The sequence below is a fragment of the Ostrinia furnacalis genome, unplaced genomic scaffold (assembly GCF_004193835.3).
Source record: "Ostrinia furnacalis isolate ACB-3 unplaced genomic scaffold, ASM419383v2 OfSCF5501, whole genome shotgun sequence".
Classification (NCBI taxonomy): domain Eukaryota; kingdom Metazoa; phylum Arthropoda; class Insecta; order Lepidoptera; family Crambidae; genus Ostrinia; species Ostrinia furnacalis.
The window spans coordinates 1-144,179 of NW_021135740.1; the positions used below are offsets into that span (position 1 = coordinate 1).

The 144,179-nt window shown below is 39.8% G+C and overlaps 4 protein-coding genes across 4 annotated transcripts; 3 read left to right on the top strand and 1 right to left on the bottom strand.

Annotated features, from left to right (window-relative positions):
• Positions 1-1,285: 1,285 nt before the first annotated feature.
• LOC114361297 (uncharacterized) lies at positions 1,286-69,388 on the top strand (the record flags this gene model as incomplete). Its single annotated transcript, XM_028316291.1, has 47 exons — positions 1,286-1,533; positions 2,896-3,043; positions 3,623-3,802; positions 4,318-4,417; positions 4,775-4,923; positions 5,237-5,474; positions 7,430-7,576; positions 8,058-8,168; positions 8,463-8,686; positions 9,193-9,357; positions 12,587-12,748; positions 12,922-13,038; positions 13,928-14,018; positions 14,657-14,803; positions 15,258-15,368; positions 15,825-16,048; positions 17,091-17,255; positions 17,524-17,649; positions 17,868-18,013; positions 18,420-18,567; positions 18,960-19,139; positions 19,526-19,642; positions 20,016-20,256; positions 21,951-22,147; positions 22,659-22,819; positions 31,038-31,152; positions 31,272-31,373; positions 31,759-31,864; positions 32,950-33,141; positions 38,072-38,216; positions 38,602-38,750; positions 39,258-39,403; positions 42,668-42,842; positions 43,102-43,205; positions 46,018-46,192; positions 48,645-48,710; positions 50,269-50,402; positions 50,795-50,921; positions 51,654-52,091; positions 53,380-53,513; positions 53,870-53,996; positions 54,339-54,776; positions 55,200-55,345; positions 56,574-56,730; positions 57,354-57,518; positions 62,061-62,207; positions 65,941-69,388. Coding segments are annotated over 47 exons (7,614 nt in total), but the record flags the coding sequence as incomplete, so codon positions are not given.
• LOC114361296 (kinesin-like protein KIF13A) lies at positions 24,429-26,967 on the top strand. Its single transcript, XM_028316290.1, has 2 exons — positions 24,429-24,592; positions 26,725-26,967. The coding sequence occupies exons 1-2, from the start codon at positions 24,437-24,439 to the stop codon at positions 26,929-26,931; spliced, it is 363 nt and encodes a 120-aa protein (XP_028172091.1). The 5' UTR covers positions 24,429-24,436; the 3' UTR covers positions 26,932-26,967.
• A 1,896-nt stretch (positions 69,389-71,284) lies between the features above and the next one.
• On the top strand, positions 71,285-94,551 carry LOC114361294 (dynein beta chain, ciliary-like). Its single transcript, XM_028316288.1, is given in 65 exon segments — positions 71,285-71,591; positions 71,696-71,853; positions 72,050-72,272; positions 72,429-72,581; positions 72,747-72,958; positions 73,030-73,545; positions 73,617-73,727; positions 73,802-73,930; positions 74,527-74,788; positions 74,874-75,022; positions 75,102-75,313; positions 75,410-75,974; positions 76,060-76,195; positions 76,276-76,457; positions 76,596-76,754; positions 77,055-77,228; positions 77,305-77,450; positions 77,535-77,661; positions 77,741-77,770; positions 77,854-78,099; positions 78,183-78,407; positions 78,526-78,752; positions 79,446-79,587; positions 79,672-80,084; positions 80,666-80,801; positions 80,915-81,049; positions 81,128-81,258; positions 81,342-81,675; positions 81,754-82,466; positions 82,544-82,710; positions 82,713-82,844; positions 82,930-83,081; positions 83,161-83,297; positions 83,382-83,848; positions 83,926-84,041; positions 84,120-84,281; positions 84,365-84,564; positions 84,854-85,010; positions 85,120-85,308; positions 85,388-85,627; positions 85,754-85,944; positions 86,033-86,202; positions 86,364-86,626; positions 86,694-86,814; positions 86,930-87,105; positions 87,301-87,470; positions 88,169-88,304; positions 88,388-88,552; positions 88,636-88,829; positions 88,924-89,293; positions 89,366-89,506; positions 89,583-89,753; positions 89,892-90,128; positions 90,933-91,012; positions 91,086-91,362; positions 91,444-91,635; positions 91,772-91,943; positions 92,019-92,194; positions 92,288-92,530; positions 92,606-92,788; positions 92,914-92,973; positions 93,064-93,177; positions 93,254-93,402; positions 93,543-93,675; positions 93,973-94,551. Coding segments are annotated over 65 exon segments (13,218 nt in total). The 3' UTR covers positions 94,135-94,551.
• A 968-nt stretch (positions 94,552-95,519) lies between these two features.
• Positions 95,520-124,617, bottom strand: LOC114361295 (dynein beta chain, ciliary-like). Its single transcript, XM_028316289.1, has 66 exons — positions 124,305-124,617; positions 124,069-124,235; positions 123,696-123,918; positions 123,461-123,613; positions 122,929-123,140; positions 122,320-122,835; positions 122,123-122,233; positions 121,879-122,033; positions 121,455-121,644; positions 121,014-121,275; positions 120,781-120,929; positions 120,504-120,715; positions 120,138-120,423; positions 119,779-120,057; positions 119,467-119,602; positions 119,200-119,381; positions 118,960-119,118; positions 118,695-118,868; positions 118,462-118,607; positions 118,262-118,388; positions 117,934-117,963; positions 117,215-117,460; positions 116,817-117,041; positions 116,510-116,736; positions 116,274-116,415; positions 115,783-116,195; positions 115,428-115,563; positions 114,900-115,034; positions 114,681-114,811; positions 114,272-114,605; positions 113,226-113,938; positions 112,851-113,152; positions 112,620-112,774; positions 112,411-112,547; positions 111,865-112,331; positions 111,318-111,433; positions 111,076-111,237; positions 110,445-110,644; positions 109,919-110,075; positions 105,707-105,895; positions 105,209-105,448; positions 104,835-105,025; positions 104,591-104,760; positions 104,229-104,491; positions 104,012-104,132; positions 103,745-103,920; positions 103,483-103,652; positions 103,014-103,152; positions 102,686-102,850; positions 102,398-102,591; positions 101,954-102,323; positions 101,730-101,870; positions 101,475-101,645; positions 101,154-101,390; positions 101,003-101,082; positions 100,650-100,926; positions 100,383-100,574; positions 100,124-100,295; positions 99,864-100,039; positions 99,537-99,779; positions 99,066-99,248; positions 98,913-98,972; positions 98,732-98,845; positions 98,511-98,659; positions 97,405-97,537; positions 95,520-96,194 (listed from the first exon to the last, which is right to left on the bottom strand). Exons 1-66 carry the CDS (start codon positions 124,615-124,617, stop codon positions 96,033-96,035), a joined length of 13,458 nt encoding a protein of 4,485 aa, XP_028172090.1. The 3' UTR covers positions 95,520-96,032.
• Between the last annotated feature and the right edge of the window lie 19,562 nt (positions 124,618-144,179).

Consider the following 144,179-nt stretch of genomic DNA (forward strand, 5'->3'; position numbering starts at 1 on the left):
TAGTGTGAAGTGAGGTAATAGGGGGCTGTACTAAGTTAGACTAAGTCTATTTTCCTATTAATAATTACTTTAAGTGCATTAAAATCAATAATCCATAAATAAAAATATTTAAAATTTTGCATGTCCATTACTCGCTTCGCCGCGCGTGCCCGCATAAAATTTTTATGTAGTAATATTAGACACCATAGGTACTTACGACTACATAAGGTTTGACCGCTACAGTTTGCAACAGTGGCCAGAAAAAAAATAAAAACGATTTTTCTCCATACAAATTTTTTTGTCATATTTTTTTTAAGCATGAAAGGCTCGTTTTTACGAAAAATGCATAATAACAAATGTTGATCAGCATTCAAAATACTATCCAAAACAATTTTTGTTTCGATGAAATTATGACTTTCGATCCTATGTCCACCTATTTTTAAAATCAAACTACTGTGCGTCGTCACAATATTGGATGAAGTTCTAGGGGACTACTCTAAACACTGTGTTCTTTAGTTCGGATCTATGCGTCTCTTTCTGCCCTTCTTGAGCGAATGCGACAGGTTATGTCTACGTCCCGGAAGTATGCGGGAATCACGTTTCGTAGTAGATCCACTGTTTACTCTAAGTCTAAGCCCTTAAAATTAAGCTATCGTAATGTTGCTCTATGAAGTTTCTTGGTATTTATAATCCCTCACCTAAAGGTAGAGTTGCTGAAGTAGCGTTTCGAGGAAAATGTAAATATTAGTTCATTTTAGAAGTATGTCTAGGGAGGCTAGCGCTTTCTTGGATGTTTTGTACACAGCTGCAAACTCATTAACGTCCTTTGTGAAAGTTTGAGTTTGCCTTCTATCTGTCATTTAGATAACCTTTGATGTTTTTTACAATTTAATATAACTGTACTGGATTGGATTTTGTGTGGAGTGCAATAAAGTATCTATAATCTATTCATTCATTAATGGGGGTTGAATTAACATTCTTTCATATCTTACGAGCTTTCGCGTTCTTCTGATTAATTTCGTTGCGGGTCCAATGACAGTTTAACTTTCTCCCGGGACAAACTTGACCTTCACTGGTTGGGTTTTTAGAGGCGGTCAAGCTGTAGATCCTGGCTACACAGGAGATGCAGCGGTGGGAACGAGAGGTGGGAATAGTCACGAGCTTTCTTTTACGATTAAAATACAGACATTTTATTTCTATTCGCAACGTGTTCCTCTTGACATGATATGATGCCGCCCGACTCTTTTATGCAGTCTTATTATCCATAAAGTAACTTGTCTAAATTGTCTATTATTATTGTCAACAGGACATCGACAACCTAATGACTGAAGGCAACAAATCCCGGACAGTGGCTGCCACAAACATGAACAGCGAGTCATCCCGGTCACACGCGGTGTTCAGCGTGGTCCTTACGCAGACGCTGTGTGACGCTGCGACAGGTGTCACTGGCGAAAAAGTCGCCAGGCTGTCGCTGGTGGACTTAGCTGGCTCCGAGCGAGCCGTCAAGACTGGCGCAGTGGGTGACCGGCTGAAGGAAGGATCCAATATCAACAAGTAAGTTCTTACGCAGACGCTCGACCGAAATTCCTGGAGAGAAAGTAGCCAGGCTGTCGCTGGTTGACTTAGCTGGGTCCGAGCGAGCCGTCAAGACGGGCGTGGTGGGCGACCAGCTAAAGGAAGGCTCCAATATCAACAAGTAAGTGCTCACCCAGACGCTGTGAATGGTGTCACTGGCGAGAAAGTCGCCAGGCTGTCGCTGGTGGACTTAGCTGGATCAGAGTAAGCTGTCAAGACCGGCGCGGTGGGCGACCGGCTGAAGGAGGGTTCCAATATCAACAAGTAAGTCCTCACGCAGACGCTGTGAGCAGCGATAGTATGGCCAAGCTGGACCATGACTCAAAATAAGTGGCCTAGATAGGTGCTAGAAGAGTGACACTACCTTGATACTATGTACTATTATACAATGCCGTACTGTGTACTAAAATCAACCAGAAATGTACCAAGTACAGTAAGGTACAAAGAATTTAACCATTTCAGTTTAGTCCATTGTTGTATTCACACATTTTAACTAAAGTTACCAACCCGAATCCCAGTATACATTATAAATTAATTATACTAAGCCTCTACACATGCAAATTACAATACAACGGCTGCCTTTGTACAACGGAAATTAAAAAATCGACATTCTGTTTGCTTCTCCCTCCCGCTCGTATTCGAGCTCTGTTATTGATACTTATACCATTATTTAACCACATCGTAGGCGTGTGTGGAACAAGTAAATTCGAAAAATATTTCAGTCGACTTTTGCACCGCCTTGCGGCAAGCCGGTAGTCGGGCTGGCTCTACTAATTAGTTTCTAAACCATAGCGTGACTATTGCTGACAAATCACGACGCCAACTTAAACGGCAGCACGCTCTTGGCTTACTTCTGGTTCAAAATGTCACATAAATCCTTCATATAAGCTGTAAACTCGCTGTGTCCGTGCAATATTCATAAATAAGGTGTTCAAGCTAGAGTGCAGGTAAGTCTATGAGGGTAGGTAGGCACGCAAGCCATCGATTTTCTATACTATATTCTGTCGGTTTTCACACAAAGAAAGTCTTGTTTGTTTAATGAATAAGGTGGTGTGCTTGTGAAAGATTGGGTAAGTTTCAATTCTATTGAAAAGTAAGATACACTCAAACACCTTATTTACAATATCTCCGCGGGCTTATTACGAGACGCGCGGATAGCAGGCGCGGGCGATCCGCGTGACTCTGAAACCCTTACTGATTTATTATTATCTATTAGGTATAAAGTATTTGTCTATTTTGGTCCAATACAGGTTCTGCCCATTTTCTTGTTAGATAATTGCCTCCATTTTAACCGACTGTGCCAGAAGGAGGGTAGTTTTTTATAATAACTTTGTTCCCCAGGTCCCTCACGACCCTCGGCCTGGTAATCTCCAAGCTGGCGGACCAGTCGTCGGGCAAGCCCAACAAGGACAAGTTCGTGCCCTACAGAGACTCTGTGCTCACGTGGCTGCTTAAAGACAACCTTGGGGGGAACAGTAAGACTGTTATGGTACGTGATTATTGTACTGTTCTCTATAATGAAGTACTAACCTTTCTTACTTACGGTCAATAAAAAGAAACATAACTTAGGTTCCTGTACGCCAAGAAACGTCCACATACATTTGTTATCTAGACAAAGTCATATTGGTAGAAGATTATAAATGTATTTCTCGATCGCTTTACAAAATAAAAACAGTCTAAAGGCTGATTTTACCATCGTCGGATAACTTTTATCTGAAGAATAAGCTTGGCACATTGACAGTTTCAGTAGGTATGGGAAATATGTCAAAATGACAAGTTTATTCTTCAGATAAAAGTTATCCGACGATGGTCAAATCAGCCCTAAAAAGACTTAGCAATGTGATTACGGAATTTGATCAGTCACGAATATTACTTACAATAGTCTAGAAAGGCTGGAGCTACTGGATAATTGAACCTTTATTTTTCGAGGAGAAAAGTTGCTTGCTTATCTTTCGAATTACCAAGTTTACCATAGCACCTTTATGCTCCGGTTCTTGTTTACTTATGACTGATTACACTAGTTATGATACTACCAAGCTTATACCATTACCAATGCCCCCGTACCCAGGTGGCGACCATATCGCCAGCGGCGGACAACTACGAGGAGACGCTATCGACGCTTCGCTACGCTGACCGGGCGAAGCGAATCGTTAACCACGCTGTCGTCAACGAGGACCCCAACGCGAGGATCATCAGGGAGCTGCGGCAAGAAGTCGAAGCTCTGAAGGAGATGCTCAAGTATGCCACGGTATGTATAAAACAAGACTAAATTGCAGAGATACTGCTAAGCAGTTTGGCCATTTGTTTTTAAATATAATAATAATATTGTCATTCAACGCTGTTAAGCTTGGCTGAGGCCCGCATAACAGATGTAATAATAACCCATCCCAAAAAGGTGGAGAAAAAAAATAAAACAGTTGCCAATCAAGCTACTCGTACTGCAACAACTTTTGTGTTAGCAGTTAGCAGCATAGGTCGAACTCCTTGACCGCGTGACACTGGCCACCACGAAATTTCATTATTATTTTTCATCGACCAATTTCGTTCCTCTTTTGTTTTGTTTTTCCACTACTTGAATTAATTATTGTTATCAATTCAATTTGTAACATATTAACTATTTTTATCGCATTTCGATTAAATCTAACTACTGCAAAGCTGTTCACAAAACCAAATAACATTTTAAACGTTTTTGGACTCGTCGAGACGATACTTTTTGTATGATGGTTGCTGAAAGAATGAATATCAATATGTTTTTGGTTACAGGGTTCCCCCGTGGGTGAAGACGTCCACGAACAGTTGGCTCAAAGTGAACATCTGATGAAGGAGATGTCCAGGACCTGGGAAGAGAAACTCGTTGAAACTGGTACGGAACTTTCCCATACATTACTACTTTTTACTGAAATTATTCGCTCTTATGGCAGGCAACGTGCACTAATAATTTTGCCTGGATTTCTGTTACCTCTCTCTTCACCGTCATAATTATCATCAGGTTAATTACTCTTCACCGCAGGAGATCGACTGTCTTTAATTTATTTAAGATATATCTGTAAGACTTTTTGTAAAACCGTTTGTACAATTTTTTGTTGTCCCTAATAAAATAAAATAATTTACCAGAGGCAAATATAGAATTTGGCCTACACTACAATCCCGACGCTGGCCCGATAGCTTGGCGTTCTCTGTTCACTGAATAAAAAATAATTATATTGATATTTTTTTATAGGTCGGATACAAAGCGAAAGACAGCAAGCCCTAGAGAAGATGGGCATAAGCGTCCAAGCGAGCGGCATCAAAGTTGAGAAGAACAAATACTATCTCGTCAACCTCAACGCAGATCCATCGCTCAACGAACTACTCGTATACTATCTAAAGGTAAAGTTGTATGATGAATTCTCTTGTAGAACAACTTAATAAAACAACAGTATTTGTTACGTATTTTTTACTTAGTTACCTAAATAACAACATTTCTGGGCAAGTTCGCTCCATCAGCATCTTTGAGTGAGTTTGTAATCAAAAATGAACCCATTATAAATTAAAGAAAAGTATAGCAATATCTGGTAGAAGAATTCGAGCTTCATAGTATACCAGAGTATTTTCTAGTTCATATTATTCCTTAGAAATAAAGGCATTTATGTTTGAATTGTCCTTTATTATATCTTTTTTAAATCGTGGTCTTCCATTCCAGGATCGAACCCTAGTCGGCGCGGACAGTTCAGCCGACATCCAGCTATCAGGCTTAGGCATCCAGCCACAGCACTGCCAATTGGTGGTGGAGGGCGGCGCCCTACACATGGAGCCTCTGAATGGCGCGCGCTGTTTCGTCAACGGAGCGCCCGTGATCTCAAGAGTCCTGCTCGGCCACGCTGACAGGATTCTGTGGGGGAACCACCACTTCTTCCGCGTCAACTGCCCCAAGACTACCAGTAAGTTGAGTTACAATATAGCTGGTGGTAGAGGGCGGCGCCCTACACATGGAGCCACTCAATGACGCGCGTTGCTTCGTCAACGGAGCACCAGTGATATCAAGGGTTATTCTTGGCCACGCTGACAGGATCCTGTGGGGGAACCACCACTTCTTCCGCGTCAACTGCCCTAAGAACACTAGTAAGTTGAGTTATACTGTCAGCTGGTAGGTGAGGGCGGCGCCCTACACATGGAGCCGCTGAATGGCGCGCGCTGTTTCGTCAACGGAGCGCCCGTGATCTCACGAGTCCTACTCGGCCACGCTGACAGGATTCTGTGGGGGAACCACCACTTCTTCCGCGTCAACTGCCCCAAGACTACCAGTAAGTTGAGTTACAATATAGCTGGTGGTAGAGGGCGGCGCCCTACACATGGAGCCACTCAATGACGCGCGTTGCTTCGTCAACGGAGCACCAGTGATATCAAGGGTTATTCTTGGCCACGCTGACAGGATCCTGTGGGGGAACCACCACTTCTTCCGCGTCAACTGCCCTAAGACCACTAGTAAGTTGAGTTATACTGTCAGCTGGTAGGTGAGGGCGGCGCCCTACACATGCAGCCGCTGAATGGCGCGCGCTGTTTCGTCAACGGAGCGCCCGTGATCTCACGAGTCCTACTCGGCCACGCTGACAGGATTCTGTGGGGGAACCACCACTTCTTCCGCGTCAACTGCCCCAAGACTACCAGTAAGTTGGAATTATACGGTCGCTCGTGGTGGAGGGCGGCGCCCTACACATGGAGCCGCTGAATGGCGCGCGCTGCTTCGTCAACGGAGCACCAGTGATCTCACGAGTCCTGCTCGGCCACGCTGACAGGATCCTGTGGGGGAACCACCACTTCTTCCGTGTCAACTGCCCCAAGACTACCAGTAAGTTGAATTATACTGTCGCTGGTGGTGGAGGGCGTCGCCCTACACATGGAGCCGTTGAATGGCGCGCGCTGCTTCGTTAACTGCCCGTGATTTCAAGAGTCTTGCTCGGCCACGCTGATAGGATTTTGTGGGGGAACCACCATTTCTTCCGCGTCAACTACCCAAAGACTACCAGTAAGTTGAATTATACTGTCGCTGGTGGTGGAGGGCGGCGCCCTACACATGGAGCCGCTGAATGGCGCGCGCTGCTTCGTCAACGGAGCGCCCGTGATCTCAAGAGTCCTGCTCGGACACGCTGACAGGATTCTGTGGGGGAACCACCACTTCTTCCGTGTCAACTGCCCCAAGACCACCAGTAAGTTGAATTTTAAGGGTGCCTCGTGACTGGAGTATTCCAAAAAGACGTTTTAAAAGATCTTAAACTCTTACAGAGTAAATTAGGAGCTTAATCCACTGCCATCCTCCTAATTACCACGATGAAATCCATTGGCCAAAACTTTCTTCAATACAAAACTTATCTAATAGTGTTGATGTTCGGAGCCTCAATTGCATGTGAAGTCAGCTGATTACAATTTTAAAGGAATTTAAAAATGAGTTACTCTGTTCCTAATGCAAATATTAAAAAAAAAGAAAACAAGGTTAAGTTTAAAGTAGTAAGCTCTCAAGCTTAAGTATCCACTTAATCTTGTGAGTATTGAATAAACCACGGATACTCTCGGCGCACTTAAGGGACTCTTATCTAGGTATAAATAAGACGTCAATATGTAGGTGACAATTTATTGCTTGACACAGGTTGTCAATGGTTCACAATGTTGTCAAAGGTTCAGAGAAAGTAGAGACTTACCCAAACGTAGTTTTCTCCAGTTCTTGAGTCCTTTTGAAAAAATCTGGACACCGCGGTACAGCTTTTCGTCCCTCAAAATACAGTGACATCTATTAGCAACAAACATAAACAAGTTTCATGGAAGGTTTATACAAGTATACTTTACCTTATTTTATTTTAATAAGCAACATGATATCATAACCTCTATCTCTGTCCCCCAGCGACCGCAGCATCAGAGCCGCAGACTCCCGCGCAGCCGATCGACTATAACTTCGCGCGCGACGAGATCATGCTCAATGAGCTCAGCAACGACCCCATACAGACCGCCATCTCGCGGCTGGAGAAACAACACGAGGAGGACAAACAAGGTACGAACTAGATACAAAGATACCCTTTTAAGTGTCATTTAAAATAAATAAAAAAATAATGGCATAAAACCGAGACGCATCAAAAAAACTAGTGTAATTATTATTACTTGCGGGATTGCTACCATGTGCCTTAATTTTGAGTTTCCGATATTTCGACACTGTTGCAAGCGCCATGGTCATGGAGTAACTGAATTAAGGTACGTAGCAATCCCGTCAGTAATAATAATTATGTTAGTGACCATGAAAGTTTAAAACAAAAACTAGTGTGATGTGATTGCTACATTTTGTCACATAATAATTATGTAGAATTTAATTAGGGTAAAGAATCACTAGTGTACAAAATACAAAGATAGCGTAGACCAGCGTATTTTCGCTGATTAATTAGTTGGCTGTAAATTCGATAGATTATTGCCGGCCATATTTAAAAACTGAATCAATCGTGTATCGTAGCATTATTTAAAATATTTTTTCTCTTTTTCAGTTGCATTGGAGAAACAACGACAAGAATATGAAAGGCAGTTTCAGCAACTGAGAAACATTCTATCACCGTCAACACCATATCCACCGTACTCGTACGATCCATTGAAATTAGGTAAGTAATTTTACTAAATACCATTACCAAACTAATAGTAAGTACTACTTTAAAATTACTAGCTTTTCCTGCGGCATTGCTCTCGTGACTTTCACGTACCTATTTTGGACCCCCATTTAAATCCCTGAAGGGGTGCATTTTGGGAAATCCTTTCTTAGTCATATAACAATCTGCGTGTCTTTCAATGCAAACCGTTCAGGTTTGAGCTGTCTACTGATACATTATTCAGTCAGTAACGATTGTCTTTTATTGTACACAAATATTAAGACTAAAATTAATTGACTTGTCCTGTAGGTAAAATGACAGCCTGTACCCCCACAACCGCGGCTCGCGTGGAACGCTGGGCAGCGGAACGTGACGACACCTTCAAGCGATCGCTGGGCCGCCTCAAGGCAGACATATTGCGAGCCAACGCGCTTGTGCAAGAAGCCAACTTCTTGGCTGAAGAAATGCGAAGGAATACCAGGTTCAGCGTGACCCTGCAGATCCCGCCGCAGAATCTGAGCCCTAATAGGAAGGTTAGTGTGTTCTGTGTTTCGGTCATTTTTTCGCTAATGCACTACATACATTCATATATTAAAGCCACGTCCAATCCGAGGAGATAAGGAGGAATATCAGGCTCAGCGTCACTCCAGATCACGCCACAGAATCTAAGCCCAAATAGGAAGGTTAGTGTTTTAAAGCCGTCTTGTTCTCCTTAATATATACTCCCAAGCCGCTTTCGGCTACGGTAACTACGACCAAATTCCTTTAGTCCGCAATAAGAGGACTAAAAAAGTCTCGAATTGATAGTCTGCATGCTACGCCAACTAACAAAAGCTTCGAGATTTTATAGGTGGCGCTAGTTTTCATAAAATTTTCGCAGTCGCGTTGCAATTGTACATTCAGCAACTGGTTGTAAAGTTTCGTAATAACCCTGCCGATGTCAACTTTCCTTATTTTACCTCACAAAAAAATATAAAACACGTAAAATGCAAGTTAACTCACCTCACCTCACAAATAAAATACATTTCTTTTTTTACAGCGAGGTGCCTTCGTGTCAGAGCCAGCCATAATGGTCAAGCGGCCGGGGCGCGGCGGGCAGGTGTGGTCGATGGAGAAGCTGGACAACAAGCTGGTGGACATGCGCGACATGTACGACGACTGGCGCCGCCGCCAGCAGAGGGCGCCCGACGCAGAGGTCGAGGAGGTACGCTCATACATTTCCAGAGGGCGCTTGTGTCAGACCCAGCTAAAGCCCCGTCTGTGAGCACGTAGAATTTTGTCCAATGACCCCAAGCTACCCATCCTTATCTCTCGCGCGTAATTATATTGCTGTCGCGACTGAGCGACGGGCGTCCGCAGTGAGTGTGCGAGCGCGACGGCAACATAATTACGCGCGAGCGATAAGGATGGGTAGCTAGGGGTCATTGGACAAAATTCTACGTGCTCGCAGACCAGACTATGTAATGGTCAAGCGGCCAGGTCGAGGCGGGCAGGTGTGGTCGATGGAGAAGCTTGACAATAAACTAGTGCGCAAACAAACAACAAACATGCGCGACATGTACGACGACTGGCGCCGCCGCCAGCAGAGGGCGCCCGACGCTGAGGTCGAGGAGGTACGCTTTAACACTTCCAGAGGGCGCTTGTGTCAGACCCGGCTGTAATGGCAGACTAAATACAAATGAGTAGGTCATCTTCATAGAAACGCCCGAGTGCGGTTTGTATGTAAGCGCGCGCACGCACACACTGACAAAATTTAGCGTGGATTAGCGGTGAGGTGCGCTAATGAGGGCTATCGTTTTAGCGCTCACCAGTTTGCGCCACTGTAGAGTAAGGTCCTGTCACTTGCTAGTAGCGAAGACCGTGGCACCAACTGGTGAGCGCTAAAGTGGTAGGAGGACTATCGCATTTTCACTCATCAAGATGGCGCCACTGTAGAGTAAGGTCCTGTCAATCGCCAGGGGTGCCAACTGTTAAGTATAAAAACGATAGCCCTCATTGGCGCTGTATTGGCGCGCGCTCATATAGAAACCGCGCTCGGTGCGTTTCTATGAAGATAACCTACTCATTTGTATTTACTCTGGTAATGGTCAAGCGGCCGGGTCGAGGCGGGCAGGTGTGGTCGATGGAGAAGCTTGACAACAAACTGGTGGACATGCGCGACATGTACGACGACTGGCGCCGCCGCCAGCAGAGGGCGCCCGACGCAGAGGTCGAGGAGGTACGCTTTAACACTTCCAGAGGGCGCCTGTGTCAGATCCAGCTAAAGCCCGGTCTGTGAGCACGTAGAATTCAGTCCAATGACCCCAAGCTACCCATCCTTATCTCTCGCGCGTAATTATATTGCTGTCGCGACTGAGCGACGGGCGTCCTCAGTGAGTGTGCGAGCGCGACAGCAACATAATTATGCGCGAGCGATAAGGAAGTCATTGGACAAAATTCTACGTGCTCGCAGACCAGACTATATAATGGTCAAGCGGCCGGGGCGAGGCGGGCAGGTGTGGTCGATGGAGAAGCTGGACAACAAGCTGGTGGACATGCGCGACATGTACGACGACTGGCGCCGCCGCCAGCAGAGGGCGCCCGACGCTGAGGTCGAAGAGGTACGCTTTAACACTTCCAGAGGGCGCTTGTGTCAGATCCAGCTAAAGCCCGGTCTGTGAGCACGTAGAATTCTGTCCAATGACCCCAAGCTACCCATACTTATCTTTCGCGCGTAATTATATTGCTGTCGCGACTGAGCGACGGGCGTCCGCAGTGAGTGTGCGAGCGCGACAGCAACATAATTACGCGCGAGCGATAAGGATGGGTAGCTTGGGGTCATTGGACAAAATTCTACGTGCTCGCAGACCAGACTATACAGGGTGTTAGGTAAATGGGTATATGAGCCGACAGTAGCCCATGTTAACATGGGCATATAAATGGTATGGTGAAGTCAGAAAATAAATATCCTCATTTTAATTATTTTAATTTTAATACAAATCTGATTTTATAAAATTTATTTTGTATGAAAATTTAAAAAATAAAACGATGATATCAAATTTCTGACTTCACCATACCATTTATATGCCCATGTTAACATGGATTAGTGTCGGCTCATATACCCATTTACCTAACACCCTGTATAATGGTCAAGCGGCCGGGGCGCGGCGGGCAGGTGTGGTCGATGGAGAAGCTGGACAACAAGCTGGTGGACATGCGCGACATGTACGACGACTGGCGCCGCCGCCAGCAGAGGGCGCCCGACGCTGAGGTCGAAGAGGTACGCTTTAACACTTCCAGAGGGCGCTTGTGTCAGATCCAGCTAAAGCCCGGTCTGTGAGCACGTAGAATTCTGTCCAATGACCCCAAGCTACCCATACTTATCTTTCGCGCGTAATTATATTGCTGTCGCGACTGAGCGACGGGCGTCCGCAGTGAGTGTGCGAGCGCGACAGCAACATAATTACGCGCGAGCGATAAGGATGGGTAGCTTGGGGTCATTGGACAAAATTCTACGTGCTCGCAGACCAGACTATACAGGGTGTTAGGTAAATGGGTATATGAGCCGACAGTAGCCCATGTTAACATGGGCATATAAATGGTATGGTGAAGTCAGAAAATAAATATCCTCATTTTAATTATTTTAATTTTAATACAAATCTGATTTTATAAAATTTATTTTGTATGAAAATTTAAAAAATAAAACGATGATATCAAATTTCTGACTTCACCATACCATTTATATGCCCATGTTAACATGGATTAGTGTCGGCTCATATACCCATTTACCTAACACCCTGTATAATGGTCAAGCGGCCGGGGCGCGGCGGGCAGGTGTGGTCGATGGAGAAGCTGGACAACAAGCTGGTGGACATGCGCGACATGTACGACGACTGGCGCCGCCGCCAGCAGAGGGCGCCCGACGCAGAGGTCGAGGAGGTACTAAGCTCACTTCTTTGTCGCTACACTCTTGCCAGAGTGGTCGTGGTCATCACACCGTACTCACACCCGGTCCGGTGGCAAGCCTTACAATCCGTCGCTATTCCTCCCGCACTGCAGCCCTTGTGCACTCGTGGAGATACTCAGGCTCATACATTTCCTGTGTCGGAGTCGGCTGAAATGTGAAGCGGCCGGTGATCATAGTTCCTTTCAGCTAAATGACGTCCACTGCTGAACAAAGGCCTCCATCGAGGATTTCCACAACAACCGGTTGTGCAATGCCCGCGTCCAGGTTCTTCCCACGACTTTCACCAGATTGTTAGTCCTCCTGGTGGGAGTCTTTCAACACATGGTCGTCACTCGAAAACATTATAGGTTCTATTTTGCAACATAAATGTATAATTTACTATGATGATGAATTTGTATTCAGATCTTTTATTATAAACATTCTGTTTAAAATGACAAATAAAGTTCATAAGAAGACCATTATTTCACAGATCGACAATATTTCACAGGAACCAAACGAGAAAGCGATCGATCCGTTCTACGAGTCGCAGGAGAATCACAACCTCATCGGAGTCGCCAATGTGTTCCTTGAAGCACTGTTCCATGACGTGACACTGGATTACCACACGCCTATTATCAGCCAGCAGGGAGAGGTGGCCGGGAGACTACAGGTACACCCATAAATTACTAAGTAGAATACTACTACTAAACAAGTTGTCCATAACATGTGACTCACAAAGGTTGACTATCTAAGTCTCATTTTGTTGTTTATTTTTAAATTTGTAAAATCTTATCGCCGGTTTATCGTTTACACTATCATAACATATTGATTTTTTGCTGCCAGGTGGAATTGAGTCGAGTGTCTGGCCAGTTTCCTCAAGACAGAATTTGCGAGGCAGCATCAGACAGCTCTGGTGATATGAGAGATGATGACGACCCTGCTGATCCCGCCACACAACAAGTAAGTCACTTTCTGTTAAATGCTGACTTAAAATGAGCCAAGCCATATTTTATTACTACCGTGTTTAGTCATTATGGGGGTGATAGTCGTAAATAAAAATATCTCACCAAGAATTATCACTTCACGGGATTTATTGCAACAATATAAATATTATTTACCGTTAAAATAGATATTGTTGCAATAAATCCCGTGAAGTGATAATTTTATAGTAAAAAATGCAACATAATAGTTTAAAATATTATCTCACCAAGAAGTGTGGTTGCCAATACAAAAATAAATTAAATTGGAGTTGCCACAACAAAAAAATTAAAAATAGTTAATTTTTACCATTACAAATTCGAGGCTTTATTATCCAAATCAGCAATATGTTTAAGAGCGTTGTAGCAAAAAGTTGGCGTTCGAATTTTAGGTTTTTATTGCTTGACGTCGCGTAGTGAGTGCGCAAACTGCATTTATCTGTACAATTTCAACGCTGCGTCGACTAAACGATCTTAATCCGTAGTTGTATCGTACCTAAGACAGTACATCATACATAATATATCACCATAGGTTGTCTGGAAGAGATCGCTTCATAGCGATAAGACCGCCTAATTGTACCTTGTGTGTTCCTTTTCTTCTGTTATGTTATTTGTTTGGTGTGCAATAAAGTGTATTTATTATTATTATATGTAAATATATTTTATCTCAGCATTAATGCTGGTAAAAGTTAGACCAGATACGGGCCAAGCCAAGTATCTGATCCATAGATTATTATTATTATTATTATAATAATAAAGAAATAATGTATAATTTACCTATTTGATTTTTTCTCAGATCAGACTTTTAGCTATATCAAGTTACGTAATTAATGTATTTTTTACACAAGTAAATCCCGNAGTTACACTGTCAGTTGGTGGTCGAGGGTGGGGCCTTACACATGGAGCCGCTGAATGGCGCACGCTGCTTCGTCAACGGAGTGCGGATCTCAAGAGTCCTGCTAGGTCATGCTAACAGAATCCTGTGGGGGAACCACCACTTCTACGTTCCTTTACACCATCATTCCACAAAAGAGAAGTAGTTTACGCCAATCCAAATTCATTAAGTTTTTTCATTTAATAAACTTATCTACTAAATCTTACCAGCGTACGCCACGCACATTTGTACGCTACTTAATAGAATATAGAGAGCTTTTTGGCACATAAATAGAAAAAAATATATAACAAGCATTAATTTATACTGAGCCATTAAGGACCACCCTACACTTTATCTCACTTAACATCAAGATTGTGGTCAAATAACCTGCCTTTTCATGTGGGCCTCGATACAAAAAATACATGATTCGTGTGCCAAGTATCTTCTTACTTAAAAAAAAAAATAAAAATCTAAAATTAAAAATTAAAAATATTTATTCAGTTTAGACCACAAGTAAGAAAGAAAGAAAGAAAGAAAGAAAGAAAGATACATTTATTACAAGTGGCACTTATGAACGTCAAAATATAGTAAATAATAAAAATAGAAAAGGTAGCCCGTATGGGGCACTTTACATGTCTCCTTAACTTTTGTGCCCTACCATGACTATAAAGAAATGACTATAAAGAAATGACTATAAAGTATGATAACCTCAATCTCTTTAACACAGCGACCGCAGCATCAGAGCCGCAGACTCCCGCGCAGCCGATCGACTATAACTTCGCGCGCGACGAGATCATGCTCAATGAGCTCAGCAACGACCCCATACAGACCGCCATCTCGCGGCTGGAGAAGCAACACGAGGAGGACAAACAAGGTACGAACTAGATAGATACAAAGATACTCTTATATCTGTCATTAAAACAAGTTTTTTTTTTCAAAATTTTATTTTACCGTTTGGTCTGCGTGATTAATATACATACCTCCACAAAATTACAGCTCCCTAGTGCCAATAGTTTCCAAGCAAAACCTCGGACAGACAGACATATCAAAACTATAAGGGTTCCTTGTCAGGACTACGAAACCCTAAAAACTAGTGTGATGTGATTGCATCATTTGTCACATACTATGTAGAATTTAATTGGGTTATAGAATCACTCACAAAATACAAAGATCTCTTAATAGCTTGTAGATTTTGAAGGTGTAGCTCTGCCAGCGTATTTTCGCTGATTGATTAGTTGACTGTAAATTCGATAGAGTATTGCCGACCATGTTTTAGAAAAACTGAATCGTGTATCCTAGGATTAACTACATTGGTCTTTTTCTTTTAGTTGCTTTGGAGAAACAACGGCAAGAATATGAAAGACAGTTCCAGCAACTGAGAAATATTCTATCACCGTCAACACCATATCCACCGTACTCGTACGATCCATTGAAATTAGGTAAGTAACTAAACTATAATTTCAAATGACTTGGTAACTTTTTGGTTATAGTGCACAGAAAATGTTTGTCTTTTCATTGAATGACTTTAGTCCTGTAAATTGCGGCATTACCACATTGCCATAGTAGTCACGTATGACTCGATCGGACCTACTAACTTACTTCCAAAAGTGTACTAAAGGAGCACGACCAAGAAAATTGAGGATATGCCTTATCAAATAAGGCTGTATGTTTCTTTAATAAAGATAAATAAAATAAAATTAAAATACACTCCCCCCACTGATCACATGGGTCTTTGACTTCTGATCTTCGCATATTTGTCCCTTAGTCACCTTTTACGATATCCATTATTCCTACGTCTTATTCTACTCTGCTGGAATAATATGGTCAATTAAATAAAATTATGTGTAAAAAAGGCTATCGATATGGAATGACTAAAAAACTAACTTGTTCTGTAGGTAAAATGACAGCCTGTACCCCCACAACCGCGGCGCGCGTGGAACGCTGGGCGGCGGAGCGCGACGACACCTTCAAGCGATCGCTGGGCCGCCTCAAGGCAGACATATTGCGAGCCAACGCGCTCGTGCAAGAAGCCAACTTTCTAGCTGAAGAGATGCGGAGGAACACCAGGTTCAGCGTGACCCTGCAGATACCGCCGCAGAATCTGAGTCCGAATAGAAAGGTTAGTGTCGAATAGTCTAGTTTGTGTAGGACATATTCTTTGTCAAGGTGCTCGTGCAGGAGGCCAACTTCCTAGCTGAAGAGATGCGGAGGAACATCAGGTTCAGCGTCACACTGCAGATCCCGCCGCAGAATCTGAGTCCGAATAGGAAGGTTAGTGTCGAATAGTCCAGTTTGTGTAGGACATTCTTTGTCAAGGTGCTCGTGCAAGAGGCCAACTTCTTAGCTGAAGAGATGCGGAGGAACATCAGGTTCAGCGTCACGCTGCAGATCCCGCCGCAGAACCTGAGCCCGAATAGGAAGGTTAGTGTCGAATAGTCTAGTTTGTCTAGGACATATTCTTTGTCAAGGTGCTCGTGCAGGAGGCCAACTTCTTAGCTGAAGAGATGCGAAGGAACACCAGGTTCAGCGTCACACTGCAGATCCCGCCGCAGAATCTGAGTCCGAATAGGAAGGTTAGTGTGTTCTGTGTTACGGACATTTTTTCGCTAATGCACTACATACATTCATATATTAAAGCCACGTCCAATCCGAGGAGATAAGGAGGAATATCAGGCTCAGCGTCACTCCAGATCACGCCACAGAATCTAAGCCCAAATAGGAAGGTTAGTGTTTCAAGGCCGTCTTGTTCACCTTAATAGTCCAACAACTTACATGGAGCCAAAAAAATCTGCATGCTACGTTAACTAACGAAAGAGATTTTATAGGTGGCGCTAGTTTTCATGCATTTTTCGCAGTCGCGTTGCAATGAGGGTTTTCGTGAATGAAAGATCCGCTAGATGGCGGGACGTGGATGTGGGGTCTGACTGCTGCGTGATTGGTGGATTTTGACATATCTGTCAATTTCATGTCAAAAATAAGCCATCTGGCGGATTTTTCATTCGCGAAAACCCTCATTGTACAATCAGCAACTGGTTGTAAAGTTTCGTAATAACCCTGCCGATGTCAACTTTCCCTATTTTACCTCACAAAAAAATATATAACACGTAAAATGCAAGTTAACTCACCTCACCTCATAAATAAAATACATTTCTTTTTTACAGCGAGGTGCCTTCGTATCAGAGCCAGCTATAATGGTCAAGCGGCCGGGGCGCGGCGGGCAGGTGTGGTCGATGGAGAAGCTTGACAACAAACTAGTGGACATGCGCGACATGTACGACGACTGGCGCCGCCGCCAGCAGAGGGCGCCCGACGCAGAGGTCGAGGAGGTACGCTCATACACTTCCAGAGGGCGCTTGTGTCAGATCCAGCTAAGGCCCGGTCTGTGAGCACGTAGAATTTTGTCCAAAGACCCCAAGCTACCCATCCTTATCTCTCGCGCGTAATTATATTGCTGTCGCGACTGAGCGACGGGCGCCCGCAGTGAGTGTGCGAGCGCGACAGCAACATAATTACGCGCGAGCGATAAGGATGGGTAGCTAGGGGTCATTGGACAAAATTCTACGTGCTCGCAGACCAGACTATATAATGGTCAAGCGGCCAGGGCGCGGCGGGCAGGTGTGGTCGATGGAGAAGCTGGACAACAAGCTGGTGAACATGCGCGACATGTACGACGACTGGCGCCGCCGCCAGCAGAGGGCGCCCGACGCTGAGGTCGAGGAAGTACGCTCATACACTTTCAGAGGGCGCTTGTGTCAGATCCAGCTAAAGCCCGGTCTGTGAGCACGTAGAATTCTGTCCAATGACCCCAAGCTACCCATCCTTATCACTCGCGCGTAATTATGTTGCTGTCGCGCTCGCACACTCACTGCGGACGCCCGTCGCTCAGTCGCGTGAGCAAAATTCTACGTGCTCGCAGACCAAACTATATAATGGTCAAGCGGCCAGGGCGAGGCGGGCAGGTGTGGTCGATGGAGAAGCTGGACAACAAGCTGGTGGACATGCGCGACATGTACGACGACTGGCGCCGCCGCCAACAGAGGGCGCCCGACGCAGAGGTCGAGGAGGTACGCTCATACACTTCCAGGTGGCGCCTGTGTCAGATCCAGCTAAAGCCAGCCCCCCCCCCCCCCCCCCGATTACGATAACTTTTAACGTTTCCAATCCAGACGCGCTTCTGATTCTGCGATACGATTGGTCAAAACAGCTGACGTACGCTGTTGAACGACCAATCGTATCGCAGAATCGAGAAGCGTGTCGGGATTGGAGACGTTAAAAATTACCGTAATCGGGGCTCTGGTCTGTGAGCACGTAGAATTCTGTCCAATGACCCCAAGCTACCCATCCTTATCTCTCGCGGGTAACTATATTGCTGTCGCGACTGAGCGACGGGCGCCCGCAGTGAGTGTGCGAGCGCGACAGCAACATAATTACGCGCAAGTGATAAGGATGGGTAGCTTGGGGTCATTGGACAAAATTATACGTGCTCGCAGACCAGACTATATAATGGTCAAGCGGCCAGGGCGAGGCGGGCAGGTGTGGTCGATGGAGAAGCTTGACAACAAACTGGTGGACATGCGCGACATGTACGACGACTGGCGCCGCCGCCAGCAGAGGGCGCCCGACGCAGAGGTCGAGGAGGTACGCTCTAAAACTTCCAGAGGGCGCCTGTGTCAGAGCTGGTTATAATAGTAAAGCGGCTGAGGATTATAGTTTTTTTTCAGCCAAATGACGTTTACTGAAGGCATTCTTCAAGAATTTTCACAAAGACCGGTCCTGCACTGCCCGAATCCTTTCTAAAGGTTCTTCCCGCGACCTTTACCAGATTGTCAGTCCTCCTGGTGGGAGGCCTGTCCACATTACATCTTCTATAGTCGCCACTAGAGAGCATCATTCATATTTGTAATAGGTTCTATGTTTTTTGCAACAAAAATGTATAGTCTACTATTTTGACGAATGTATTCAGATCTTTTATTATAAGCATTCTGTTTAAAATGACAAATAAAGTTCATAAGAAGACCATTATTTCACAGATCGACAATATTTCACAGGAACCAAACGAGAAAGCGATCGATCCGTTCTACGAGTCGCAGGAGAATCACAACCTCATCGGAGTCGCCAATGTGTTCCTTGAAGCACTGTTTCATGACGTGACTCTGGACTACCACACGCCCATCATCAGCCAGCAAGGAGAGGTGGCCGGGAGACTACAGGTACAACAAGATTCTAATAAAATATAACAGCCAACTTAGGGCTGATTTTTCAATCGTCGGATAACTTTTAACTGAAGAATAAGTTTGACACATTGACAGTTTCATTATGGAAAATATGTCAAAATGACAAGTTTGTTCTTGAGTTAAAAGCCGACGATTGAAAAATCAACCCTAAATAGCCCGGTCAAACACTGCCTTCTCTCGGAATTGGCGACTGTCATTCATAATCAAAATTTCTGTTTATGCGGTTTCACGCGTCATTTTTCGCGCTACGAAACCGCAAGACTAATATTTTATATCCCACAATACCTACCTACTATATAAATATCAATGAATATGCATGCGAATGCGTTGTATTTACCTAATAATTTGTTTTTTCTTTCTAGGTGGAATTGAGTCGAGTGTCCGGCCAGTTTCCTCAAGACAGAATTTGTGAGGCAGCGTCAGATAGCTCCGGTGACATGCGAGACGACGATGACCCTGCTGATCCTGCCACTCAACAAGTAAGTCTATTATCTAAAATACAGATGCGATTAATTGATAGAAAAATCTCACCAGGAAATTGGGGTTGCAATGTCAAATAATTTAAAAAGAGTTGATTTTGGTTGCTATTAAAGAAAGGATTATCCAAAACAACAATAAAATTTAAAGTGTATGTGGGTGTGTGAAACGGAACGCAAGGTAGTGAGAAGGAATGAATGAGTGAATGAGTAAGAAAGAAACATATGATTTTGGGAGAAGACGATTGTATTACGATGGAGCGAGGACTTTCCTTTTCTTGTGGTTTATCCCGGAAAATACAAATAAAGCTGGAGATATACCTATTACCGCATTTCAATTCCTACATGTATAAAACTCTGTTTCTTGCCATATTAGGTCACAATCCGCGTGGTGATCAAGCAAGCGACCGGCTTGCCGCCGTCGCTCTCGCACTTCGTGTTCTGCCAGTACTCGCTATGCGGCGGCGAGCCGGTGGTAGTCCCGCCGCATGTCAGCGCTGATACGCCACCACCGCCGCCCGCCTCGCCGAGGCATCAACCACAAGCTACTTTCCGTTTCGACCACCGTCAGGATTTTACGCTGCCGCTCACTGAAGAATTCATTGAGCACTGCGCTGGTAAGTGGTTCTGTCTCACTCTGACAAATTGTTGCTGTCTCTTTCGGACAGCGTCGAAACGCCGCCACCGCCGCCTGCGTCACCGCGCCACCAACCACAAGCTACTTTCCGTTTCGACCACCGTCAGGATTTTACGCTGCCGCTCACTGAAGAATTCATCGAGCATTGTGCTGGTAAGTGCCTCTGTCTCTGTCTCGCTCTAACATACTGCTGCTATCTCCTTTGGACAGTGAAGCTGTCCGCGTCCCCTCGTCACCAGCCGCAAGCGACATACCGCTTCGACCACCGGCAAAACTTCACGCTGCCGCTTACTGAAGAGTTCATCGAGCGCTGCGCTGGTAAGTGGTTCTATCTCACTCTGACAAATTGTTGCTGTCTCTTTCGGACAGCGTCGATATGCCACCACCGCTGCCTGCGTCCCCACGGCATCAACCTCAGGCAACTTTCCGTTTCGACCATCGACAAGACTTCATGCTGCCGCTTACTGAGGAGTTCATTGAGCACTGCGCCGGTAAGTGCCTCTGTTATGTCTCTGTCTCGCTCTAACAGACTGCTGCTGTCTCCCTCGGACAGCGCTGATACGCCGCCACCGCCGCCCGCGTCACCGCGTCACCAACCACAAGCGACCTTCCGCTTCGACCACCGTCAGGACTTCACGCTGCCGCTTACTGAAGAGTTCATCGAGCACTGCGCCGGTAAGTACTTCTGTCTTACTCTAACAGACTACTGCTCTCTCCCTCGGACAGTGGTCCATCGCACGTGAGCGCTGATACGCCGCCACCGCCGCCCGCCTCGCCGAGGCATCAACTACAAGCTACTTTCCGCTTCGACCACCGGCAAGACTTTACATTGCCGTTGACTGAGGAGTTCATCGAGCATTGTGCTGGTAAGTGCCTGTCTCTGTCTCGCTCTAACATACTGCTGCTGTCTCCCTTGGACAGTGGTGCGCCCGCGTCACCGCGCCACCAACCACAAGCTACTTTTCGCCTCGACCACCGGCAAGACTTCACATTGCCGTTGACTGAGGAGTTCATCGAGCACTGTGCTGGTAGGTGCTGCTGTCTCACTCTAATAGACTACTGCTGCCTTCCTCGTACAGTGGTGCGCTGATACTCTGCCACTGCCGCCTGCGTCTCCTCGTTACCAGCCCCAAGCGACCTTCCGCTTTGACCACCGTCAGGATTTTACGCTGCCGCTCACTGAGTAGTTCATAGAGCACTGCGCTGGTAAGTGCCATTGTTATGTCTCTGTCTCGCTCTAACAGACTGCTGCTTCCTCCCTCGTTACCAGCCGCAGGTCACACCTTACGTTTCGAGCACCGTCATGACTTGACGCTGCCGCTCACTGAGGAGTTCATCGAGCAATGTGCTGGTAGGTTATGTTGTCTCATTCTAATAGACTGCTTCTGTTTCTCTCGAATTTCCCAAACCTATCTGATCGTTTGATTATTTGCAAGGACCAACTCAGTACTAAGTATGAGCTAATTTACGCGCCCACAAAATGATATCAGTTCGTGGTCAATATTTCCTGGCCTCACTGGTAGCTTTCAACCTATATTATGGAGACTTAATAAGCCACAGATCTAACTATTAATACCTTCAACTCTGCTGCTGACACAATCATCATAATACGCGCCACTTTCATAATTATTTATCGGCCTAATTGCATCTTTTTCATTTTTATTTTTTCCCCAGAGGGCGCCCTCTCCATCGAAGTGTGGGGTCACCGCTCGGCCGGCTTCAGCCGCGGGCGCGGCAACTGGGAGGTGGAACAACAGCAATTGGCCAAGGCGCGCTCGCTGGCCGACCGCTGGGCCGAGCTCACGCGCAAGATCGAGCTCTGGGTCGAGATCCACGAGCTCAATGACCAGGGCGAGTACGCGCCAGTAGAGGTTAGTGTTCTACCTTATGTCATGTACTAAAGAAATACTTACTTAATTATTGGTTTCTACGTATTTGTCGCACACAGTTTGTGTTTGTTGACATAGTCAACTTTTATCTCGTTTCGACGTTTCTGTATGAGTATTAGACCAATTTTCATGTCAGTTATTCGCCCACTAAATATTTACGTAATATTCAAAGTTTGCAAAGATGGCGTGACGTGAGGCAATTTTATAATATTACGGAGAGTCTCATTAATATACAGAACGAAAGAGAGAGGAAGAGTTCGAAGAACGTCAGCGCATGGTCTGAGTCATCATTGCTTTCACGAGCAATGTGTTCTGTTTTTGGGCATATTGCTGCGACACCGGCGCCGCCCCCTTGGGACATCTCCATTTAGTTTCTTTGATCTGTGGACAGAATCGTATATTCGCATGACCCAGGGCAGCGACATTCTATATCTGTTCAAACTTTAAAGAACTATACAAAAATGAACTCTAAATCCATCTCTTTAATGCACAGGTGAGCCAGCGCAGCGACATGCTGACGGGCGGCGTGTACCAACTACGGCAGGGGCAGCAGCGGCGCGTGGGCGTGCGCGTGCGGCCGGCGCACAACTCCGGCACGCTGCCCATCATCTGCCAGCACATCGTCAGCGTCGAGGTCGGCTCCGTGTCCGTCAGGTGCGTGACGTCAGAAGTAGATAGCCCGCTGGTGACGTCATGGGCACAGGAAGAGTTTATGAACTCCACCTGCCCCTTTCTTAGCCTGCGTTTCCATCAGAGATGTGTGTGGATGCGTAGCTGGGGATGTTTGTAAAAAACCAATAGAATCGCTTCATTTACCGAGGCGAGGTATATGAAACGATTCTATTGGTTCTTTACGCATCCTCGCNTATGGAGACTTAATAAGCCACAGATCTAACTATAATACCTTCAACTCTGCTGCTGATACAATCATTATAATACGCGCCACTTTCATAATTATTTATCGGCCTAATTGCATCTTTTTCATTTTTATTTTTTCCCCAGAGGGCGCCCTCTCCATCGAAGTGTGGGGTCACCGCTCGGCCGGCTTCAGCCGCGGGCGCGGCAACTGGGAGGTGGAACAACAGCAATTGGCCAAGGCGCGCTCGCTGGCCGACCGCTGGGCCGAGCTCACGCGCAAGATCGAGCTCTGGGTCGAGATCCACGAGCTCAATGACCAGGGCGAGTACGCTCCAGTAGAGGTTAGTGTTNTTAGTGTTTTACCTTATAACATGTACTAAAGAAACACAACTGAGAGGTGTAGCAGCAGCAGCTGGCCAAGGCGCGCTCGCTGGCCGACCGCTGGGCCGAGCTCACGCGCAAAATCGAGCTCTGGGTCGAGATCCACGAGCTCAATGACCAGGGCGAGTACGCGCCAGTAGAGGTTAGTGTTTTACCTTATGTCGTGTTCGTTCGTTCGTTCGTTCGTTTCAGCCAAAAGACGTCCACTGCTGGAAAAAGGCCTCTCCAAGGTTTTCCACAATTAACGGTCCTGCGCTGCCCGCATCCAGGCTCTTCCCGCGACCCTTACCAGATCGTCGGTCCACCTAGTAGGAGGCCTGCCCACGCCTTGATTTATGTCGTGTACTAAAGAAATACAACTGGGACCTCCCAGTGGAACAACAGCAATTGGCCAAGGCGCGCTCGCTGGCCGACCGCTGGGCCGAGCTCACGCGCAAGATCGAGCTCTGGGTCGAGATCCACGAGCTCAATGACCAGGGCAAGTACGCGCCAGTAGAGGTTAGTGTTCTACCTATGTCATGCACTAAAGAAATACAACTGGGAGGTGGAACAACAGCAATTGGCCAAGGCGCGCTCGCTGGCCGACCGCTGGGCCAAGCTCACGCGCAAGATCGAGCTCTGGGTCGAGATCCACGAGCTCAATGACCAGGGCGAGTACTCACCAGTAGAGGTTAGTGTTTGACCTTATGTTGTGTACCAAAGAAATACAACTGGGAGGTGGAACAACAGCAATTGGCCAAGGCGCGCTCGCTGGCCGACCGCTGGGCCGAGCTCACGCGCAAGATCGAGCTCTGGGTCGAGATCCACGAGCTCAATGACCAGGGCAAGTACGCGCCAGTTGAGGTTAGTGTTGTACCTTATGTCATGTACCAAAGAAATACAACTGGGAGGTGGAGCAGCAGCAATTGGCCAAGGCGCGCTCGCTGGCCGACCGCTGGGCCGAGCTCACGCGCAAGATCGAGCTCTGGGTCGAGATCCACGAGCTCAATGACCAGGGCGAGTACGCGCCAGTAGAGGTTAGTGTTTTACCTTATGTCACGTACTAAGGAATACAACTGGGAAGTGGAACAACAGCAATTGGCCAAGGCGCGCTCGCTGGCCGACCGCTGGGCCGAGCTCACGCGCAAGATCGAGCTCTGGGTCGAGATCCACGAGCTCAATGACCAGGGCGAGTACGCGCCTGTTGAGGTTCGTGTTTTACCTTAAGTATTAAAGAAATACATCGCTCCGCCGGGTTTAGCGGGCGCGGCAACTGGGAGGTGGAGCAGCAGCAGCTGGCCAAGGCGCGTTCGCTGTACTCGTCATGTACTAAAGAAATACTTACTTAGTTTCTATTTCTCACACGCATAGTCAACTTTTATCTCGTTTCGACGTTTTTGTATGGGTATTTGGTAAATTTTCATGTCAGTTATTCGCCTACTAAATATTTACATAATAATCAAAGTTCGCGTGACGTATTGTTCATGGAAACACTTGGTAAATTTCAAATTGCGTATATTGACACATTTGACACACGGTAAATAATTGTATAGCCTGACCAGGAACATAAAAACCCTCGCCATGTTGCGGAAAATTAATGGTACTAATTTCTTTTAATGGCAACAGTAACTGAAAACTTCATTGACATGTCACCTTGCATGTCAGTCTATTGCTGTCAAAGTGTAAACAAACTTTATTTTAAATGTGCGCAATTGATTTTGTGAATTAAATTGCTAAAATCTTTTTATAGTCGTGAAAGAAAAGTGGTTCACAATGTGTTAAAGTATTTGTCGAAGAGAAATACTATGGGTTCGGACAATATTTTCATTGAATAATGTTTCCGACAAAGGTTGTCAAATTGACTGACATGTTTATCGTATAGTACAGTCAACTATGAAAATTAGCTGTGGTTTGTTTCAACTACCTATTTTAAAGTTTTTTGTCACTTTGTAAGTATTGAATTTTATGGAATTGGGAAAGAAGTACCGAGTTTGAAGCGTTCATGAGCAGACATTGTAGTTGAATATTCAAGTTCAGAATTTGATTATTGATGAATAATAATAAAATCCTACTTGCTCGATTGATGGTTTCATTTAATTTATTTAAACCAGTTTACCTATAATATAATANTGAATCCTGATACATAAAGTTAGCCTATTAATTTAATACAGGTACGACTGTACCCAGTGTTGCACTATCAAATGCAATTGAAGCGCCTCTATGCCAGGGTTTTTATGTTCCTGGTCAGGCTATAAAACAATTTTGGGGTGGAGGTTATAGACTCCAACGTGCAATCCGTCCGATTCTCTCCAATAGAATGAATGTCAAAAAGGAACGAATGAATAAGTATGAATGAGTGACTGATGTTTGCATTGAACAACGTATGACATTTTTATAATATTACGGAGATTCTCGTTACAGAACGAAAGAGAGAGGAAGAGTTCGAAGAACGTCAGCGCATGGTCTGAGTCATCATTGCTTTCACGAGCAATGTGTTCTGTTTTTGGGCATATTGCTGCGACACCGGCGCCGCCCCCTTGGGACATCTCCATTTAGTTTCTGTGATCTGTGGACAGAATCGTATATTCGCATGACCCAGGGCAGCGACATTCTACAGGGTGGAAACGATAAGTGATCTCACTCGATTATTTCTAAACTACACGAGATATTGAAAAAATGGTTACTGATCCTAAAAGTGCTTCACGAGCTCGGTATTAGTAATAGGTTACAGAATTAACTGGATCTATCCGAAAATTCAATGTTTTCAGCCTCCATAATAAATGTACCTATGCCAGCCACACAATATTACCTAAGTGTTAATTTTTTATGAAATAATAATCACTTAAAATGAACTCGTAAATTGCATTCTTATTTTAAATTATTCATGGAAAACATGAGTACTAGGCTTTACTTGTTATAATATTATCAAGACATGAGTGCCATGACTGTGGCAGTACTAAATGTATGGAAGTTGGAAACATTGAATTTTCGGATAGATACAGTTTATTTTGTAACTTATTATTGGTACCCTTGGATAGAGCTCGTGAAGCACTTTCAGGATCATTAACCAGTTTTTGGATAGCTTGTATAGTTTTTAATATTCAGTGGTTTTACTAAATGTATGGAAGCTGGAAACATTGCATTTTCGGATAGATTCAGTTTATTTTGTAACCCATTATTGGTAGCGTTGGATAGAGCTCGTGAAGCACTTTCAGGATCAGTATCTTGTATAGTTTAGAAATAATCGAGTGAGATCACTTAACGTTTCCACCCTGTATATCTGTTCAAACTTTAAAGAACTATACAAAAATGAACTCTAAATCCATCTCTTTAATGCACAGGTGAGCCAGCGCAGCGACATGCTGACGGGCGGCGTGTACCAACTACGGCAGGGGCAGCAGCGGCGCGTGGGCGTGCGCGTGCGGCCGGCGCACAACTCCGGCACGCTGCCCATCATCTGCCAGCACATCGTCAGCGTCGAGGTCGGCTCCGTGTCCGTCAGGTGCGTGACGTCAGAAGTAGACAGCCCGCTGGTGACGTCATGCTGACAGGCGGCGTGTACCAACTACGGCAGGGGCAGCAGCGGCGCGCGGCCGGCGCACAACTCCGGCACGCTGCCCATCCTGCCAGCACATCGTCAGCGTCGAGGTCGGCTCCGTGTCCGTCAGGTGCGTGACGTCAGAAGTAGATAGCCCGCCGCCGGCGTCATGGGCACAGGAGGAGTTTATGAGTATGACTTCCAACTGTCCCTTTCTTAGCCTGCGATTCCACCAGAGATGTGCGAGGATGCGCTCTAGTGGAAACGCAACCTAATAGGCCTCGAACATCAGATACAGGGGGTGTGTGGTGGCGTCAAAAGAGGCCGCAACGGCGCAGCACGTGTCCTGCGTGCCTCTCGCTGGAGGCTGATGGTTGTTGGTTTGGGGTTGCGCATTAAGCGAGTCGAATAACGAGCAGGGAACAAAAAAAAGCACCACTTGATATGGGGGTGTTTGGTGGCCGTTAGAGAGGGACCCGTGCGCATGCATATGTTCACGCGCGCCGTTAGCGTAGGTACTAACTCGCATGAAGCCAGTCGCCGCTTGCTCTGACAGAGCGAGCCAGTCTGAGACGGAGCTACGAAAGAATTTCCTGGACAATAGCTCGCAGTTCCATCCCAAAGACTTTGAAGAACACCTTTAGGTTTTAGTGAGTAGACCCTGCAGCGACACGTAGACAGGCGGCGTGTACCAACTCCGGCACGCTGCCCATCATCTGCCAGCACATCGTCAGCGTCGAGGTCGGCTCCGTGTCCGTCAGGTGCGTGACGTCAGAAGTAGATAGCCCGCTGGTGACGTCATGCTTACAGGCGGCGTGTACCAACTACGGCAGGGGCAGCAGCGGCGCGTGGCCGGCGCACAACTCCGGCACGCTGCCCATCATCTGCCAGCACATCGTCAGCGGCGAGGTCGGCTCCGTGTCCGTCAGGTGCGTGACGTCAGCAGTAGATATCCCGCCGCTGACGTCATGGGCACAGGAGGAGTTTATGACTTCCAACTGTCCCTTTTTTAGCCTGCGTTTCCACCAGAGATGTGTGTGGATGCGTAGCTAGGGATGTTTGTAAAAAACCAATAGAATCGCTTCATTTACCGAGGCGAGGTATATGAAGCGATTCTATTGCTTCTTTACGCATCCTCGCACATCTCTGGTGGAAACGCAACCTAATAGGATAGGTCACGGCCATCAGATACAGGGGTGTCTGTGTGGCATCTAAAGAGGCCACGACAGCGCAGAACGTGTCTTGTGTGCCGCTCGCTGGAGGCTGAAGGTGTAACTACGCCTTCCTTGGTTTGAGACTGCGCATTAAGCGAGCTGAATGCCGAGCAGGGAACAAAAAAAGCACTTCTAGTTTGGTGGCCGTTAAGACGGACCCGTGGGCATGCCTGTGTTCACGCGCGCCGTTAGCGTAGGTACTAACTCGCCTGCAGCTAGTCGCCGCTTGCTCTGACAGAGAGAACCAGTCTGAGACGGAGCTACGAAAGAATGTCCTGGACAATAGCTCGCAGTTCCATCCCAAAGACTTTGAAGAACACCGTCAGGTTTTAGTGAGTAGACAGGCGGCGTGTACCAACTACGGCAGGGGCAGCAGCGGCGCGTGGGCGTGCGCGTGCGGCCGGCGCACAACTCCGGCACGCTGCCCATCATCTGCCAGCACATCGTCAGCGTCGAGGTCGGCTCCGTGTCCGTCAGGTGCGTGACGTCAGAAGTAGATAGCCCGCTGGTGACGTCATGGGCACAGGCTGCGTGTACCAACTACGGCAGGGGCAGCAGCGGCGCGTGCGGCCGGCGCACAACTCCGGCACGCTGCCCATCATCTGCCAGCACATCGTCAGCGTCGAGGTCGGCTCCGTGTCCGTCAGGTGCGTGACGTCAGCACTAGATATCCCGCCGCCGACGTCATGGGCAAAGGAAGAGTTTATGAACTCCACCTGCCCCTTTCTTAGCCTGCGTTTCCATCAGAGATGTGTGTGGATGCATAGCTGGGGATGTTTGTAAAAAACCAATAGAATCGCTTCATTTACCGAGGCGAGGTATATGAAACGATTCTATTGGTTCTTTACGCATCCTCGCACATCTCTGGTGGAAACGCAACCTAATAGGATAGGTCACGGCCATCAGATACAGGGGTGTCTGTGTGGCATCTAAAGAGGCCACGACGGCGCAGAACGTGTCTTGTGTGCCGCTCGCTGGAGGCTGAAGGTGTAACGACGCCTTCCTTGGTTTGAGACTGCGCATTAAGCGAGCTGAATGCCGAGCAGGGAACAAAAAAAGCACTTCTAGTTTGGTGGCCGTTAAGACGGACCCGTGGGCATGCCTGTGTTCACGCGCGCCGTTAGCGTAGGTACTAACTCGCCTGCAGCTAGTCGCCGCTTGCTCTGACAGAGAGAACCAGTCTGAGACGGAGCTACGAAAGAATGTCCTGGACAATAGCTCGCAGTTCCATCCCAAAGACTTTGAAGAACACCGTCAGGTTTTAGTGAGTAGACAGGCGGCGTGTACCAACTACGGCAGGGGCAGCAGCGGCGCGTGGGCGTGCGCGTGCGGCCGGCGCACAACTCCGGCACGCTGCCCATCATCTGCCAGCACATCGTCAGCGTCGAGGTCGGCTCCGTGTCCGTCAGGTGCGTGACGTCAGAAGTAGACAGCCCGCTGGTGACGTCATGCTGACAGGCGGCGTGTACCAACTACGGCAGGGGCAGCAGCGGCGCGCGGCCGGCGCACAACTCCGGCACGCTGCCCATCCTGCCAGCACATCGTCAGCGTCGAGGTCGGCTCCGTGTCCGTCAGGTGCGTGACGTCAGAAGTAGATAGCCCGCCGCCGGCGTCATGGGCACAGGAGGAGTTTATGAGTATGACTTCCAACTGTCCCTTTCTTAGCCTGCGATTCCACCAGAGATGTGCGAGGATGCGCTCTAGTGGAAACGCAACCTAATAGGCCTCGAACATCAGATACAGGGGGTGTGTGGTGGCGTCAAAAGAGGCCGCAACGGCGCAGCACGTGTCCTGCGTGCCTCTCGCTGGAGGCTGATGGTTGTTGGTTTGGGGTTGCGCATTAAGCGAGTCGAATAACGAGCAGGGAACAAAAAAAAGCACCACTTGATATGGGGGTGTTTGGTGGCCGTTAGAGAGGGACCCGTGCGCATGCATATGTTCACGCGCGCCGTTAGCGTAGGTACTAACTCGCATGAAGCCAGTCGCCGCTTGCTCTGACAGAGCGAGCCAGTCTGAGACGGAGCTACGAAAGAATGTCCTGGACAATAGCTCGCAGTTCCATCCCAAAGACTTTGAAGAACACCGTCGGGTTTTACTGAGTAGACCCTGCAGCGACACGTAGACAGGCGGCGTGTACCAACTACGGCAGGGGCAGCAGCGGCGCGCGGCCGGCGCACAACTCCGGCACGCTGCCCATCATCTGCCAGCACATCGTCAGCGTCGAGGTCGGCTCCGTGTCCGTCAGGTGCGTGACGTCAGCAGTAGATAGCCCGCCGCCGATGTCAAAGGCACAGGAGTACCTACACCGTTTTTTTATCAGGATAATGGCTATCCATAACTTGACCTTCATTGGTTGGGTTTTTGTGGCGGTCAAGCTGTAGATCATGACTACGCAGGAGTGATGGGAACGAGAGGTGGGAATAGTCCCGTATCCATACCATTATGTGGGGCTCGAACCCACTAAAAGCCTGGGGTGTTCCCTCTGCCGCATAGTGGTCGACGCCTTAGGTACTAGAAACGACCAAGGCGCCTTCCGCGGATGTCCCTAAAAGAACGAACTACAGTCTGAGACGCAGCTGCGAAAGAACGTCTCGGTTGTTTGGTCAGGACAATAACTCGCAGTGCCATCCCAAAGACTTTGAAGAACACCGTCAGATTTTAGTGAGTAAGCCCTGCACTGCAGTGACATGCTAACGAGTGGCGTATACTAGCTTCGACTGGGTCAGCAGTATCTAAAACAATTCCTTATGGCTAAGTTTGTCTTAGCTAGATTATAAGCAAGTCGCTCATTGAGGCCGTCATGCCGGCCGGCCATTGTAGTAATACAGCAAAGGTACTTGTGCTTAACCGAATATAGAAAATGATTGAAGAATTCAGTTTTAATTTGGAATTTGATCACCAGGTCGCGTCTGCAAAAACCATTGGACTCGTACCAAGAAGAGGACTTGGCAGTTCTTCGCGAGAGGTGGAGCGACGCGCTCGCTCGTCGCCGGCAGCATTTGCACGCACAATTACAGGTACAATTAATATTATTATTAACACAAATATATTTACTTTGACGATGTAGTGTGATTCAGCTGTTATTTTTAACCACAGAGTGAGTGCAAGTTAATATAAAGGCAATTTTTTTTTTCAGAAACTTGTGAACATGTCGCCATCAATGAAGAGCGAACGGGATATGGAACGTGAACAATCGCTCGTCGAACAGTGGGTCTCACTCACGGAAGAGAGAAATGCCGTAAGTTACATTTTAAACTTCTAGTCCTTGTTTCTCAAAGCAGCATCATTTCTTCAGTTCTACGGCAGAATTAGTGACTTTTTTGTTGGTTACATTACGTAATGTGTAAGAAGATGTCAGCCTAGTAGAACTAGTGGGACTTGCTTTTTTCACCTCTTCTTCATTGTTTTACGTGGTAAAAATTCAGTAAAGGTCTGTCTTTACGAGTATGTCTGCAAAGGATTGACAAATAAAAAAATACGTGTCCAATATTTTTTGATAATATAATAATTGATGGACTATATTTTTTTAGGAAACTGGCCTATTCAAAATTCTAGTTCATGATTACAACATCGGTCTTGCACATCCATTTAGCCAAGTTGTGATGGTAACTTCTTTTGTATAGGTTCTGGTGCCGAGCCCTGGCAGTCCTATACCCGGCGCGCCCGCTGCGTGGAATCCGCCCACTGGCATGGAACAACACATACCTGTTCTATTCCTTGACCTCAACGGTAAGTTGTGAATGAGCAGGTGACAGAAAGACAGGATAAAAAGATAGATTTTTAGAAAAAAAATCTTGCAGTAGACTTTTCATGTGACTTTTAAATGTTATGATGATTACTTATTCCTTGAGTTTTAGCTATGATGAATAAGCTAAAAGCTCTTTAGGCTAATGTTATTATTTATTCACAAACTAAGCATAGCCACAGAATAATAAAATAAGTACTACGTACGTAAGGTTTACTTCGCGAAGGTATTTAAAAAAAAATATGCTCAACATCATTAACAATATGGCGTAATTATTAGCTTTTCTCAAGAGTCAAGCACCATTTTGTTGACAAACGTCATTGATCGGTACTGCGCCGAAGCCATAGGGCTGACTTCGGTAAAATTATGTGTGACGTGAGATGCCAAACTGCAGAAAATGGCGGAGGAAATACATGATTTAACATGAATTATCATGAATAATATTAACTACTTATTTACCTCTCAGTGTCTTGAGGCAACTTAAAAAAGTACATTCTGTGTTTTTATTATTATTTAGGTAGTTAAATACTGCACAGTATTTAGTACACCATTTTCTATATTTTTTTCCATCATGCACAAGAATACGCGTGCGTGAGTCAATGCTTGCTCGTATGTGAGGCCTTGTCGAATAGTAATCTTGTAGGGTGCCATCGTGCTTGTTTTGTTTTCGATGTAAACTCGCGGAGATGAACAGGCCTGTGGGTCTAGACAAAGTGCAAATTATAATCGCAAACCAGTCGATAAGTGGTCGAAAAGCCCCTTTTTTGTATGGAGTTTTGACGGATTCGATTTTCGATTCGATCAAAAAGTGCGTTTTGTCTAGGGGGGCTGGCATAACTTGTTATTGTAACTTCATAAAGAAAAGAATATATTTAAATAGATAAACATTCTTACTAAAATGTTCATTATTTTGGGTATAAATGCTCGTGGTCACATTTGTCTTGATCATCATCTTTATGGGATTCGAATCCGCAGCTCAGTACGAAATGTTTAGATGTACGGAAATACAAAACAAAGAACGCATTTATTTACTGTGCTTACCTACTTATTATTTTATCATTTCCCACAGCGGACGACCTAACAACGCACCCGTCAGGCGAGGAGGTAACCGTGGCTGGTCTCCACTCGATCTTACCCAAGGAGCACGGCAACAAGTTCTACGAGCTGCAGATACTGCACCACCACGACAAAGACGTCTCCGCCATCGCCTGCTGGGACTCGTCTATCCACGACTCGCAGTATCTCAATAGGGTTACCGAGGGTAAGTGGATAAACAGTGTAACTTTTGTTCGAAAGACTGTCATTGGCAACGGCAAGTTAGCTGCCATATTACATAACATAGCAGTAGCTATATGATGGAATGGTGATACTGCACCACCACGACAAAGACGTCTCCGCCATCGCCTGCTGGGACTCGTCTATCCACGACTCGCAGTACCTCAACAGGGTTACCGAGGGTAAGTGGAGAAAAATGTTAGCTTCTGTTGAACGTTAGCATTGACTAGAGAGACAGTAAGATGCCCAATTGGCATTTAGTTACTGACATTATGGGATATTAGAACTCATTTTGAACTGAGGAATGATGATATTGCACTACTACGACAAAGATGTCTCTGATATTGCCTGCTAGAAGTCCGCTGTCCCCGACTCGCAGTACATCAGGGTAAATGAACTGAGGTTAAGTGTGGAAAAATGTTAGCTTCAGTTCGAAACATGTAGATCTTTGACAGACTAAGAAATCAATGAGCGACCATATTGGCATGATTTTTTCATAGTCGCTCATAAAGAAACGGCGCGTATTAACCTAGGATTATCAGTGTACACTTGTGCGCTGATATACCTACTGCCATATTGGATACGAGAACTCGATCTGAATTGTGGGATAGTTTGGCCATACTTGACCGTTGAGATCCAATCCAAAAATAGTTTAATACTTAAAGGCACTGGGTCTCTATCAGAAGGAACTCTAGGGGTGGAATCTCCATTGGCGTGGGTTAACGGGCAAGGAGATAATATCTTGGATGGTTGACAATCACTTTTCCTACANGATTCTGAAGACAACAGTGCGGCTGTCGCACCCGGCGCCAATGGATCTCATACTTAGGAAACGACTAGGGTTAAACATATACAAACGGCAGAGCTTGACGGATAGGATACGTAAGAAAATTGTCAGGTGAGTTGTTTGTTTTGTTATGCAAAATCCTATTGTACAGTTGCCAATACACATTTCTAGTTGTCTATTTTTCAAAATTGCGCCTTTTCCAAAAACATAAAGATGGGATAAAGAAGTGCCCGCGGTTCTAAAATTTTAGATATAATATGAGACCAAGCTATGTGCCTTGATGGCAGTCTTCATCGGTGTAGGATAAAAAAGTTTCAGACCTCTCTCATCATTGATTACTTGTAAATCGCAGACTTAATCACGGTCTAAGATAGCTTGATTAGAAAACTCAATCTACTCTTGTTATTCGCTTGTCAAATATAAAACTACGTTAGTTTGTTCGAGTTAGCATCTCTGCGCCTGCGCTTATGACATTTTCTTTACGTTTATTGACCCTTTTTAGGGTTCCGTAGCCAAAATGGCAAAAACGGAACCCTTATAGTTTCGTCATGTCCGTCTGTCCGTCTGTCCGTCTGTCCGTCTGTCCGTCTGTCNAGAGAACCAGTCTGAGACGGAGCTACGAAAGAATGTCCTGGACAATAGCTCGCAGTTCCATCCCAAAGACTTTGAAGAACACCGTCGGGTTTTAGTGAGTAGACCCTGCAGCGACACGTAGACAGGCGGCGTGTACCAACTCCGGCACGCTGCCCATCATCTGCCAGCACATCGTCAGCGTCGAGGTCGGCTCCGTGTCCGTCAGGTGCGTGACGTCACCGCTAGATAGACTTCATGGGCACAGGAGGACCTTCACCTCTTTTTACCCAGGATAATAGCCTATCAATATTGTTATGTGGGGAACCCACTAAAAACCTGGGGTGTTCCCTCTCCTGCATAGTGGTCGGTGCCTTAGGTAATAGAAACGACCAAGGCGCCTTCCGCAAACGTCCCGTCACTACTACTGGGGTGGAACTGCGAAAGAATGTCTCGGCCGTTTAGCCTCTACAATAACTTGCAGTACCGTTCCAAAGAATGGAGAATAACGTATTTCACTTTGAGCACCCATCCAAATAGCACCTGGTCTATTCCGCTTAGGTGCCTTGCAACAACCTTGTGGTGAGTAGACCCTGCAGCGACATGCTGACGAGCTGTGGCAGTGTTAGCAGTGTCTTTAAAAAATGTCATGACTAAGTTTGTCTAGCTAGTTTAAAAGCAAGGTGCTCATTGAGATGAGTAGTAATATAGCTAAGGTACTCGTGCTTAACCGAATGATTGAAGGATTAAGTAAATTAAAATAGAAACTTGATCACCAGGTCGCGTCTGCAAAAACCATTGGACTCGTACCAAGAAGAGGACTTGGCTGTTCTTCGCGAGAGGTGGAGCGACGCGCTCGCTCGTCGTCGGCAGCATTTGCACGCACAACTACAGGTAAAATTCATATTTTTAACACCATTAAATATTCACATTGACGATGTAGTGTGATTCAGCTGTTATTTTTAACCACAGAGTGAGTGCAAGTTAATATAAAGGCATTTTTTTTTCAGAAACTTGTGAACATGTCGCCCTCAATGAAGAGCGAACGGGATATGGAACGTGAGCAATCGCTCGTCGAACAGTGGGTCTCACTCACAGAAGAAAGAAATGCCGTAAGTTACATTTTAAACTTCTAGTCCTTGTTTCTCAAAGCAGCTACATTTCTTATTTCTTCTGCTAAGCAGTTCTATGGCAGATCTAGTGAAACTTTTTTTTCTCATTAGTTACGGCGTTATGTGTAAGAGGACAGTAGAGTTAGCGGGACTGGTTCTTTTCACCTCTTCTTCATTGTTTTTCATGGTAAAAATAATGAGATTTTTTTGGGCAAATCCTGTAAAGGTCTGCCTTTATGTCTGCATAGTTCTTTTATCATATTTGAAATAGACATGTTGACACCACCAGTCAATTAACGTACTTTTTAAAACTGTCAAAACGAAACTCTCCCATAGATTTTGTATGGCACTACAAGCAAGTGACGTCACTATTTTGTCAACTCAATCAAACTACTTTTTTCAATTACGAAGCGAACAAAAATCGTAATTTACAGGTAATTTAAAATGAATTAAGTTTTTAAGACCAGAATGAAGGGTCTTTTTAAAACAGTTGTGGTTTCGAATTATTGGGGTATGGTGTCAAACTGTCTATTATAGTTCACGACACTTTGGTCAGTGCCAAGTTGTGATGATAACTTCTTTTGTGGTATAGGTGCTGGTGCCGAGCCCTGGCAGTCCTATACCCGGCGCGCCGGCTGCGTGGAACCCGCCGACTGGCATGGAACAACACATACCTGTTCTATTCCTTGACCTCAACGGTAAGTTGTGAATGAGCAAGTGATGGTAGCTTCAATACGGGAACAATATGGTGTAATTTAAAGCCCGGTCTGTGAGCACGTAGAATTTTGTCCAATGACCCCAAGCTACCCATCCTTATCGCTCGCGCGTATTTATATTGCTGTCGCGACTGTGCGACGGGCGCCCGCAGTGAGTATGCGAGCGCGACAGCAACATAATTACGCGCGACCTTGGGGTCATTGGACAAAATTCTACGTGCTCACAGACCAGACTATAGTTTGTATCAGAGTCGAGCACCGTTTCGTTTACATACGTCAGTGATCGGTACTGTGCCGATACGATATTGCTGACTGCTACAAGAAGCTACTGTGTCGCCATTTAACGCGCCACACGCGTTTTTTTTTCTTTCCATAGCGAATATTTTTTTTACAATGATTGAAGAATACGCACTCTTACGTTACTCACTACTCGCTCGTGGATTAAACCTGCCGGCGGGTACGCCGCGCGTGTTATGTTTTCTATGTCTACTCGGGGAGATGAACAGTCCTGCCAGTACGGAAGTACAAAGCAATGTATTTGTGTACTACATACTTACTGTACAATTATCTAATCATTAATATTACCAACAGCGGACGACCTAACAACGCACCCGTCAGGCGAGGAGGTGACCGTGGCTGGTCTCCACTCCATCTTGCCCAAGGAGCACGGCAACAAGTTCTACGAGCTGCAGATACTGCACCACCACGACAAAGACGTCTCCGCCATCGCCTGCTGGGACTCGTCTATCCACGACTCGCAGTACCTCAACAGGGTTACTGAGGGTAAGTGGATAAACAGTGTAACTTTTGTTCGAAAGACTGTCGTTGGCAACTATGTATAAGTAAGCTGCCATATTACATATCAGTATCTATATAATGGCATGGTGATACCACACCATCACGACAAAGACGTCTCCGCCATCGCCTGCTGTGCTGGGACTCGCCTATCCACGACTCGCAGTACCTCAACAGGGTGACCGAGGGTAAGTGGAGAAAGAGTTTAGGTTTTATTCGAAAGACGTGACTGGCTTCCACTTCATCCTGCCCAAGGAGCACGGCAACAAGTTCTACGAGCTGCAGATACTGCACCACCACGACAAAGACGTCTCCGCCATCGCCTGCTGGGACTCCTCTATCCACGACTCGCAGTACCTCAACAGGGTTACCGAGGGTAAGTGGAGAGTTTAGGGATTCTACAAGCTGCCATATGGGATAATAGAACTCAATTTGAACTGGGGAATGATGATATTGCGCTACTACGACAAAGATGTCTCTGATATTGCCTGCTAGAAGCCCTCTATCCTCGACTCGCAGTACATCAACAGGGTAACTGAACTGAGTTTAACTGTGGAATAATTTTAGCTTCAGTTCGAAACATGTAGATCTTTGACAGACTAAGAAATCAATGAGCGACCATATTGGCATGATTTTTTCATAGTCGCTCATAAAGAAACGGCGCGTAATAACCTAGGATTATCAGTGTACACTTGTGCGCTGATATACCTACTGCCATATTGGATACGAGAACTCGATCTGAATTGTGGGATAGTTTGGCCATACTTGACCGTTGAGATCCAATCCAAAAATAGTTTATAGCCTGACCAGGAACATAAAAACCCTGGCACAGAGGCGCTTCAATTGCATTTGATAGTGCAACACTGAGTACAGTCGTACATGTGTTAAATTAATANTGTCCGGCGCCGACATACTTATTAAATTCTTCTTTTTTAGCCAATGAACGCGTGTACCTGATTCTGAAGACAACAGTGCGGCTGTCGCACCCGGCGCCAATGGATCTCATACTTAGGAAACGACTAGGGTTAAACATATACAAACGGCAGAGCTTGACGGATAGGATACGTAAGAAAATTGTCAGGTGAGTTGTACGTTTCATTATGCAAAACCGTATTACACTTTATATTGCAAAATTATACCTATTCCAAATACATAAAGTGCCCTCAAGGTTGAAGAAGTGCCGATGGAAATTCTAGATAAATAATATGAGACCAAGCTATGTGTCTTGATGGCAGGCTACTTCGGGGCAGTGTATAGAAAGTTTCAGACCTCTCTTATCATTGATTACTTTTAAATCACAGGCTTTATTACGATATAAGACTAACGTCATACTGCGTGTATCAATCTACTCTTGTTATTCGCTTGTCAAATATAAAATTACGTTAGTTTGTTTGAGTTAGTATCTCTGTGTCTGCGCTTATGACATTTTCTTTACGTTTATTGACCCTTTTTGTTACTGCATACAGGACGGATCAGCTGTCACAAACCGGTGTCACGTATGAAGTGGTCTCGAACATTCCGAAGGCCTCCGAAGAGTTGGAAGACCGGGAGAGTCTGGCGCAAATCGCCGCCACTGGAGAAGATTCAAGCGCTGCCGACGGCGAGACTTATATCGGTAAGATTACTTCTATCTTGTACATTGTATATTCCATTGCCGCCTAAAAATGTAATAAGTTATTTTAAACCTTTTTGTGTTGTTCACGGTCTGTACGTTCATAGATTACATTGCAAAGTATGTTAAGTAACCTATTCTATCTTTCATTTCCCCTGAGATACTTAGGCTGAGTTGTGCCACCTAACTTTGACCGCAACTATAACGCCGGTGTTTTTTGTATGGAGTTTTGACAGATTTTTGACGTTTGTCAAAGTTAAAGTAAGAAGGTGCAATCCTGTCTTAGAGTAATGAACTAAATTGAAAATAATTATCGCCCTGTGTTCTTTGTAACAGTGGCGCCGCCAACTGGTGACCGCTGAATCTCTAGGTGGACTATCGCATTTGCACTCACAAGAATAAAATCCTGTCATTCGCCAGTAGCGCCGACTAGTGTGCTCAAAGACGGTAGAAAACCATTCATCATGGCGAATGACAAACCTTAAGTAAACCCCTATTCTATCCCAACAGAAAAATACACCCGCGGCGTCAGCGCAGTCGAGAGCATACTGACTCTTGACAGACTGCGGCAAAGCGTAGCTGTCAAAGAGCTGGAGCAGTCCCGCGGCCAGCCCATCACGATGCGCAAGACTGCATCCGTGCCTAACTTCTCGCAGGTGAGCTGGCGGATTTATGTCGGGCTGTGGACCGGCGAGACGCGCGGAGAGGGAGCGACTTTGTGATTGTCATTTTGAATTTTATCTGTTTATACGTAAGAACGAATTTGTTTTAGAAGTTTATTTATTTAAACGTAATAACCTTATAAAGGGTGTTCACTAAAAGCAGATTCTCTTTTTTGTATGTGCGGCATCAAGTTGAGTTTGTAGCATAATTTATTAATCAGCATTACGTTCTTTTTTAGTCAAATTATGTTTCTTTGAATCTAGACGAGGTAGATATTATACCAGTTTAGTAAATTGTACATGTCTTTTTAAGTAATGAGGCTAGGTGTTCGTTGTTAGAGATAAAGAATTTTTTACATGTCGTTCTTTCCTCTCCGCACGTCTACGCTATAGCGTACCAGCCTTTAGCCTGTATGCTATGACACACTGCCAACACTTTCAAACAAAAGTAGACTTTAGGACGATTGAATAGATAACAAAAAGCAAAGTTACCTGCACATAGTTTCACTATAGATTTTATTTAGAATGGTTAGTGATATTGAAAAGTCACAATAAATTCAAATGGTATGCTAGTCACAAAGAAAATATCGAAAACGTTATAACACGCTAACCTTATTTAGAATATTAGAGCTAAATTATTAAGTTACTACACAATAGTGTAAGAAATTATCTATAATTCGATGTTGCTTACTAACCATCAAAATCATTAAGCTAATAAATGTTTATCGCAATAAAAATATGCTTCAAATTGAATAAGCTATTCGATGTTCTTCACTGACACACTAATAATATAATTATATACTTAGAATTATTTTTATAGCTACATATAAGTATACAATTAACAGACACACATGTACATAAACTAATAATATGAATTTTACATAGACTAATATATCACTCGACTCTGTACATTTTGCTATTCTAACTAAAATTTTAATTAATTTGAATCTTGATGAATTGCTTGTATTCTTTCCGGTTACTTACGAGGTTCTATAAAAACCTGTCATAATGTTACAAATATATACCTACTAGCTTTCCGCCCGCGGCTTCGCCCGCGTGGAATTTTGTCTGTCACAGAAAAACTTTATCGCGCGCGTCCCTGTTTCAAAAACCGGGATAAAAACTATCCTATGTTCTTTCCCGGGACTCAAACTATCTCTATGCCAAATTTCATCAAAATCGGTTGCGAGGTTTAAGCGGGAAAGCGTAACAGACAGACAGACAGACAGACAGACAGAGTTACTTTCGCATTTATAATATTAGTTGGGATGTCATCTAAGTAATATATGACCCTACAAAGTCACGTGATCAACTTTTGCGTTATCTAATATTTTACTGAATGAGGGTTTTCGAGTATGAAAGATCCGCTAGATGGCGGGACGTGGATGTGGGGTGACTGCTGCGTGATTGGTGGATTTTGACATATCTGTCAATGTCATGTCAAAAATAACCAATCATGCAGCATTTGGACCTCGCGTCTACGTATTGCCATCTGGCGGATTTTTCATACGCGAAAACCCTCATTGTCATAAGTCGACTCACGAATATAGTAACACCATCTAAAGCTATAATATCCTTGTGTATGAATCTACATAAGGACCTTAAATGACATTTTGTGCGTTAAACGTGTAATAAGGCCTTGAGTCTTAAGTTATTATTGAGACCCGAATAGCAAATGTACCAAGTCGTGTCCTACTAGCGGTGTTGTTCGCTTGCTAACTATGTGTGTTGTCGCTACGCACACGCAGCTGTCGCAGGCTCTCGAGACGGCGGCGAAGAACGGAACCAACGTGAGTGACCCGCATGGCTGACCCACGCTATACACTAGCTTCGTAAAGTGCCNAACGTGCCCCACGTTTTAGACGACTTTCTTCTGAAATTCGGGAACAGCCAAGATCATTTTGGACTAAGGCGGGTTTTAGAATCGCGCTGACCGCTCGCTGATCGTCGGCGCTGACAGATCAATATGTATGTAATTGAAGGGAACGTTTCTAAGTGACGCTCATCGCTCGGCGTCGACGCTTCATACATTCCGGCTGTTAGCGCTGACGGTCAGCGTGCGTCAGCGTAACTCTACAACCAGCCTAATAATTATGGTCAAAACTAATCTCTCCATGCACTGAGATCATGCGTTACTTCCATCATACTTGCGTTAAGCGTGAATATTATACAGTATGTTCCAAAAATTGCATTTCAAACTGACACTGGAGATAGCTGGGCATAAGACGCATCGAATTATTGGAACACCCTGTATGTATTGAACTAATTCACTCAGCTGCTAAAGCAATAGAATCCTAGAATTCTAAAGCTGATTGAGTGATCAATTGCTAAGAATACGTGTACCTTCGTTTGTACAATAGAGAAGATCGAATCGAAGATTTACTTTCGATCCTGGTTGTTCCATGGTTTCAGAAGATAAAACTAGACTGAAGTCGTGCATAAGCGATTCCTGGCACATCTTAGTTGGCCTCTTCTTATTTTTCTTATTTATTTAGTGGGTAATGGTAAGCACAGATGGTACTGTGATGGCACTACCTGTGGTAGTTTTAATTGTTCATGCTGGTTATTATTTCTTATGGTGTATGTTCGATGTGGTCTACGCATTTATTTTGTTTCGAAGTGGATGTCGGTTCATGGCCTTGTTTATTTCCTTTAGCTAACGGCGATAATTTTTTAGATGTTAAGCTTATACATTACCTAGAAGATTGAAAATTATTTTGGTGGACAAAAATGGTAAAGAGAAATAGAGAAGTGAAGATGACGTGAACATATTGGGAAAATGATACAGAATGTGTTATTTTTCACACAAGTTTTGGAATTTATCACCATTTAATTGAAATTATGAGTGACGCACCGATGGGATTCGCAATGGTTTAATGTTTCTTTATGACGAAATCAATTCACACTCTATGGGGATTGGGATTGGATGGATATTCTAATTAGTTGTTTTAATTAAAACAATTCGTATTTTAGTTTTTATTATTTGTTGTGTCCCTTTTCTAGTGTTTTAATATTTTTATATCTTTTTAATAAATATCCGTGTAGAAAGTAATTAATGTCTGTGGTTCGTACTGATTATTGTCTTTTTAATACTTTTACTGTACAAAATCTGATGCATCAGCTCGTCAATCGTAACACGTTATTCTGGAAACGCTTCTTATCTTATAAGAGCGTTCATAGTACAACTGTTACATTTGATGTGCTGACTGAATTTACACGTTATGAGATATTTAGAAGTATGTTTATTGGGAAATTCAGATCATGCGCCTGGACTCGTCACTGGAGTCGTTGGCCGGCCTCGCGGGAGGCCGCTCGGGCAGCGTGGCCGACCTCGCCGACGAGACGCCGCGCCGCGCCGCCCACCGCCACTCCTACGCAGCGCCGTCGCACAACGACCCCGACATGGCAACGCCCACTAAACCCTTCGGCCTTGGTGAGTTAACTGTTTTAACGCTATCACTTAACGGGTGAAATTGCTGTACCTCTTACTAATGAACATTGGGAGATAGATAGTCAAACATTGTTTTGTCTTTGTCTGTCATTCGTTAAATGACATTTGACAGAAACAAAACAATGTGTAACTATTTATTGAATGACGTTTATTAGTGACAGGGTTATAGTACACGTAGAAAATTGGTACAGATATTATAATCCTTAGGTATATGAAGTTGATTAATTTGATTGTTGATTAGGATTGGAAAAGACTGGGCTTTTTGATGCCTTTGAGACTGAAAGTGCCCCACGTTTTGGACGACTTTCTTCTGAAAGGGAACAGCCAAGATCATTTTGGACTAAGGCGGATTTTACAATCGCGCTGACCGCTCGCTGATCGGCGACGACAGATCAATATGTATGTAATTGAAGGGAACGATCCTGAGGGACGCTGATCGGTCGGCGCCGACGCTTCATACATTTCGGCTGTCAGCGCTGACGGTCAGCGTGCGTCTGCATGACTCTAAAACCAGCCTAATAATTATGGTCAAAATTAAGCTCACCATGCACTGAGATCATGCGTTACTTCCATCATACTTACGTTAAGAGAAGCGTGAATAATATACAGGGTGTCCCAAAAATATCACGTCTCACTGACACTGGAGATAGCTGGGAATAAGACGCATCAAATTATTGGAACACCTGTATGTATTGGACCTAATTCACTCAGCTGCTAAAACAATATAATCCTAGAATTCTAAAGCTGATTGAGTGATCAATTGTTAAGAATACGTGTATCTGTTTGTACAATGCAAAATATCGAATCGAAGATTACTTTCGATCCTGGTTGTTCCATGGTTTCAGAAGATAAAACTAGACTGAAGTCGTGCATAAGCGATTCCTGGCACACCTTAGTTTGCCTCTTCTTATTTTTCTTATTTATTTTAGTGGGTAATGGTAAGCACAGATGGTACTGTGATGGCACTACCTGTGGTAGTTTTAATTGTTCATTAGGGTGTCCCGTCGTTGTATGGGAAAAATTTTTTTTTGAGCTACGGTTACGCAAGAGGTATCAAAAGTTGCGTTTTGACATATAGATTACGATTAGCATTAAATTTAATGAGATATCTGTCATCTTGAGGCCTCTACCTGTCCTTAAAAAAATTTTAAATTGCTATTTTAGGGGTTCCTAACATAAACTATTAATAATACAAAAATAGCGTTTTTATGAAATTTGAGGGTACACAATGAGTCACAGCAAGGTTTAAAATAGTTTAAAAACCAATAAATCCATAAATACTTTCAAAACAGAATTGGCTTTTTGACCACAATTAGGCATTTACGAGCGCGATTTTAATGTATTACTAATTAATCCATGGGTCAGCCAAGTTATCGATTTAATTTGAGAATACACAATTCCCTTCTCACAGCAGGTTAATAATTTTATTACGCTATTATAAAACATTGATTGGCATCTCTAAGTGGAAGCTAACAAAAATGGCAGTCAATTTTAGAAAATCAACCATAACTTGAAAACCATTTGTCCGATTTCATTCCTTTTTTATTTAAATGATAGCTCTACGTGTGCGCTTGATATTTTGTACAATAAATTGTATCGATAAAATCAACCTTTAGTTAGTAATTAAAGGAAAATTGAATTTTTTTACTTTGTTGAGATACTACTTTTTAAATCATTTTTTTACAAAATGTCTTATACTCTACTAAATGTTTTACACGAGCCAAAGAAGTGTATCAAATTGTCTTTAATTTGATATATAACATGTATGCGTTTCATAACTAAAAATATATTTTTACTTCCGTTGAAGTTCACCATTAATAAAAACCTGCGTAGACAACAAAAACTTCAGCTAGAAAGTGTTTGTAACGTACATAAATGTTATTTATATTTAATAGTATGCTAAAACTATTTAACATGTCAATTAGTATTCTGTTTAAATATAATATTATAAATATTTTTGGCTAGGTAGTTTTTACCTGAAGAAAATCAAAAAGTATATTACTGCCATATATTGCTATATTTTTGTTAAATTTATGCTAAAAGTATGTAATATTATACCAAAAAGTGCGGTGCGATACCTTTCAGCAATAAAACCTTAACAGAAATAATACCAACAGCCTCGCCGAAGGAGTAGACAATTTGAGAAAAACAAGTCAAAATATGAATTCTGCTAGTTCGAACCAAACCTATTCCTCACTGAAAACAGTCTGCCATTGCCTGCAAATCATATCTTAGGGTTCAACTGCCACTGTTATTACAAAATAATATGAAATAATTGTGGAAAAAATATATTAGATGATAAACAGTGAAGAGCTGATTAAGTGATTTTTTGAGACATAAAAATGCCGGTAGAGCCCTTGAGACATTATTTTATATATTTTTAATTATTTTTACGGTAATCTACATCTTATGACGCAACTTTTGAGGGGTCTTGTGTAGCGAAAATATAAAAAAAGATATTTCGGGACACCCTATTGTTCATTGCTGGTTATTATTTCTTATGGTGTATGTTCGATGTGGTCTACGCATTTATTTTGTTGCGAAGTGGATGTCGGTTCATGGCCTTGTTTATTTACTTTAGCTATCGGCGATATTTTTTAGATGTTAAGCTTATACATTACCAAAAATAGTATAGAAAAATGGAGAAGTGATGACGTGAACATATTGGGAAAATGATACGAAATGTGTTATTTTTCACATAAGTTTTGGAATTTATCACCATTTAATTGAAATTATGAGTGACGCACCGATGGGATTCGCAATGGCAATGGTTTAATGTTTCTACATGACGAAATCAATTCACACTCTTTGGGGATTGGGATTGGATGGGTATTCCAATTAGTTATTTTAATTAAAACAATTCGTATTTTAGTTTTTATTATTTGATGTGTCCCTTTTCTAGTCTTTTAATATTTTTATATCTTTTTAATAAATATCCGTGTAGAAAGTAATTAATGTCTGTGGTTCGTACTGATTATTGTCTTTTTAATACTTTTACTGTAGAAAATCTGATGCATCAGCTCGTCAATCGTAACACGTTATTCTGGAAACGCTTCTTATCTTATAAGAGCGTTCATAGTACAACTGTTACATTTGATGTGCTGACTGAATTTACACGTTATGAGATATTTAGAAGTATGTTTATTGGGAAATTCAGATCATGCGCCTGGACTCGTCACTGGAGTCGTTGGCCGGCCTCGCGGGAGGCCGCTCGGGCAGCGTGGCCGACCTCGCCGACGAGACGCCGCGCCGCGCCGCCCACCGCCACTCCTACGCAGCGCCGTCACACAACGACCCCGACATGGCAACGCCCACTAAACCCTTCGGCCTTGGTGAGTTAACTGTTTTAACGCTATCACTTAACGGGTGAAATTGAAACCTCTTAGTAATGATGAACATTGGGAGATAGATAGTCAAACATTGTTTTGTCTTTGTCTGTCATTCGTTAAATGACATTTGACAGAAACAAAACAATGTGTAACTATTTATTGAATGACGTTTATTAGTGACAGGGTATTGTACACGTAGAATATTGGTACAGATATTATAATCCTTAGGTATATGAAGTTGATTAATTTGATTGTTGATTAGGATTGGAAAAGACTGGGCTTTTTGATGCCTTTGAGACTGTATTGAATTACTTAAATTGATTTTGTATGTTTTTTTATTAATTAGTTTTAATTATGATTGGAAGCAAAACTATTGGTATTGTAAACGATCTTTTGTAAGAATATGACTGTATAAAATTTTGTGTAATTACATCTTCTTTTGCAGTATTATAAACAACAAAAGATACACTCCTTTTCCAATACATTCATTTTCTATATTTTCCGTCACCCATACAAATCACACATTGTTATGCATACATCTATCAATTCAAAATTATAACTTGGCACTAGAGCATAAGTAAAATACTTTAGTATTATTTATCAATAAATACACAGATTTGGCTTCTGAATTATTTCGAAAAAATCTGTATTCGAACAGCGATTAGATCATGCATAGTGCACTGAGTAGAAAAAGTATTTGAATACAGATTTAGAAGTTTTGTACAGATATTAATTAAAGTATACTATTTGCACGATGATATAGATTTAGGTACTTATTAGAATATAAAAAATAGTCCTAGTATATTGACTGACAAAAGTATATTCTAATTAGATTACGAATTTGAGACATCACGAACAGATTACATTGATAAAAAATCTTGTCCGTAGTTCAAATCCACTAAATTCACGATAAACTACATCCATCTTCTCATAACTTCACAATTACGTTTTATTTTCGACTTGCTTTGTGGCAATGCTATAGCTCAATCAGTCTTATCTATATCTTTCTTACTCTCCCCATTCCTTCTCTTTCTATCTTTTTCTTATAACATCACTCTTACTGTTCCAAAAGAAATTTTAGAATTTGTGATGAAATGGAGTTTTGATTTTGAAGTTAACTTATATGGATTTGAAAAAAGATATTAATGTAATAACTTAAATTTAAAACATATGAATTTTAACTGTTAATCAAAACTACATTTGGAATCTCAAAAACCAAAAAATGGTAGGGCATCAAAGAATATGGAGACTTGAGACCTTTAACTAACACTATATTTTGTTTATCTCAATCCCTCGCTACCTTCAGGCTCGTTCCTCTCAGGTAAACAGTGAAACAATTTGGTCTTGAATCGGAATGGCAATGTATGGCGAAATCATTAGACGAATGTTCAATGCAGCATTAATAAAAAAAATAGATGTGTTGTGATTGTTTAATGTGAAAATGTATCTGTGTAAATTGTTGATTGGCTGTAAATTCGAAACGGAAAAAAAAGGCTTATTTCAAAATCATTCAGTAATAATAACACGAAAGCAGTTTGAATAAATATAGAGAAATCTAGACCCTACTTATTGGCATTAGAGTGCAAAACGAACTGTAAGCTTCGAGCATCAAGCTAGCTTCTGTCGTTGTGTTGTCTATGTTTGTTTGCGTGTCTCTTTCATTTGCATGGACCAAGCATGACCTGTGTTTATCCCCGTTTCCTTTCCTCTTCGTAACTCTATTTGCTGTGGATTTAAAAGGCGAAGGATGCTTTCACAATAGTCAATAAATGTAACTGAATATTGCTTAAATGATAGAAAAATAGGATCAATTAACTTACAGCCAAAATGTTTTGTAATTAGATGAAGTATAGTAATTGTAAAGTGTTGTGTAATTAAAAACTTGAAAAGCAGTTCGGATCGTAATGTAGATATTTAATAGTAGAATAGTTAATATAAAAGATACGTAGGTTTGTGTTTGTGTTAGGTATCGTATGCATGTAAGTAGCAATATGCAAATGCATATTATGAGGATGTAATCGAAGATAGATTATGTAAAGAAAGCATGGATTTAGTTATATTGTAATGTGGAGTAATGTAGGTGAATTGTACCTGTAAATTATGTGATGTGCGTAAATAATAGGTCAAAACTGGTTTGCTTGAAAATATTCAGCGAATGTTAATTAATATTAGAGTAATAAATGCACATGTCTTCGTTTTGATTGACACAAGACTCAAAATTTTGGAGTGTATCCAAGTGCAATTTCGTTATCTCAACTAAACTCGCAAAATGTAAATTTTTCATACTGAAATTGTACATTTTATTACTATCCAACAATTTTCTATTAGCCTACTTATTATTTTAATTTAAAGTCTTAGGTGTGGATATTGAATTACTTTTAGTTGTTTATAAGTCTGGTAGGTGTATTTCCAGCTAGAAGGTGTACTGACATCGTGATGACGATTTCTATTGCAGCGCGGCCCACGTTCCTAAACTTGAATCTGAACCTCAACTCGCTGCGACTGCAGACGCCGAGCAAGTGTACGTGTAGTTACCGTAGACTCACTAGTTTCGCTTGTTCAACGGTTTTGTTTAAGTTTCATGATGTTTGTTTACGCTCGTTGTACGTTCCGTTCGATATAACTCAATCTGATTGTTAAAATAATGTATGAAAATTCATTGGGTCTACCTCGTGACTGTATGCCTTCTGCTACCGGTTTTACACCCTACATGTTAGGCAGAAAGTATGGGATGGTCGGACACGTAGAATCAATGAAGGTTGTATGTTGCTGGTACCTGTGGCGCCACCGAGACAGGCTGGTAGGTCTCCGGGATCTCATACATACAGAAACGCTCGTACAGTGGTCATTAACACATGATGCAGCAAAACTAGCGACGGTTTAGCGGCGGTTGTTCGAAAAAAAAAATCGAATGAATCGACAATCGACCAATCGAACTTTCGATTGTCAATTTAGTAATTCGAAAAAAAATCGAATAATAATCGACAATCGAATTATAAATCTATTTACCTATCTCGATTCATTCGTTATAGTAGATAGTACCGTGCGGCACGCGCTCAGGACCGCAGCGAACGAATCATGTTATTCGTTAGTAATACGGCGCGTTTCGATTAATCGAATGACTGCGATTGCTTATCGAATACATTCGATTGTAGAGACCATTCGAATAATTCGATTAATTTAGTAATAATCGCCCATCGCTAAGCAAAATCGTACATTGTATGTATTACAACTACATAACATGCAACAGGGTGGGATGTGTACGTGTAGTGTTTAGGATAGTTCTTTGGAGACCACTTGTCTCCAAAGAACGAAGATTGGTTATATTGGATGGAATAAAGTTTAAATATTTTTCCGAAGTGTGATTTTGTTTTTCACTACATTTTGAATCTTGTTTTTATTTGCAATGTCTCATACATCGGTTTCGTATCGCGAATTGGCATGACATCATTCACGCATGAATCTAACGAAGCTCGAAGTGATTGTGACTATTAGAGGACTTTAAACAGCTATTTTAATATATTTTACATCATATAGTTTTAAGTAGATGACTTATATTTTGTTGTAAGAAATTAAATTTTAACTACTCTGGTTAATTAGTTACCCTTTTGTTATTTTACATTGATAAATTTAAAAATAATAAACAATTTTGTTAATAATACGATGTAATAATCTATTCTCACATAATCACCTTTATAATACAGTCATTGTTTATTGTTAATAGCTTAAAATGAAACTTTTAAGCGCACATATCGTGCACATTTTTTTACTCTCCGATCTCTTCGTACTATCTGCACCTATACAGCTTAGCTGGTCTGCTATTTTGTGTAATAATAAAAAATTAGAGGTTTTTCAAAATAAATTACTGTATGATGTTTTCTAATTGGTACTTGAAGTAGATTGTAGACTGCAGCTAGAGTAAATTTTATTTTGCTCTTTTATAACATTGGAGATTATAAAGTAATGCAGAATGGATTTTCTTTGCTAATAGATTTTAAAGAATATTTTTGCGACGCTTACTTCTGCGCGTTTTTTCTAAAGTGAACTCTATTATAAACGTGATAACTGTGACATTGCAGCGTCCCCAGCGAGCGGCAAGCTAGGCCTGCGCATGACCACGCTTCACGAAGAGCCTGGAAGGCGCAACGATGATGACTCGCACTCGGAGCCCGAGTCCGCACCGCTTGATGAGCTCACTACGCCGCGATCACATGTAAGTTTAACAATAAGTTAAATGTGTACAGTGAGTTAGTTGTCGTTGTGAGCTGACGTGCCACTTCACTACTGTCACTGGCACAACCATACATATTATTTAGGCTATGTTGCACCATCTAACTTTGACAATAACAAACGTCAAAAGCTGTCAAACTCCATACAATACACCGGTCATAGGTATAGTTACGGTCAAAATTAGGTGGTGTAACAGCTCAGCCTTTATGTGGACATGTAAAACTAGAATTTTCCTAAAGTTGGGGTGTATCCAACCAAACATTATGTCAGCTTCGAAATAATTACCAAAATATAAAACGCGGAATTAATATTGCAATAAGAATGACTTATAGAAAAAATATATTTATCGTGTCAATAATAAAGTGTTTATTACAGCGCACCCGATCCCGTGCATCATCCCGCGGCTTCCTGCCCACTTCGAAGACGCTGGACTCGCTTCATGAGCTGGCGTGCGAGCGTCTGCCCAACAAGAACTCGCCGTCGATATCGTCCAGTGGCTACGGTCAGTGTTCCCACTAATACTACTTGTCATCATTGAATATATTACTATAGGTCTGGCGCCTAATTGGGCCAATGCCTGAGGTATGGCAGCGGAACAGGAGGGTGTTTTTGTAACGTCAGAGTAACTTCAGAGTCGTATGGTCTGTGACGTCATAATGTTCAATGCAATCTCTCCCGTGCCCCTCCCATACTTCAGGAACTGATTGAGTTAAGCGTTAGACCGTTAGGCGATTATCACACTGCACCACCCTCCGCCGCGGGACGCGTGATTTCATATAAAAAATCCCGCGCGCAGACGCGTTGTCAAAGAAAGAAAGAAAGATACATTTATTACAGTGGACATCACACAAATACAGGCAATTACATAGACATGACAGTGGCACATAATAATAAAAGAAGAAAAAATAAAAACAAGAGTAAACTGAGCAGTGCCACCCATTCACCAACAAGATGCCCACTGCAACGGGACCCCACTCAGCATATGCCGTGGCCCACGGTGACGAAGGCCACGGCGCTGGTTGTCAGTGTGTTGTGCCGCTCGTGTTTTCTATACAAACTGAGGTACTTACATACAATGATTAAATCTGTCGTCCCGCGTACCGCGGCGGAGCGCGGCGCAGTGTGATAATCGCCTTAGTAATTCTATCAGTACTCGTAGTAGTAGTATTCTCATAAAACAATACAGTTTTTCAGTAATAGAACTAAATCTAACCTCGTGTCTTCATAATTGCAGGCTCACAAGCAGTATCATCAACGAACCTGACCAACGACGACACGCTATCCATCCGAAGCATGTCGGTCGACGACACCCCGGACTTCGACAAAACCATGGAGTACACACACATCAGCCGGACCAAGACCTCCATGGCCGGTCTACGGAACGAGATCACCGAACTCAGGAACGACATTTCCGAGCTCAAGAATGAGATAGTCGAGTCTAAGAACGAACTCGACGACTCGTCGTTCGAGAAAGCGAAGACTCCTGTTCTCACTCCTGGGTCCAGGAATCGGATTAACCCGTTCCTGAGGGACTGTGAGGAGGCAGATGAGAAGAAGGATCAGATGGTGGATCCTTTGGGAGCGATCCCGGTGGAGGTCCTGTCTAGTCAGCCGAACAAAGCGTCGGAGCCGGTGCAAGTGAACGGACAAGTGGCTCATGAGCAGTCGTTTGGTAAGTATCCAAATTATTTGCCTAATATTCATTTGAAGCTTTTATTTTGAGTTCTTCAAGTACACAACACACAAAAAATAACAACTAAAAGAAACGCAAAATAGTGTGGAATTTATGTTAGTAAACTGTCAAGGCGAGAGTGAATAGGCACTTGCAGGGCAGATATGTACCATCCTAGACTGCATCCCACATAGCATCAGGTGCTATTGTGGTCTATGTTTAATGAGGGCTATCGTTTTTATACTTAACAGTTGGCACCCCTGGCGATTGACAGGACCTTACTCTACAGTGGTGCCATCTTGATGAGGGCAAATGCGATAATCCTCCTACCACTTTAGCGCTCACCAGTTGGCGCCACTGTCTTCGCTACTAGCAAGTGACAGGACCTTACTCTACAGTGGCGCCAACTGGTGAGCGCTAAAACGATAGCCCTCATTACGAGCTGTTTCACTTCATGCGATCTTTTATGATATGGCTATCTCTGTCACACTTGCGTTTACTCACGTTGAGTGTGTTTGGTGCATGTACTATCNAATAAAGTTTAAATATTTTTCCGAAGTGTGATTTTGTTTTTCACTACATTTGAAGTCTTGTTTTTATTTGCAATGTCTCATACATCGGTTTTGTATCGCGAATTGGCATGACATCATTCACGCATGAATCTAACGAAGCTCGAAGTGATTGTGACTATTAGAGGACTTTAAACAGCTATTTTAATATATTTCACATCATTTAGTTTTAAGTAGATGACTTATATTTTGTTATAAGAAATGAAATTTTAACTACCTACTCTGGTTAATTAGTTACCTATTTGTTATTTTACATTGATAAATTACAAAATAATAAACAATTTTGTTATTATGAAATACGATGTAATTATCTGTTCTCACATAATCACCTTTATAATACAGTCATTGTTTATTGTTAATAGCTTAAAGATGAAACTTTTAAGCGCACATATTGTGCACATTTTTTACTCTCTGATCTCTACAAACTATCTGCACCATTTTTAATTATACAGCTTAGCTGGTCTGCTATTTGTATTATAATAAAAAATTAGAGGTTTTTCGAAATAAATTACTGTATGAACTTTTCTAATTGGTACTTGAAGTAGACTGTAGACTGCTGCTAGAGTAAATTTTATTTTGCTCTTTTATTTTTACATGGAGCAATATCAGAATGGATTTTCTTTGCTAATAGATTTTAAAGAATATTTTTGCGACGCTTACTTCTGCGCGTTTTTTCTAAAGTGAACTTTATTATAAACGTGATAACTGTGACTTTGCAGCGTCCCCAGCGAGCGGCAAGCTAGGTCTGCGCATGACCACGCTTCACGAGGAGCCTGGAAGGCGCAACGATGATGATTCGCACTCAGAGCCCGAGTCCGCGCCGTTAGATGAGCTCACTACGCCGCGATCACACGTAAGTTTAGTGATAAGTTCAAAAATTTACACTTACACTTTGACTTTGTGGAGTCGTTCATGCCTCTTTACCTACTTATGACACTGGCACAAACTTTAAACCTGTGGATGAGTAAAAATTTGTACATCCCAAGCGAACACTATGTCAGCTTGGCAATAATTACCTAAATATAAAATGCGGAATTCATATTGCATCAAGAATAATAATTTATAGCATTGTATTCTGATTTCTTCAAGTCCAATGTTTGTTAAATAACCCTTGACGAGATATATCTAAAGGATGAGTTTTCAAAAGCGCCATCTTCTCGGAGCGATAAGGCATTTATTTCGTTTATAATAATAATGTGTTTATTACAGCGCACTCGATCCCGTGCATCATCCCGCGGCTTCCTTCCAACTTCGAAGACGCTGGACTCGCTTCATGAGCTGGCGTGCGAGCGTCTGCCCAACAAGAACTCGCCGTCGATATCGTCCAGTGGCTACGGTCAGTATTTCTACTAATACTACTTTCAATTGTTTTCTATTTATTACTAAAGGTCTGGCGCCTAATTGGGCCATTGCCTGAGGTATGGCAGCGGAACGGGAGGGTGTTTTTGTAACGTCAAATGTCAGCGAGACGTCAGATTTGCTTCAGAGTCGTATGCTCTGTCAAGTCATAATGTTCGATGCAATCTCTCCCGTGCCCCTCCCATACCTCAGGAACTGATTGAGTTAAGCGTTAGACCGTTAGTAATTCTATCAGTACTCGTAGTAGTAGTATTCTCATAAAACAATACAGTTTTTCAGTAATAGAACTAAATCTAACCTCATATCTTCAAAATTTCAGGCTCACAAGCAGTATCATCAACGAACCTCACCAACGACGACACGCTATCCATCCGAAGCATGTCGGTCGACGACACCCCGGACTTCGACAAAACCATGGAGTACACACACATCAGCCGGACCAAGACCTCCATGGCCGGTCTTCGGAACGAGATCACCGAACTCAGGAACGATATATCCGAGCTCAAGAATGAGATAGTCGAGTCTAAGAACGAACTCGACGACCCGTCGTTCGAGAAAGCAAAGACTCCTGTTCTCACTCCTGGGTCCAGGAATCGGATTAATCCATTCCTGAGGGACTGTGAGGAGGCAGATGAGAAGAAGGATCAGATGGTGGATCCTTTGGGGGCGATTCCGGTGGAGGTCCTGTCTAGTCAGCCGAACAAAGCGTCGGAGCCGGTGCAAGTGAACGGACAAGTGGCTCATGAGCAGTCGTTTGGTAAGTATCCGAATTATTTGTCTAATGCTCGTTTTCACCATCAATCCCTAATTTTTAAGTGACCCCTATGAAAACAAAAATCCTCTTATGTGTTACCATAGGGGTCACTTAAAAATTAGGGATTGATGGTGAAAACAGGCACAATATTCTTTTGAAACTTTTATTTCGAGTTCTTCAAGTAACCAAAACAAAAAATAACAATTCAAAGAAACGCAAAAAGTGTGGCCATTTGTGTGTAAACGTTTTATAAAGCACACATAATTACGCGCTGTTTCACGTTATGTGCTTCTTACATGCTCCTTGATATGGCTATCTCTCTCACTCTTGTGTTTACTCACGTTGTGTGTTTGTGCTAATAAAATATTTCAATAATATTTATCAGCGTGTCTGAGTTGTTTTTCAATAACAATTTCGGACTTTTAGGTGAAGCAGAAGTGGAATCAGTTGGCTCGGAGCAATCAAGCCACGACGCGTCGCGCAGCCGCGAGGCTTCCTCGGTGGGCGAGAGCGATTCCGCCTCGCCGCCGCCCGACCACGCGCCCGTCAAGACGCAGCTGCCCGCCGGAAAGGTATGATTTATTGAGCCAAGTCTCCACTACTCCACTAGGCAGCCTAAAACCCCGTTTCCACCATCATCATCATCATCATCATTTCAGCCACAGGACGTCCACTGCTGAACATAGGCCTCCCCCAATGACTTCCACATCGCACGGTTGGTAGCGGCCTGCATCCAGCGCCTTCCCGCTACCTTTATCAGGTCATCGGTCCACGTCCTACGTTGCGTTTTCCGGTACGTGGCCTCCATTCCAGAACCTTGCTGCCCCATCGGCCGTCAGTTCTGCGTACTATGTGCCCAGCCCACTGCCACTTCAGCTTGCTGATCCGTCGGGCTATGTCAGCGACTTTAGTTCGTTTACGGATCTCCTCATTTCTGATTCGATCTCGTAAATCTCGTTTCCACCAAGGTGGAGCAGAATATAGGTCCTTCTCACTCAAGCTCTTGATCCACTATATGGATAGGATCTTTGCGGATGAGGGGGGATAAAGGTATAGGGAAGCACAAAAGATCCCAATGGGTCGACGTGCACTGCGCCCATGCGCGGCCCTAAATAAGATAAGATAAGGTGGAGCAGAGAAATATTTTGAATAACCAGTCAGATTTCATTCTGTCAATTTCATTCAATTTGAATGAAATCTGATTGGTTATTAAAACATTTCTCCGCCCCGCCCTGCCTTGGTAGAAACCGGCTTTAGGTCGAGCGACCGCTTCGACATGCGGCTGTTAAAGTAGGGACGATGCCTCAACCAGATGTGGAATTGTGTAAAGCAATCATAATCGTTTGACAGTTCATAACGTACGATAAAGCCAGTTATAGTACAAAGTGTTTGACAGAATAATCGTATGTTATGAACTGTCAAATGATAACGAGTGCTTTACACAATTCCCCCTCTGAGGCACAACTCACCGCGAGGCAAATGTCGTCGCTGCGGACTGAGCCAGATTTTGTCGGTTATTGCGCGCGCTCAAAGACGCCACAGTCTGGGCTGTGCATTCAGTGAAGATGGGAGAGCAGGTCACTCGCAACTACTCTACGCGCATCTGCTAACATAGCTGTTTCATATAATTTTAGATCCCTAAAATACAAATTTCTAGTTTGGGAATTAACGTATACATATTTTTCTACCTTTGTATACTATGTATACTATATTGTAATTGAGTGCAACAATAAACGTTTTATTATTTATTTTTATTGAAATAAAACCAAAAGCAAAGTACTGATGCACTATCATTTGCAGGTGGTGCGAAGACGAGCGACCGGCAGTGGCTCAGGAGGCAACAGACGCACGACTACGACGCGACCGCGCTCGGCCATCGAGCCCAGCCAAGCGCATCACGCGTCACAACGAAACTTACACGAAACACCCGCCTCGTCTACTGAGCGCATTGGGGATGGTACGTTGAACCTTATGGCTACTATATAAGCACTATTCAGCTGCCGATTCATCATAACCATTAGGTTGTTCAGTCTCCACTGAAAGAGGGTGACTTTCTCTAATTAACCAGAGACAAATGGAGGATTTGGTCTACGTTTCCTTTATATTCGCGTGTCGCTGCCCATTAGCGCAGAAGCAAAAAAAAATATCGTCATCCCAGTTTGAGTCCCACCGTTTATTCGAATCTAGTACCAGATGTTCAACATAATATGAGAAAAGATTGTCGTATTTCTCATGATGGGTGTTTTTATTAGTCGCCATTGGGCTAATTTCAAATTGTGTCTATAGCCATGATAGCCGAACGGTGAATGGGTCGGACTGGGCGAGAGATCAGACGAACGCGGTTTCGAATCCCACCGCCGCGCCGCTCGATTATTAATGGTGAGCCCACTCGTAACACAAGCTTATTTAGCTAAACACGAGGGGCTATTAGTAATTTGTGCAATACCAATTGCTAATAATCTTAAAAAAAAAACATTAATTACATTTAAATAGGTAACTTGTTTTTAGTGGTTCTCTTGCACCAGTCGTTCCAAATAAACCCTCTAATTTCGCCAAACTTAACCATGTCATAAATTCCAGACGAGTCGTCAGAGAGCGCGCGCACGATCACGGTGCCGGAGTGGATGACGGTGGGCGAGAGCGTGTCGCTGCGGCTGAGCAGCAGCACCGGCGTCGTCGCATACGTCGGGCCCACGCACTTCGCCCACGGGCCCTGGGTGGGCGTGGCCTTGGACGCGCCCACAGGTGGGATTAAGGCGGTTATCACACTGCGCCGCGCTCCGCCGCGGAGCGCGGGGCGACAGATCTAATAATTGTATGCAAGTACCTCAGTGTGTATAGAAAACACGCGCGGCACTTCACACTGACAACGCGTCCGCGCGCGTGATTTTTTATATGAAAATCACGCGCTCCGCGGCGGAGCGCGGCGCAGTGTGATAACCGCCTAAATCAGTTACTTTATCTGTTATCCGACGCCTTACGTGAGATGGATCGTCCAACAATAAATTTCTTAAAGACTTCCACCTCAATAAATTATTATTCAAAGTCTATACAGGGTGTCCCAAAAATAGCAGTCAGCAATTCATTAGAGATAGCTTAGTTCCACAAAAAGTGTCATGGTTTAGGATGTTGATTTTAAATTATGATTATTGAAACTACTTTCTGTTAAAATAGAGAAACACGGGTATCAATACCAGTGGCGGATTTACAGTTTTGCCGCCCGTAGGCTAGGGAGGAGTTGAATCTTTATTTAAGGGGGTGCAGCGCCGACGAAAAATTACGATTTGCTAGCCGAGATAGCGGTGGCGCAACGAACTAACACGATCGCGCACAAACTACTTTACAGAGTAGAGACAAAAGAGACTCAATACAGAGTAAAAACACGTATTTCACTAATTTTGCTAAACAAAACGTGAGTTTATAATACTTTAATTAGGAAAAAGGAATGATTTGATTTTTTGTTGGTATTGCTGCGAAAATTCTTACACAATAAAAATCCTAACTAATATTGATTCTTCTGATGAACAAAGGCGTTAAAAAAGTTTCGTAAAAGAGTATTTTTCCTAGACGTTCAATTCAAATAGGCTGTTAACGTAGCGTCTTTCCATTCTATACATGGCCAGAACGCAAGGGTGTGAAACTAATCGAGTATAGTTTGGAAATAACTTTTTTTTACTAAACTCTTCCAAACTATATGAGCAGTTACGCAAATACTGCGTACCTACTACTCTAAATAAAAATGTGATCGATTTATTTATTTAATCCTACCTAATCAGTTTATTTTGAAAAACCCGCAAGTGTTAAAAATCTAGTTTTATATTGATTCGATAAAATATATTTAAGTAATAAGAAATAAAAATACTCTTAAATCTAATTCCATATTTTACTGAATAAGTATCAAACTAACTTTTTCACACTCTTGTCAAGTGTAAGTGGTGTAGTAGGTATAGTTTGAAACGGAGAAGCGAGCATCCACAATAAAAATTAAACACGACTGTATTCAGTACGCAAAATTCGTGTCTACTTTGTACTGTAGTCGCAGATTTACGACGAGTATGTTCATCTCCGCGAGTTTACATCGAAAACAAAACACGCACGATGGCCCACCTACAGGATACTATTCGACAAGGCCTCACATACGAGCGAACATTGACTCACGCACGCGTATTCTTGTGTATGATGGAAGAAAATAAAGAAAATGGTGTACTAAATACTGTGCAGTATTTAACTGCCTAAATAATAATAAAAACACAGAATGTACTTTTTTAAGTTGCCTCAAGACACTGAGAGGTAAATAAGTAGTTAATATTATTCATGATAATTCATGCTAAATGTGCTAAATCATGTATTTCCTCCGCCATTTTCCGCAGTTTGGCACCTCACGTCACATCATTTTACCGAAGTCAGCCCTATAGCTTCGGCGCAGTGCCGATCACTGACGTTTGTCAACAAAATGGTGCTTGACTCTTGAGACAGGCTAAATTACACCATATTGTTAATGACATTGAGCATACATTCTTTTAAATACCTTCGCGAAGTAAAACTTCTGTACGTAGTACTTATTATTATTCTGTGCCTGAACGTACACTATCTAGCACACCACGAGACGCGATTGAACCATTGGCTCGTATACCACGTGACTACCAGGTGCTACCAGTCACTGGTGCGAATACCACGTGGCTATAGGTCATTAGTGAATAGCTGCTGCCCGACAAGCTGGCGCATGACCGCGCGCGCCTACAAGGAGCAGGAGCGCGCCTCCATCAAAGGTAGGCAAAGGCAAGATACACTACCATTGATACACATTTTACATGACCCTACCGTACCAGGTGACGTTATAACCACTAGCTCCATACCACGTGACTACCGGTCACTGACGCGCATGCTACGTTACTACCGGCGCCGGTGCACATACTATAGACCCAATATACTGAACTGTACTACCCGTGACATTGATAGCGGGGCACCACCGTCAATACCGAACTGGTTCCGATTTTTGCCATGTTGGAAACTATACAGGGTGTTAGGTAAATGGGTATATGAGCCGACACTAGCCTATGTTAACATGGTCATATAAATGGTATGATGAAGTCAGAAAATTGATATCTTCATTTTAATTATTTTATTTTTCATACAAATCGGATTTTATAAAATTAATTTTGTATGAAAATTAAAAAAATTAACCCATTTAGACCGATAATTATTTTTGTAAATAAAACTTGATTTTTCAGCAAAAACTTACAAAGGGGAGCCTAAAAATCATGAAAAAAATATTTTAAAAAATATTCCATAAATAGGGGGCCGTGGGGAGCCCGTACCATATAGGGTACAGTAGGTCTATAAGCAAACAAAACATAGTCGTTGTTCAAAGAAGGTTTTTATTTATTTTTGTATGATATAAAATAAAAATAAAATCACATAATCACTAGTATTACACATGGCATATTTTGTAAGACTTTTTCTGTGATACTAACTACATTTGGTTCTTTTTTCCTACCTTCTCCGAAGTTAGTGAGGATAGCTGAAGAAGACCTGGCTTCTTCTGATTTGTTACGTTTAGTGCTATCCATAATCGCATTTAGCAACACGACGATGGAAATTTAGCAAATTCATCGAAGAAAACTCTGAGGGTAATTATTTACATTAACACTATCTTTATCGCCTAAATCTTCGTCAGTCTGATCATCATTAGCGGTCATCTGACAAGATAGCAGTAGATAAATACCAACATTGCTTTATTTTTGCTGAAATTATCAAATTTTTCATGAGTTATGGCAATATAGTAAAGCATCAATAGCCTAAAACAAATAAAAATAATAAAAATTAAATTTATTTTTTCGCATGATGTGCTCGTGCATAGACCTACTGTACCTTATACGGTACACCTATTTAAGACTGGAATAAACCCTATAAAAATAATCTCAATAATATTTTTTTTGGCGTGGCACATAGCTCGTACAGCTGATGGCCGCTGGCGCAGGAATGTTCTTGAGCGGCGACCACGAGCCGGAAGACGTAGCGTGGGCAGGCCTCTTACTAAGTGGACCGACGATCTGGTGAAGGTCGCGGGTGGTACCTGGATGCGAGCGGCGTGGTACCGGTCTTTGTGGAAATCCTTGGGGGAGGCCTTTGTCCAGCAGTGGACGTCTTTCGGCTGAAACGAACGAACGGCAAAGAAAGGTTGCAAGGGTTTTCTAGCCATATTAACTATAAAATAAGTAAAATATTTTTTCGTAACAATCGAAGTCATAACAAAAGAGATACTATTTGCATGCTCTGCGCTCTACACTACTCTGTAAAGGATTGACAAACACACATTTGACACTTGACAGCTACGATAAAGCAAAACGCCTGATGATTTCTTCACGGCAAAGTTTTTTTGGGAAAATCAAAAATTCTCAATATTAATGCATTAATACCAAAAACGAAAAAGGGGGCGACCTTCAAAATATTAATTTAAGCATTTCCATATAAAAATTATTGCTTCATACGTTAAATTAACAAAGTTCTCGAAGAAATAAATTTTCCATATGTCTGCATTTTAAATGTTGTTTATCAATTTTTTACGTATTTATTCAAAATTTCGAAAAGGCGGCGACCTAGATCAAGGATTGGGCTACCCTACACAAGTTACTTTGATGTATTTAAGTCACTAATCGCAGAGCACTCGTGATTTAAAAATATGACAATTTTAAGGATTCTGTGCAGGACCCCCTTAACTTTGATCTTCTGAATCGAGTAAGCGTCATCTGAAATCTGCCGCCCCTAGGACGCTGCCGCCCCTAGTCCGCGGCCTATACGGCCTATTGACAGATCCAGGACTGCAACAACACGATATTTTTATATAAGTTACATGTACTTACGGCTTAACGTTTCAGCTGCTAAGCTGTAGCCGCAGTCACAAGTAAACTTGTTTCTTTATTTTAGTTGAAATGGAACGCCATAGTTTAAAATCTTATAGGTACTACGTTCTGTTACCTAATGCTTGAAATATTATCAGAATCTTATATCCTTTAGTCCTTAGCTATTCAAAATAGTAAGTTTTAGGGCAGATTTTTCTATCGCTGGATAACTTTTAATGAAGAAGAATAAGTTTGGCATATTGACAGTTTTAGTGTGGGAAATATGTCAAAATGACAAGGTTATTCTTCGGTTAAAAGTTACCTAACGATTGAAAAATCGACCCTTAGACAAGATTTATCAGATAATATTATAGCATCTGCTAACTACACTAGGGAGTGTTATGCTAGAAAATGGCATTGTTTCAACTACTTTATTCTTCTGCAGGCAAGAACGACGGCTCAGTAGGCGGCACTCGGTACTTCGAGTGCCGGCCGCGGCACGGCATCTTCGTGCGGCCCGACAAGCTGGCGCACGACCGCCGCGGACGCAGCGCGCGCGCATATAAGGAGCAGGAGCGCGCCTCCATCAAAGGTAGGCTAAGGCAAGAAACAGTATACATTTCACATGACTTTAAACATGAACTGGTGTAATAGCCAAGTAGTAACGCGATGGACCACTGAAGCACACACTACCGGACGCAATTGACCACTGGTGCGAATACCACGTGACTATTAATAGGTCCTTAGCCTACAAGGAGCAGGAGCGCGCCTCCATCAAAGGTAGGCAAAGGCAAGAAACTCATTTCACGAGACCTTAACATACACTGGTGTATAGCCAAGTAGTAACACACACCACCGCATGAGACGTAATTGACCACTGGTGCGCTTACCACGTGACTATAGGTCATTAGTGTGTACTTATAGCTGCGGCCCGACAAGCTGGCGCACGACCGCCGCGGACGCAGCACGCGCGCCTACAAGGAGCAGGAGCGCGCCTCCATCAAAGGTAGGCTAAGGCAAGAAACACTACCATTGACACACATTTTACGTGACCCTAGCATACACCGGTGGAAGACCAGGTGACGCTATCGACAACTAGCTCGTTAACCACGTGACTACCATCGACTGGTACGAATACCACGGCCGCAGCGCGCGTGCATATAAGGAGCAGGAGCGCGCCTCCATCAAAGGCAGGCAAAGACTAGGAACACTACCATTGATTATGTATGTCACGTAACCCTACCGTACATTCGTGCACTGTGGCGTATACCACGTGACACGATTGACCACTGGCTCGCTTGTCACGTGACTCCCAGCCACTGGTGCGCATACGATATGACTATAGGTCAGCAGTGTTTAGTTGTGGTCCGACAAGCTGGCGCACGACCGCCGCGGACGAAGCGCGCGCGCCTACAAGGAGCAGGAGCGTGCCTCCATCAAAGGTACGCAAAGGCAAGAAACACTACATTTCACGTGACCATGACGTATACTAGTTCACTGTGGCGCCACTGGCTTGCATAACACGTGACTACAATGTGAGACAAGCTGGCGCACGACCGCCGCGGACGCAGCGCGCGCGCCCCTTTAAGGAGCAGGAGCGTGTCTTCATCAAAGGTAGGCAAAGGCAAGAAACACTACATTTCACGTAACCCTAACGTACATAGTGCACTGTGGCGCAGACCACGTGACACGATTGAACCATTGGCTCGTATACCACGTGACTACCAGATGCTACCAGTCACTGGTACGAATACCACGTGACTATAGGTCATTAGTGAATAGCTGCTGCCCGACAAGCTGGCGCATGACCGCGCGCGCCTTCAAGGAGCAGGAGCGCGCCTCCATCAAAGGTAGGCTAAGGCAAGAAACACTATACATTTCATTTGACCCTAACGTACGTAGTGCACTGTGGCGCAGACCACGTGACACGATTGACCACTGGCTCGCTTATCACGTGACTCCCAGCCACTGGTACGCATACCACGTCACTATAGGTAATTAATGTGTAGCTACGGCCCGCCGCGGCCGCGCGCACGCCTACAAGGAGCAGGAGCGCGCCTCCACCAAAGGTACGCAAAGGCAAGAAACTACATATCACGTGACCTTAACGTACACTATCTAGCACACCACGGGACGCGATTGACCACTGGCTCGCTTGTCACGTGACTCCCAGCCACTGGTGCGCATACAACGTGACTATAGGTCAGTAGCGTTTAGTTGTGGTCCGACAAGCTGGCGCACGACCGCCGCGGACGCAGCGCGCGCGCCTACAAGGAGCAGGAGCGCGCCTCCATCAAAGGTAGGCAAAGGCAAGAAACACATTTCACGAGACCTTAACATACACTGGTGTATAGCCAAGTAGTAACACACACCACCGCACGGGACGTGATTGACCACTGGTGCGCTTACCACGTGACTATAGGTCATTAGTGTGTACTCATAGCTGCGGTCCAACAAGCTGGCGCACGACCGCCGCGGACGCAGCGCGCGCGCCTACAAGGAGCAGGAGCGCGCCTCCATCAAAGGTACGCAAAGGCAAGAAACACTGCCATTGATATACATTATGTATTTCACGTGACCCTACCGTACATTCGTGCACTGTGGCGTATACCACGTGACACGATTGACTACTGGCTCGCTTGTCACGTGACTCCCAGCCACTGGTGCGCCTACGACGTGACTCTATAGGTCAGTAGCGTTTAGTTGTGGCCCGACAAGCTGGCGCACGACCGCAGCGCGCGCGCCTACAAGGAGCAGGAGCGCGCCTCCATCAAAGGTACGCAAAGGCAAGAAACACTACCATTGACACACATTTTACGTGACCCTAGCGTACACCGGTGGAAGACCAGGTGACGCTATCGACAACTAGCTCGTATACCATGTAACTACTACCGGCCACTGGTGCGCATACAACGTGACTATAGGTCAGTAGCGTTTAGTTGTGGTCCGACAAGCTGGCGCACGACCGCCGCGGACGAAGCGCGCGCGCCTACAAGGAGCAGGAGCGCGCCTCCATCAAAGGTACGCAAAGGCAAGAAACAGTGTACATTACATTTGACCCTAACGTACACTAGTGCACTGTGGCGCAGACCACGTGACACGATTGACCACTGGCTCGCTTGTCACGTGACTCCCAGCCACTGGTGCGCATACGACGTGACTATAGGTCAGCAGTGTTTAGTTGTGGTCCGACAAGCTGGCGCACGACCGCCGCGGACGAAGCGCGCGCGCCTACAAGGAGCAGGAGCGTGCCTCCATCAAAGGTACGCAAAGGCAAGAAACACTACATTTCACGTGACCATGACGTATACTAGTTCACTGTGGCGCCACTGGCTTGCATAACACGTGACTACAATGTGAGACAAGCTGGCGCACGACCGCCGCGGACGCAGCGCGCGCGCCCCTTTAAGGAGCAGGAGCGTGTCTTCATCAAAGGTAGGCAAAGGCAAGAAACACTACATTTCACGTAACCCTAACGTACATAGTGCACTGTGGCGCAGACCACGTGACACGATTGAACCATTGGCTCGTATACCACGTGACTACCAGATGCTACCAGTCACTGGTACGAATACCACGTGACTATAGGTCATTAGTGAATAGCTGCTGCCTGACTAGCTGGCGCATGACCGCGCGTGCCTACAAGGAGCAGGATTGCGCTTCCATCAAAGGTAGGCAAAGGCAAGAAATACTATACATTCCAAGTGACCATAACATACACTGGTGTATAGCCCAGTAGTAACGCTATGGAGCCCATGGACCACTGGCGGGCACACTACGGGACGCGATTGATCACTGGTGCGCATAAATCGGGACTCTATAGGTTAATAGTGTTTAGTTGTTGCCTGACAAGGCGCACTGGCGCACGACTGCTGTGGATGCAGCGCGCGCGCCTGTAGGTAACTTTTGATATACTAACAACCACTGAATGTGAAAGTATTGCCGCGTGACTCGGCCGAACACTGGTGCACATAACATGTGACTCTACAGATCATTAGTGAGTCACTAAGGGGCTGCGTAAACATACACAATCTTGATTACCGACACTGCACAGCATCAAAACAATAGAAAATCAGTGCAGGGAGTGGCAAGATATTTACTCATGGAAGAAATCGACCACTAACGTGTGTCGCTTAAATGTATCCCTGTATTACACCAGAACACAACCATCTACGGGCACTTATGTCACACGTCCACACAGAAGCACGTGACTGCCATTCACGGGCATACCATAGCCATCTGCCATACTAGCGATCACTAACGCCATGTCACATAGTAGGCGTGAATAAAGATAATAGTTACTCATAACAATTTAATTGTTTCAGGTGAAGGCCTTCACAACTTGCACAGATCAAGAAGTCGCGGCGAGAGCATAAACGCCGTGGGCATCAAGACTAGGAGCAAATAAACCCTCAGCCACCGGACCGAAGCGACCACGTCCACAGCCTGTGTAGATACCGTTTCTGTTGCAGTCGTGTCACGCGTATGGTGCTTTTGTATACTATAGTTGGATTTGTTTAGTTCGAATCAGTAAATGACATTTAGAATTAAGTGCAATATGGCGGACAGCTAATGTGATATTCCGTGACCAGCGTATGTAATTATCGGCATGATAAAAATGAAATGTTTCAATTTTTTTTTGGTGGCAATACTGTAATTTACAAAACTGGTTACACTCTTAATGTGACTCTGCTGATTCGAATGAAACAAATCAAAGTTTAGACGTTTATCTTCCGTTACCGCGTCGTGAAGCAATACGCAAGCCTTTATTTGTTAAGTTGTTGGCCCGCAGCTGGGGAAACAAGATGATCTCAATTTTATTGATACGCTCAATAAAACCGCGCAGATACATCGACGACGTTTCCGAAGATCGCAAATGTTAGGTACAAGTATTTTTTACTTCTTTGACGTTATCGACTTAAATTTTACATTACACGATATGTAAATAGTATGAAATTATGTGATTTAATTTTATTATATGATTTCCATGTAAATATGTGAATTTTTGTGTGTGTATTATTTTATTTGATAATTTTAGAACCAATGAATTTTTTTGTGATCGGTGATAAGGTTCGATGCATTATTTGTATAGAATTTTTTACTGTATAGTTTGTGGTATAGATGTTATCGTAAATTATTTATGTATTTTAGCTCATTGACTAATGCTTTTCTTGTCTATGGATACAGCACAGGCCCACGTTCCCGCGGGAACGTCAGGTCTGTGCGCTTGCGCCGCACACTTCATAGACACGCATTTCACAAACGACTTTTATTAAAATGTATTTTTATCGAATGATTCCTAGCGATGTACTTTAATTTCGACCTATTGCTCATATGTGTTGTACACACGATTGCCAGTGTATATGTGATAGTTTCTTGCCACGCGTTAGCCCTTATACATTTTCTCGTCTGCTTTTTACCCTTTAAAATTTTCGAAATCGTCCAATATTACATCTTCGTCCTATAAAAGACTTGTACTTAGTACACTAACAAACCATTTTGACGGAAAATACTGATGCCCGAACTTTGATTGACTTTCGTTGTGTGGTCCAAGTGATAAGCGAAATGAAGGCTGACTTCCATACAATTTTGGAAATTCTGAAATATATTCATAGAAAGAGTAAAACAAGGCTGTCCATTATGTTAAGCTGCGTTAATGACTCTCGTTTTGTACACTAATATAAATTACGGCCATTTAATTAAATCATTAGTAATATATCGCTTATCGCTTGTGCCATAAAATTATATCGATTAGGTTGTGTAGGTAATCTGAATTGTAAAAAATACGTGTGTATATCAGCACGCTGTAAATTAAAAATAAATATTATAATGTGTCACTAGTGAAAATGTCCTCAATTTATTATCTCCATCCACTTGCGAACAATAAATTCGATGAGAGTTCTATCTAATAAATAGTGAAGCGAGCAGTGTCCTCGCTCGTGCCACATATGAATGTGTGGTAGTTATTTTGGCATTTTTTGTGAAGATAGTATCAGAAGTTATAGCGGCGTAGGACGCGTGTAATCGAGTGTTAGGAAATGTCCACATTGCCCGCCTCCGGGCAGCATAGACTAGCTCACCTAATGTATATTCCATCCTCTTAGAAACGTAATCGATCGTAAGTACACTTAACAAGTACACAGATAGTTTAAATGCCTCGTTATTTACTAGTGTTTGTAAGAGTTCCAATTTCAGCGTTCATTATAGCCCGCCACTTGCCTCCATTCCTGTAAACATATGTATATTAACATTAAAGAATTAAGTACTCACGTTAAAATACAAAAATATCAAAAATATTTAAATCGCTGTTTCAATGCACTCGAGAATTTAACGCCAACTCGTAAGGTGCGGTTCTACTGCAAGCGGTTTTTCGGAGACACATTTATCGGTTAGTTTAATAAATGATATAGGATGTAAAATATTAAACATCAAAGTATATCTCGACTTAGAAGCTTGTGTAGTGGGGCCGCGACCTAAATAATTTAAGCGTTGACTGACATCATATTGTCTCACGTAATAGTTATCACCATTAACATTTATCGAATGCTTATTAGACTGTCGTACTTAAACATTCCATTTTTTCTATACATTTATCGTTCTAGCAGAATTCAGTAGAGTAATTTGTCAGTATTCACTGATGATTTAGATTTCTAACAGTTGTGACTTAAATGGCGTTAATTTTTGCATTTTACGATTTTGACTTTAATGTAAAAGTATAGACCAGTGTATAAATAATTCTGGCCCTAACTAGGACAGCTCAATGTGTAGTCGAAGTAAACAGTCTAAATGAAATATTGATTATAACTTTGAAATATTGTAGGATGTCTTTGAACCTCTCGATGTGCTTGTGTCCAGTAGTGTCGGTAGGTCATGGGCAAAGGGTTGGAACTAAAGGTCCCTGGTGGAACAGGCGTGGAAACAACGGATAAATTGTGTAGACCTGACCTTAAAAAATTGCGGGTTCGTTATTTTTGTATAGAGGCGGCCCGCGCGAGGGTCTACACGTTCTATGTTGTATCGGAATCTTATCGGATTTTTTCTTCTATAATCGTATTTTTGTAGTGCTGTCGCGCCTATACCCATTGAGTTAGAGCGGGATAAAACTATATAAAATACTATTATGTTAGAAAAAGAACTATTTATGATTCCGAAGCCCGCCCGTTTCATCATCGACTGATGGATGTAGCAGCGAAGGAACGAAGTATGGCATTCGAGGCAAAGTATGCACTAGGGCTCCTAGTATTAGGCTAATAGCGACCTTAAAAGCAGCGTCTGGTAGGTCCTAAATTAATTTAATAGTAACTAAGCTGACCATGTGCTGTGCTTTTGTTTTAAACAATTAGTTTTTAAGTAAATGAAATTATTTGTTTATAATTATTATTTCATGTAGATGATTTTGTATTTATTGCATCCAACAAATCATGAGCTTTTACGATGATAATGTAATTAATTAGGTTTGTGAAGCGATGCATGATTCATTTAGCATAGATTACAAGGTTATTTAAGTTGCCAGTGTCGGACATGTAATATAAAATAAAGATCACAAACCATATTGTATTCTTGATTATTTCTTGACGATTGGACTTATTGGCAGCTACTTGGTAGGGTAGGTAGATGGTTGCATCTTTCTGTAAACACCTGAGCATAATAAATTATAAAGACATTTTAATATTTAAATATGGAAATAGTTCACTTCTAGTGGAAATATTTTTGCCAAGTAGCAAATTCGAGTCAACCATCGCTGTCATTATCAATAAATGTATGATAAATTAATTTAGTTGTTTTCATTATCTACCCTTCTTTGACTAAATTATTAGTTAATCTTAGAGAAACTATAGTCTGGTCCGTGAGCACGTAGAATTTTGTCCAATGACCCCTAGCTACCCATCCTTATCGCTCGCGCGTAATTATGTTGCTATCGCGCTCGCACACTCACTGCGGGTGCCAGTCGCACAGTCGCGACAGCAATATAATTACGCGCGAGCGATATGGATGGGTAGCTAGAGGTCATTGGACAAAATTCTCCGTGCTCACGGACCGGGCTTTAGTAAATAAGCATGACTAGAAGACAGAGTCATAGATTTTTGTTATCAATAGTTGATGTTACAACAGTTAGTAGTTACTATCCAGATCAGTACCTATACATTTTTATTCTCTTTATAGCTATGAAAATACTGTAGATAGACAAAAGAAACCTAGAAAACTACCATAAACTAGAAATTGTATGTAGTCGTTAGTCTTTTATAAAGCAATTAAATACATAATTAATCGGATTATGGTAATTATGAAAAACTAAATAGGTCGCCAATAAAACCAATATTGAAACAACAACTGCTTTTCATGGTGACGTCTAATAATTCTATTCTTTGAATTTATTGCCTCCGCTTTGGTGGTGGTCTAAGAACTGAGAAACAGGTATTTTTTAAAATTTTATCTACTTTTGTAATCATAACATTTTTGGTGTAGAAAACAATGAATTTACTTTATCAAATGTATCAAACTATAAAAATGGACCACGAAAATTAAAAAAACATCTTTATTAATAAAAAAAAAAGTTGTGTAAGGTTTCATCACTTTATTTTCTGGGATAAACTACAGGATAAACTGGCAGTCAAGAAAATAATTATTTTCATTGCCACAGATTAGTTATTGCATAATTTACGCGGGAAAATGACTTGTATGGTGAAAGTGAAACTGCTACGAGCTCAAGTTAGAAGGTAAGTACGTTTTTTATTTTTTTATCAGAGAAATGAAATGTTGTTTATTATTATTTATTTTTTATCGAAACAGAATATTGCGAGTTAAATATTTTGGTAAAAATATTCCTCAAAACCTTAACAGGTGTGTAAATTGTATTGGCACTGGCAGTCAAAATTTTCATCATCCCGCTAGTGTCTTCAACTTTCATAATTTTAGTTCCCCAATCTATTGTCATATTTTTTAAGATTTACGTTTCAGCTTATAACTTGAGTCCTTTCTCAGAGCGATGCTTTGAGTTCCACGTCGAGGTGACATCTCGGGCGGGCGGATAGGGCGGCGCGCTTTCGCCCTGGCACGCGCTTCTCTCGTGGGCAATCGTAAGTACTGCGGGCAAAATAGTTTTTGTTATGAAATTAAAGTACGTACGTGTGTTATTAAGACGCTTTTAGGCGTCTGATATAGTATGAACCCTCAGACGTACGGTACTTACCTAACAGCACGCGTGCTTTCAAAGTTCGGGTATCATATTTCTTATTAAAATCAAATTGTATGTGTGACTTACTCGTATTTACCTATCCCACAATCAAGTATTATCGCTTTTTGCATTAATTCAACTTAATTATTGTCAATTCATTTTGGTATTTAAGCTTAACGAGTTCGGTATTGCATAATTTTGTAAGTTATTTACCTCAGTAAGTAGAGGTATATTAAAAACTGATTCGAAACAATGTTTGCGCACTGTACCCAATTATTCAAAAAGGCATCCGATGCTCGTTAGAGAGGGATATCGTCAAGGCTGTGCAGACTTGCGTGACTACTGCTCACCAGCTCAACCAAGCCGACTTACCGTCAGACTATATCCGACCGTCATCGCATCAGCGCGGTAGGACTTCAGTAGCAAAACAACTCAGCACAAAGTACCGGCACTCCAACCACTATTATAGAACTATGGGAAACAAAACCTAAGGAATGGATCTGCCGCCTGCCCCTACCCAAGACCCCCGCTACGACTTCATAGGACTCTTCACGTTGAAAGCCCTGAAGTTGAAACCAGAAAAATGGCTTCGAGTTATAACTACAGAGGAGTACAAAGCCGTAGTAGACCAGTTCCTCAACCAGCCTCTGCCTTTGCTGTTGGTGGTGGTGTTGACGAATGCCAACCAGCTCGTCCCGGTGGTGTCCTTTCCGTGCAATTTGAAGAACAAGTCATGTTACTTCGTGAAGTCGATGCCAGATGTCGTCCCGAAGGAAGGGTGTGGTGAAATGCTTATTTATGGTATGTGTGCAATCACTTATTATTTTAGACTTCAAGTTTTATAGTATGAACCTAATAGGGTGACATATGAATTTGAAACAAACATTTTTTTGTGTTTGAATTAGGTGATCTGGCACCAAAACTAATAGACGAACTAGCGTCTTTGGTGGACGAAATATTCGTGCCTCTGCTGTCGAACCCCATCAACCACGAAGGGTGGCCCCTCGTCGTGTCCCAGGATATCCTGAAGCAGATCCATAATTTGAAGAGCACTGTTAATGAGGTAATTTAGTAAACATACCTATTACTTACTCGCCAACATGGCTACAATAGAGTCCATTCTCTCTGAATTTAAAAGCACAACAATTTTGGAATTGTCTACGGCTAAAAATAATTAAAACAATATGCATTTTTTTCATAGGTAAGCATTCCCAAAGAGAGTAACTGTACCTATTTATAACTTATTTTTAAATGTGTAGGTAAAAGGCAAAGTAAACGGCCAGACCATACTCCCTCTACCAGTGGGGGTAGAACTAGTCCATGATGCGGAGAAGCAAGTGCTGAGAGGCGAGGAGGTGGATCTGTACCTAAAGAGCGCTATTGAAGGCGTCGTCATCAAGTGGGCTCAGCAGGTCAATGACGTCATGAACGATGACTCTGCACTGGCTTTCGAGAATGGACAGAACCCACTGCCGAGTGTTGGTAAGAACTCATTCCTCACTTTCTTTTAATTTGGTGCGGTATACTCGTATTATATTGAATTTCTGAATAATTCAACTTTATTCACCACCTGTAAAGAAACATTTAACACCGGGCCATGAGTATAATAATTAAAATTCTTTATTATAATCTTCATAGAGCTCGCCTATTGGAGGTCCAGGCTCAACAACCTGAACTACATTTACGACCAGCTGTGCAGCGAGCGCGTGCGCTGCATGTCCGTCATACTCGAGAAGACTTCCTCTGCTTATTACCCTTGCTACAGCCGATTGTACAAAAACACCATCTCTGGTAAGACCTCTTGAATGATTCTAGTCAAGTTACGAAAGAGTTTGAGCGTATATCAGTTCCTTCTTCCCCCAAAAAATTTTAAAAATTATGTTTCTTGGTGTCTACCAGCACGTTAGTAATTTTATTATTAACCATTACTTATTAATGTAACTTACTTTATTTTAGCTTTAGAAGAAGCAAAAGAAATCGACTTGTATATCCATACTTTAGACAAACACTTCTTCAAATTAGAAATAGCCGATTTCACGGAATGTCAAGTCTTGTTTCGACCAATGTTTCATGTGATTTGCATGATTTGGCGAGACTCCAAATACTACTGTAGTTCTTCAAAGTTGATTGTGCTGCTGAAGCAAATAAATAATCTACTTATTTATACGGTAGGTGAAGTTATCGATTCGGAAATTAACAATAGATTTCTGAACTTATGGTTTATTTTTGATTATTTTAGGCGAAAAAATGTCTTGATCCAACAACCATCTTTCAAAGTGATATCACTGAAGCAGCGTTGCGCATACGCCTAAGCATTGAAGCTATAAAGGACTATAGGACTACTTTTGATTACTTTAAAGACAACTTGCAGAAATACTTTGGGGAAAGAAAAGTATCACCGTGGGTCTTCGATACAAACGCCGTTTTTGAAAGACTGGATAAATTTTCAGAACGGCTCACTACTATTCTGTGGTTTTTTGAAACGGTCTTAGAATTCCGGAAACTAGATAACATAGAAATAGGTGGCATCAAAGGTAAAATACTCAGTGGGGAGTTGAGGGAGATTTCAACAGAATTCGAATCTTACTATCAAGGTTTCGCGTCAAAGACTTACGATGTTCTCGACCCTGATGACGTAAGGTTTATAGCAGATTTCAAAGGATTTCAAGAAAATATCATTGATTTGGATTTAAAATTGGCAACTGTTTTAGTTGACGCTTTTGATAACTATCCTACACTGGATGATATATTCAAGGTAGGTAATATTACGCTATAAATCAGAAATAATTGTGAAGGAAAGTTTAACATGAGCTTATATTTTTGCAGCTGATCGAAATAGCTGGAACAATATTGGATCGCCCTTTGATAAAGAGTCAATTCGCAGCTAAGTTCGCCGAGATAATTGATATGCTCGACAAAGAAATGACAGCATGCGAAGTAAGTGTGATCCCACAATCGATTTATTTCGTTGAGACTCTATACCAACTCATCGAACTCTACCACTTTCACAGACGAAGTACAACGAGCAACTTGAACGTCTTGAAAACTTCGGTATTATGGAGATTGATGTTTACATGCCTCCCGTAGCAGGAGGATTGGCATTCATGTCGACGCTGGCTGCCAGGATCACCAAGCCTGTAGTCAGCTTTCGCAATTTGCCGCACCCGTAAGTTGACCTGGGTGGGGCAAATTGCGAAAGCCGATTGGAGACTTACGATCAACACTTGCATTAGACCACACCTGAAAATCGTGAGAGACCCATTTTTATTTAGATGCATTCAGCGCAGAATACACCGCATTAGATGTTGTAGAAAAACACAAATGAAAATTGAAAAACTGTAGTCGTTAGAGCTGTTGTTATGCACAATACACATTATAAAATCGCTTTAGATTATGTTTTCAGTGAACAGATTTTGATTCAATTTACCCGTGTATAGCATAAAGGGTGCGGATGAGGCAATCAAACTGTTCGAAAGATACGATAAACTCATTGCGGACATCAATGATTTCAAACATAAATATTTTCGCGGGTGGGCAATAAATGTGCCATACACTATTGAAGAAAAGATTAATAATTCGATTATAGCTCGTCAGAGTAGCGATTTTATATCAAACTTTAGTCCAAAAGTAAGTATTTCAACTAAATGACTATTATTGAAGATTTTCTTGTCATTAAAAGTTCGTATAGTTGTTATTGTAATACCTTGTACTTTAGTAATGACAGAATGCTCTTCAGATTTTAGATATAATGAAAGAAATTCATCAGCTACTCAGAAATCCAGAGTTTCAAAACGATATACCGAAAGAAGGTCTAGATTTATTTAAAAAACAAGATACTTATAGACTGTATCAAATAAACTTAGGGATTACATTGAAATGGTATAATGAATTGAGAGAAAATAGTCAGCAAGTAGAATTTGATTTAGTGGAGAAAGAAATAAAGGCAATCGATCACTTAATTGAAATATCTGAAAACGAATTAAATTGGAATTCGCCAAGTATGTTTCAGTTAATAACAAATTAATTTAATGTGTCTTTGGTGTGTGTGTTTGGAGTTAAATAATATGCCTTTGTTTATTTAAGATCTGTGGGAGCATTTGCAGGAGCTGCACAAGTTAGTAGGTAATTTATATGAAAGAATGGGAAAAGTACAAGCTAATTTTAAAGACATAAGAGCCGTTATGCGTGAGTGGGAGTGTCTACCTCTTTTTGAAAGAAAGGAAGGGAGGAAGGTAATCATTACTAGCTTACTAAATTTCTATGATCTTTTTAAACTTGTAGGTACTTTCATTATTCCTAATACTATCGTAGGATACGCTCCTTAATTTAGAAGATAGGCAAGATAAGAAAAATAAACGTTATGATACTATAATCAAAACTGCCGAACGTATTCGTGAACTTATAAGACAGAATATGGAATTGTTTAACATGCAAGAAAACCAAGACTGTGAAGCTTGGAAAAAATACGTTGCTTTTGTCGACGATTTGATGGAAGACTCTTTGTATAAATGTATTGCTTGTAGGTAAGTGTCAGCTCGTAATTTGAGTACAATTTTAATCAAATTACAATGTTTTAGTATAAATTGGATAGGTTTATGTTGATACGTTCTTTATTTTAGTTTGGGCTATATTTCTGAGCATATGAACCCTAAACATAATCTGGCTCCATTGTTGAAAGCTCAATTAGAACTTTTGGATCCTGAAATGGTTTTCGATCCAACTTTAGATGTAAATGATGAAAAAGGCTTAATGGCTATATTGAAAGGGATAATTGAAGACATACTAAAAATGTCCACCCTCATTGAAAGAATCGACGTTTCTAAAGAAACATCCTATGAACACGAAATTCTAAATAATAGCGTTATTATAGAAATTAAAAATGAGATCATAAATGAGGTAAATAAGGTAATAGACGACGCTAATAAATTCTGCAAAACATTTGAACCTTACTATTACCTCTGGTTAGAAGAAAGAGATGGAGTTATGGAGATATTTTTAACCTATGGAAGAATACTAACACCAGAAGAGATGGATAGGATTGGTTCAGAAGATGACGAAAATCCAGCACCTAAAGCACGTGCTCCTACGATGAAAGGATTTAGACAGCAAATAGATCATTTTGAAAATCTTTTCTTGGAGATTGAAGAAATTGATCCATACAAAGTATTTGATTGTTGGTTTCAGGTAACTCTTTATGCTGTTTTTAAATGAAGGAAGTACTGGGATCAGCTTAGATAGAGACATCTTCATACACAAAACTGTGTTGCAGGTCGACATCAGGCCCTTCTTGCAAGCCCTCTTAAATTTGACTAGAAAATGGGGAAATATGTACAAAGAACATTTGGTAGAGCTTGTGACATCAAACTTGACTGATTTGGGTAATTTCATTCGTAAAGCTGACGAAGGTAGGTTAGCCCACTGAAGTCAAAATATCAAAAGTTGTGACTTTCTAATATCCACAATTATTCTGATGTATGTTTTGTAGGACTTATTCAGCCTGTAGTGGAAGGTGATTATCAAGCTCTTATTAATGTGATGGGGTATTTGATGAACGTCAAAGATCGGACTGAAGCTACTGATAAAATGTTTCAACCAGTCACAGAGACTATCAATCTCCTCAAGTTCTACTTGGTTGATATACCTGAGGAAGTTAACGTTTTACTTCAGGTAGGTAATTAGTAATGTAATTAACCGCAGATTAGTAGTAGATCTAAAAATTGCAGTAGAGCTTAGAACGAATTAGAAATTTCATCAGGAAGAGTTGTTTAAGATAAAATATTTTTAACCATAATATTATTATTTAAGGAACTACCTCTACAATGGGCAGCAACTAAGAAATTAGCAGGAACAGTAAAACAAACAGTTGCTGCTCTACAACAAGCTGAAGTTAGTGGCATCAAAGAGAAAATAAAAATATTTGACGCACTAGCTATACACTACAAGGAAGTGTTTAAAAGATACAACGTATGTATTGACTGACAGATTTTTGTTATTACCTATTTGATACCGTTTGTTAAAATCATAATGATGCTCGCTTGTTATGAAGTTCTTTGCTTACGTAAAATATGAACCGACAGTATTTTATGCTCGAGATATTATCACCTATCAGAGATAATACCCGTGAATATGCTCTAATAGCTCATTGTAGGTTAATGTTTAACTATCTAGTAGTTTAAACTATACTTGTAATGCATAACATACCACGATAGACGAGGTAATTTTAAAAGATATTTATGTTATACTTAATTATAATGATCTTTGCAGTTTTTTAAATTCGACTGTCAAAATCCGTACGAAGTGATGGCCAGAGTGGATTTAGAGATGTCTCATTTAGAAACAGAAATGAATAATATACAAGAATCCGGTTCATTGTTTGAAGTGAATGTGCCAGAGTTTAAGATACTGAAGCAATGTAGAAAAGAACTGCGAATGTTAAAGGTACATAAAATAATTTTGATTAATTTAATTATAGTTAGAAATAAACGCTTATGGCTTAACCATTGTATGCTTTCAGCAACTTTGGGACTACGTTTACATAGTGAAAACTAGCATTGAGAATTGGAAAACTACTCCATGGCGGAAAATTGACGTGGAAAACATGGACATAGAATGTAAAAAGTTTGCAAAAGAAATCAGACTTTTAGATAAGGAAATGAGGGGGTATGATTATTTTATTTCAATAATTAAAGAAACTTAAATGCAATTAATCTATTGATCACCAATGATGATTGTGTTTATTTGTAGTTGGGATACTTACATCAACTTAGAGGCTAATGTAAAAAATATGTTGACGTCTGTGCGAGCTGTTGGTGAACTGCAAAATCCAGCCATCAGAGATCGTCACTGGGATCAGTTACTGACAAGCACGAAGGTTGGTTAATGTTTTTTAAGTGTTTCTCTTTATATGTTTTAAATGGAATAATTGAATATCAACATTTTATGGTTTATAGAGTTTGGCCGCTTTACCCTCAGAGCTTACAGTAAGTACACCGTTTTAATAAGTAATGGCGTGCAGGTATTCTTGCTGAACAATTTAATATAGAAATAATTATGATTTTATTAGATTCGAATTGTAATGGATGATAATGCCACACTCGCTGATTTGCTACTTCTGAACCTTCACGAATGTGTGGAGGAAGTAAAAAATATAGTAGACAAAGCTGTAAAAGAGATGTCAATGGAAAAAGTTCTTAGAGACCTAGATGCGACATGGAAAAGAATGGAGTTTGATCAAGACATCCATCCAAAAAATGGTGCCCTATTGCTAAAAGCTAGGGAAGAGCTGATAGAAACTTTAGAAGAAAATCAGGTAGGTACCCAGGCTTTGCGATTTGTAGAATATGCTATGTTGGATGAGTGACAAGCACAAAATAAATTTGAGATATTTTTTAGGTTTTGGTCCAAAATTTAATGACGTCAAAGTATATTGCGCACTTCTTGAAAGAAGTCTCGTGCTGGCAGCACAAGTTATCCACCGCAGACCAAGTGATTACCATGTGGTTCGAAGTGCAGCGGACTTGGGCTAACATGGAGAGCATATTTATGAGCTCTGATGACATCAGGATACAATTACCTGAAGATTCAGACAGATTTGATAAAATTGATGCAGCATTTAGGGTACCTATTATGTTTTAAGTATTTTTCATTGTAAAAAAAGAAAGCTAGAATATAATCACCGGTTGGGATTTGGGATTGGGATTTCAATTTCATTTACATTTTATTATTTTCTTTCTAGAATTTATCTATAGAAATGGCCAAAACTCCAAACGTAGTGAAAGGAACTAACCAAGAAGGGTTAATTGAGAAACTCGAAGATTTACAGAAGGATTTGCTTCTTTGCGAGAAAGCACTCTCGGAATATTTAGAAACTAAAAGATTGGCATTCCCAAGATTTTATTTCGTGTCCTCCGCGGACCTTTTGGATATTTTGTCTAATGGTGATCAAGCTGATCTTGTAATAAGGTAAAACAATACATAGGCGATTAGATTTGTATTCCTAAAAAGTACAGTAGGCATAAGTTTCATCTATACTTATAATAAATCTGTAAAGAGGTCAATTCTGTACATTAAATATATTTTCAAAATAACTATCAGGGGGTGATTAGTGATCGATACTGATGCCAAAAATGCAATCAGTAAAATTTTTGTCTGTCTGTCTGTCTTTCTGTCTGTCTGTCTGTCTGTCTGTCTGTCTGTCTGTATGTTCCTTATAGAAACAAAAACTACTCGACGGATTTTAACGAAANATCGCTTCACTCGACCATATTAGAGGGAATGTAACGACCCGCCTCATTGGGATTTAAGAATCCCATCCAGTACCTAATTTACATTTTATTATGTTCTTTCTAGAATTTATCCATAGAAATGGCCAAAACTCCAAACGTAGTGAAAGGAACTAACCAAGAAGGGTTAATTGAGAAACTCGAAGATTTACAGAATGATTTGCTTCTTTGCGAGAAAGCACTCTCGGAATATTTAGAAACGAAAAGATTGGCATTCCCAAGATTTTATTTCGTGTCCTCCGCGGACCTTTTGGATATTTTGTCTAATGGTGATCAAGCTGATCTTGTAATAAGGTAAAACAATACATAGGCGATTACATTTGTATTCCTAAAAAGTACAGTAGGCATAAGTTTCATAACTTAATATTTTTAGACATCTCACAAAACTTTTTGACTCAATGGCAATTCTGAGGTTTATTGAAAGCGAGAACCCAGAAGAAAAATTGGCAATGGGAATGATAGCCAAGGACACTGAATATGTGACATTCCACGGGACGTGTGACTGTACTGGCCCAGTAAGTATCTGGCGTACTTTTAACATCGTGTTCGAGAACCTAATTCAACAGATGGTATCTATGTAACTGTTCACAAAATTACAGGTAGAAATATGGTTAAATAGACTCCAAGACATGATGAGGTCCACGATTCGTCAATATTTTGAAGATGCTGTAATCTCTCTCGAAGTAAAACCACGAGAAGAGTGGCTTTTCGATTTCATGGCCCAAGTATCTCTCTGTGGTTCGCAAATTTGGTGGACCACCGAAGTGAATAACGCCTTTGTAAGAATAGAAGGTGGTTACGAAAATGGTTTGAAAGATTATTACAAGAAACAGTTGCATCAACTTAGTACGTTGATCACGTTACTAATAGGGGAGCTCAGTAAGCAGGACAGGCAGAAGGTGATGACGATTTGTACTATTGATGTCCATTCGAGAGATGTAGTCAACAAATTGATCTTGGCTAAAGTGGATGAAGGTTCATCTTTTCAATGGCAATCGCAACTGAGACACAGGTTTTAAGAAACAATATTACAATAATTAGTAAATTGAAATCAAATGCACTGTTGTCTCTTGCTCATAAGATATAAATTTTCACTTCTTTTTCACTGTCAAATGAATAATACTAATTCCGGAACATAACCAAATTAGTCATATAACTCTAGATATTTTAAAGTAATTAAATTAATTAATAAAGTTATGAATAAATGGTATTAAATTAGACACGCACTTTTTAATATATTCAATTTATAAATCAATTATAAAAAATCGTTTACATAATATTATTTAAATAATTTTATATTGGAATAATTAGCACATCATTATCTTTTTACATCTATAGGAGCAATTACACGTAGAAGAATTTCCAGTTTGCAGTGGACACACTCCAAGCCTTGGTAAATAATATGTTTCTAAATTATTCACAACTTATAATATTAAAAGACAAAATGATGAAATACGAACTCTAAAAAACTGAGTAGTGATGTGAGCAAAATTTTAATAAATTTTGCAACTTGTTCGGTGACGGTGTTCCGTTTTTCAATTTGACCAAGGAAATTATTAATGACTTTATGAGGTGTAGATATCATTTTTATAGATGGGGCAAGGCTGAAGGGCACTGTTTTGCTAATATCTGCGACGCGCAATTCAAATACAGTTACGAATACTTGGGAAACACCCCAAGACTGGTCATAACACCATTGACTGACAGGTGCTACATCACGCTAACTCAGGTCAGTTTCTTTCCATAGGGTCTACCAGGAACTGCTCATGAAATATGTAATACATTCACATTTACCATACCACATTTTAAATGTGGTTAATTAACTTTTTTGTTCCTTTAAAGTCTTTACATCTTATAATGGGAGGAGGCCCAGCAGGCCCAGCTGGTACAGGGAAAACAGAAACTACGAAAGACTTAGGAAGAGCCTTGGGCATTATGGTTTATGTCTTCAATTGCTCTGAACAAATGGATTACCAGGTGAATAACGCTATCATAAAGAAATGTTTTTGAATAATATGATGCACGGAATGTATTATCAAAAATAATGGTTTTCAGTCTTGTGGCAATATTTACAAAGGATTAGCACAAACAGGAGCTTGGGGATGCTTTGATGAGTTCAACAGGATCTCTGTTGAAGTGCTATCCGTAGTAGCAGTACAAGTGAAATCTATACAGGATGCCATAAGGTAAGATACCTAGCAATCAAAAATGATTTTTTTATTAAGATTGTCTAAAAGCTACAATATTGCCTATTTTTGTGATATTTCAGGGACAAAAAACAGCAGTTCAATTTTATGGGAGAAATAATATCATTAGTACCAAGCGTTGGAGTATTTGTAACAATGAACCCTGGCTACGCAGGCAGAACAGAATTGCCAGAAAATCTAAAGGCACTGTTCAGACCTTGCGCCATGGTTGTACCAGATTTCGAATTGATTTGTGAAATCATGTTGGTAGCTGAGGGTTTCCAAGAGGCGAAAATCCTTGCAAGCAAGTTTATAACTTTGTACACTTTATGTAAGGAACTGTTGTCGAAGCAAGATCATTATGATTGGGGACTGAGAGCTATAAAATCTGTATTAGTAGTAGCGGGGTCTTTGAAGGTAAGTTTTAGCTGTACACACACACTTTGAGGTCTTTATAATCGAAAATAGCCTAATGTTAAATATTAATTTCTTTAGAGAGGAGACCCTGGCCGTCCTGAAGAAGAAGTGTTGATGAGGACGCTACGGGACTTCAATATTCCTAAGATTGTAATTGATGACATGTCAGTATTTATTGGTCTTGTTAGCGACTTATTCCCGGCAATAGATGTACCACGCAGGAGAGATTTGGATTTCGAGAAGATTGTAAAACAAGCAGCTAGAGATCTTCTCCTGCAAGCTGAAGACAATTTCGTTATGAAAGTTGTCCAACTGGAAGAGTTATTAGAAGTTCGACATTCAGTGTTTGTTGTTGGCAATGCCGGTTGTGGTAAAACTCAAGTATGGAAAACTCTTTTCAAAACATACCAGAATATTGAAAAGAAACCAATCTTTAACGATTTGAACCCAAAAGCTGTAACAAATGACGAGTTATTCGGTATCATCAATCCAGCAACCAGAGAATGGAAAGATGGCCTCTTCTCGGTCATAATGAGAGACCAAGCTAATTTAGGGGGAGATAACCCGAAATGGATTGTCTTAGATGGGGATATAGACCCGATGTGGATTGAGTCATTGAATACTGTGATGGATGATAATAAAATATTGACACTGGCTAGCAATGAACGAATTGCTGTTACTCCCTCTATGCGGCTTATGTTTGAGATTTCTAATTTACGGACTGCTACTCCAGCTACAGTTTCTAGAGCTGGTATTCTTTATATCAACCCTCAAGATTTGGGATGGAATCCGTGAGTAAATTCATAGTGTAATTGTGATTTGGGTAGTAATCAGTACGAAGATTCTAAAAATGAAACTTTTATTACAGTTATGTTACGAGTTGGATTGAAACAAGGGAAGATCCAACTGAAAAAGCAAATTTAGTTAACCTTTTCGATAATTACGTCCCGTCGTGTGTAGAAACCTTAGGAGGCAGATTCAAAACGATAACTCCTATAGTAGAGATGGCTCATATTCAGATGTTGTGTCATCTGTTGAGTGCCTGTTTATCCCTGCAAACACTCCAGTCGGCTGCCCGAAGGAATGGCATGAAATATACTTTGTTTTTGCTTGTGTCTGGGCGTTCGGATCAGCGTTGTATCACGAGCCAGGGATTGATTACAGAATGGGTATGCTATTTGATTATTTTATTTCAGCATTAACTTAGAGTAACAGTAAGTTTGTGGCATTTTATTTTGTTCTTTTTTCCCATAGAGTTTTCCAAGTGGTGGGCGAAAGAATACAAATCCGTCCCGTTCCCACCAGAAGGAACAGTGTTCGACTACTTTATAAATGAGAAGAAACAGTTCATTCCTTGGACAGAGAAAATACCAAAATTCGAATTGGACACCGACACTCCATTACAAGTTAGTACCTACTACACGGTATTATTGCTGTAAATAATAATAGTCAAAACAATTTTCTTATGCCCGATGATTGTTTTAGGCTGTACTTGTACCAACAGCAGAAACATTGAGAGTGAGGTTCTTTCTGGATTTGCTAATGAAAGACAAACATCCAGTTATGTTGGTCGGTGGTGCTGGTTGTGGTAAAACTGTCTTAGTTAATGAGAAGTTGCAGTCGTAAGTTAAAGCTGCATCTTGAAAATTAATAAATCAGGCACTTAGATTAGATACTCTTACTAATCTTTGATGTACTTTCTTCAGACTTCCAGAAAACTACGCCATCCAATCAGTACCATTTAATTTCTACACCACATCTGAAATGCTGCAGAAGATCTTAGAAAAACCTCTAGAGAAAAAGGCCGGTCGAAATTACGGTCCTCCAGGGAATAAGACTCTGATTTACTTCATAGATGACATGAACATGCCCGAAGTAGATGCTTACGGAACTGTCCAACCACATACTATAATAAGGCAGCACATAGACTACCATCATTGGTATGATCGTACCAAGCTTTCTCTAAAAGATATTCACAATACCCAGTACGTTTCTTGTATGAATCCAAAGTCGGGCAGTTTCACTATTAACCCAAGATTACAAAGGCACTTCTCTGTGTTTGCTGTCAGCTTTCCTAATAACGAGGCGCTGAACTATATTTATTACTCCATTTTGTATCAGCATTTGACTAACCCGGAGTTTAGGATTAATCCTTTGGTGATCAAATTATCTTGTAAGTTTTACATTAGTCACGTTTTTGTTTAATTTTTATAAAAAAAATATAAATATGACTGTAATTATTTATTTCAGCAACTATGGTCAAAGTTACAATATTATTGCATAATAAAGTCAATCAAATATTTCTTCCCACTGCATTAAAATTCCATTACATCTTCAATCTTCGAGATTTGTCTAATATCTTCCAGGTAAGGAACTTGTATTTAATTTGTTTCTGAATAACGGTAATTAATGCTTAATTCTCAGAGTTTATTTTAATGTCTTAGGGTTTCCTATTCACCACCAATGAGTGCTTGCTGAATCCATCAGATTTGATTAGGCTATGGATACATGAAACTAGTCGAGTTTACGGAGACAAATTGACAGAGGAAAAAGATATCGAAGCCTTTGCGAAAATGCAAGTTGACATGCTAAAGAAGAATTTAGATGTAAGTAAACTTCCGAGGGACAAAAATAATTATTTTGATAAAAGTAACTATGGAATACTTAATCGAACTATGGAAATTTTCAGGAGATAGAAGACCAAGTAGTTTTCAAGAAACCCAACATTTATTGTCATTTTGCTGACGGCATAGGTGATCCCAAGTACATGCCGATAGAGTCATGGGAGCACTTGAGCAAACTTCTCAACGAGGCCATGGCTAGCTACAATGACCTCATTGCAGCTATGAGCTTAGTGCTTTTTGAAGATGCCATGGCGCATATTTGCAGGTTCCTAATTTTTCTTTTAAAGGGTGACATTTCTGATCATCAAAAATAGATAGGTATATAAAATTGTTGAATAATTTCTCGCGGGTGTCGTAAGAGGCGACTTAGGGACTACACATCAAACAGAGAATGGGCAGCAGCGCTCTCTGAAAAACATCAATCTTTTAAACTGCGATTTCCAACCCGCCTGCCAAGCGTGGAGATTATGGCAAAACCCTCCACTATAGTGGAGGAGGCTCATAGTCCAGCAGTGACCTGTAAAGGGCTGTTGATGAATTTCTCGTATTTTCAGGATTAGTCGTATCCTGGAGAGTCCTCGAGGCAGCGCTCTCTTAGTTGGTGTAGGTGGTTTTGGCAAACAGTCGTTATCGCGATTAGCTGCATTTATATCTACTTTGGAAGTCCTACAAATCCAGTTAAAGAAAGGCTATGGAGTTGCTGATTTGAAGGTAAATCCAAATCCATATTACCTTATTTACCTACTATGGTTAGGTTTTGAAAATGTATTTAACTCGCTTAGTGAATATGTACAAATCATACATCACCATAATTTTACAGAATGAACTCAATGGTCTATACATAAAAACTGGCCTCAAAAATGTTGGTGTAATGTTTCTGATGACGGACGCACAGGTGGCCAATGAACAGTTTCTTGTGCTCATCAATGACCTGTTGGCATCTGGCGAGGTAGCTGATCTATTCCCTGACGATGAAGTTGAAAATATATTGGGCGCTGTGAGAAATGAGGTAATATCAGCGAAAAAAGTCATAATGATGCTGATGTCTGAAAATCTTTTTTTATGACATAAAAATTATACTTCTACAGGTAAAAGCAGCAGGATTACCAGATACAAGAGAAGTGTGTTGGAAGTTCTTCATAGACCGAGTTCGTAAGCAGCTGAAAGTGGTTTTGTGTTTCTCACCAATAGGGTCCACCTTGAGGGTCAGGGCTAGGAAGTTCCCGGCTCTGATCAACTCTACTTCTATCAACTGGTTCCACGAATGGCCGCAAGAGGCTTTGGTGACGGTAGCCATGACTTTTTTGCAAAATTTGGAAGCGCTACCAGTGAGTGTTTTCTTAGAAATGTAGAGTCGACAGCACTGCACTCATTAGAATCATGGAATGTATTTTTGTCAGTCACGATATTCATCAACCAACTCAAGCCAATGGATATGTACTCGTATGTTTCAGGAACCACTGAAGGATTCAGTTGCAAAGTTCATGTCCTACGTACACACTTCAGTGAACAACATTTCCAGAGATTATCTGGCTAATGATCGGAGATACAATTACACGACCCCTAAAAGTTTCCTAGAGCAAATCAGCCTTTACTCCAAATTGATAACGCACAAATCTGTAGATCTATGCGAGAAAATAATAAGGTAAGTTATAATGATGACATTTATTTCACATGCTGTACCTAAGTCATTTCTGTACTTTCGTATCAATCAGTTGAGTTGTATTTGAAAGATTGGAGAATGGCTTGGAGAAGCTCCGCTGTACTGCAGTGCAAGTGGCCGAGCTAAAAAAGAAGCTGGCTGTTGAGGAGATTGATCTGGCGCAGAAGAACGCCATCGCTGACAAACTCATCGAGAACGTCGGCATTGAGACTGCTAAAGTTACTGTTGAGAAAGAACTGGGTATGGTTTTAAAAAAAAAAAAAAAATGCAGGAGCGCTAAGAAACAACTTGGATAAAATATGTTTTTTGGCAATTTCTAAATGACTTCACGTACCTATGTAACCTTTCCGAGTAAATAATCAAATAAATCACTATTTTTTTGCCTTTTCATAATAATATAGCTGACGACGAGGAGGAGAGAGTCGCAGTAATTGCTGACGAAGTGAAGAAGAAACAGAAAGACTGCGCTGAAGATTTGATCAAAGCGGAGCCAGCTCTCCAGGCTGCTCAAGAAGCTTTGAATACACTGAACAAAGCCAACCTTACTGAACTGAAGTCTTTCGGCTCTCCCCCCGATGCAGTGACCAATGTAACTGCTGCTGTGATGGTCATCATGGCTCCTAATGGCAAAATACCGAAGGATAGGAGCTGGAAAGCAGCTAAGGTACGTAACCTAGACTTGTGAAATTTGAAATCAATAGTTGACTTGACTGACCAATGTTTTTTTTTAGCTGGTGATGTCAAAAGTTGACGTGTTTCTAGATGCACTCATAAATTACGATAAAGAAAACATCCATCCAGATGTCATCAAAGCTATACAGCCATATTTGAAAGACGCTGAATTTGAACCAGGTAATCGAAGATGTGCTCGACCACTTAGATTTCTTTAGTTTTGCGTCCACTTATTCATCGAATTATGAGAAGATACTTGACAAGCAATGTAAATTAAAACTAAACCCTATTTTAGAGTTCATAAGATCAAAATCAGCTGCAGCAGCTGGTCTTTGTGCCTGGGTGATAAACATCATAAAGTTCTATGAGGTGTTCTGCGAAGTCATGCCGAAGAGGAACGCATTGTTAGCCGCCAATGCTGAGCTGGCTGAGGCGCAAGAGAGCTTGAAAAACATCAAGGCGAAAGTAGCTGTAAGTATGAGTGTATTCCAATCAGGTGGTGTTCGTTAGACGGTACTTGACTTTGCTTTGCGGAGTTTTGTTCAGAGGCGTTATAAATAATATGCATATTACACCTAAAATATTAACACATTATGTTTGGAAGGTCCTGTTTGATTCTCATTTTACCATTACCATACAGGGTTTTATCAGAATTTCTTATTTTAGGCCCTTGAAGCGTTATTAGCTTCGTTGACGGCTCAGTTCCAAAAAGCCGTGGCCGAGAAGATGAAATGCCAAGCCAAGGCTGATGCCACCAACGCCATCATTTCTCTAGCCAACCGGCTCGTCAACGGACTGGCCAGTGAGAATATTCGCTGGGCTGAGGCGGTCACAAAGTATGTACACATAGCTTTAATTTTTATGTATGCTGCTATAAGCTGTAGTTGCGTTTTGATTCAGGTACTGGTACGTTATCTAATTCCACATAAAAATAACTCAGATTATGGAATTACGTTATAAAATGTAGTAATTACGTGCGGAAACATCTTATTAGCTACAGTATAAATAAGATAGACTGTGTTGCATAGAACACACTACATTGCCGGTTTTCTAATCTATATATATAAAAGAAAGTCGTGTTAGTTACTCCACTTATAACTCAAGAACGGCTGAACCGATTTAGCTGAAAATTGTCAGGGAGGTAGTTTAGAGCCAGGAGAAGGACATAGGATACTTTTTATCCCGTTCGAAATAAAAAAAAGTCTGCTCATTTATTACCATTAAGGCGGAACAAAGTTCGCCGGGTCAGCTAGTTAGATATAAAAGTTTTCCGATTCCGCTTTTCCAGTTTATCGTTAGTTAATTAATGTTCCTCGATTGTCGCCATATTTTATTGTCACGACAAAGTAGAAAAATAAACGACACTGATTAAATTCGACTCTTAAATCATTTAATTATTACGAGTATTTATAAATAACAAAATATTTCTTTGGGCAGCGCATAAACTTTATCACTATATTCATTTGTTTCCTCTACTTCGATCAGTTTTTTGTGAAGTGCTACTGGTAGGAAAATAAGATTTCCGCTATTCCAGCTTCAAGATACAGAGCACAACCTTGCCTGGGGATATCCTGCTGGTGTGTGCCTTTATATCATACGTGGGCTGCTTCACCAAGCCATATCGTCTTGAATTGCAGAGGCTATGGCTTAACTATTTGAAGATGTTAGATGTATGTACATCTTTCCTTCAAATCAACTTAAATATTTTACATACCGTCTTTTATTATTCATGATTTTATGACTTTTTAAACAGCCCGCAGTACCCACAACTGAAGGTTTGGATCCCTTGACGATGTTGACAGATGACACGCAAATCGCCATGTGGCAGAACGAAGGACTACCTTCAGATCGGATGAGCACTGAGAATGCTACTGTACTCTCCAACTCTGACAGATGGCCTTTGATGATTGATCCACAGGTTGGTATCTCTTACGTCACATGAAATTTTGTCCAATGCTCCAATTAGCGACACACTAACTTAATAAACTATTACTTGCACAGCTTCAAGGTGTAAAGTGGATCAAGCAGAAGTATGGTGACAAACTCCAGGTCATCCGACTTGGGCAAAAAGGTTACTTGGAAACAATAGTAGATGCTGTCGTCAAAGGAGAGGTCGTTCTCCTGGAAAACATTGGAGAGACTGTTGACCCGGTGCTTGATCCGTTGCTGGGGAGAATTTTGATCAAGAAAGGAAAGTAAGTTTCAAAAGCGCTTTGATACCCAATAACATTAAAATTATTTGTTAACAACCAAAACATACGAGTAACTATGTAACTCTATCATTTACAGGGCAATCAAGATCGGCGACAAAGAAGTAGAGTATAACCCGAATTTTCGATTGATCATTCACACGAAGTTAGCAAATCCGCACTACCAGCCTGAAATGCAAGCTCAAACAACCCTGGTTAACTTCACCGTAACCAGGGACGGTCTTGAAGACCAGCTCTTAGCCGAAGTAGTCAAAGCCGAAAGACCAGATTTGGAAAGCTTGAAAGCTGAATTAACGAGACAGCAAAATGAATTTAAAATCAAGTTAAAAGAATTAGAAGACAATCTACTGTCGAGCCTTTCGTCTGCAGGAGAAAATATATTAGCAAATCCTGCATTGGTAGATAACTTAGAAACGACGAAAAATACTGCTGATGATATTGAACGAAAGGTACGTACCTAATGAAGCAAGCCTATACAATTTTGTAAGTAAGATCTAAAATTAAAATTTCGAATATTTTAGGTAAATGAAGCGAAGGTTACTTCTTGTGAAATAGATATAGCACGTGAATTCTACCGACCAGCAGCAGCCAGGGCTTCGCTTTTGTACTTCATTCTCAACGATCTGAATATTATCAACCCGATCTACCAGTTTTCCTTAAAGGTTTGTATGAAACATATTTTGGATACAGCAGTTACTTCTAATATAATGAGTCTTTTATAAAAAATGTTAATTTCAGGCCTTCAGCGTAGTATTCCTGAAAGCGTTAAGCCGAGCGAAACCAGCGAGTGACTTGCAAGAGCGCATTAAGAACCTTATAGACTGCATTAGCTTCTCAGTCTTTCAGTATACTTCCAGAGGGTTGTTTGAGTGTGACAAACTTATTTTTGCGTCGCTTGTGACCTTCCAGGTATATTCAAATACCATCCTTATTACTTAATTGCTATCAATCTTTTTTAACCAGAAACTGTGTGTTACTTTTGTTTCAATCAATGGCGCATTATGTTTCTTGTCTTGTCCATTATACTCACCAATGAAACCTTTACAGATACTTGTGATGAGTGAAGAAATATCTCCAGAAGAACTGGACTTCTTACTCCGGTTTCCTATCAAACCACACGTAGCTAGCCCAGTAGACTTTCTTTCTGATCATAGTTGGGGAGGCATCTGTTCTTTGTCTGGAAAGTTGGAGTTCACCAACCTTGATAGAGATATCGAGTCTGCTCCTCTTAAATGGAAAAAGGTCGTTGAGATGGAATGCCCTGAGCGAGAGAAGTTTCCTCAAGTAAGATTATGTTGTTTCTCTAAAGTTTAGACTATAGAATAAGTAGTAACTTGGATGAACTTAATAATTATGAAATGCCTATAGTTACCTATACAGGGTGGAAACGATAAGTGATCTCACTCGATTATTTCTAAACTATACAAGATATCAAAAAACTAGTTACTGATCCTGAAAGTGCTTCATGAGCTCTATCAAACGGTACCAATAATAGGTTAAAGAATAAACTAGATCTATCCGAAAATTCAATGTTTCCGGCTTCCATACATTTGGAACAGCCTCATAATATTAAAAACTACAAAAGATATCGTAAAACTGGTTACTGATCCTAAAAGTGTTTCACGAGCTCTATCCAATAGTATTAATATTAAGTTCCAGAATAAACTGGATCTGTCTAAAAAATAAATGTTTCCATCTTCCATACATTTAGTACTATCACAGATATGGCACTCATCTCTTGATAATATTATAGCAAATTTTATAGCAAATAAAGCCTAAAACTAATGTTTTCCATAAATTATTTTAAATGAGAATGCAATTTACGAGTTTATTTTAAGTTTTAAAAAAATTACACTTCTAATATTGAGTGGTTGGCATACATTTAGTATGGAAGCTGGAAACATTGGATTTTCAGATAGATCCCGTTTATTCTGTAACCTGTTATTGGTACCATTTAAAAGAGCTCGTGAAGCACTTTCAGGATCAGTAACTAGTTTTTCGATATCTGGTATAGTTTAGAAATAATCAAGTGAAATCACTTATCGTTTCCACCCTGTATAATAATATTTTTTTAATGAACATTCTTAGGATTGGGAGGATAAAACACCACTACAACGTCTATGTATGATGCGAGCCTTACGACCAGATAGAATGGTCTATGCAGTAGCGTAAGTAGAAAAAATGTTTCGATATTGAATACAATAACATAAAGTTTTATTTACAAGATTAATGTAACTTTAGAGCATTCATCGAAGAGAAAATGGGTGGGAAATACACAGAAAACAGAACAATGGAATTCAGCAAGTCGTTTGAGGAGACTAGCTCTACCACTCCGATATTCTTCATACTATCTCCAGGAGTGAACCCATTGACCGATGTAGAAAGTTTGGGTAAAGCCATGGGATATACGATTGATGGTGGTAACTTCCACAATGTATCGCTGGGTCAAGGTCAAGAAATAGTGGCTGAGCAGGCAATGGATATGGCTGTGAAGGAGGGGCAATGGGTGGTATTACAGGTTGGTGCTTACTGCATGATATTAATGATGGTAAAAATTTGGATCTAAGCATTAACATAATTGATTATTGTAATGTTACAGAACATTCACTTGGTGAAAAAGTGGCTTCCAACCCTCGAGAAGAAGATGGAAAGTTTTACCAGCGGTTGTCACGACGATTTCAGGTTGTTTATGTCAGCTGAGCCTGCTGAATCGGCGGAGTCCCATATCATACCGCAGGGAATCCTGGAGTCCAGCATAAAGATCACTAACGAACCACCTACAGGAATGCTGGTAATTTATTTAATGATCTCTCGTTCTTCAGATAAGTGTAGATTCAATATCTAAATTTATCTGAGACGGCTGAGTAGTACCTAGTATTTAGCAAGCTCAAGATTATTAAAATAAACGCCAATCTTTTTATTCTCAGGCAAACATCCACAAAGCACTAGACAATTTCACTCAAGAAACGCTGGAGATGTGTGGCAAAGATACCGAGTTTAAAGGCATTCTGTTTGCTCTCTGCTACTTCCATGCAGTTGTAGCAGAAAGGAGAAAGTTTGGACCACAAGGGTGGAACAAAGTATATCCCTTCAACGTTGGTTAGTACCTACTTATTCCTGTTTTAAACACATTCAGGCATTTGGATAGGAATTTAAATTGAGTTTCATTTTCAGGTGACTTGTCCATAAGCGTTTTGGTATTGTACAACTATTTGGAAGCGAATGAGTTCGTTCCTTGGGATGACTTGAGATATCTCTTCGGTGAAATTATGTACGGAGGTCATATCACTGACGACTGGGATCGGCGACTTTGTAACGCGTATTTAGAAGAACTCATGCAACCTGATCTAGTATGTCTTACTCATAATAATATTATGTGACAGAATGTGTGATATCTCTAAGAACCTGGTTATAATGGGTATGATTTATGTTCTTTTGTAAAGGTTGAAGGTGAACTAGAATTAGCACCCGGCTTCATAGCTCCTCCAAATACAGACTATCCTGGCTACCATCAGTACATAGAAGATAAGTTGCCACCAGAATCACCTTACTTATACGGACTCCATCCCAACGCAGAAATTGGGTTTTTGACGACCACTTCTGAGAACCTCTTCAGAACTATATTCGAAATGCAGCCGAGGGACAGTCAGGCTTCTGGTGGAGCTACTGTTACAAGGGAAGAAAAGGTAAGGCTTTATAATTTATTCCTTAATAAGGCAAAAATTAAATGTGATGACTTCTCTCACACTAAATGTTTTTAGGTGAAACTAATGATAGATGAAATCCTGGAGAAGCTGCCAGTAGAATACAACATGGTAGAGATAATGAATAGAGTTGAGGAAAGGACTCCATACATAGTCGTGGCGTTCCAGGAGTGTGAAAGAATGAACGCTCTGACCGGGGAGATGAAGCGTTCGCTGAGAGAGCTGGATCTAGGCTTGAAGGTAAAGTGAAATACATAAACACAGATATTGCATGAATTTCACTAATTTTCTTTCACTGCACATGATCACAGAATAAGTAATAGTACAGGACATGATGTGTAACTGTGTAAAGATGTATTTTTCAGGGGGAGCTGACAATAACATCGGTTATGGAAGAGTTGGATAATGCACTATTTTTGGACCAGGTGAGTTCATTTTTTTAACTTTCAAAATTTAAAAGTAACCTAGTTAACTGATTAATCCATTGATTTAACTACTCGTTCGTATTCATTCAGGTTCCAGTAATATGGTCCAATAAGGCATACCCTTCCTTGTTGGGGCTGGCAGCATGGTTTATAGACTTGACTCTTCGAATCAAAGAGCTTCAGGCATGGGCCACTGATTTTATTGTAAGTAAAGTATCATATTTGTTCAAAATATACTTAATAAGCAGCTACCTACCTATTATTTATTTCCATATTTCAGCTACCACCATCAATATGGTTGCCTGGCTTCTTCAACCCCCAGAGTCTTCTGACGGCTATAATGCAAAGCACAGCTCGAAAGTATGAGTTGCCACTGGACAAAATGTGTCTCCAGTGTGATGTTACGAAGAAAATGATAAAAGATTTTACGTGAGCTTACACTTTGGATACTTTTGATTCTTCAATTTTTTCTGTTATCAACATTTTTAATTTCTTGAAGAGTATTTTTTTTTTATATATTGCATATTGTGATTTTAACTTGATCATGTTTTCAGGATCGTAGACGCCAGATCAGGTCCTCAAGACGGAGCGTTCGTCCACGGACTGCTGATGGAAGGTGCCCGCTGGGACGTCCTGGCTGGGGTCATAGCGGATTCTTTGCTGAAGGAACTCTTCCCACCAATGGCGGTCATCAATGTTAGGGTATGTTTTGGGTAACATTTTAGGGTCCTAGCACGCAAAACTAGCAACCGATGGGGCAACAAAGTTCTGGAATGGAGGCCATGTACCAGCAAGCGCAGCGTGTGACTTAAGTACGTACACCCACAACAGATTGTGATCTTATATACCTACTTGCAGAAAAGCGCTGGATGCAGGCCGCTACCTACCGGCTCATTTATAGAGCACTGGGGGAGGTCTATGTTTAGCAGAGAACGTCTTGTGACTGAAATGATGATGACGATGAAAACGGCCTATAATAACCATTGATGTATTTCACAGGCAATCACCCAGGACAAGCAGGACCTGCGCAACATGTACGAGTGCCCGGTGTACAAGACGCGCACGCGCGGGCCCACCTACGTCTGGACCTTCAACCTCAAGACCAAGGACAAGCCCTCCAAGTGGACCCTCGCCGGAGCCGCGTTGCTGCTGCAAATATAAATAAAATAACCCAATAAAATAAATCGATAGACTGACACGATCTACACTAGAGTAGATCGTGGGAAGCACCTAAGTGCGGGAGCACAGGGCCGGTTGCTGTGCAGCAGTGGACGCCTTGGGCTAAAACGAACGAAACGAAGTAACAAATATCGTGATATTAAAATAGGTATTCTAAGTTCTTGCTTTATGTTTGCCTGAATACAAAACCTTTGCCTTTATTCAATCACTTAAAAGTTTGCTATGTAACGATACGAGATCACTCACTAACGTACTAACTTTACACTCGCCAGATGATCAAGTAAATAAATTACCTAGTCAATTTATTATAATTTGTGTTTAGAATAATAAGAACCTCAAATGACTTTGATAGAACACCACCAATTGTTAAAAAATCACCTTTGGGTACAAAAGGTAAAGAAAAACTCAATAATTATACAAATTTATAATCCAACTGCATTTAAATCATTTGAAATTCCCTAAATAAAAGAAACCTGTTGATCGTTGACACAATAAAAAATTGCTAATTTAGGATAAAATAAAAGTGCAAATAAGTAAGTATGACTAATTCTGAGGTGATGTCATCTTTAATTATGCAGCTTTTGTGAACACAAATGACACAATACTTTTAAAACATTGATCGATGTGGATAGTAAAATTCCATTACAAAGAGGCAAAAGGAATTTAAAAATGTACAACAGATAAAATGATGAAACGTCTTAAAATTATGTCCATGAAAAAGTTGTTCTTTCGATATTGGAAGTTTTACCCGATTTGGCAAATTGTCGTATAGAAATTCTTAGGTATTATCAAGGGATTTTTGATACTTAGCGATAAGTATAATAACACGCGTTGTCAAGTAACGGGACTATACTCGCCTCTCGTTTCCATCGCTGCAACTCCTGTGCAGCCAGGATCTACAGCATGACCGTTAATGAAAACCCAACCAGTGACCGTGAAGTAGTAAATATTGTCTGTTTAATAATATTAAAATACCAATTGCCAGTCAATTCCTATGATGAAGTGACAATAGCTTATTGAGGACAGATTCTGCATGGTTAAATACTTTCTCTCAAATTACTACCTGCCATTTGTTACACGGAACTGTAGACTTTTTCGCCTCATTAATCACGATGCGGTGTTATTCTCACAAGTAAATTATAATGAGGCGGTGTCTGTTGATAACTGTATCTAAATGAGCAGGTAAAACATCTTATTGCTGTCGAACAAACATCCTCTTTACCTAATGATCTACGTAACGTATGATTGTTAGTGGTGTGACTATAGGTACAAGGATAGATTGAAAGAAAACATTATTATAATTTCCATAAATAAATATCATTTATTCATATCATATAACAGAATTTAATAAACTGTCTGTAAATCTAATAACATGTTTTAACAAAACTAGGCATCTTTTTAATACCTAGTTACCTACCTACTTACTACTGGGCGGATCAATTTATTGTAACTACGAGTAAGTACGAGAAAGTTAGCATCAGAAATAGTACTGCCAGAATTTATCCAACTATGCAGGCGAAGCCGCGGTCATATCTCGTTAAATTAGCCTTACCTACTGTCAGACAGGTAAAATTAAAGAACAATAATGAACCCAAAAAATTTTGGTTGATCGCAAAGCTGTCTAGTTTTTCAAACGAGGTAATATTTACTATGGACGCTGGAGTTGAAACGCATCCTAATTGAAATATCTAACATCTCTCATACTTTAATTTTAAAGAACTTTTATTCTGGTACAGTCGACAGCAAATCAGACTATATATTTTTTGCAACGTAACCTGTATTACAACAAGATAGGACAGACGTCACTGTGTTTAACCGAAAGTGCTGTCGTCCGTACAAAATAGTGCGTGTTTTGCTACCGCTTTAGCCTAAAAAGATCTTTAAATCTGCAGCAGCAAGGCGACCCCGGCGAGGGTCCACTTGGAGGGCTTGTCCTTGGTCTTGAGGTTGAAGGTCCAGACGTAGGTGGGCCCGCGCGTGCGCGTCTTGTACACCGGGCACTCGTACATGTTGCGCAGGTCCTGCTTGTCCTGGGTGATCGCCTGTTAATTTTGTTTTATCAGTTACGCCCTTTTTAAGGCCTGCAGTTGGAATTATTATTGTTTTTGTTAAAATCTGTATTTTTTATTCTTAAATAAGTAAAATGAAGGTCTTCAAACGAAAGTTTTTTTTAAAGTTTTAGGTTGTGGTAGTTCTTTGTATAGCCTGACCAGGAACATAAAAACCCTAACCATGTTGCGGAAAACTAATGGTACTAATTTCTTTTAATGGCAACAGTAGGTAACTGAAAACTTCATTGACATGTCACCTTGCATGTCAGTCTATTGCTGTCAAAGTGTAAACAAACTTTATTTTAAATGTGTGCAATTGATTTTGTGAATTAAATTGCTAAAATCTTTTTATAGTCGTGAAAGAAAAGTGGTTCACAATGTGTTAAAGTATTTGTCGAAGAGAAATACTAAGGGTTCGGACAATATTTTCATTGAATAATGTTTCCGACAAAGGTTGTCAAATTGACTGACGTATTTATCGTATAGTACAGTCCACTATGAAAATTAGCTGTGATTTGTTTCAACTACCTATTTTAAAAATTTACGTCACTTTTTAAGTGTTGAATTTTATGGAATTGGGAAAGAAGTACCGAGTTTGAAGCGTTCACGAGCAGACATTGCAATTGAATATTAAGTTTTGAATTTGATTATTGATGAATAATAAAATAAATCCTACTAGCTCAATTGATGGTTTCATTTAATTTATTTAAACCAGGTTACCTATAATAATATTTTTTCGTTAATTTATGAAAATATCAAATTAGCCCGTAATCCTGAATCCTGATACATAAAGTTAGCCTATTAATTTAACACAGGTACGACTGTACTCAGTGTTGCACTATCAAATGCAATTGACGCGCCTCTATGCCAGGGTTTTTATGTTCCTGGTCAGGCTATAATCTTTAAACAAAGCACATACTTTTAATTCGTAGCCTCTCTCGTAATTAAATTCTCTACATTCCGAGAAAGAAAAAGAAAATGGTAATTCACGTCAATGTCAATGTCTTAAAAACTTGTAAAGAAAATAAAGATGTTTTGCGGGTAGCTTAATTCAAATTGGAGGGATAAGTGAAGTGAAGTGTTTTTGTCCGTGATTCTCTACTAAATAAGAAATTAATATTACCTGAATATTATTCAAAGTGTAAAAATACCATCAAACATCGAAGTTCTCCCATGGATTTTGTGTAAATTATTTTCATACCCTGACGTTGATCACTGGCATCGGCGGGAACAGATCCTTCAACCTCGAATCCATTATGATCCCAGCCTGCACATCCCATCGGGCGCCTTCCATCAGCAAGCCATGGACAAATGCTCCATCTCGTGGAGCAGACCTGGAATCAGCGATCCTGTCGTACGACGAGTAGTATTAGGAAGCCGATCCATGCAGTGAGACAGTGAGGCAGCTTGCAGTGTACAGTGTGAGACAGAGGAAGAGGTAAGCTTGTGGTCCCTTGATAAGTAAATGTTCCTTCAGGATTGTTTAACTAACTGTGTAAAGGAAAGGGTTTACTACCAGTTGTCAAGAATCCCGAAACCGAAACCAATGATTAAACTGATACCAGAAGGTGGTCCTAATGTTCTAAAATCTATGATTCTTGGAGACTTTGGAAATTTACTTATCAAGGTACCGAAATTTGAAGTAGAGACAGTCATAGAGAACGTAGCTCCAGTCGATTGAAGCCACGCTAAGCGAAGCGTTGACGCCATTCATAAACCAAACCTGGTGTCGATCCTGAAGCCGGTACAGAATATGAAAACATGAAATTTAATGCTGTAAATAATCGTCACAGTCAAGGCATTCAGATCATGCTCAAGAGTTGACATGCGAAGACATGCGTTGTCAGGTTCGCACATAACACTATAGTCATGCTTTAACATGGCATTCCGTTCTGGGCATAAAATGTTTGTACACTGATTATTTTAGGTATTAATAACAACTATTGGGTGATTTTTAACATGACACCACAATGCTCTCGTGATGCCACACCATGTATAAAACGGGTGGTATCACGAGTCATGACACTTGAAGCTTGTTGCTGCTGATATAATTTTATGCGATTACATGGTACTTTAACCGCTTTCAGATAGCTTGGTGTGTGATGTGTGACAGCAAAAATATTCGTCCTTTTACTGAAACACTTTTTCATGAACCGCTATGATATTGCCAATAATCTCACATGTCTTAGATTAACTAGGTAGTAAAGTAAGTAGTACCCCCGTAGCACCGTGGTGTCATGTAAATCAGCCTAAAGGGTAAATTTGCATGTATAGTAGTTATCTGAAAGTGTTGTATGGGGCACTCACGTGAATTCTTCTTTCATTTTTTTGGTGACGTCACACTGTAAACACATCTTGTCCAGAGGCAACTCATACCTTCTAGCTGTGCTTTGCATTATAGCAGTTAGTAGACTTTGAGGGTTGAAAAATCCTGCTAACCATACTGATGCTGGCAACTGCAAGATATTGATTTCTGTAGTAATTCTTGAATTATATTGTCTTGTGGTATCAAAATTTCTTGCACTTACAACAAAATCTGTAGCCCAAGTCTCCAATTCTCTCAGCCGAAGGGTTAAGTCCACAAACCAAGCCGAAAGCCCCAACAAAGAAGGATATGCTCTTTTCGACCATATCATTGGTACCTAAATAAATATGAAATTATTTGAAATGGATTCAGAGCATTGTCAAAAAAATTGAGGCATTGATTACCTGATCTAAAAATAGTGCATTTTCTAAGTCTTCCATGTCTGATGTGATTGTCAGCTCGCCCTTTAAACAGTCAATTCATATTGTTATTGTCATAGTTTTCGTATAGGTACCTACATATAAGTTTATGTAATAATCACAATGATGTTGATTCACCTTCAGTCCTAGATCTAATTCCCTCAAAGATCTCTTCATCTCTCCAGTAAGGTAGTTCATCCGCTCGCACTCTTGGAAAGCTACAATAACGTATGGCGTCCTTTCTTCCACCTTTCCCATTATTTCTACCATGTTGAACTCTTCTGGCAGTTTTTCTATGATTTCGTCTAACATCTGTTTTACCTAAAGGACAAACCAAATTGAGTTAATATTGAAACCATGCAAGATACGCGCTTACTCTTTTGAAGCGTGGTTACAGAATTATCCTACTAATATTATAAATGCGAAAGTTTGTGTGGGTGTCTGGATGTCTGGATGTTTGTTACTCTTTCACGCAAAAACTACGGAACGGATTTTGATGAAACTTTGCAGTATTATTGTTTATAACCCAGAATAAGATATAGGCTATAATTTATGACGATCTGTGAAGCCGCGGGCAAAAGCTAGTAAAGATCATAATCTTGGACTAACCTTGTCTTCTCTGGTAACAGTAGCGGCACCAGAAGCTTGAGCATCTCTAGGCTGCATTTCAAATATAGTCCTAAAAAGATTCTCCGAAGTGGTGGTAAGGAAACCAATCTCCGCGTTGGGATGTAACCCGTAGAGGTAGGGAGATTCAGTAGGCATGGCGTCTTCTATGTACTGATGGTAGCCACAATAGTCTGTGTTTGGAGGTGCTGGGAAGCCAGGGGCCAGTTGCAATTCGCCATCAACCTTAGCCACAAAAAGTTTATAATGATCATACTACCATTAATTTTACACACATTTTTTCCCATAACACAACATGAATATACTCACAAGATCAGGTTGCATAAGCTCTTCCAAATAAGCGTTGCAAAGTCTGCGATCCCAATCGTCAGTGATATGTCCGCCATACATGATCTCACCGAAGAGGTACCTTAAGTCCTCCCACGGGACTCTGGAGTTGGCTTCCAGATAATTGTATAGTACAAAAACACTAATGGTTAAATCCCCTAAAAGTTTAGTATTGGAGTCAATATTGTTATTATTTTAGCTATCACTGACTACAAATTGTAATGAAAATTGTGCATACTAACCGACATTGAACGGGTAAATTTTGTTCCAACCTTGCGGACCGAACTTTCTTCTCTCTGCCACAACTGCATGGAAGTAACACAGAGCAAAAAGAATTGCTTTGAACTCTGCTTCCTTTCCGCACATTTCTAGTGTTTCTTGGTTGAAATTATCCAATGCTTTATGTATGTTTGCCTAAGGAAAATAACGATTATAGGTAATAATGTAAAAGTGTATGTTAAACAATGAAAACTATAAATCATCCTACATTATGTAATTTACCTGCATCCCAGTAGGCGGTTCGTTTGTGATTTTAATACTCGATTCTAGTATGCCTTGTGGGATGATATGAGCAGCTGGCGTGGCTGCAGGTTCAGCTGACATAAACAGTCTGAATTCTATATGACAGCCATTAGCGAAGCTTTCCATCTTCTTTTCAAGGCTTGGTAACCATTTTTTCACTAAATGGATATTCTGAAATTATTATGAAAAATATTGGTTAATCAATAGTTTCAAAGTTTTGGGACTTTTTTTGATTAAAACACATACCTGGAGTACGACCCAGTGTCCTTTCTGTAAAGCCTCATCCATCGCCTGTTCAGCGACTATCTCCTGACCCTGACCAAGAGATACATTGTGGAAGTTCCCGTTATCTGATGTAAATCCCATAACTTTTCCCAATGCTTCTACATCCTTCAGAGGGTTTACTCCTGGCGATAGGATGAAAAATATCGGTGTTGTAGGACTTGTCTCTTCAAACGATTTGCTGAACTCCAGAGTTCGGTTTTCAACGTATTTTGTGCCCATTTTCTCTTCTATGTAAGCGCTGTAAAACCATTATAACACTATCAAATTATGAACTTCAATTAGAATTATGAGAATTGAATTGGAGAGTTACTTACGCGACTGCATACGTCATTCTGTCTGGTCGCAAGGCTCGTAACATACACAATCTTTGAAGAGCCGTTTTATTTTTCCATTCCTGTTAAGCACACCTTATTTCATTTGCATTCTTCAAAGTTATACAATTATATGCCTAAAATAGATACTTACTTGAGGAAATTTTTCTCTTTCTGGACTCTCCATCTCGACAATCTTTTTCCATCTCTTGGGTGAGGTCTCTATATCCCTGTCAAGGTTCCTGAACTCTTCCTTTCCAGCCAGGGAACAGATGCCTCCCCAACTGTGGTTTGAGAGAAAATCCACAGGACTGGTGACGTGGGGTTTGACAGGAAATCGGAGGAAGAAATCCAGGTCAGCTGGTGATATTTCTTCGCTCATTAGTAGCACCTTAAAGTATGTAATTAAAGGACGGCATTATGACCTTACATAATTCTTATTAGGTTGAAAAAAACTAAGACCTAAAAATGGTACCTGAAACGTCATTTGTGATGCAAATATAAGTTTGTCGCACTCGAACAACCCTCTGGAAGTGTATTGAAAAACGGAATAGCTAATGCAATCGATCAAGTTCTTGATTCTTTGGGCTACAGTCTCTGCTGGCTCAGCTCGAGATATTGCCTTTTGGAATACAACACTGAACGCCTAAAATACAATGAAACGTAGTACGTACATAAGTGCGAATAGTAGTAGAACTATATTTTGTAGACTGCTCATAAATTGATTTACCTTCAGAGAAAATTGATATATTGGGTTGATAGTATTCAAGTCATTGAGAATGAAGTAAAGAAGGGAAGCCCTGGCAGCGGCTGGTCTGTAGAACTCACGTGCTTGGTCTATTTGGTGTGATGTTATTTTTGCTTCTGCAACCTGTATAATTTATTTTATTTTTATTTTCTAAGTATTTGATTTTATTTTCAGACAAAATGTATAGTCTTTTTTTACAAACGAACCTTTTTCTCAATGTCAGCAGCTGTCTTCTTAGTGGTCTCTAAGTTTTCTACTAGTGCTGTATCACCAAGTATATTCTCTCCTGCTGACGACAGTCGAGACAGAAGATCGTCTTCTAGTTCTTTCAACTGTATCTTAAATTGATTCTGTTGCTTTGTCAACTCTGCTTTCAGATCTTCTAAATCCGGCCGTTCGGCTTTTACAACCTCTGCTAGAAGTTGGTCTTCTAAGCCGTCTCTTGTGACAGTGAAATTCACCAAAGTAGTTTGGGCTTGCATTTCAGGTTTGTAATGTGGATTTGCCAATTTCGTGTGAAGAATCAGCCTGAAGCTTGAGCTGTATTCCACTTCTTTGTCTCCAATCTTTATTGCCCTATAAAGTAAATTAGTATTACATAAATAAGCAGTTTGTTTTAGGGTCATTATAGAAAAATATATTATGCTTACTTTCCCTTTTTAATTAGATTTCTCCCCAGTAAGGGATCAAGCACAGGGTCAACTGTTTCCCCAATATTTTCAAATATAACGGTTTTGCCTTTTATGATGGACTTTTCAATTGTGTCTAAGTAGCCCTTTTGACCCAACCGGATTACTTGTAAATTGTCGCCATATTTTTGTTTGATCCATTTCACTCCTTGAAGCTGAAAGTTTTAAGTGTTTTATTATTATTAGAACTATGTACGTCTGATATTTATGTGACTATAGTTACCTACACGTAGCATGATTAATACTTACCTGTGGATCAATCATCAGTGGCCATCGGTCGGAATTGGACAATATTGTCGCGTTCTCAGTACTCATGCGATCTGAGGGAAGTCCTTCGTTTTGCCACATTGCGATCTGTGTATCATCTGTCAGCATTGTCAGGGGATCGAGGCCTTCCGTGATTGGTATTGGAGGCTATAAAAATATAGGTATAAAAGGCTGATTTAAAAATTATATTTTAATGTAGGCATCAACGTGACATATTTTTGTACCTTAATTTTCTCATCTGAACCAACTGAACTGAATTAAACTTTTAACTTAAATGTCATTAACGTTATTTGATTAGTCAAATACCTACCTCCAATGTCTTCATGAATGTGAGCCAATTTTTGTGAAGTAAATCCAGTCTGTATTGCTTGGTGAAGCATCCTACGTACGATATGAATGCGCATACAAGCAACACATCTCCTGGCAACGTCGTGCTCTGCTGCATAAAACTGCAAAAGTAAAACAGTCCTTTATTAAAATATCATGAAATGAAACCATCACCTGGTCGGCCGTTTGGTGTAGTGGTTCGAAACGGACTACTACGCTGAGAGAATCCGGGTTCGATTCCCGGCCGGGCAGAAATTGATGAATTTTAATCTCTGTGACGGGTCTGGGTGTTACTATGTATAAATGTATGTATTAATAATATTGGAGGCTTGATGACGCTAGGTGAAATTATCTAAAGATTTGATACTTATTCGGAACTCTCTTGTTTACAAAATATAGTTAGTGCAAAAGACACTCAAAGCTCACAAGTGCAATTCACAATGTTTACATACTTAGCAACAGCTTCAGCCCAACGCACGTTTTCACTAGCCAGCCCATTGACGAGCCTGTTAGCGAGCTGAATGGTCTGGTTTGTAGCATCTGCCTCTTTTTGACACTTCACTTTCTCTGCAGTGGCTTTCTCGAAGTCAGCTGTGAGTGATGCCAAGAGCTCTTCCAAGGACTAAAAACAATAAAGAATTTATTTTTCCATTGAGATTTAAGGGTGTCTGATTTATCTCAATTATTATTGTTTTAAATAGGTTGAATACTTACAGCAACTTTAGATTTAATGTTTTTCAATTTCTCTTGAGCTGCAGCTAATTCGGCGTTGGCAGCTTGTAACGCTTTTCTCTTGGGCTCTACATCGCAAAATACTTCAAAGAATTTTATTATGTTGATGACCCAAGCGCACAGTCCTGCCGCTGCAGCTGATTTTGATCTTACGAATTCTAAAAATAAAGTTGGTTTTCGTTTAAATTTATGTTATTGTAACTTTCTACTATGTACCTACCTATTTTGTTTTCTATGACTATTCGTTACCAGGTTCAAACTCAGAGTCCTTGAGGTAAGGTTGGATAGCTTTGATGACGTCAGGGTGAATATTTTCTTTGTCGTAGTGTATAAGTGACTCCAAAAACATGTCCACTTTCGCCATTACCACCTAGGATAAGACCATCATAAATTATCTGGCATAAGTGAAACTTGTTATTTGTGTTGTAAGTAAGGTGTATAAATGATAGCTCATAGACTTCAGTACCTTTGCTGCTTTCCAGCTCCGATCTTTAGGTATTTTTCCTCCAGGAGCCATAAGCACCATGACAGCAGCAGTCACATTGGTCACAGCTCCCGGTGGTGAACCGAAAGACTTCAGCTCAGTGAGGTTAGCTTTGTTCAACGTATTCAAAGCCTCTTGAGCTGCTATGAGTGCTGGTTCTGCTTTTATCAAATCTTCTTCGCAGTCCCTTTGCTTCTTTGACACCTCTTCAGCTATAACTGCTACTCTTTCTTCCTCTTCGTCAGCTGAAATGACGAATGATGAGGATGAGTTACTACTCAAAGTATTATAAAAACATAATATTATAATGCGAAATATTAGCAAGATTATTGATTCTTTCATACCTAAGGCTTTCTCATGCTGCACTTTAGCAGTCTCGATTCCAACGGTCTCAATAAGTTTGTCTGCGATTTCGTTTTTCTGTTGTAATTCTATTTCTTGAACGGCTAATTTCTTCTTCAGTTCAGCTACTTGTTCCGCTGTAGACCGGAGTTTCTCTAAACCGTTTTCTAACCTATAAAATTGTTTTATAAGTACACAGAACATCTTTATTATTATCTGATGGATAAAATTGAATCTGTAAATTACCTGGTTATTTTAGCTTGCAACTCGCTTGTTTTATTGTTTACAAGTTTGGCGTACAAGCTTATCTGTTCCAAGTAACTCTTTGGAGTTGTGTAATTGTATCGTCTCTCATTAGACAAATAAGCCTTCGATATTGTGTTCACTGAAGTGTGGACGTAGGCCATGAATCGCGCTACTGAATCTCTTAATGTTACCTGACAAGTGGAATTATTTTTCCAATAAATAAATCACGAATTAAAAGAATGCGCTTGTTGTTTAAAGTTACAACCAATTATATTTTTATTGAAAGAGATACCGATTATTTTAGTAATGAAAATGCATAAATAGAATTTGTTGATACTGTACAATATCTAGCAAAATATTTGAACATATTTTACCGGCAAGCCATTCAGTTTTTCCAAGAAACTCATAGCAACAGACACGAGGGCCTCTTGCGGCCATTCATGGAACCAGTTGATAGAGGTGCAGTTGATCAGAGCTGGAAACTTTCTCGATCGCACCCTTAATGTAGAACCAACGGGAGAGAAGCACAGAACTACTTTCAGCTGCTTGCGAACTCTATCTATGAAGAACTTCCAACACACTTCCCTTGTATCTGGTAGGCCAGCACCTTTCACCTGAAATATTGGTATACTATTAAACCGTCAGATAAATTGCCAACTGTAAGACATGACGTATTCGGAAATGAAGGTCTTGTTGAGAGGGAAAACATAATGTATAGCTTAATGTGCCGTTCTTTGAGGATTTTCGCGAGTCTTTTATTCATACTATACTTTTCCTTTTGGAAGAATGAAATTTTTAACAGTTATATGATTATTCTGATTAAGTTATGCGTCTTTTAAAAGTCCCGTAGCTTTATTTTAACGACTAATTACCTCATTCCTCACACCAGCCAGTATGTTTTCGATTTCATCGTCAGGGAATAAGTCGGCTACTTCACCAGACGCAAGTAGGTCATTGATGAGCACCAAAAACTGTTCATTTGCCACTTGTGCGTCAGTCATCAGGAACATTATCCCGACATTCTTTAGACCAGTTTTGATGTAGAGTCCATTCAGCTCATTCTGTCAAAATCATTTTTTTGTGTAGATTGATAGAACAAAATTGCAATAGGTTTTAAAGAATTGTAGTATCTCCACTCCATGTCAAGTCCATTGGAATTTAAATTGGTACCTTTAAGTCGGTCACTCCATATCCTTTCTTCAGCTGTATTTGCAAGACTTCTAAACTGGATATGAATGCAGCCAGACGAGATAATGACTGTTTTCCAGATCCACCCACTCCCACTAGAAGCGCACTGCCTCTAGGACTTTCCAAAATTCGACTGATTCTGTAAAATATCAAATAGTGTAATATAAAACATAATTTGTAAATGAATCAAGCCGGTATTAGACGACTTAATTTTAACGAGTTTTGTGTGTTCGAAGCTTATGAAGGTTCATACAAAATCGGTCACATTTTAGATTTTTCACACAAAATTAAACTACATGATAATATAATTCGCCGTTTAAACGTCTTTATGTTATGTTTCTGTAGTGACAACGCTTCTTATATTCAATTCGTAGTTACATTACACTCTATGGGCGACGGTAATCACTTGCCATTAGGTGATCCGTCTGTTAGTTTGCCTCCTGTCACATAAAAAAAAAAACAAAAAAACATACCTAACTGGAAGCTCAATTCAAACTAGATTATAGATTATATTTTCAGTGTAGAGTCAAAATTGAGTCTCTTCCAGACTTATGTATCAGTACATTAACTAGTAAGGAAACCTTACCTACAAATATGCATCATAGCATCCTCAAACAGAACCAGGTTCATGGCCGCGATGAGGTCATTGTAGCTGGACATGGCCTCCAATAGAAGCTTGTTCAGCTGCTCCCATGACGCGATCGGCATGTACTTGGGCTCGCCGATGCCACCGGCGAAGTGGCAGTATATGTTCGGCCTCTCGAATACTGTGCCTTCGTCTATGTCCTGAAAAAAAAGTTAAATTATTAACTAAGTCGCGGACGAATGTCCAATTTTAGGACAATAACTCGCGGCTCCGTTTTAATGGCCTCAGAGGACATCGTAGGGTTTAGTGGGTAGGTTAGGCGAGAGTCCTACACAACGCACTGACCGTCCCCAATGGCTAGTTAGTATGCGCAAAGTATTTTCCGACGGAAAAAAGAGTTATTTAACTAAAATACCAGAGGGAGTGTACTTAAGCTGGGTACAGACATGTGTAACATGTAAGGTTGTAGAAATGGACTAACAAGAATCCTGCCTGCGTGTAAACGGCATTACGATGTTAAGTGTTATCCATACTATTCCCATTACATTACACTTTAAAGACGTCTGGATCTGGCAGTGGCGTAGCGTGGCTTTTCGCCGCCCGGGGCCGTCCGGAAATCCGCCGCCCTTTATTTTAATTATAAATATTTTAAAGTTTAAATATTATATTGAATGGACTTCAGGTACACTATTTCACCTTACTTGTTGAAAGTCAAAATAAACTACCACGCACTGCTTCAGAAGGAAAATACATTAAAGAGAAGCAATTGCTTGAAACCCACAGGAAGTTTGATTTTCTTAAATAGCTCAGCTTTATTATGTAACACTAGGTGTATAACAATAAACAATAATAACAAGTATTAAAGTGTTTATTTGTCAATTGAGAGTTATTATCTTAAATTATATACAGTGTGAGTCACGTTAAAGTGTACATATGAAAATAGATTAAACTAGACCTATTTTTATCGACAAAAAAGAGGTCGAAAAAAAATTTTTTTTTATTGAATTTTTTTCTTCCGATTACTTATTGTAAAGAAAAGGTAATAACTTTTAAACTAAGCGACATATCCTGATAAAATAAAAACAGTAATAATGCTAATTAACAGGCGATACTAAAAAAAATACACAAAAAATGCCAACAAATAATAAATAATGATATTTATTTAAAAAATCTGCGTTTAAATTCGTGTTTTTTTTGGTCATTTGATAAATTTATCCAAAAAATGCCCCTATAACAGGTGGTTTTTATTACTTTGTATTATTCTCTATCGTATTATCTTTGTAAAACCAAAAATCGCATGTCTCTATCCCTATCACAACATTTGCTATGATCGTTTGAACAAAGGCCTGCCACAACATTATTCTCCGCTACAGATAGAGACAATTTTAATTTTAACTAAAATGCTTATTTTACTTCGAAATCTTTTGTTTTTATTTGAAATCTAACTTGTCTTTATCAAAATTACATATCTAGAGCCATTTTCAGTTTCGTTGTTAACGAAGAGATCAAACGATCATTGCAAACGTTGTGATTGGGATAGAGACATACGACTTTTGGTTTTACGAAGGTAATACGATAGAAAATAATACAAAGTAATAAAAAACACCGGTTATAGGGGCATTTTTTGGAGAAATTTATCAAATAACCAAAAAAAAAACACGAATTTAAAAGCAGTTTTTTTTTTTTTCAAAAAGTCTCATTATTTGTTGGCCTTCTTTGTGTAATTTATGTATTTTTTTAGTATTGCCTGTTATTTAGCATTATTACTGTTTTTATTTTATCAGGATATATTGCTTAGTTTAAAAGTTATTACGTTTTCTTTACAATAAGTAATTGGAAGAAGAAAAATTATATGAAAGATTAAAAAAAAATCTCTAAAATTTTTTACCTCTTTTTTGTCGATAAAAATAGGTCCAGTTTCATCTATTTTCATATGATTGTACACTTTAACGTGACTTACACTGTATAGTGCTCATTAAACTTAGAAGGAATAACATACATATGTGCTTAATATTATTAAGGGTTGTACCCTAGCTAACCACAGCGCCACCATATTTTTTCTTGATTACTTTTGTTATAGACCGAAATTAAAAAAGTGGTTTGAAAAATGTATAATATGTATCGAAGCTATTTTTTTAAATAATTTGTTTGAATTCATTAGATATTTGCAGCAAGTTACAGATTTAATTACTGCTAAAAGTTACCATTTTAGCTAATTTTGAATTTCGAACATGCAGAATATAATAAATACACGGTTCAGGCCGATTTTCTTCTAATAGGGTCTGTAAAGCACTCATTTTCTGGGCGCACTGATCTATATTGAGTCCCTCTGTTTGCAAATATTGTTTCGCTTTATCGGTACGTAACATATTACGACGCGATTTGGAATAACTTTTTTTTTCATGTTCATGCAAAGTTTTTTTTCTTATCCGCCGCCCCCTATCATATGCCGCCCGGGGCCATGGCCCCCCCTGCCCCCCCCAAGCTACGCCACTGGGATCTGGCTTTAAATGGTAAATACTTATACATTTATACATACCTCAAAATTCTTCTTGCAAATATCCACTTGCATTTTCAGGAATGCGTCAATGTCCTTGTCCTCTGTTAGTTTGTCGCCGTACACCCGATGTGTTTCGTGTAGCCATAGCCTTATGATGTCTGATGGATTGACTAGACACTCGTTGGTGCTGAATAGGAAACCCTATGAACAATACTCGTAGTTAGAATATTGATCAAGAATTTAGATACTTATTTATTCATAATATGAATGACAAAATACCTGGAATACATTTGATAGATCCCTGAGGTTGAAAATATAGTGGAATTTGATCGCAGTCGGAAGAAACACTTGGGATGCTTTGTTATGTAATCCCATAGTTGCGCTCACGATGCTCGCTATAAATGATTTATTTTTTTATTAATTTTACTTTAATTTATAAATTAATTAATCAGGCACAGTTTTGTTAAGCAGAGTTCTAAGCTTAGCAGCTAGTTTGGGCAGTCTGGCTGCTGTTTTGGAAATATTTACAAAGAAAAATATTTAAAAATGTGAAATATTTTTTGACTTGTAATAAGTACGTAATACAATTCAAATTAATATATTCTTGTTGGATATTTGTTTCTGATATTGTCAAAATTTTATGTGTAGCTGTAAGCTTCTATCTACCTACATAGTTAAAGGCTCTAGTGTTCAACAAAGTTGCTGANGTTCAGCTCATTCTGTGAAAATCATTTTTTTTTGTGTAGATTGATAGAACGAAATCGCAATAGGTTTTAAAGTATTTTGGTATTCCCATGTCAAGTCCGGTACCTTTAAGTCGGCCACTCCATATCCTTTCTTCAGCTGTATTTGCAAGACTTCTAAACTGGATATGAATGCAGCCAGACGAGACAATGACTGTTTTCCAGATCCACCCACTCCCACTAGAAGCGCACTGCCTCTAGGACTTTCCAAAATTCGACTGATTCTGTAAAATATCAAATAGTGTAATATAAAACATAATTTGTAAATGAATCAAGCAGGTATTAGACGACTTAATTTTAACGAGTTTTGTGTGTTCGAAGCTTATGAAGGTTCATACAAAATCGGTCACATTTTAGATTCTTCACACAAAATTAAACTACATGATATAATTCGCCGTTTAAACGTCTTTATGTTATGTTTCTGTAGTGACAACGCTTCTTATATTCAGTTCGTAATTACATAGCTGGTTTATTTAAAGAACACACCTAACTGGAACTCTATTCAAACTATTAGAGATTATATTCTTCAGTGTAGAGTCAAAATTGAGTCTCTTCCAGACTTATGTAACAGTACAATGGTAAGGTAACCTTACCTACAAATATGCATCATAGCGTCCTCAAATAGAACCAGGTTCATGGCCGCGATGAGGTCATTGTAGCTGGACATGGCCTCCAATAGAAGCTTGTTCAGCTGCTCCCATGACGCGATCGGCATGTACTTGGGCTCGCCGATGCCGCCGGCGAAGTGGCAGTATATGTTCGGCCTCTCGAATACTGTGCCTTCGTCTATATCCTAGCAAAAAAGAATAATGTTAAATTAGCTAAGCCGCCAATTTTAGGACAATAATTCGCAGCTCCGTTTCAATCGCCTCAGAGGCATCGTATGGTTTTAGTGGGTAGGCCCCGCCCTCTTGGCGGGGAAAGTCCCACATAGCCCACTGACCGTCCCCTATATCCAGTGGCAAAGCATTTCCCGACAGAAAGAAAAGAGTTAATTATCTAGAATACCAAAGGGAGTATACTTTTAAGCTGGGTACGGACATGTGTAATGTATATGGTAGTTTATCTTTTAATGGACTAACAAGAATCCTGAGGGCCTAGTGCGAGTTTTCATCAAACGCGCTCACTAGTGAGCGCGTCAAAAAATGTCATTAAATGTATGTACAGCGCCCCTAGCGGGAAACGTTCAAAAACTAAAATTTTCATTTTATTCTCTAAACTTACCTCAAAATTCTTCTTGCAAATATCCACTTGCATTTTCAGGAATGCGTCAATGTCCTTGTCCTCTGTTAGTTTGTCGCCGTACACCCGATGTGTTTCGTGTAGCCATAGCCTTATGATGTCTGATGGATTGACTAGACACTCGTTGGTGCTGAATAAGAAACCCTATGAACAATATACTCGTAGTTAGAATATTGATCAAGAATTTAGATACTTATTTATTCATAATATGAATGACAAAATACCTGGAATACATTTGATAGATCCCTGAGGTTGAAAATATAGTGGAATTTGATCGCAGTCGGAAGAAACACTTGGGATGCTTTGTTATGTAATCCCATAGTTGCGCTTACGATGCTTGCTGAAAATGATTTATTTTTTATAAATTTTTAAATTAGTTAATCATACACAGTTTTGTTAAGCAGAATTCCAAGCTTAGCAGCTAGTTTAGTTTTGAGTTGTGAAGTAAGAAATCAATTCACATTAATAAAACAATTGTGGATATTCGTATCTGATTTGTCAAAATTAATGTCGTCCATCAATCTTGCATCAAGCGTCCATCTTGTTCTAGGTTCTAGTGTTCAACAAAGTTGCTGACAAAATTACCAAGCGGTTTTTGAATAATTCTTTATTGTGCGAAACGAAAGGTTATTTTATTGTCTTTACAAAGAAACTTGGTGTTTAACAAAATGAAAAATTCATGTGTTGTTCTTTCTTGAATAGCCAACTTTTTAATAATTTATGACGGCAACTTCACTGATAAAATCTTGTTTGTCTACAATTTTCTTGTACCTGACAATTTTGATATTTGTGGACTGATCCGCAGCTCCGGGTTTGTTAGGTGTTGGCTCAGAATCGAGTGATAAATGTTGTTTAAAGCCTCATTATTGGGAAAACTGATTGCAAAAACACAGAAATGCCTTTGCAGTCTAGGATTGATTGTGAAGCTGCCAGACGTCGGATTCATACATGAGACGTACTGCGTGTTATGGATGTCTTTCAGGCTAAGTTTGGTCCGGTCGTACCAGTGGTTATAGTCTAGGTGCTGTCTTATTATTGTGTGTGGCTGTACTGTCCCGTATGCGTCCACTTCTGGCATGTTCATGTCATCAATGAAGTAAATGAGTGTCTTGTTCCCTGGTGGACCGTAATTTCGACCAGCTTTCTTTTCCAATGGCTTCTCTAATATTTTCTGCAGCATCTCAGATGATGTGTAGAAGTTAAATGGTACTGACTGTATTGCGTAAGTTTCTGGAAGGCTGATGGAAAATAAACCAATTACCACAAACTTTTCAATTTTCGTAATCAAAATAGTAAGATCTTCTTGATCTAACTTACCCTTGCAATTTCTCGTTGACCAAAACTGTTTTACCACAGCCAGCTCCTCCCACCAACATGACTGGATGTTTGTTCTTCATCAGCAAGTCCAGAAAGAATCTAATCCGTATTGTTTCAGCTGTAGGTACTAAGACCGCCTAAAATATAAAACAAAGTAAATTTTAAAGTCGCAACTTATCTACCATTATCGCAACCATCTCGATGCTTACCTGTAAGGGTATATCGGAGTCCAATTCAAATTTAGGTATTTTCTCTGTCCACGGCGTAAACTGTTTACTCTCAGGATCAATATAATAATCGAAGACCGTACCACCAGCGGGGAATTTAACTGTTTTGAATTCATTTACCCACCATTTTGTGAATTCTGAACACAATAAGGAGAAACAGAATGAGGTAACTGTTTATGCTATATGAACTATGCTATTTATTAAAGAACTTACCAACACGATAGTCGATGCCCGTGTCTTGGAACATAGCAGACCCAAAGGCCCAAACACAAGCAAAGACAAAGAATATGTCGTGCCATTCCTTCGGGCAGTCAGCTGGTGTGTTCTCAGGTACAAGCAAGCAATCCAGAAGATGGCACAACATCTGTATGTGAGCCATCTCAGCTATGGGAGTGATCTTCTTGAATCTGTTCCTCACAGTCTCCAGGCAAGGAGGGATGTATTTGTCGAAGAGGTTCACCAGGTTTGACTTCTCAGCTGGCACTTTTCTTGTCTCAATCCAACTTGTAACATAACTGCAACAAAAATACATGTATGTAAGTTACTATTTAGTCAGTACAGATATTGTCTTTTAGGCAGATGACTTACGGATTCCATCCTAAATCTTGAGCATTGATGTATAAAATACCAGCTCGAGATACAGTAGCTGGAGTAGCTGTCCTTAAGTTTGATATTTCAAACATCAACCTCATTGTTGGGGTCAAAGCAATCCGTTCATTGCTGGCTAACGTCAGAATTTTATTGTCATCCATCACTGTGTTCAGAGATTCAATCCACATCGGATCTATATCTCCATCCAAAACTATCCATTTTGGATTCTCACCAACGATATTCGCTTGATCTCTCATTATGACCGAAAATAAACCATCCTTCCATTCTCTAGTTGCAGGATTAATAATACCAAATAGCTCATCATTGGTAACTGCTTTTGGATTTAAGTCGTTAAATAGTGGTTTCTTTCTTAAATTCTGGTATGTTTTAAATAGTGTCTTCCATACTTGAGTTTTGCCTGTACCTGCATTACCTACAATGAATACTGAATGTCGAACTTCAAGTAATTCTTCAAGTTGGACAACTTTCAAAATGAAGTTATCCTCAGGTTGTAGTAGAAGATCCATTGCTGCTTGTTTTACTGTTCTTTCGAAATCTAAGTCTCGTTTGCGTGGTACTTCTAAGGCTGGGAACAAATCCCCAATCAAACCCATGAACACTGGCATATCATCAGTAACTATTTTGGGAATATTGAAGTCACGAAGAGTCCTCATCAACACTTCCTCTTCAGGTCGACCAGGGTCACCTCTCTGTAAATGTGAAAAAAGCATGAATTTTACAGTATCATACGCAATATGTATTGTTGATTATCGTCGGCCGTTTGGTGTAGTGGTTCGAAACGGACTACTATGCCGAGAGGTCCCGGGATCGATTCCCGTCCGGGCAGAAATTGAAATGATAATGTTGGGTGTTACTATATATAATAAGTATGTATTTACAATAAAAAAAGTATTTAAGTATGTTTATATCCATTGTCTAGTACCCATAGTACAAGCTTTGCTTAGTTTGGGACTAGAAGCGTAGTGTAAAATGTCCAAGGATATTTATTTATTTATTATTTTATGTATTATGTTATGCCTTACTTTCAAGGAACCAGCCACCACAAGCACAGACTTGATAGCTCTTAGACCCCAGTCATAATGATCTTGCTTTGACAACAACTCTTTGCACAAAGTATACAAAGTGATAAACTTTCTAGCTAGGATTTTCGCTTCTTGGAATCCCTCAGCGACCAACATAATTTCACAAATCAGTTCAAAGTCCGGAACAACCATGGCGCAAGGTCGGAATAGAGCCTTTAGATTTTCTGGTAGCTCTGTTCTGCCAGCATAGCCTGGATTCATTGTTATGAATATGCCAACACTGGGCACTAGCACGATGATTTCACCCATGAAATTGAATTTTTCTTTCTTGTCCCTGAAAGTAATTATTTTACAAACAAAAGTTATATTTGTCACTCCAATACAAATCCATGTAATGCGTAATTGATACCTTATAGCATCTTGTACTGATTTAACTTGAACCGCTACGACAGACAACACTTCAACTGAAATTCTGTTGAACTCGTCAAAGCATCCCCAAGCTCCTGTTTGGGCTAGTCCTTTGTAAATATTTCCACAAGACTGAAAGTAATCACAAAATATTATTAAGGTTTGAGTTATTGATTCTTTTTAAAAATAATAAGACTAATAATTTATTGTGATGATTTACCTGATAATCCATTTGTTCAGAGCAGTTGAATACATACACCATGATGCCCAAGGCTCTTCCTAAATCTTTGGTGGTTTCTGTCTTTCCCGTACCAGCTGGTCCAGCAGGCCCTCCACCCATGATCAGATGTAAAGACTGTCAAACGTACATTATTACAGTAAGGCCTGCTATTCACGGACAGCTTGAAGCAGTTAGTATCCGACAGCTTCAAGCTGCGACTGCATAGCAAACTACGGTACACTACGTACACACATACGCGGAACCGCTCGAGCAGTTACTGAGTGGGTGATCTTTTTGGCAACTTAGTAATATTTTTTTTATGTATGTCTTTATTGCCTGAATCTGTGGTTGTCAAAATAAAATTATTTTCTTTCTTGCTTTCTTTTTAACTGTTTCCGTAGTTTGCTATGCAATCGCAGCTTGAAGCTTCTGACACTAACTGCTTCAAGCTGGCCGTGTATAGCAGGCCTAAAAGCTACGAGTAGGATATTAATTATGTAATCTTTATTTAATGTTAATTTCACTAACCTGTGTCAAAGTAATGTAACACCTGTCAGTCAAAGGTGTGATCACCAATCTGGGTGTGTTTCCCAAGTACTCGTAGCTGTATAGAAACTGTGCGTCACAGATATTTGCAAAGCAATGCATTTCAGCATCGCCCCATCTGCAAATGAAACATAGACTCAGTAGTTAATCCACAATTTCAAAATCATTATCTATAATTTGGAATTTATAATAAATAGCGAACTGAAATAAAGTATGTTAAGAAAGAATAAAGTAGATAAAAATGCATCTACGCCACGTGAAGATGTGTAGTATGAAAATGAAATAACCTGTGACTAAATAGTGCACATGATGCCAATCTACTTAGATTTCTCAAAACCTGTGTCTGAGTTGTGACTGCCACTGGAAAGCTGATCCTGCTTCCACTTTGCCTTGAATCAGTTTGCTCACGACATCTCTTGAATGTACATCAATAGTACAGATTGTCATAATTTTCTGTCGATCTTGCTTACTGAGCTCTCCTATCAATAATGTGATCAAGGTGCTAAGTTGAGACAGCTGTTTCTTATAGTAATCCTTTAATGCATTATCGTATCCTTCTTCTAATCTTGAAAAGGCCATGTTTACTTCTGTGGTCCACCAAATTTGTGAACCACATAAAGATACTTGCGCCATAAAATCAAACAACCATTGTTCCCGTGGTTTCTCTTCATACGAAACAATGGCCTCCCCAAAGTACTGTCTGATGGTGGACCTCATGATATCTTGAAGTCTGTTCAGCCATATTTCAACCTGAAACCACAGTTATGCTTACCGTAACAAATCTTACAAGTGACATTTGTTTAGCATACAAATAAAAATAGAATTTACCGGTCCAGTGCAATCACAAGTCCCGTGGAATGGCACATATTCACCATCCTTTGCTATCATACCCAGAGCCACTTTTTCATCAGGTTTCTCACTTTCAGCAAACTTTAATTTCGCTATAGAGTCAAAGAGTTTCGTAAGGTGCCTAGAAAATAAAATAAAAAATGATTCTATTTGTAATATTTTATAATATTTTTTTGTCTCTTGAGTACCAGTTGTCTTACTTACAAGTTACTTACCTTATCACAAGCTCAGCCTGATTCCCGTTAGACAGAATATCTAACAAATCTGCCGATGATACGAAATAGAATCTAGGAAATGCCAATCTCTTCGTTTCCAAATATTCCGCCAAAGCTTTTTCGCAAATTACTAAATCCTTTTGAAGAACATCAAGCTTTTCTACTAGACCATCTCTATTTGTCCCTTTTACAACGTTTGGAGTTTTAGACATTTCTGTAGATAAGATCTACAAACAAAACAACAAAATGTAAGTAAAACATTGTACAATTCATACAAAACGTTATAATTTTTGTCAAAACAAATTACTTTGAACGCGGAATCAATTCTATCAAATCGGGCAGAATCTTCAGGTAGTTGCTTTCTGATGTCCTCAGAACTCATAAATATACTCTCCAAGTGTGTCCAGGTCCTTTGCACCTCGAACCATACAGTGATTACTTGATCTGCTGTTGATAACTTCTGCTGCCAACTCGATACTTCTTCGAGAAAGTGCGCGATAAACTTGGATGTGATTAAATTTTGAAGTTGCACCTGAAAAACAGATATTATGTTATTATTACATTTAAAGTATAAAAGTCGTTACTTCACTATTACTCATAAATAAAGTAAAGCTTGATGTGTCTGTTATAGGTAGATAATTTTAGTGTTAAAAGGGACCATTTTTTAATTTATTTAGTCTAATAATTAATTGCTTTAATATGCACCTGGTTTTCTTCTAGCGTTTCTATCAATTCTTCACTGGCTCTCAACAAAGTACACCCAGTACGGGTATGTTCTTCTTGCTCGAACTCCATTCCACTCCAAGTGTTGTGCAAGTCTTTGAGGATTTTTTCCATTGACATCTCTTTGACTGCTTTGTCCACTATATTTTTGACTTCTTCTTCGCATTCATGCAAATTCAATGCTAACAAATCTGCCAAGGTAGTATTTGCATCCATGACGATCCTAACCTATTAGATTAAATTGATTTTAGTCACTAGTTCCGTGCTAAGGATTACATCTACAAATCTAACTATTCTAAGTTTATGACTAAAAATTAATAAGATACGAGTAAGTTTACTCATCACTAATCTAGTTCGTATAATAACCAAGAGTAGAGAGTTAAAGTACCTAGTAATAAAGTATATCTACAACTGTACAAATTTACACAAATGCTATTACTAGAAGAACTACAAGACTAGAAGAGGGTTCACTAATAAAAGTTGTGATAGTTGGAGCGAAAGATAAATGTATACAAGCTACGGTAAATACGACATTTCAAAACTACTGTATTCACACATGCATTTATAAGAAACATGCAAACATAAAGTAAACGTAATACATTCTGTCAAGAAAGTTTACATTTGAATTGGCATCAAGAAAAAAGACAAAATTCAAGTCATGATTATTAAAGGCCTCGTTCTCCGCTGTTGGGCATACTTACAGTGAGCTCAGGTGGCAATGCAGCTAAACTCTGTGAATCATAAAAGTAATATTTACATTGGCAAGACACATTTGCATATAAAACATCAAGTTGTTTGTATGTACACGCATTCCTCAGCCAGCATGACATTGAATAAACTTGTGAACATCCAAAGCATTGATGCATGCCACACGGTAAGATCAGAACATGCAAAATGCAGTTGAGTTAGGGTTCAGGAAATTAAAATGTTACCCTTAAAAGTGCTCATCACACCAAGAGGCTGTACGTACAAAAGTTATATACACATTATTACACATGATAAGAATTTATTTTATCACATCCTTGTCACCTTTGTGGTCCTCATAAGTTGATCCCAATGCCGTTCTCTGATTGCTGGGTTCTGTAGTTCACCTACAGCTCGTAGGGAAGTTAGCATGTTTTTCACTGTTGCCTCCAAGTTTATGTAAGTGTCCCAACTGTATAAGACAGAAGATATCCGTTAGAATACAACATACCATAAGTGTTCCGTTTTTCAAAAAGTTTGATTACCTTCTCATTTCCTTATCCAGAAGTCTGATTTCTTTAGCGAATTTCTTGCATTCTATATCCATGTTCTCCACGTCAATTTTACGCCATGGTGTGGTCTTCCAATCTTCAATGCTCGTCCGCACTATGTACACGTAATCCCATAGTTGCTGTATCAGGAACATAGTCAAATGTAATTATTTAATAGGTAATTTTAAGAAAGCAGCTGTTTTTTTTAATGTTCAACATTACTCTACCTTGAGCATCCTCAGCTCCTTTCTGCACTGCTTTAACAATTTGAACTCAGGTACGTTAACTTCAAATAACGATCCTGATCCTTGGATACCCTTCATTTCCTCCTCCAGATGTAACATTTCGTAGTCAACTCTTGACATAACCTCGTATGGATCTCCACATTCGTACTTGAAGAACTATACAACCAGATAGACATAGTATGAGTATAAGTACGTACCTTAATACAGGAATCTTTGCCTATTCAGCATTCAATACTTCAATACTTGCCTCATATCTTTTAAAAACTTCTCGGTAGTAGGTTACATGCGCGTCGAAGGCAGCAATCTTCTTTCGTATTCCACTAACTTCAGCTGCTTGAAGGGGTGCTACTTGCTGTTTCACTGTAAGGGCCAATTTCTTAGTTCCTGCCCATTGTTCTGGTAATTCCTGAAAGTGATTTACAAACCCAGTTATATGGTAAACTGATCAATCATTAACTTAATGAAGTATTCACTAATGTGTTCTTACCTGCAGTAATACATTGACTTCTTCAGGAATATCCATGTCGTAGAACTTTAGAAGTTCAATGGTTTCAGTGAGGGGCTGGAACATTTCATCAGTAACAGCGGTACGATCTTTCACGTGCATTAAATAACCCATTACGTTAATTAAGGCATCGTAATCGCCTTCTGGTACAGGTTGTAAGAGCCCTGAGAATAACATTAATAATTTTATACATGCAAATATTGATATTCCATTGTCATGGCATCCAAATGACGATTACAGTTTATTTACCTTCATCAGCTTTACGGATGAAATTAGCTAAATCAGTCAAACTAGACGTTACATTTTCAACCAAGTGTTCTTTGTACATGTTTCCCCATTTCCTAACAAGGTTTAATAGAGCTTGACGAAATGGTCTGATATCCACCTAAAACAAGCGTTGAATTATGTCTTTAATGAAAGAATACATTCTAAATTACTAAGTTAATTTAATGAAACAAGGGTCGTTATGTTTTGTTGTACTCGTTAATACTACTACAAAATTGCAATAGTTAAATATAATTAAACATTTATCTAATTTGTTGACATAAAAGCATTAGTTACCTGAAACCAGCAATTAAAAACTTTGTACGAATCCATTTCTTCAATATCCATAAACAGATTTTCGTACTGATCGATTTGTTCTCTAAACGCTTCCATCTTTGGAGGGCAAGGTGTCGGTGGTGGATTATCCTTATCTTCCGATCCGATTCTATCTATTTCTTCAGGTTGCAAAATCCTTCCATAAGTCAAAAATATTTCCATAATAGCATCTCTTTCCTCAAGCCACAAGTAACTGTAGTTTTCAAAGGTTTTACAGAATTCATTTGCATCTTCAATGACCTGAAAATATTAAAACGCCGTATAAATGAAGCATTTCCAATAATGAAAAAATTATACTTTTAAATGAATTTTATCCATACCTTTTCTATTGCACCCAATATTTCCTCTTTCATTTCAATAATAATTTCATTGTTTACAATAACATCTTCGTAAGACTGTTCTTTATTAGTATCTATTCTTTTTATCAAAGTAGACATTTTTAGTATGTCATCAATAATTCCTTTCACCATAGCCGTGAACCCTTTTTCATCGTTAGGGTCCAAGGTTGGAGCAAATACCATATCGGGCTCCAAAAGTTCCAACTGAGCCTCAAATAATGGAGCTAGTTTGTTCTTAGGATCCATGTGTTCTGTAATATACGCCGAACTAAAACGAATTAATGTAAATTATTGCCACTTTTAATAGGTACCTATACGTTAGTATTCAATTTCATTAAATGTGCTTACCTGCATGCAATACTTTTGAATAAAGACTCTTCTATCAAGTTATCAATGAAAGTAACATAATTCTTCCAAGCTTCACACTCCTGATTGTTTTGCATATTGAATAGCTCCATATTTTCTTGTAACAACTCTCGTATACGATCAGCCGTGTTGTTTATATCTGAATATCGTTGTTCTTTTCTTTCTTGTCTATCTTCAAGGTTGAGGAGTGTATCCTAGAAGATAAATATAAAAATGAAATCGTTATGAAATTATGTTCCATACTTATTTTTCTACTAACCTTTTTCCCTTCTTTTCTTTCAAATAGAGGCTTAGTAGCCCACTCCCTCATTACAGCCTTTATTTCTTTTAGATTTTCTTGTATTTTAGACATTCTTTCGTATAAGCTCCCAACTAAGGTGTGTAGTTCTTGTAGTTGAGTCCATAGATCTATCAATGAAATGGAAAACATTTGATATTACTTAGATTACTACAGACAGACAAATATATTTTAATTTAGTACGGGTAACTGACCTTGAGAGTTCCAATTCAGCTCATGTTGCGCTATTTCAATTCTATTGTCGATATTCTTTATTTCTTCTTCCACTAAATCAAACTCTACTTTCTGACTGTTCTTTCGAATTTGATTATACCAATCGATAGTGATTCCCAAGTTAATTCTGTACTGTCGATACGTTTCTTGTTTTTGAAACAAGGTTAAACCATCTTCTGGTATGTCGTTTTCAAAGTCTGGATTATTCCGCAAATGATGAACTTCTCTCAGGATGTCTATAACCTAAATAGTATTTTTTCATGCATTTTTGTTGTTTTTATGTAGTATTCTTAAAAATACATGCTTGAAATGAAAATTACTATTCGTGCGTCAAACGTGGTTGAAAATAAAGTAGACAGTTTTATTTTGAAATGACTGAAACTATTAATTGGAAATATGTAACTCAAATAATAATTACTTACCATTGGGCTAAAGTTCATTATTAAATCAGATGCCTGGCGAGCTATAATGGTGTTGTTTGTTTTATCTTCAATGATCTTAGGAATAGTGACTGCCCAGTCTCCGAAATACTTCTTTTTGAATGCTTCGATTTTTTCAATGAGTTGGTCGTATCTTTCGAAAATTTTGATCGCTTCTTCCGAACCCTTTATCCTATGATAAAATGATGATGGAAAACATTTGTGAAAGTGTATAAAGAAAGGTATATCGTAAATAATATGATTTTCAACTATAAATAGCTACAGTCTCTAATCTTCTACTTAATCTACAGTGAAAGATTTGTGTTGAAATACATAAATAAACATCTCACAATTTTAGGAGAGTATATTTAGATGATTTATAGCAAAGTAATCAGCTTTCGCAATTTGCCCCACCCAGCTGACTTACGGGTGCGGTAAATTGCGAAAGCTGACTACAGGCTTGGTTATCCTGGCGGCCAGCGTTGACATGAAGAGGAGTCCTCCAGCGACTGGGGGCATGAAGGCGTCAATTTCCATAACTCCGTATCTTTCAAGCCGTTGAGTTTGTTCAGTGAAAAGTTCCTGTGAATCAAAGGTTAATTGAAAAATTCCAAAAACTTTGGTAGCTAGGAATCTTCGGTTGTAAGATTTTTCATATTCGCTGTACTTACTTCGCAAGTGACGATTTCTTTCTCGAGCATTACTATGATTTCGACGAATTTTGCGGTAAATTCGTTTTTTATCAGAGGCCGATCCAACACTGATCCAACAATGTCGATCAACTGTAACAACAACATGTTGTTTAAATGTAGAATTAATTACCTACTTGCACTGGAATTGACGAACTATTTAAAAAACTAGAATTTACCTTAAAAATTGCCTCCAAAGTAGAACAGTTGTCAAAAGACTCGACTAGTACAGTTGACAGTTTCAAATCTAAGTCTATAATGTTTTCTTGAAATTCCTTGAAGTCTTCGTTAAATGTTTCATCATCAGGGTCCAGGACATCGTACGATTTTGATGCAAAACTATGAAAGTAAGATTCAAATTCCGCTGAAATCTCTCTAATTTGCCCGCTGAGTACTCTGCCTTTCATACCACCTATCTCTATCTTTTCTAATTTTTGGAATTCCAAGACAGTTTTGAAAAACCATTGGATTGTAGTCAATCGATCTGTAAACCTGTTCATTCTTTCAAATACAGCGTTTGGATGGAAGGTCCACGGTATGACCCTTCTGTCTAAGAAGTATTTTTGCAAGTTGTCCTTAAAATATTCGAATGTGTTTCTGAATTTCTTCAGTATGTTCATGGTTAGTTGAATTCTTTGTGTTGCTTCATCGATATCGCTATGGAATAGCGTGCTTGGGTCTAAACATTTCTTAGCCTAAAATAATTGAAATGATTTTAATTATTGAAGTTTCTTGCTTTGTTAATTTAGCGTTTTGATTATAATCTATAATAAATTGTAGATATTTACCGTATAAATAAGCAAATTGCTAATTTGTTTCAGCAAAACCATCAGTTTAGAAGAGCTACAGTAATATTTAGAGTCTCTCCAGATCATACAAATTACATGAAACAAAGGCCGAAATAATGTCTGACACTCTGTAAAGTCAGTTTCTTCCAAGGCTTGAAAATGTTTTTCTAATGTGTGAAGATACAAATCTATTTCTTTTGCTTCAGCCAAAGCTGAAATACAAAATGTTTTATTTATTTATTAATTTATATTAGGGAAACAAACAATTTTGATATACAGACAAATAATCACACAAAAAATAGGACAGAAATCAACAAAGTTTCCACAGTTAAAATTAATACAGAGTGCAGACTAAAAAATAATTAAATACTAATAAATTATACATTAATTTTCAAATTAGATTAATTATTAGAAACTTGCTCCGCTTATCTTTTGAAGTTGCCAACCAATGAATGAACCATCCCAAGTATCTTTACTTTTATTGATATCTTTGATGCTGCACTAAAATACTTTGACATCTGTAATTACGTACCAGATACAATATTTTTGAAAAGTCTGCTGAAGCAGGGATAGTAAGCTGACGTGGTTTTTTCGAGAATGACGGCCATGCAGCGGACTCTCTCGCTGCGCAGTTGATCATAGATGTAGTTCAAATTGCTCAGCCTTGACCTCCAGAACAAAATTTCTGACAAAAGAAAAAATAATTTTAATAAAAGACGTTAGTTGTTTGTTTTAAAAGTTAAAAGTTGTTTGTTATCACAACTTACCAGCATTAGGTAATGGATTCTGTCCATTATCGAATGCCTGCGAAGAATCCTCCATCATGACGTCATTGATCTGCTGAGCCCATTTGATGACGACACCCTCGATGGCACTTTTAAGGTACAAATCCACCTCTTCGCCCCTAAGAACTTGCTTTTCTGCATCGTGAACTAGCTCTACTCCAACTGGTAGTGGAAGAACTGTCTGGCCGTTTACTTTGCCTTTGACCTGAGTTACATAATACTGATGTTAATTCAAAAGTGCTCGTAAGCAGACAACTTAATACTTATCGGTTGGCTTTTTTGCTCCCGGTTGTAAAGGGTTACACCAATTGAATTTTTACTGTGTTTAAAATTACGACATTTAGTGCAATGTTACCTCATAAACTGTGCTCTTCAGATTGTGGATTTGCTTGAGGATGTCCTGTGAGACAACCAACGGCCAACCTTCATGATTGAGTGGATTTGACAGGAGAGGAACAAAAACCTCATCTACTAGAGATGCCAATTCATCTATTAATCTGGGTGCAAGATCACCTACAAGAAATTATTTGATCAATATGATATGATTTACTATTTGGACGAATAGATTTGTTCTAAGCTGGTAGTACATACCATAAATGAGCATTTCAGTGCAATTCTCCCTCGGCACGACATCTGGCTTCTTTTTCACGAAGTATACGGACTTGTTCTTCAAATAGCACGGGAATGATATAACTGGAACCAGCTGGTTGGTATGAGTCAGCACCACCACCAAGAGCAAAGGCAGTGGTTTGTCGACGAAGTCCCTCAAGGTCGTTCTGTGTTCTTCTGTACCTAGTACTCGCATCCATTTCTCTGGCTTGAGTTTTAAGGATTTGACGGCGTATGACCCTATGAATTCGAACCGTGGGTCTTGGTTAGACGACGATGGACCTGCTTGGTCCATTTTAGACGGTTGCCTTTGTCATAGCTGTGTGATCTGCTGCTACGCCGCCGGTCGGGGCGGCTTTGACGGCGGCCTGGGAAAGGCAAGCCTGGCAAACGGCAAGTCACGCGAGTCTCGACGGCAGCCATTAAAAACGATGTCCCTTTGTACCGAGACATCGGCTGCCTTTACTAAAATAGATGAAGGTAGGATGTGCAGAAAAATATTATATGAAAATAAGTACCTATGTTAAGAAAATGTGTATTTTTGCCGTTATTCTGAAATCCTATTATTATCTCAACTATCAGTTGACTTCATTCATTGCAGGGTGTAAGGGGTCCCTTACACTTCGCTACATCGCATAGTGGTATATTGTGGCATTGGTGGCGTACCGTATCTTAGGTCTACCTCCGCCTTCTCTGCTTCATCCATTTCCACTTTATTGTCGATTTTTTTTTATCACCTTTACCTACTAAGGAAAAAAAATAATGAGCTTCACAAATGTCACAAATAGATTAACCATAATTTAATAACTCTGCCAAATGGTTACTTTCTTTTAGATTCTATATTATTTCAGTGTCTTTTTTTACAAAAATATATTACTTTTTGCGCCTAAATGCTTAAATTATTATTCATTTCTGAATTAATTTATTCAACGTAGCAACATTCCTAAGTAAGCATTACGAGTGCGCTACTACTACCAACTATTAGTTCTTTGTTCTATTCCACTTCTTTTGTCTTTAAAGTCTACGTTTATTTATTTTATTTTTGTCTACTTTATTTCTTCAAAAGTAATATTTTGTCAACGGTACATGGATTTCTAAGTGAGCAGTGCGCGTACCAGGCTACCATCGCTCCGCCCCGCCCGCCCCGGATGACACTCGCAACGTCGCGAATAAGGTCACCTAGGGCGGATTTACGCAGCGAAGGCGTTGGGCGGACGTGGCAGAGACGTGGCGGAGACGTAGCAAAAACCTGACGGTGTTCTGGTGGGAATAAAGCATGGTGAACTAGGCTTTGAATGAGTCGGTTGCTGTCTTCAGCATAGAAGAAAAATATAGCAAATGCTAGATTTGAATTTTTTTCTAAAATTAAGTTGTATAATTTCACAAACATACCTACCAGAAACAAGAATAATGTCGTGTCGTTTTTATTAGATTTAAACATTAATTAATAAATTGGTATTTTCATTGCTTTAATAATAGTCGTTCAAATTATAAAAAAATGCATTCAAATTAATTGAAGTTGTCCATTTAATTTTTGTTAGGTGCGGTTTCAAATAAAAAAAAATAAAAAATTGATTCAGTGACTTCATCAAATTAAATTGCCTATTAGTATATAATTAACATTAACCTTTATTTATGATCCACGTCGGTTTCTTTGATGTAAACGAGCGCTGTGACATCCTACTATTTGGCAGAAAATCCGAGTACCAGTGATTTGATTTTGATATGAGTTTAGTTAGGACATTTCAAGCTTGTAAACCCAATCAATTATATTATCCAAAAACACAATTTTACGGACACGTAAGCTGTCGGTCTCATTGATATGTTAGACGGCTATGTCATGTAAGAACTGTATGTACTTTAATATTAAATGCAATTTATTTACATTTTATAAAATCGATTTCGAGTTTATTGCGAGTTTCTTTAGTAACTATATTTTTTTGCCACCCGGTGACACGATTGTTTATAAAATTAAGGACAGCTACATATCGTTATAAATTATGACCAATAATTGGTAACATGATACGATGACTAATCCATACCAAAATGAATAAATTTTGCATCAAATCAAAATAAAATAACTATATTAATTGTGAGAATCTAATTTTATTGGTCAATATTTTTTTTCCAAAAAATACCAAGCATTTGTTTCAATAAATGTATTTTAAAGTGTAGTCCCGTATTAATAACCCAAGCTCTACTTTGTATCTAATACTACATGCAATTAGTTCCATTTGCTGTGTCGTAGTCTGGTGGGAGTACATTTGCATAACCCCAGAAGTGTTGTTAGCCAGTTAGGCCCTTGTTAGAAAAGCTGGTGGGCGACCATTGAGATGTAGAGCCCGTATTTATAAAGTAAAAGTTAGGAACTGCCCGCAAGCCGCAAATATTGATAGCAGCGAGTAAATAATGTTCAGTTTCCCGTTTCAATCTCGTTTCCTTAAAAGTTAAATGGGACATTTCCCATTGTTACAGAACTAAACAAAACAAACTTTTGATAAGAATACTTGTGACTTCAAACAAAGACCCAATGTTGGATTTCTGTAAATTGAAAATAATGCAAAAGTCAAATACACAAAGAACGCGTTTATTAATTTTTTTTTTAAGACCAAATTAAACAAGCTAATTTTTTATTGCGTTTATAATGAGGTTTTTCTCTGATTCTGTATATTTAAATCAATGTTTTAACCACGGGATGCGCTAGTTAATAAGGGACTCGGATGTGATTAAAAAGTACACAACTCTTCTTAATTGATAATGAAATTCAACAAACTTTAGAAAGTGTAATTTTATTTCTTTTCAATCCGCTGCTGTAATGAATAATTTAACATTGTCATTGTTAGAATGAGTGTATCACTTGTTAATAAAAATACACACGAAAAAGAGCATTGTTTTATAACGTATAAATTAATAAGTATCCAATGATATACCTACACGGTCAAGTCGTATAAGTTTGGAATAATAATCCATTAGTAAATAAGTTGTACAAGGCCCAATTTGGGATCACGGGTGAAGGTCACGGGAAAAATCTGGATGCGGGCAGTGCAGGACCAGTCGTTATAAAAATCCTTGGTGGAGGACTTTGTCCAAAAGTGGACGTCATTTGACTGAAAAGAACGAATGAATTTTGAAACCATGAGACGTTTAGAAATTCGTATACGATTTGTGTCATTTCGTATGCGAATTAGACTTCAAAAATACGCATAAAGCAGTAAGGCCACCTTATTCCGTAACAATGACAATAACTGGTGAACTTTGTATGGAGTTTGATAGGTTTTTTGCCTAAGGCTGAGTTGCACCACCTAACTTTAACGGTAACTATAACGATAACCGACGTTTTTTGTATGGAGTTTCACAGACTTTTGAGGTTTGTCAAAGTTAAAGTAGGTAAGATGTGTGCAACCCAGCCGGGCAGCCTTAGTATGTCGATTTTTAAGCAATTTTTTTTTCTTAAATCAAATTCTTAAATAAAAAAAAATATTTCGACTGTGGACTTTTACAAGTTAATTAAAGCTCTTCTCAAATAAGTATCACTTGTGATCAATCGGGCATTAGAAACTAACCTTGACACACAACTATTGTCTGTTTATTCGTGTGGGCTCCTCAAGCTTACTTACTATACACGAATGCGCAACACTTGTGATGAGAAGATTTCATGTAAGCGGATTATATTTGTACTAGCTTTCCGCCCGCGGCTTCGCCCGCGTGGAATTTTGTTTGTCAGAAAAACTTTATCGCGCGCGTCCCTGTTTCAAAAACCGGGATAAAAACTATCCTATGTTCTTTCCCGGGACTCAAACTATCTCTATGCCAAATTTCATCAAAATCGGTTGCGAGGTTTAAGCGGGAAAGCGTAACAGAAAGACAGACAGACAGACAGAGTTACTTTCGCATTTATAATATTAGTTGGGATAACTTGATGAATCAATGCGAATGTCAATCACTTGACATATTTGTGTAAATTTCACAATGCGTTGATTAAAAGAAGGATTAGAACTCGAATTGTTAAGTGATAATCAAGCAAGTTGAAAAGTATACTTGTAAGTCTTCAGCGTTTGTGCAATCGGATTAATTATAACTTGACTTACTTGACTTGACTTAAGGTCCTACTATATCCCCTAGATGGGGCAGAGGGCGTCCACAACAGACCTCCATCGCGTTCGGTCTTGAGCTTCGCGCTTGATCTCGCTCCAAGTCTTGCCGATTTTATTATTATAAGTTACCTATTTATTACACCAAATCATTCCTTTGTACGAAATTCTCTCATCGATATTAATGGTACCTACCTACAATAAATACCTACCTACCTAGATACTTTTAATGTTTTTTCACCATTAAAAACATTGCAGATGACTACTTGTATTACGATCATGTTTTGGGATCTCTTGACCTTTCGACTATACATTTATTATAATTAGACCGAACGAGCGGTAGGTCTTTGACATTGTGTCGATTGTATCAGATTGAATAATATATTTTTGCCGGCAGCCCACGTGCTTTTCGCTGTGCGACTATAAAGTAATAATAATAACTAGGATGGGTGATAAGAGAATCGTAAATAATTACGTGGTGTTGATGCTTAAGCTAGGTAAAGTGACAACTTGTAAAATATTGCCGACAGAAGTTGTATGCGACAATACAAAGACAGGGTAAAATGACTCGTTTTTGGGGAGTCCATTAGTAGACTGCTTGCTACAACACTAGGCTAGTTAATTATGACCATGATGAACTTAATGAATCAACAGAGATTAAACTTTTACACTAACTTATCTCAGAATAGATAAGTTGATGCTAAGAAAGTACTCGATCGTTTGCAAGGTGTGTCAGTTACACAAAGGGTAGGTAGGTAAAGATGTAAAGGATAAGAAAATGTAGAGTCGTATGTGACTCTACATATTTGTTGCAAAATCCATATAACAGAGAAATACAGCTCCTAATACAACTACCTAAAAACCACAGTGTTTAGCTTTATTTACTATCTATCTATCTATAAGCAATATAGCGTTTACAACCATTTTTCTAAAAATATAATCGTGTAAAGGTAGTTTTTTTACCCATTTCCCATTANTTATCTCAACTATCAGTTGACTTTCATTCATTGAAGGGTGTAAGGGGTCTCTTACACTAATTCTCTACATTTCATAGTGGTATATGGTGGCATTGGTAGCGGACCGTATCTTACATCCGCCTTCTCTGCTTCATCCATTTCCACTTTATTGTCGTTTTCTTTTTATCACCTTTACCTACTAAGGAAAAAAAATAATGAGCTTCACAAATGATATCAAATTAGCATCGATAGATTAACCATAATTTAATAACTCTGCCAAATGGTTACTTTCTTTTAGATTCTATATTATTTCAGTGTCTTTTTTTACAAAAATATATTACTTTTTGCGCCTAAATGCTTAAATTATTATTCATTTCTGAATTAATTTATTCAACGTAGCAACATTCCTAAGTAAGCATTACGAGTGCGCTACTACCACCAACTATTAGTTCTTTGTTCTATTCCACTTCTTTTGTCTTTAAAGTCTACGTTTATTTATTTTATTTTTGTCTCCTTTATTTCTTCAAAAGTAATATTTTGTCAACGGTACATGGATTTCTAAGTGAGCAGTGCGCGTACCAGGCTACCATCGCTCCGCCCCGCCCCGCCCTGGATGACACTCGCGACGTCGCGAATAAGGTCACCTAGGGCGGATTTACGCAGCGAAGGCGTTGGGCGGACGTGGCAGAGACGTGGCGGAGACGTAGCAGAAACCTGACGGGGTTCTGGTGGGGACTAAGCACGGTGAACTGGGCTTTAGAATGAGACGGTATATTTTTCTTCTATGCTGTCTTAGAATTGCTATTTGCTAGATTTGAATTTTTTTCTAAAGTTGTATAATTTCACAAACATACCTACCTACCAGAAACAAGAATAATGTCGTGTCGTTTTTATTAGATTTCAACATTAATTAATAAATTGGTATTTTCATTGCATTATTAATAGAGTCGTTCAAATTATTAAAAAAATGCATTCAAATTAATTAAAGTTGTCAATTTAATTTTTGTTAGGTGCGGTATATTGGATATTCTATGCGTCAGAATCAAGTCAAATAATTTTATTTGATTCAGTGACTTCATCAAATTAAATGGCCTATTAGAATATAATTACCAAGTCGGTTTCTTTGATGTAATCGAGCGCTGTGACATCCTATTTGGCAGAAAATCGGAGTACCAGGTTTTCAACCTTAGTTCATAAGGGCCACCAGTGGTCTAAATTGAATAAAATATTTTTGATTTGATTTAATTTTGATATGAGTTTAGTTAGGACGTTTCAAGCTTGAATAAACCCAATCAATTATCCAAAAACACAATTTTACGGACGCGTAAGCTGTCGGTCTCATTGATATGTTAGACGGCTATGTCATGTAAGAACTGTATGTACTTTAATAATAAATGCAATTTATTTCGATTTTATAAAATCGATTTTGAGTTTATTGTGAGTTTCTTTAGTAACTATATTTTTTTGCCGCCCGGTGACACGATTGTTTATAAAATTAAGGACAGCTACATATCGTTATAAATTATGACCAATAATTGGTAACATGATACGAGTACGATGACTAATTCATACCAAAATGAATAATTTTAGCATCAAATCAAAATAAAATAACTTAATTGTGAGAATCTCATGTTATTGGTCAATTTTTTCCCAAAAAATACCAAGGATTTGTTTTAATAAATGTACTTTAAGTGTAGTCCCGTATTAATAACCCAAGCTGTACTTTGTATCTAACACTACATGCAATTAGTTCCATTTGCTGTGTCGTAGTCTGGTGGGAGTACATTTGCATAACCCCAGAAGTGTTGTTAGCCAGTTAGGCCCTTGTTAGAAAAGCTGGTGGGCGACCATTGAGATGTAAAGCCCGTATTTATAAAGTAAAAGTTAGGAGCTGCCCGCAAACCGCAAATATTGATAGCAGCGAGAGTAAATAATGTTCAATTTCCCGTTTCAATCTCGTTTCCTTAAAAGTTAAATGGGAAATGGAATACTTACAGAACTACACAAAAGAAACTTTAGATAAATAAATAGAATACTTGTGACTCCAAACAACGGCCCAATGTTGGATTTCTGTAAATTAAAAATAATGCAAAACTCAAATACACAAAGAACGCATTTATTTATTTTATTTTAAGACCAAATTAAACAAACTACATTTTTATTTCGTTTATAATGAAGTTTTATAAAGTAATTCTGTATATTTAATTACTTATTTTAACCACGGGATGCGCTAGTTAATACGGGACTCGGATGTGATTAAAAAGTACACAACTCTTCTTAATTGATAATGAAATTCAACAAACTTTAGAAAGTGTAATTTTATTTCTTTTCAATCCGCTGCTGTAATGAATAATTAACATTGTCATTGTTAGAATTAGTGTATCACTTGTTAATAAAAAACGCACGAAAAAAGAGCATTGTTTTATAACGTATAAATTAATGAGTAAGTATTCTATGATAGAGCACGATCAATTCATACAAGTTTGATAAGATAATAAGTAATAATAATAATCCGTTGGTCAATAAGTTGTACAAAGCCTTAATTTGAGACCACGGGTGAAGGTCGCGGGAAGAATCTGGATGCGGGCAATGCAGGACCGGGCGTTATAGAAATCCTTGGTGAAGGCCTTTGTCCAACAGTGGACGTCATTTGGCTGAAACGAACGATTTTTGAGATCATGAGACGTTTAGAAATTCGTATACGATTTGTGTTATTTCGTATGCGAATTATGCGTATTAACACATAAAGCAGTTTGTGTCGCAATATTTATTTTTAAGCAAATTCTTAATCCATAAACTTTTTATTACGAGTGTGTTTTACATGTTAATTAAAGCTCTTCTCAAAAGTATCACTTGCGATCAATCGGGCATTAGAAACTAACCTTGACACACAACTATTGTCTGTTTGGTCGTGTGGGCTCCTCGAGCTTACTATACACGAATGCGCAACACTTGTGATGATACTTGTTTCATGTAAGCGGATTATATTTGTAGAACTTGATGAATCAATGCGAATGTCAATCACTTGACATATTTGTGTGCAATTTCAAAATGCGTTGATTAAAAGAAGGATTAGAACTCGAATTGTTAAGTGATAATCAAGCAAGTTGAAAAGTATACCTGTAAGTCTTCAGTGTTTGTGCAATCGGATTATTATAACTTGACTTACTTGACTTGACTTAAGGTCCTACTATATCCCCTAGATGGGGCAGAGGGCGTCCACAACAGTCCTCCATCGCGTTCGGTCTTGAGCTTCGCGCTTGATCTCGCTCCAGGTCTTGTCGATTTTATTATTATAAGTTACCTATTTATTACACCAAATCATTCCTTTGTACGAAATTCTCTCATCGATATTAATGGTACCTACCTACAATAAATACCTACCTACCTAGATACTTTAAATGTTTTTTCACCATTAAATTTAACATTGCAGATGACTACTCGTATTACGATCATGTTTTGGGATCTCTTGACCTTTCGATGATACATTTATTATAATTAGACCAAACGAGAGGTAGGTCTTTGACATTGTATCGATTGTATCAGATTGAATAATATATTTTTGCCGGCAGCCCACGTGCTTTTCGCTATGCGACTTTATTAAAGTACCTAATAATAATAACTAGGATGGGTGATAAGAGAATCGTAAATGATTACAAACCTGGTGTTGACCCTCAAGCTAGGTAAAGTGACAACTTGTAAAATATTGCCGACAGAAGTTGGATGCGACAATACAAAGACAGGGTAAAATGACTCGTTTTTGGGGAGTCCATTAGTAGACTGCTTGCTACAACACTAGGCAAGTTAATTATGACCATGATGAACATAATGAATCAACAGAGATTAAACTTTTACACTAACTTATCTCAGAATAGATAAGTTGACGCTAAGAAATACTCGATTGTTTGCAAGGTGTGTCAGTTACACAAAGGGTAGGTAGGTAAAGATGTAAAGGAAAAGAAAATGTAGAGTCGTATGTGACTCTACATATTTGTTGCAAAATCCATATAACAGAGAAATACAGCTCCTAATACAACTACCTAAAAACCACAGTGTTTAGCTTTATTTACTATCTATCTATCTATAAGCAATATAGCGTTTACAACCATTTTTCTAAAAATATAATCGTGTAACGGTAGTTTTTTTACCCATTTCCCATTAAAATAGCTCATTACGAGCTTCCAACCAAAATACCTTTTGGCTCAGTTAAAATGATTGATTTGTATGCTGACAGCATCTTTATGTCTCGGCTCTTCTAATAGAATGCAAGAGGTGCATTTTTTGCATACAACTGTGTCTAGGTCATGACATTATGAAGGTCGCCACTGATTGGGATTCGGCACCTCACATACCTATCTATTTTTTCTATTTTCGAATCGTTTGGTAGTTTTTTGTTTTTATTTCTGTCTGTTGTCAAAATCTAGATGCGGTCTGGTTACCTGAGTCAGAGTAAGGCTGAGTTGCGCCACCTAACTTTAACCGTAACTATAACAATAACCGGTGCTTTTTGTATGGAGTTTGATAGGTATTTGACGTTTTTCAAAGTTAAAGTAAGATGATGCAACCCAGCTTAAGATTCGAAGGATCAATCGGCGCTATGTTTACTTGCATTGAAATAGGATTAGCATCGGTTAAGGTTAAGTTTTTACAGTAGCGTTTTATAGCCGGTGAACTTCGTGCTCTAAGTAATATAAACAAGTTGTTATTATCAACCATGGCATCCACAAATAGTAAATTTATAAGTAACCATTAGGCCCAGAACAGACGGTGAAACGCAACTGCAACGAAACTGCAACTGCTAGTTACTTTTGAGTTGCATCTAAGTTTCTGCCATAGCGTCCGTTGAGGGACCACACATGACGCGACCAGTTTGAAACTGTCAGTTTCAGTTTCATTCATCAGAATCATCACAAAGTTGCAGTTTCGTTGCAGTCGCGTTTCACCGTCTGTTCTGGGCCTTATGCATAGATATGCATAAGCTTCAGGATTCAAACCCATTGAAGTCTCTTAAGCGAACCACTGGTCCACCATCTTTATCAATGTTGCTTTAAATGAAAATATTACTTATCGTTTTAAACTTTCACGGTCACCAACATTAAAATAGGAATTATAATAGGCTCGTAAATAAAGTACATAGTAGCAATCCCGTTAATAATAATTATTCTAATCACTTAACATCAGGTGCNGAAAATGTAGAGTCGTATGTGACTCTACATATTTGTTGCAAAATCCATATAACAGAGAAATACAGCTCCTAATACAACTACCTAAAAACCACAGTGTTTAGCTTTATTTACTATCTATCTATCTATAAGCAATATAGCGTTTACAACCATTTTTCTAAAAATATAATCGTGTAACGGTAGTTTTTTTACCCATTTCCCATTAAAATAGCTCATTACGAGCTTCCAACCAAAATACCTTTTGGCTCAGTTAAAATGATTGATTTGTATGCTGACAGCATCTTTATGTCTCGGCTCTTCTAATAGAATGCAAGAGGTGCATTTTTTGCATACAACTGTGTCTAGGTCATGACATTATGAAGGTCGCCACTGATTGGGATTCGGCACCTCACATACCTATCTATTTTTTCTATTTTCGAATCGTTTGGTAGTTTTTTGTTTTTATTTCTGTCTGTTGTCAAAATCTAGATGCGGTCTGGTTACCTGAGTCAGAGTAAGGCTGAGTTGCGCCACCTAACTTTAACCGTAACTATAACAATAACCGGTGCTTTTTGTATGGAGTTTGATAGGTATTTGACGTTTTTCAAAGTTAAAGTAAGATGATGCAACCCAGCTTAAGATTCGAAGGATCAATCGGCGCTATGTTTACTTGCATTGAAATAGGATTAGCATCGGTTAAGGTTAAGTTTTTACAGTAGCGTTTTATAGCCGGTGAACTTCGTGCTCTAAGTAATATAAACAAGTTGTTATTATCAACCATGGCATCCACAAATAGTAAATTTATAAGTAACCATTAGGCCCAGAACAGACGGTGAAACGCAACTGCAACGAAACTGCAACTGCTAGTTACTTTTGAGTTGCATCTAAGTTTCTGCCATAGCGTCCGTTGAGGGACCACACATGACGCGACCAGTTTGAAACTGTCAGTTTCAGTTTCATTCATCAGAATCATCACAAAGTTGCAGTTTCGTTGCAGTCGCGTTTCACCGTCTGTTCTGGGCCTTATGCATAGATATGCATAAGCTTCAGGATTCAAACCCATTGAAGTCTCTTAAGCGAACCACTGGTCCACCATCTTTATCAATGTTGCTTTAAATGAAAATATTACTTATCGTTTTAAACTTTCACGGTCACCAACATTAAAATAGGAATTATAATAGGCTCGTAAATAAAGTACATAGTAGCAATCCCGTTAATAATAATTATTCTAATCACTTAACATCAGGTGCGATTGTGGTCAAATACCTGCCTTGTTATGCATAAAAAAAAATACACATCATTTCACTTACTTTTCTCACAAAAATTTATACCTATTACGATTAAGTGAAGAAGCAGCATCACAGAACTTATATGGTTCCGATTATGTATTGTAGGTAATCAATTATCCATCACCGCCCACAGATCCACGCCTATTGTTTGACTCAGAAGATCCCACGTTGTGAACATAGTATATCTTATGTCTTGCAATATTTTGCTGTATGATCGTTCATTCAACTATGTCTTGTAAAGTACAATGTACTCATATCAACTATACATTTGTGAATAAAATTATAAAAAAAACTAGCTTTTGGCCGCGGCTTCACCCGCGTGAAATTAAGTTCGTGACAGATCATCATAAATTATAGCCTATATGTTATTCTATTTTATAAACAATAGTACTCTAAAGTTTCATCAAAATCCGTTCAGTAGTTTTTGCGTGAAAGAGTATCAAACATCCAGACATCCACACAAACTTTCGCATTTATAATATTATAGAAGGATAGGATGAGAGACACCTCGTTTCTGTCAGATGACGTCCACTGCTGGACAAAAGCCTCCCCCAAGGATTTCCATAACAATCAGTCCTGCTCTGAACGCATCCAGGTACTTCCCGAGACTTTCACCAGTGAAATCTAGAGATATTTACTATAAAACATTCTCGGAAATAGTAGAGCAGCTCAGACACAGTTTCTTATAATTTATCAATTATCTCTTAAATAAAATAGAAAAGTTATTTCATTTTGTATCTCANATATCTCAATAATGAATCTATTTTACTACCAACCATTTCATGCTTTTACCGTTTAATCCATTTCTTATATCAGTCACAGAGTAAAAATATAAATCATCTCGATTCGGTTTAATTTTTTATCGATTACTCGTAATATCTGTTTAATACATTTCAATTCGTTTACCTCGGTAGCTTTGTCGCGGCTCTACTTAGTAAAAAAAACTGAATATAGATAATTTATTACAATCTGATCAACATTTTATTTTCCTGAGTAGATAGACTAAAGTCAGTGATCATTTATTAGTGAGAGAAGTTTGAAAGCCTGTTTTACCACGTGCTTACGAAACTTATATGTCAAATCAACTTCAAATATGTGAAAAATAAGTATACAAATCATGATGTTATGAATTATCGGCATGTTTTTAAACATTAAAGTTTACTACTTGGGCCAGAAAAAAGACGTCGATTATTTAGAGCGCTATTTCAGAATACGTGCCTATGAACATCGGTCAAAATGCGAAATACTTAACCAGCACGAATAGNGTATCTCATCAATGAATCTATTTTACTACCAACTCTTTCATGCTTTTACCGTTTAATCCATTTCTTATATCAGTCACAGAGTAAAAATATAAATCATCTCGATTCGGTTTAATTTTTTATCGATTACTCGTAATATCTGTTTAATACATTTCAATTCGTTTACCTCGGTAGCTTTGCTCGCGGCTCTACTTATTAAAAAAAACTGAATATAGATAATTTATTACAATCTGATCAACATTTTGAATTTTCCTGAGTAGATAGACTAAAGTCAGTGACCATATTTTATTATTGAGAGAAGTTTGAGAGCCTTTAAAGAGAGAGACATTAAACTTTACTACTTGAGCCAGAAAAAAGACGTCGATTATTTATTTATTTATTTATTTATTTAAACTTCATGCCAAAATATTTAGAGCGCTATTTCAGAATACGGGCCTACGAACATCGGTCAAAATGCGAAACACTTAACCAGTACGAATAGCTGGCACGCATCAGAACTAATTAGCCATAAAATAGCTAAAAGATTGCATGTTTCGAATCATTTGAAGCGTACTAGTTTTTGCCCAAGGTTTGACAGTGGTTCACCCAAAATGCGGGACGCATCCGATTCTGAACTCACCGGCCTTGCTCGTCGCAGACCTTCCCTTGATTAGAAGTCGCTCTGGTTTTAATCTTGTACCTACTCGTTACTTATTGATAAATAGATACCTAGATAGAACACACTTTATTTAAGACAAGAAAAGAACGAACAAAAGAGACGGATAAATAAAAACAAAAGAAAGAAAAATTATTCAATACGAGAGTTTGTCTTTATTAAGCTTGTATTGGTAAGGTGATTTGTTCGATATGAGAAAGTTTGTTGAAGACTTTGAAGATCTCTTGTTCATGAAAAGTGACTTCTAGTATTTGGTTAATCCAATTCACCCAAAGGTAGTTTCGCTAATTTGGTTTAAAATTCTCGGTCGCAAAACCATAGCCCAAAAATCAGGCGATTTGAGGAAAGTTACGAGTAAGAAAATTCGTTGGCTTCAGCCAAATGTCGCCCAATGCTTTACAAAGGCCTCCCCTAAGAATTTCAATAACAACCGGTCCGAAGAAAATAACATTTTTTAATTTAGCCTTCTGCCTACCAAATAAGCCTCATGATCGAAGTCATTTTAGACGTCATTCTTACCAAATAATGCAAATTTAGTGTAAACTAGTTCAAATTTTTAGCGGCAGAGCTCTCTCCCACATAGTTCGAGGTCAGTACTAATTATGACGTAAATATGTATAATTTTATCTTATACTTACCAAAGAAATATATACGAATACTAAGATACTTTTTTTGGTATGTTCTGTATTTAGTGGCACGGAATATATTATTTGGGCTTTCTTTTTAAGTATAATTTCAATCTTTCTTCAAGTAAGTAATATTATGTCGAAAATATGTAATTTATGAACAATCATTGTGCTGACAACGGAAGGAAGTATCTAATTAAATCATTTTCATGAACACACTTTGTGCCGACTTTTTTATTTAATTGTGTATTCCTTCATGACAGCGATAGTTTGACGAGAACATCGCGTGATCAAATCCAGCTAAACTAGCGAAAGTGCTAGCCCCTATGTTCGAAACCGGGTAATTTTACGAGTCTAATTCTGGTGGGCTGGTCTTAGACTGGGTTGCACCATCTTATTTTAAGTTTAACAAACGTCAAAAATCTGTCAAACTCCATACAAAAGCACCGGTTATCGTCAAAGTTACGGTCAAAGTTAGGTGGAACAACTCAACCTTAGTATTTTGTATTGATGTTAACAACCTCTTGCAGGATTTAATTAGTAACTATGTTTTTAAGGGCGATTTAACCGTAGTCCGTATGTCACCTGAACAGTTACCCCTTCTAGCATCTGTGGTACCGAATGANCCGAATGAACAATCCAAAACATTCTAATAGAATAAGTACAATACTTAGTATGTAGAGTCCATGGTGGGAATAGACTAGTCGCTTAGTAAATTCATCGTTTCTGTATTTTTTTATGGGACAGAAAGCATACGGATCACATGATGGTAAATGGTGGATGTGGATGGATATACCATCGTCCATAGGACACTCGCAGGTCTGATGATGAAGAGGTACGTAAGATGTTCCAAATAAATAAGTACATCTAATTTTACTAAAAAATAGGAACTTATGGGTATTTAATTTCTGTGTCATTGTATAGGAAAATATACCTATACCTACATTATATCTTGTGGAGGCCACGCACCCACACCAAGTTTGCGCAATAAAACATGTAATGAGCAAGTAAGAAACATCGCACTTTTCGTTTGCCATGTCGTCAAAAGTATGAACCTAACACCTTTTACTTTTACACATTACATAGGTAGATACTTAGCCTACGTAGTAGTACCTATTTGTTTTTTTTATTAGAAAGTTAACAAATAACCTGTACAGTTTTACTCGACTGCGCCAGAAGGAGGGTTATGTTTTGAAAACTGTTCATTCTGAGACAGTGTACGAGTTTACCGAATTTAGTTGTTTTAAACCATTTTCAGGAGAAGCAATGATCTTTTACACTTATAGTATTAATAATATGATGAACGTTTCTGTTAAAAACTACTGTTCCCTTTCTTATCTTCACTTTCTTTTATTTGTTTGAATAATAAAAATAACCCTCCTTTTGGTGCAATCGGGTAAAAATTCAGCAAATACGACGCATCTTCGCTGTGATTTATCCCAAAGTTCAACATAAGCACGAATATTGAAGGTATTGTTGTTTTGCCTCGACGAGAATCATTTAGCGAGTCCAAGTCTGGCAGTTCCGTCTTCGGTGGACACTATAAAAGACAACGGGATTTTCAAATATGGCGGTGGTTCCGTTTGGGCTGCGACAGTTATAATAACATTCTAATAATGATCTCAGGAGAATAAACGATTGAGTGTTGAATAGTGGTGTTAAACAAGCGATACCACTTGAAAATAGGTAAAAATATTTTTCTGTTCAGCCCGAACTTTCACTGGTAGAGAATGCCGTAAGACAATAAGTTTTCCTTATGTAACTAATTAATACGGCATTCATCATCATCATCATTTCAGCCATATTACGTCCACTGCTGAACATAGGCCTCCCCCAATGATTTCTACAATTGCCGGTGGGTGGCGGCCTGCATCCAGCGCCTTCCAGCTACCTTTATGAGGTCGTCGGTCCACCTTGTGGGCCGAATACGGCATTACAAGGACTCAATTTTTTTTATGCATAACAAGGCAGGTACTTGACCACAATCGCACCTGATGTTAAGTTGAGAAATTAATAAAATTAAATACCTAAATAAAATGAAATAGATTAATTAAATACCGTACAGGTTAACTGCCTTAGGAGCTTGACAGAGGTGGAAGAGGAGCTTGAAGAGAAGCTTTAATAAAGCTCCATACTGTTGCTGGAAACATCTGAAAATAGAAAACACATACAAACGCTGCAGTGATCAGTTAGATCCCTTATACCTAGTTAAACATTCTTTTTAACAAACATTTCATTACCAGGCATAATATACAGTTGAAACCTCTGATTTATCACCAATAAAATGTTTTTAGGCAGGCACTACGTAATTATTTTTATATCCACACGCATATCTGAAAGATAGAAACTCTGATAAAATCGACAGTAATAATAATCGTGAAATCTCATTTAAGAATAATATTTCATTTAAGAAAATTCGCTAAAAACGGCTGAATGTACGGACTGAAAATTACTAGCATTTTGTGTAGTGATTTTAAGTGCTATTTTGCTACGAAAATTTTTAATCTGATATTCTGTCGACTGTAAAAATAGTTACTTATTGGAAATAAAGTGGCATATAAAGTTAACGATCAGTAATTAAAAATAATTTGGAAAATTCGAATGAAATACTAAACTAACTAGTTATTTGGACTATAATACTTTCGGTCTTATAAAACGGTATTACTTGTTTGTTCGTATTTTTGTTTACAATAGTTAACTAATATGTATTTAGGTTATTACCAATTTATAACAAATAAATTATTTACAAATATTTGATGCTTTTTTCAGTCTGCTACACAGCTACTTATCAGCGCTGGACGCAAGCCGCTACCAATCGATCAACATGGAAAACATTGGGGGAGGCCTATGTTCAGTAGTGGACGTCCTATGGCTGAAATGATGATGATGATGATACAGCTATCTATGGACCAGGGATGTTCTTATAGGACCGAGCCACTTTTGATCCGTAAGCGTAAATAAAAATAAGAAAAGCTCATTTTTGTTAAAAGCACACCACAATTTTCATGCTTGAAATGATGAACCTGCATCAAGATTTCAAATGTAAATGTCGGTGGTCTTATTTACTAACAATATCGCCAATTTTACTAGCACGGACTAGATTTTTTCTCTTTTTAGCCTTCTAACATATGCGTTATAAACCTAAATAATTAGGCTGGCATATTCCGTTTTTGCAGGACTGATGAAAAACTTGACGCGTGATTAAATTATGACAGCGCTGGAGTTGCCAAATACGGTGGTTACCGGTTAACTAATCGGAGGTTTTGTAAATACTTATATCCCTTGGATTTAAAGGATTCGATGTCTCAATTAAGGATTCATTTGAATTTTTACGAACAATCCGGTTCTTTATGGGCCTATAATTGTCCTAAAATAACTGTATACAGGGTTTTCTTGTTTCCTTATTATTTTCTTTTTTTATTTATTTGGGAAATCAACGGCGATACATTACTGGTAATAATATACATTAGTATTGAATAAAACTTACAGCTAATTACAGATTTCCACAAAATATCATATTGAGTTGGAAATGTCGTAACGTTTAGATAACCACATAACTATAAATATTACAAATTATGCTGACACTAAAACAAACAAAGAAAAAAAAAACTATACTTTTTCTAAGAAGTAAGTAGGTTAATTCTACCAACCGGTCATTATGGAAACTATTGGGGCAAGCCTATGTTCAGCAGTGGACGTCCTATGGCTGAAATAATGATGATGTTATTGTGACAAATTCACATTTTTCTATAGAAATAATTTATCAAATTACATTTAGCTTTATGCACCACGAGGAACCTCTTGGCCTTCGTACGCGTGGATCCCGTTTTACGCCCTTAGGGGTGGAGTTTCGTAAAATCCTTTCTTAGCGGATGCCTACGTCATAACATCTACGAGTACATGCATGCCTTTCAGCCCTATCCGTCCAGTGGTTTGGACTGTGCGTTGGCAGATCACTAGGTATGTCAGTCAGTCAGGTCACCTTTGAGTTATACCTATATAATATTTGGATTAACTCATTATCACAATCGATTATAAAACTTAGAATGTTACTAATGGTCGATCATCGTAATGACTGCCTAATCGTAATATTACATGGATACAATTTAGATAGTTTACATAACACTGCCACAATTAGGGGCTTTACTACTATCGTTAAACCTCGACATGCATACATAACATCGTTACACTGATTATCAGCCCACTTTTGTACGGAACCTCTAATGAAATCATCATCGCCGACGAGCAATTAGCGGTAATTAGATTGAAAGCGATGGCGGTAGACGACCAGCGACGAAAGTGCAGGTTTTATTCCGTGATGTAACGATTCTCAACCTTTTTATCCCGAGATCCAATTCTGTTACTTTAATCTTGAGGAGGATTGAATTAATGCTGCTGACAACGCCACTCTTGTAGCCGAGTTTTGGGCTGACACTGTGTAGGTTTGTTGTCGACACGCTAAGAAGACGATCTTGAGGTATTGGATAGGATTTGGTGGGGCTTTCCCGACTCTTTGTATGTCCCCCCGACTCCCGACAAAGTACAAAATCTTCCAATAAACAACTTCATTTTAGTGCCCCCCGCCGCACTTATTGTTTTACCTTGCCAAAGTTCAAAAATCCCGAAAAAATATAATTTCTCCCGACAATCGGTATATTCGATCTGGAAACCCTAGGGAAGGAAACAGCTGCTCCATGCAGGCGGGCAATCGCTAGTAGGAGCTGTGATCACAGAAGATTTTGTTCGGAATCCCACAGTTCTCTCCCACTCATGGCGAGTGACGGAACACCGGGATATTTTTTGTGGTTATGCTCTCTTTCCTGGCTTGGTGATTTCAAACCTACCCTGTGCTTGCAGGGTCAATGCATTTTTTCCTCGTCAAGAAAAGGGGGAACTATGGAACTAAGGAGAATGTTCCGAATGCAACTGTTGAGAACCTATGCCGTAATGCATTACGATACATGGCAGAATATCCGTTACATGCCGCGAGTTTTTGTGATTTGATTATTAAAGATAGGTTCATTATACGACTACTATAACGTGACAGTAGTTCAAAAGATCTTAACAATATCATTAAAATGTAAAATTCGTTACTGGCACATAATACAATAAGTTCTGGGAAATGGTAAGGTGTAATTTTTGGGAACTCTGGTGTTATTTTTCATTAAATCTATCTAATTTTTAATTTCCACGAAACAATGTGACCAGCGTTGATTGTATAGTAGATAGGGTAAAAACGACAACAATACTATGAGTGTCAAAATTCTCTAACAATACGAAACGATACTATAATTATGAATGATGCAAAAAGTAAATTCCTTCATTATGTTTAAAGATTGGTGAACTCAATGATTTGGATTAGTGTTACCTTTGGGAAACTTTACTAGACTTGTAACATAATATAAAATGAGTGATACCTACTTGAACGCTGCATGATGCACCTGCATTGCTGATTCAGCTTTGTCATAGAGATACAAAAAACCTATAAAAAGGACATGGGCTAATTCTTTTTAAAATTAAACCTGCTGAAATGTAGTTATTGAAGAATTTGTCATAATACGTATAATGTAAAACATTTTTTTTTATTCAGAGACGTGCGTGATTTATTTATTTATTTATTTAGAAACTCAACAGCTGTTTTACAATATTCATGTTAGTTTGATGAGAATTAAATCTAAGCCAATTAAAGAGTTTCCTAGCTGTTTAAATTAGTTCGTACATTATTACATTTTATCAGGTAATGAGTACCTACCAATAAGCGCTGCATCCTCAACCATGCCTAAAAATAATAATCATGATTGAACATGCAGCGCTCA

Bases quoted from the DNA above. Each gene is read 5' to 3' on its own strand.
- LOC114361296 (XM_028316290.1), top strand. From the start codon at position 24,437: ATGTCACGTACTAAGGAATACAACTGGGAAGTGGAACAACAGCAATTG. The intron at 24,593-26,724 runs GTTCGTGTTTTA...TTTAATGCACAG, and splicing joins GCGAGTACGCGCCTGTTGAG to GTGAGCCAGCGCAGCGACAT.
- LOC114361295 (XM_028316289.1), bottom strand. From the start codon at position 124,617: ATGGACCAAGCAGGTCCATCGTCGTCTAACCAAGACCCACGGTTCGAA. The intron at 119,382-119,466 runs GTAAATAAACTG...TGTTATTCTCAG, and splicing joins CATCCGTAAAGCTGATGAAG to GGCTCTTACAACCTGTACCA. The intron at 117,042-117,214 runs GTGCATATTAAA...TCTGTTTTTCAG, and splicing joins AAACGCTAGAAGAAAACCAG to GTGCAACTTCAAAATTTAAT.